Below are 141,964 nucleotides of genomic sequence, written 5' to 3'. Positions count from 1 at the left end.
CTAGTTGTGGCTGCTCATATGAAAACTCTTGTACCGTATCACCTTGGTGGAACTTAATATCCAAAAGTGACTTGTTTCTGTGGGCAATTCACTTGTGAAGTTTATTTACTCTGCCTATAGGGGGCAGTACTTCGAAGGTGTCTCATCTCCTCACGTTCATCTCACCATAAATTAGTGTTTGCACTTCAGTCGGCCAAGTTTGATTTATAAAACCATTATAAAGTCTCTCCACATTTCACGCACACACGTAATCGGTTTGTGTGTGAGTGTGTGTGTGTGTCCCGAGACATGTTGTGACAGGTGTAGCTGTCTGTTTTTTCTGCCCTCTCCCATGTGAGCTGTAGTGATTTTTCTCCAGCCTCTTGAGCTGAGCTCTTGTTCTGTGTGCGTGCGTGTGCCGTTTTGTGTATGTCTTTTTTTTAAAGTAACTGTTGTGACCTTCTATAGCTGAACTTTTGTTTTTCTCTTCTGTGTGTATGCAAGTTCGGTGCATTGCTGTTGTAAGCATCCTGAGGTGGTGACGTCACATTCAGGTTGTGTGTGTGTATTGCAGCTGCAGGCAGTGGCTCCAAAGAACCTCTTAAAAGAAAAGTGGCAGAGAGCAAAGAGTCCAACAACATTGAAATCCTTGCCTTTAGTCCTGAAAGAAGGCAAGTCTCACTCTAGGGAAAAAAGAACCCAAATCTGAACCCCAACACCATCTGTTAGTTTTTGTCTGCGTCTTCCTCCACAGGTCTCGCTCTTTGGACATGGCCGGTAGTGGAGACAGCGGAAAGAAGCGAAGGGGAGGGCGAGTGTTTGGCTCCCTGGAGAGGGGCCTGGACAAGGTGATCACCATGCTCACCCCCAGCAAGAGACGAGCGCTGCGAGACAACCCGCGCAAGATCAAGGTACGCTCGCGCCTCCCCACCAAACACGCTGTTCTGTCTGTGCCGTGTCTGACTGTGTGCTTCACCTCCCTCCAGGCTCAGTACAACGTGACCCTGACGGGGCAGACCAACCCGGACGACGTGCTCAACCAGATCCTCTCCATCCTACCTGAGAAAAATGTCCAATACAGCCAGAAAGGGTAAGAATTGTCTTCATCTGTGTCTATCTTCACCATGGATTTGAATGCTACATTAATAAATTTTATTTTTCTTTTGTCCAGCTACACCATAAAGTGCAGAACCTGGGATGACTTTGGCAAGGTGACCATGGCCTTTGAACTAGAGGTGTGCCTGCTGCACAGACCCGAAGTGGTCTGCGTGCATCGTCAGCGAATAAAAGGAGATGCTTGGGTCTACAAGCGCCTGGTGGAGGACATCCTCTCCACATCCAGCATCTGAGGCTCTACAAGTTGTTGCTTTTTAATACCGGCAAGCTTCAAAAGAAATATTACATTTATGTGCATCATGTACAGTCAATTCTTCTTTTTTTCTTCTTCCCCATTTTCTAATTCGGTTTTACTTGTCAGTTTCTGAGAGAAGAATGTATGAACTTTTAGTGTACAGATCTTTATTGGGATTAATGGATGTTCTTTTAGCCCTAAATCTGCTTGATTTAGGTCACTAACAAAAGCACCACTTACTAATTGGATGTTGTTTTTATGTGTTTACAATTCTTTTTTAGTTTTATGTGGATCAATGTTTGTCTGACATGTTTGTGACAATTTAAAGGGAGCAAAATAAATGGTTTCTGCATCTAAATGGAAGTTATTTAGTCAAATAATAAAAAAAATAGGAAATATTCTTGTTTATCACGGGGTACGTTTCAGACCGTGATGCATAACTCAAAGTCTCTCATATTAAAGCAAATTTTCAAAGTCAGTCATTTACCTTTTCCACATTCTAAACACGCAACACGAAGTATTCCTTAGGGGGGAAAAAGGGTCAGTTGCGTGTCACTGTTCCTCCATTCCGACAGGTGGCAGTCTAATTCCAACCCTGCAAGCTGTTTTACAACCTGCATTTGTATTTTGCAACCTAAGAAGATTAAACGTGAGGAATGCGATGGGCCGAGGGCCATAGAGGGACTTTGCGATCTGAAATCATTACAAATGTTCCCGTCCTGGTCTGAAAGTCAAGTTGGTTGAGGTGTGAGTGTTGGAAAATGAGGCTTCTGATTGCAGTCACTCTAATTGTGCTCTTCTCATGTAAGTTGACAGTAATTTTTTACTTTAATGTGGTATAATATTTGCCATTGCTGTTTTGAGACTTGTTATTTTTTTGTGGGTAACGACAGGGCTATACAGGGCCTGGATTTTCAACATCACCATGCATGTCACCCCTTGTGAGGTATGTCAGACAAAAAGTTTGGCGTCCTTGTGAAATATTCCAGATTGACCCCAAACATTTCACTATCAGAAGCACAGATTTACAATTACAACCTAAATTCTAATATTTCTTGTTAAATTATTTTAATTTATTCCCAGCAGTCTATTCTCATCATTTTGTTGCATTTTCTGGGTCAGATTCCTTCAAATGTGTTGTGTGGGTTAGATTTTTTTTTTGTCTGATTAGAATGTTTTTATGATTATGAGAAGCCAAAATCTAAATCCTAATTACATCCTGATTAATTGCCAAGCCCTCGAAGTGTGTGTGGTTTTCTTGCAGGGAGCATCAGTGAGTGACACGGTGGTCTCCCTCCTCTTGTCTCCACTGTCTCTGTACTCCAGCCTGATGTCCACTCTGGTTAAAGTGGTCCTTGCTATCCCATCTCTGGTCTTCAGCGCTGTTCGTCACTCCGTGTTGCTGCTAGTGGCGACGCCCGTATGCGTGCTCAGCCTCTTGATGTCGATGTTACGCACCTGTGTGTGCGTGGGCCTCTACCTGTTGCACTTGGCTTTGCTGGGGGGCGTGGCCATTTGGTTGCTCACGCAGCAAACGGTTGACGTTGGTCACGAGAAGTTCAAGCACCAGACAATGTTCGGTTGTGTGAAGCAATAAAAACATCTCACTCATATTGCCTTCGTTTGCTTAATCAGCATGCAACTTGATTTATTAGCTCCATAGACTCTCTGTTTAAATTGGCTCCACAACAGGCTGGGCCTAAATGAGGGTGAAAATATGAGCTTCTTGTGGCTAAAGCAGCCAGTTGTCCACTTATGGATCTCTTTCATTCTCCCTCTCCAGCTCTCTTTCAACGTGTACCCCCAATTATGTGCGGATTGTTTCCCTGCTTCCTCATCATTAGCCTTGTCCGTCACATGGAGATGAACAGACGTGCGAAAATAAGAACAAGGGGATTTTTTTTTTTTAAGCGTGTTGATTTGTTTTTGCGCACACAAAAACGCAGGCTGAAAAATTAATAAAGTGAGTTAACGGCCAGAGAAACTACTGTTGAGACGTTCCAGACTTTCCGCTTAATTCAAAGTGGCAAAAATCAATTTTCGACTCAGTATATTTACACAGCCGCCGCACAGCACCCACATAAAAAGTAATGAGTGAACTTTGTGTCCGAAAGAGACGGGACAGAGGGGGAAATGAGGCAGGATCATAGAGATTTATGACATGTCCGTGGCCTTCTAATTAGCATAAAGACTGGACCGGCCCACTCAAGCAGAGAATTAAAAAGCCTAATGGTGCTGTCAGCCTTCCCCTCTCGCTCTCTCTGTCGACTCGACTTCATTGCGCTCGCATCCGTCTCCTCTGTGTTCCCGCGTTCGTTTATGAAGGAGGCTTGCGCTGATGCAGATTAATTGTTGGCGATAAATGGATGCCGGCTTGTTTGTAATTGTCTCTCAGATGGCCCGGAGGAGAGGGAAGAGGAGAGTCAAGAGACACAATGACTGAGCAGTATTGGGCCTCATTAAACTGTGCTGGCGCACCTCATGTTGCGGCTAACAGATACTTTATATTTGACTTTAAACTAATCTCACCTGAATCATGATGTTTGTGGTGATTCATTTGTTATGCAGGGCAATGACGTGACAATAGAAAAGCCATTTCTGGTTTTCAATCCCCCTGAAAATGCACATTTCCCCTATTTTTGCATTCTATACTTTTTTTCATGGTGTTTTATCACTTTGTTTTAGGTCTTAAATCTGTGATATCCCACATATTTGATTTAAATAGATAACATTGAATTGGTTTATCTTATTTAACCTTGTGACAGGCCTTGTGTCACTCTAATATCAGTGGGGCAAAGTGTTTCTCGATAGTAGGATCATCTGAGGTTATAACATCGCTTCATCTTCTTCATCCATGACATCTTAAACACACACACACACACACATATGCACAATGGAATACAACACTACTCACTTAAACTTTCCACTTTTGCCCCACTCCTGCTACCTGCTTTTTAACCTCTCCGCCCTTCCTCTCCAATCCCACTTTACCCCCTTGTGCTCTTCCTCCTCCCATTTTTTTCTCCTTCCGCTCCTTCACTCTAATTGGTCTCCACTAGGTTAGTTTGGACAGGCCTATTCATCATAGCACAATCCTCAGAGACAAACCCTCAGGGATGGGCGTACAGGGATGGACAGACTCAGACGGGAGGGTGAGAGGGTCTGCCGCTTGTCAACCACTTCCTCATCTTCTATCTCTCCTTTAAAAAAAAAAAATCTCACCACTTTTCTGATCACGTCATTGATGACAATTTTCACAGAGGAGGGAGGGGCTATGGAGGACCAAAACTGCCTCAATCAAAAGTAAATAAGAGTGAAAATAAGAACAAATATAAAAAAATATATATATACAATTGAACACATTAGTAAGTGCACAATACTCCCAGCTGACATTTGCTCCATGTGCTGTTGTGTGAAATGGAATGACATGGACCTAAATGTGTGTGTGGGAGGTGGGAATGGGTGGGGGAGTGATATTAGCACTAATTTTTTATCACAAGCAATGTGCACTCTATCGTGCGTGCGCGCGCGCGTGCGTGCGTGTGTGTCTGTAAAGGGCAATGAGAAGCATGTAACGACTGATTCTGTGTGGTCCAAATGTCTGCAGTGATAAGGTCAAACTCGATGTTTTTCTGCTGCCTGTGTGTTGGGGGGGGGGGGGGGGGGGGGGGTGCGTCCGTGCGCAAGAGTGAGTTTGAGCGAGCAGTTTCTTTTGAGTATTAGCCTGATCAGAGTTTTTTCGAAATCATGTTTTTTTTAACAGTTCTCTCGAGAAACAAGTTTCTCAAAAAACTCAAAAAACATTTATTTTAAATTATCTTTTCTAATTGAAAGGTCTGGAAATGTTGTTGAAAAGTTATTGTACAGCAAAAACTTGTTCTAATCACGAGGGAAATCAGAACGCTTTAAATTAATGTGTAAACAATAATGACATCATTTAATTTAATTAAAAATAATTTCACCGTTTTTGTCACGCACAATCAATTGGGTAGCGCACGAATGCTATTTCTAGACCCATAGCCGCCTGACGTCACAGGGGAGCCTACTTTGGCACAACACCGGAAAAGGGTCAACTTTGACGCGCGTCTGCAGACACCCAATGCTGCTTGTTTTCTGCCGGTTTATCTTGTAAAAAAACAACAACATGCCAAGTCAACAGTGCTGCAAAAACAGCTGCAGACGTAACGATCGTCCACATATGAAGGATGCGTTATTTATTCGTTTCCCAAAGCCAATAACTCAGAAGGATTAATGCCAAAGATGGGTCAACTTGTGCAGACGTCCAAAAGAACTGTTTAACGCCAGCGAGGTCAAGAATTTCATCGTCATATGTTGCAAACATTCATCGGGGCTGGGCCCCTTGCCTGCCAGTGCTTGCCTGGGAAGAGGTAAGCTATTTTAATTATTTTCCTTTCTTATTTGCTTAATTGGGGTTTGGCCCTACTCACCTGACGACAATGAATGACGTGAAAAAAAATCTCTGCAGCAATTGTTTGGACCTGTCTTGTCAACTGCATGTTTGTTTATTTATTTATGTATGTATTTATTTATTGCTGTGAGATGTATGACAATCTATAAGTAGGGGGTTGTCAAGTTTTGGTCTATGGTTGCAGACTGAGAAAAGTACCAACACCCAGGTCATTTGCAAGCGAAAAGAATTATAGTGGTGGACTCAACAAATACTGATCTTGAGACAGCAAACATTGTTAATCTTGTATACCTGATTTTAGCATGACCCCCCCCCAACAGTCACCAAGTATGATTACGTATAACTTGCAATAATGCTGTTGAATGTCCTTTGCGCTGCTCTTACTGATGTGCTCACCTTGGCCTTTCGGGGTCTACCCATTGATTTTATTGCAGTGATGAATAGGGACCATATACATTATTTCATGCTGTGTTCTCGCCCACTCTTCTACTTGCGTTGTCAGTTTTGCCTGCTCTTAGCGTTCTCGTATCTCCTGATGATCGCTCCTTCTTCCTAATCAGCCAAGGCCCAATTATACTTCGTTGGCCCCCACACCTCCTCTCTTAACGGGGCTCTGGAGGGCCAAAAAGTACACATGCTGATTGACGTTAATTTGCATGACTCCTTGGCCTCCATGAGTACCACTGTTGTCTGTCTTCTCATTTGAAGAAGAAGCGCGGAGGAAAAGGAGAAAGGAGGCTTGGGGGCTTGGAATGTCATATTATGTAATCTGGAGTGATTAAAGTGGGGAGATTAAAAGTTGGAAAAAAACTTTAACTCCATGAGTATGAGTTGGTAAAACATTCATAAGTTGAGGTAACAAAAGCAAAGGTTGAGGTCAAGAAAGTTGACACCATCAGTATTTAGAGTCTACAACTTCTTTGCTGTTCCATGGACTTGTTATAAACCATGACATTATCTTTGTACCGGGGTGCATTGTAGATAAGATTTAAAAAAAAAAAAAAAAAGAGTGAAAATTATGTATGTAAAACAATTTATTTTTAAATGATAAAATATACACACAAATAGCACATTATTTGCTCATGATTCTCCTTTTCCACTATTTTTATTTTATGTCTTTCTGTTTCCTGCTTCACATAGCAATTGGCACCACTCACAAAAACTCTGAATAAATAAAAACCAAAGATTTAATTAGCTGACTTAGTCATGCTGGATGTGTTACAAGGCACCTGACTGGAGTGTGTATTTTAAATCAGACTACAACTACCATAAATCCTATAAAGGTTGCATTGAGTATATTATAAGTACTCACCAAAATGATCTAATAGATTAGGATCAGGCAACTGGGTCCAGATTCAGGTTCAAATCACCCTATAGGCCCGTGCTTTCCGATGTGAAGCTTAATTGATTGGCTTTAGCTGGCAAGGACCCAAAAGAAGATCACACACACAAATGCCCACCTCATTTTTCTGTTGTGGCATCTGGGCAAGCGCCCAAAGTGCGGCCAGCCCGGCCTTTGTCTCAAGCTGGCTATGTGCTGTTTTTGGTGTGTGTGCCGTGTTGTCGCCATGTCACAGCTAGTGTCCTATTATCACCGCCACACCCCCCTCACACAGTCACACAACCCCCACCCCCACCTTCTTGTTTCCTCCACATCCACAGGAGGACAGAGGTGTGTGGATTGAGCCAAGAGCCAAGAATAGAGCCACGGGACACCTCTCCTCTTCTTTTGGATGACAGAGGAAAAAGCACACACTGAGTGCAAAACACCCTCCCTCCATGTCTGTATGTCTAGACTAAGGCCGGGAATGTGTCAAGGAATGTGACATTTACACCAAAGGCTTGTTTTTGTTGTGTTTTCCTGTTGCACCAATGCACTCACACTTCCCCTAAAATTATCACTTTTTTTATTCTGAAGGACCAATAAAATTATGGCAACTATTTACAAATAATTACTTCTTCATTTCACATTACAGGTACATAAATGGAATAAATCACCAACAACAGTCACTCAGATGGACAGATGGACAAATACACAGACTGAAAGGATGCATCAAAGCAAACTGTCAGTGGGTAGTTCACAGTGTAAACTCAATGCCAAATAAAATTAAAATGACAATAATATTACCGTTATAAATTTACAAAAATAATATAACATATCTACTATTTATTTCTAGTTTTATGAACAACAATAGGGCAGTAAAAGCAAACGGCAAAGCAAAAGGCGAGAGGTCTCTGATATATGATATCTTTGGCAAATTGGCACTGCAGTCAAATACATTCAAATATTCAGACAACACACGACACACAAAAAGAGATAAAACACCAATTCTTGTTTTGCAACTACTAAAAAAGTGAATAGAAAACATACACATTTTCTTAAAGAAGCTCATCTTTTACGTCCTTTTTTTTTAATCCTCCCCCTTCTTTGATATTTGAAGGCTTTTACTCTCTTGGAAAGTCTTCTGAAACATTTTTATTTGATTTTATTTTTTTACAAGAGTTTCAAACAGGCATCACAGGCTTTGGCGAACGTTACAGATATGTTATCGTTTGAGAATGATGTAAAACTACTTTGCCTTGTTTTTGTTACTGATGTATCTTAGTGATGGGCATTTGAGTATGTTTCCATTATCGTCAGTTTCTTCGATACGATGACTGAACTGGCAATGAATTCCACTTGATTGACAGAATTTGAATCAACTATTATGCCTCTTCCCAATATAAACATCTCTCTAACACCCCAGATAGGAAGCCATGAAGTGAAATAAAGTCCATATTGTTATACGAAAGGCCACAGTAAGGTGAAAAATCATCCTCTATTTTTTAACACTCATTTTATGTGGGCTCTGTCTTGTTTATGAATAAAATTAAGACGTACACAACATGGCTACACTTCACGATGAGATCTGTCCAAAGCGCGGTTCATATCAGCAAGCAACAAACAGATTGTGCCACTAATTGCTGTCAAAATGTGATGCCGAAATCCCCTCAGGTTTTATATGAAGGCGGCGGCCATCTTCATGAATTCATGTTGAGGAAAAAGCCAATAAAGAAAAAGCTCATTTGCCTAGACTGTAATACAGGAAAAAAAACCATCACCTCTTAATAGTGAGAGGGGAGATCATGAGACGCAACTTTTGCCATTGAAATGACCTCGCTTTGGCGCAAAAAGCCTTACTTTTATTCCTTTTATGAATTTTTGACAGGGCAGCGAACATCACGAGTGAACTGACTATTCAGTCAGTGAGAGAAAAGTAGGAATAAGGATTAATAGGTGGTCCGGAGAAAAGAGGGAGAAGGTCACGAGTCTGAAATACAACAGAACAGTTTAATATTCCTAATCCTGGATGTGTGGTGGCGCTACAGGAGGGGTGAGGAGATATGATGAGATTAGAGTTGGGGCAAGAGAAGGCGGATGAGCTTCTGATGGCGCAGCAGCTTTGGTCTCCCCAGGGGGAACACTGGGGCAGGGGGGGGGGGTTCCATCCCACCCAGCAAAGGACAAAAGGAACGGGTGTGTTCTTAAATCTAAGTACCACTGGTACCACCCACAAAGACAGCCCAGCACCCCCTCATCCCTGCTCAATGTCATGGCTGCCATTGGTGTGGGCCAATGAGGGGCCGCTTTCAGCCAGTGTGAGCCAATTAGGTCATAGCAATGGCAAGGTGTGCAGTGTGGCTATGCTTTTGTTGACAAATAATCCTGTTAACGCGGACTCAGTTGGGGCCTCCTCAGTGCTGAGGCGTCTACGAGTGAGGACACGAGGCACCTCTGGCTTCACCTCCACAAGGAGAACGGCCTTCGATCGATATGGTTGAAGTGTGTCTGTGCGTGTGTTCGTGATGTTCAAAAGATGTTCGGCTTGGATTAAATGAGCAGATATGTGTTATTTACTTGGTCCTTGAATGTATTGCAAATCATGGTCACAGCAAGAACATCTCAGTCATCTCCTATATTTTTTTTTTTGTAAAAATGAATCGTTCAAAATTTGTAAAATGTGTAAATAATGTATTCATAAATAGTTTGATTATGGTTTATATTTAATGAGATGACATCCAGTGGCGGAGCTAGAGTGAATGTTGCGGTGTTACTGCCTCCCCCCGAAATATGCCCACCCCCCAGCTACCAGGCTAGATAACTGACTTGTATTTTCCAATTTTCTGGGAATTTTTTTCAACTTTTCCACGTGCCTGGTAGGGAACATATAAATGTTTATTGGCGTTTTCTGAAAATGTGTTTGTTAAAAAAGAAAAAAAAATCTTTATTTTGCGGACCCCCTGACATATACCCTTGACTTTTCCATGACCCCCCCAAGGAAAAATAAACTTTACTGCTAAGAACTGACTGAAATGTCCTCTTTGTGGCTGATGTAGGACTAGGAAACACGGTTAAACTCTTGTGTCCATCCTATTGTAGTTTCCAACTGTCTTGGCTAGTTTCGAATTTTTGTTCAGGATGCTTGTTTTTCATGACATGCAGTCATGTTGAAGGGGGTGTTAAAGGCACTGTCCTCCTTTTCAGCTGGTGTGGTTCAGGTTTAATAATGCCTCAGAAAGATCTAGAAAAAAAAGACAGAACTGAGAAAAGGCTTCTGCTTGTGGCGTGTGCGCTGGCAGCACAATAAGAGAGCTGACAGGAGATTTTTTTCTTTGGAGTTGTGCACACACAACTTTCAAGGTCTACAAATACAAAAGAATACGCTCAATTCTTATTTCAAATCTGAGGATTAACAAAGACTGAAAAGCTAACACTGTTTATACATTTTATTTGGTGCATCCAATTTATCACAGTAGCAGTGAATTGCTACAATGAAACAACCTAAGACCAAAAACCTCTTTGTAATTTAAACCCCTAGGAATTTATGATTCATCATGACTAAATTTAAAATGTGAATAATTGATATTTTGATGTGTCTCTTCTCTTTCAGCCATTGTGGTATATATTTTGTAGGATGTAAGACAGAAAGAACGTACACATTATTGAAAATTTTGCCCACGACCACAGACCAGCGTCTTTGCCCATTGACTTCAGATCCATGTTGACAGGCCAATAAATCTTTTCCCGTGTCTACCCTGGGTAGTGATAAGGCCTCAACCCTGGTGTCATAAATTGTCACAGCGCAGAACTAACACAGGAGACGAAATTTGCAAAATAACAATAATAATAAAAACAAAATATTTCTTGTGATCTTTTTACCCCCTCAAATGGAATATTTTTACAAAACAATTTTGGGATGTCAAACATCTGAAGGTGAAGCAATTAAAAGGCCAAGGATAACAAGCAAGAAGTCCTACATTTAATAAGAAAGTCCGAAAACAAAAATGGCGCCTTTAACAGAGTCTCTTTGTGCTTTTGTAGTTAGTCAGCCGATCCACTGGGGGGGCCATCTTTGGGGAATTTAAAAGACAAAGAGAGAGAGTGAGAGAGAGAGAGAAAGAGGGAGAGAGAGGGGAGAAATAGGGTTGTCACCACTTCCTGATTTTCTGACTCTTTATGAACTTCCTGATTTCCCGAGTCTGAGAATAAGCAGGAAGTGTTTAAAATGGCTATGGACTAACTTTTTTTTTTTTTATTTAAACAATAAAACCTCAGTCGGAACACATTTATAAACAAACAACCGTTCTCATTTTTTTTTTCTTTTTCAAGATTTTACTGCATCATCATCACTATTCTAGCACAACACATTATAAATGGTTACAGGCATTCACTCTCATTGCAGAGTGCGGCGCAGAAAAGCCTCTCAATATATTACTCTTTCTCCACCATTATAAATAGCTCTTGATGACTACTAAATCTTGGGTAGGTTGGATAGCACCTTCCTGGATGGTAACACTCCCTGTTTATGTTTGGTTGGGCCTCATTTCAACATTGTCTGTATTCATTTCACACTTGAGGTCTGTGCTTTGTCAGAAAGGCTCACCCTTGTCATTTATTTTGTTATTTTATTGTCATCTAGGGGTGGGGAACCCATCTCAGGCCAATTCGGTTTTCATCAGGGCATTCTGCTTAAAAATAGCAGAATGCATGAAATATGAATGAATGAAATAATTGAACATATTTGTGTTGTTTTTTTATGATCTATGGGAATGCGGTGAATGAAGGGACAGCTGCTTCACAGTTCTGAGGTTCGGTGTTTGAATCTCATCTTCCTGAGTGGAGTTTAATTTCCTCCCTGTGTTTGTGTGAGTTTTCGCCAAATTTGCATTTTAGGTTTGAAGACTCTAAATTGTTCTTAGGTGTGCATATGAGTGTGAATATTTGTCCATGTCCGACCTGATCTGTCAACCACATGATTTTTCTTGTCTACTTCATGTTTGTAGCTAAATTGATCTTTTGATTTGGGCAGAAAATCTGTGCTGAAATTAGTTTTCCTCAATTGTTATACTGTAGGCATGACCAACTTTATCATTATCATTTAAATCAAATCTCTTCTTGACATAAATTGAACAATAGCAATATTTGGTTTTCACAATTTTTCTGAGTTCTGATTTCAATCTGTTATCTAAAAAAAAGTATACAATGACCACGAAACGCAGGTAAAGTTACCAAGAAATATATCGAATTATACAAACTTGGCAATGTAGCCCGCAAGAAAAATAAATTTGACACCTTCCAGGTGCACCCCAACTCTCGCCCTAAGTCAGCAGGGATAGGTTGTGACTTTAATATGGATCTAGAAAATGGACGGGTGGATAAATTCTGAACAATTGCAGATAATTTGGGAGCATTTTATTTAGCTGGTGGTCCAAATCGAATGCTGTCGGTTCAGGCTGTAGGTTCCCCACCCGTGTTGTAATCCAAGAGGCTGGCATTAAAAGGGTTTGGTCATATAAAGTTCTGCAAGTTGGATTGTCTTTACTTCAGCGTAACATGGCATAGAACTTTGAATTGATTGACCGCTGGTTTTTAACAAAAAAAAGCGTGGTCTGATTTTGCTCTAGCCAGGCCACGCTGTATCATCAGAAAAACAAGAATCCTAACCATCACACAGTCACAAAGCAATTAGCCCACAAGATCACGTTCAACCACGGCTTGCGGCGGATATGTCTCTTGGATTCGGAAGTGGTTGAAAGCAAACACAGCCACGTTTTATGTTGTGGAAGGGTCCTCAGAGTTGCAAAAAAATGTACGTACTTGAAATGCACGGATGGAGCCTACCTGTCGCACTGCGTGTCCTCACAGTAACCTTTTTACAGGCTGGCAGTGCGTAGGTGGGTTTCAGTGGCAGTCCAAAAAAGATTCACAATTGTCAAAATGTGAGTGGTCCGTGCACGGGGGTGGGGGCAGGCTTGTTGAACTGAGCAGTGCTGGTGCTATCCTTTCGCCTCCCTCCTTCCCTTGCCGCCACCTCTTCTCAACGGCTGCAGTCAGTGGCGGTCGTACGCTGTGGCTGTGGCCGTGGCAGCGGGTCCCGCCCCACGTGATGTCGCACTGTAGTAGTACGGCGACCCTGAGGGGAAACGCACGTGGTCAAACACGCTTGCTTTGTCTCCAAGAAAAACTATATTGAAAACTCCTGAACTGTTATAAGCTTAACTCGCACACGAACCAATCACACAAGTGACAGTCAAAGCTGACAACTCTACTACTGCTTCTGATCCCTTGAGTCCATTCACTCCATAGGGAAGAGGTCAATTCGATAGTGGAACCTGGCAGATGCTCTTGAACTCTCTATCTGAGATGCCACACGTACACACAGACACACACACCTATGTCACATCCATCAATCTCGCTGGCTGTGTGCTGTCAGGTTATGTCCACAGTCCAGGTAATCTCAGGAGGCTCTTTGGGGAAGTGAAGCATTAAGCCGGTCTGACAAACTATTTAGTCTCACTCATGACTTCAGGCTCCCTCGCTCACCATTTATTTCTAACTCCACTTTCTTTCATTTGTCACCTTGACTCTCACCCTGTGCCTCATTATAGGAGCCTATTCCTTTTCCTTGTCATCCACGCTAAGCCCCTCAGTGTCTCTCAAAGTGTCTAAAGTGTCTTGTACTTTTTTTTTTTTCTTTAAAAAAAAAAAAAAGTAAGTTCTACACCTACCTTGCATCTGTCCCGCCTGGCTGGTAAAGAGACTGGAGGAACAACCGATTTCAGTACCCAAGATGGAGCCGTAATCTTGCTGAAACACTGGGGGGGGGGGGGGGGGGGGGGGGGGGGGGGGGAAGGGAGAGAGAGGGAGAGGGGGAGTTAATGAAGCAGTGAGTAAGCAGAGCTTGACCCCTGTCTTGATTGTTGCACATTTAAATGAAACCAACAAAATGGCTCTCTGCAATCAACTGGACAATGACTGTCTCAATCACTTGTGGTCTGTGGACTGTTGTTGGTGTTAAAAATTGTTTGAACTGGCAGAATCATGTTCTGAAAGGTAGAATTGCACTAAAAGTGTGTGTTTGTAAAGAAATGTTGGCAACAATCTGGATTCTTATCCTCAATGTTGTGACCATAAGAGCTCAAACACAATCTTTTCCAGGTGACACTCATGTTGTTAGATGACAAGAATGTAAAATATTTTTTTCCCCGTACATATAATTTTATGGCGAAACCTACCTAATAAACTGGGGTTAGGAAATCTCCAGGATTCATTGTATGTGGAATACTGTGGATGGGAATAGGGGCTTCCAGAGAAATCTCCTCCTGAATAGGGAAAGCAAAAGAGGAAGCAGCAATTAAACAAATTCTCCAATAGATTCAAATATGCATGCTTGCAATAATCAGTTGTAGTTAGTTTTATAAATGTTTTTTAACTGTAAAAATCCCTCATTTCTATTAATTTAAGTTATAAAAATGCTTTATCAATTCCAGTTTGTCTATTAACCGAGTCTGTTAAGTAAAGTCTGTTAAGGATTTCAAACTTTGACTTAAAAGTGTATGACGATGACAAAAAATGAAAGGGAATGGCGGAATTTAGCCGTGCAGGACTTAAGAGGCAACATGGAAGTTTTCCTTGCCGTTCGTTTTGCAGTGTAGCTGCGAGTGAGTGCAAGCCGTGCAGCGGATGATAGCGTAGCTTTTCTCCCTCATTTACTACCTACTGTCTGGGGTTTACTCATTCTCTTGTCTCCGCTTCTGTATTTTTCTCCCTCCTCCCCCACTCCCGACCTGCCTGCATGGCTACAGTTGGTCCGTCACCCTTCACATCAAAACAACATTCTTCCTCATTTCTTCTCCTCCTTTTCTCTCTTTCCTCACCCCGTTGCTGACTTGCTCATTCTTTTTCACTCTTCCTTTTCTCTCTCCTGAACCCTCAACTCCTCCCGGGGGATCCCTCTCCCATTGCTGACAGTCACAGACCCTGATGCACCCCCCCTTCCCCCCCCTCCAACACACACCCGACACCACCTCCATCCCTCCTCTCCCTCTCGCTCTGTCGGTTCTGCCTCAGTGCTCTCCAACACCCCCTCTGAGTGTCAGCCCCCTGCTGCACCGAGAGAGAGAGTTAGGGAGAGAAGAACAGAAGAGTTGCTTACTTAATGAAGGTATAATATTAAACAGGATGGACAAAAAGAGGAGGGTAATTTTGCCGCTATAAAAAAAAAAAAACAGAGGCAGAGGAGCAAAGTTTTCAGGATCTCCAATTCCGCTCGGAATGTTTGTGTAAGTCGACTTTGTCAGAAAGTTAGCCACTCGACGTTACCCACGAGTACAAGTGTTTGTGTGTGTGTGTTTGTCTGCAACTGTCAGGTGGGGTCGGGATGCGGTCTCCATGGCATCCTCCCCTTGTCATCACCGTGGTGACGGCAACATGTCAGGTTGTTTAGGAGACAAGTGTGTGGGAGTGAGGGGAGGGGAGGTAAGAAGGAGAGCTGAGGCTCGCGGGTCTCCCTGGTGTAGCGCGGTGTCAAGGTCGCACACGCACTCTGTCAAAAACAAACGCGCGCACACACAAACGGCGCACAAGTGAAGACGCTCCCAAATATGCTGTCAAACCTGAGGACAGGATGGGGTGAGCACGTGGGGACAGGGCGACAGGGTTAGCCATCTTGAGACGTGCTGTTCTAACACGTCCACTGAGACTCTGTGTGTGTGCGTGTGTGTCTCACAAACTAAACGATTGTGCCTACACCAAAACAAACACTTGTAAACAACATTATTTTAGCATTTTGGTTTCATGCACTTGTTCCTCCTTTTCTTCCTTTGTCAACCCCGTTTTACCCCCAGTGAAAATTTGTGAGGCTGCAGGAAGGAGCAGCGAAAGCAAGCATAGCGGCCCAGGATTGAAACACAAAAGCGGCCAAGAAGGCAGAGTGGAAGGGAATGAATGAATTAGTCGTGGGTCACTGGTGATTCTCATTAAAAACAAATTACTAATGTTGAGGAGGGACAGCTGTGCTACTGTGGCTGCTTTCTAATGATACACACACACATAGACACACACACACACACACACACGCATGCACGGGCCACCCCACTGGGAGCACTGTCAGCCGTAGCATTGGCAGACAAAACAAGAGGAAACGGCAACGCTAGATGAATAGCCCGAAACACCCACATCCGCACATATCCGCCGAGATCCATCCTCTGAGATGTTTGCCATGAGATGTAGTGTAAAGTCACGAGTTGCAAATACCTGGTACCATGCCAGTGAGCGAGGGGGTGGAGTAGCTGCCCTGTCCCGTGGGGGGAACGTGAGGAGGGTAGCCTGGCAGGGTGGTGCTGGCAAGGTCTCGACCTGCAGTGAAGAACACAGAGATGTCCATCAATACTCGACTGATACCATCAACAGTGTCGGTATAATAATAGTATCGGTACTTGGTATCGGTGTGTAATCAAATCTAAGTGACTCATAACTGTCTTTCAATGAATTATCCATCCATTTACAAATTGATTAGCAAACACATTCCTTTTCATAAGCGTTCCAGCGCCAACTAATGGTAAAGTAAAAAAATAATCAATTTGCCTCCCTATTTGAAATGCCGATTGTCTTTTAATTGTTCATTTTATTGACTCAGTCTTTCTGTGTCTGGCTACCACTAACTTAGTATCCTGAGGTATGTCTGTAGCTTCTTATTGCCCCCCCCCCACCCCTCCCACCATTTTCTGCCTGCATACAAACTCACCCCATTCTTTCCATTAAGAGTCAGAGCCCCCACCCCCTTCGACTGTCAGTAGCTGGATAGAAAATATAACCGCAATAGACTACATGACATTGTGTCAGCCCGAATCATTTCTCTCTGTTTGCATCATGGTACGAGTGTATGTATGTATGTGTATGTGAGAGCAAGCCCCCCATTCATCATCATCATCATCATACACAAACGTACCTACGCATGCATCAACAGCCTCCCGCACATGCATTTATCATCATCATAAACAGATCACATGCTAACTCCATCAATCCCATTCACTTCCCCTACACTTAACCACAACTAGTTGGGAAGAAGAGGAATGGGAGAGGTGTGACAAGAAGATGAGAAGGTGTTGGCAAAAGGGAAAACCAGTTACAGTGAGCAATATCAAATTAGAGGAGTGATAATATTTTTAAATAATAGAAATATTTGTTTCATATAAATCCATTACATCTCAACGTTAAGATACAAATGTCACAAGTTTAAGACAAGATAATAAAAAATGTAATCCATTTTTCATACCCATTAGTTTGTTGTTTATCCAAAGACTAATGGAAATCATTTTTAAATGAATACAGTTGTTTGTAATTTCGCACTTCATAATGCGTGACTGTTATTAACAAAGTCCAAGCGTAATCAGAAGATGGAAATCATCCTGGCAGTTTTAGAATTGGGTTTTAACAAAAAACAGAACAATTTGTGTTAAGATAAACCTTTGTAATTGAGTTGAGAAGTAATAAAATAAATGAAATCAGGACCAAATGTAAATTTTTTTTCATTTGCTTTCCTATGCGATCTATAAAAGACTGCAAATTTTTCCTCTCCCCTGATCCCCTTCCTACTCGTCTCCTCTGTCCTTCTCCACCTCATCTTTGCCGTCTTTGTGTAGTAAAGTTTTTCTCAGTGTTTGACGCGACAGCGAGGCATTAGCGCAGGCGGGCTGCTCATCCGCTCAGGGTCAGCGCACAGGGCAAGAGAAGGGGGGCCTAAGGAGAGAGGTTGAAAGAAAGCAGAGATGGACTCTCTACAGTCCGACTTAGAGGGGGCAGACAGGGCCACATCCTCGGAGGTGTGCGTCTGCATGTTTGTGTACGAGCGCATATGTGCCAGAGCTGCTTGATGTATCTGTTGTCCGCAGCTTTGCCGTAGAGGTCAGCACAACGTGAACAAGACTCCTCTGAGTTCATAAAACTGCATTCCCTACACTATCATATTGACAAAGATAATTTGTACTTGTTAGAGTAGTAAAAACAGAAGCAAAATGGCTGTATGAACGATGTTGTGGAACTTTGTGGTAAAAAAAGCAGAACGCCCCTAGCTTCATATTCAGTCTATGTTCCATCCATCCATCCATCCATCCATCCATCCATCCATCCATCCATCCATCCATCCATCCATCCATCCATCCATCCATCCATCCATCCATCCATCCATCCATCCATCCATCCATCCATCCATCCATCCATCCATCCATCCATCCATCCATCCATCCATCCATCCATCCATCCATCCATCCATCCATCCATCCATCCATCCATCCATCCATCCATCCATCCATTTTCTATAGCACTTATCCTGTTTAGGTCACAGTTTTGCTATAACCTATCTCAGCTAACTTCAGGCAAAATGCAGATAATAAACCCATGACCCATAATAAGACAAAATGCAGAGATATACCCATGGCCCATATAGAGACGGACAGTCATCAATGCCTGCACTGAAGTCACTACATCATAAACTCCACTTGAGATTTGAGAAGACATTCAAGAGAAACAAAACCAAATAAGCTATGCAGAATAGCAAGACCACTGCACCAAATGCGCAGGCATCACAGACCCTAGAGGGCGCTCTATTCTGAGGGAAAAGACAGTCAATGTAATGCATAATATTCCAAGCGTGTATGCGTGCGTGTGTGTGCGTGTGTGAATATGAATGTGTGCATGCATAAGCAGAAATGGAAATGTCTTTTTCCTATCGCTGTCTCTGCTCCACCAGGTAGTATTCCTCTGTGGTTTCGGACGGCCAAAAAGAGGCAATTCCCAGATATCCCAAATTCCCAGCTCTATGATTCCCCTCATTACCGATGGGAGCACTGAAGCCTTGTCCGAGTGCTCCCCGGCCTACTCTTAATTAACAACTGCCTTTCCCTGTGTCCCTAAATGGAGATACGCTTTTATACCGCTTTGCTATCCGTCCATCTTCCTTGCCATCCTTTCCTTCAGGCATGTCTCTCTGGAGATGGAAGGCACTGAGCTCTTTATAGACATTAAAACACTTTGAAAGTGTGGAGCCCACGGCGCAGCTCGAGTAGACTTTATAAGGATTAGGCTCCAGTATTTGGCACGTGAATGACTTTATTTCTTCATCTAATACGTGGATTAAACGTGTGCACTGGGGGTTTAAGCGTGATTGAAAAACATTGCGGGTAAAGGTTTTTGTGCATATATACAGATTTAATAGTGTTTGCACAACTAAATTGTCCTCCTGTCACACTAACATATTGAACACACACACACATGCGTAGTACATAGCGTATATGGGAGGGTACTATCTCTTAAATGGATTGAAGAGACAGGGGCCATACATTAGAATCACGTTAGAGCCACATTTACATGACATCAGTTGTGTTAGCTCGTCAATAGCAACAATCTGCATGGTCCCATCCCTTACCGTAAACCAATGAATAATTAAATACAAAAGTTGCATCCAGTTTTCCCCGACAATACTACATTCATGCAAATATCTTGCCAACGGTACTAAGAAAAATGCTGTATTTTAATGGAAATATTTTTTGGCCCAACGTGAAAATATAACGTACACTGCAATGCAGATACACATAAAATGTTTACATGTAGCATATAATTCTCAAATGTTCCGATGTTTCCCTTACCTGGAACTAGTGAATAGGACTGTGGGCCGGCCACGCTGCCTCCTAATTCCGCCCCGGTGCCGGGATTGGCCAAACTGTTCTTCATCTCGTCCAGTCCACTGGCTAGCGAGGCCATGGAGGAGTAATCCGATGTCTGGCGAGAAACAGAAAGTGGAAGAGGAAGATTAAAAACATCATGACGTTATCTGCTAACCAGACATGTAGAGCGCATTTTGATCCTGCTGCATGTCACCGCTTCTTCTAGACTCGGGTTTATGTTCAAGCACGCACACACACAGCAGAGAGTGTATTGATCTGTTTACAAAGACGAGGATTTAGTCTACAACCAAGTCCAACAGTTTATAACCACAAGATCAACTTGATGTTTTTCTTCATCCATCTCTACTGCGCACACACATTTCTCACATATAAACAATACATGAGTACACAAAGCTTTTTCTCTCCCAAGACAACAAAAATAAGAATTGTGATCGTTATAACACACATCCACTCATCTAATGCCCGATATATAAACACACACAACCTATAGAAAATAAACAGTTGACATTATTGTTGCATTTGCACACCCACTTTGACCATTTATATTTTACCATTGGGTGCTTAGCTTGCCAACAATTTGCCATATTTCAAAATAAAGGTACACCTACAGCTCAATTGTCAAAAACAGCGATTGATCGTCCAGTTTATACACGCCAATCGATGATCATAATCAACTGTTTATGAAGTCATAGCTGCCACTGACAGCCTGCTCCCTCATCTGCCAAAAATGCAGACACGTTGATAGATTATGGTTGTGTTCCCCTAAACCTGACCTACGTTTGACCCCACAGAATCAATTCATCCTCAGCTACTGATAATAGGTATGGACACCAATGTCAGCATGGTCAGTCATGCACCGCAAATGAGGAAAAATAGCCAATAAACACACTATGCAGTGTACATATAATGTATTAGCAAGTTTCTCAAAGTCAAACGTTTCATTTTGAAATTAGATGAGGATTTGATGTCAGAACTGGTTTAAAAGTTCCAGATAAAAATAGAATGCTTACTCTTGAAAAGTTGTTAGTGTATTGTTTATTAATAATTGGATTAATCATTTTTAAGTAGCATTAGCGTATGTAATTTATGAATGTGCATATGAATATGTCTGTGAGAGAGTATGAAGAAATTTTGTAAATAACCCGCTGGGGTCTTAGTGGAGAAGTAAATGCGTGTCTTTGTGTTTTCAGATTGTAGACACTAACGACAGTGATCAGAATTTCCTTTTCGGGGATGAGGTGAACGCTTTGCAGTGACCCTTTTAATACCTCTGAATTTGTTTGAGCGTGCGAAAAGAAGTGTAAGTGTGAGCGTGTGTTTGTGCTCACTGACCTCTTAAACACCTCTGTGCTCGTCAGCACACAACACAACCACTGGACTGTGACCTGCCAAATAAGAGCTTACCCCGCACACACACACAGACACACACACACTTGCCTGGCCATTCTTTCTCTCTTAAGACTTGACGCACATTTTAAGCTTCCTCTCTTAATGACTCCCACGTCCCCTCCCTGCTGCATTCATACATCACACCTGTATTATTTTTTTTTTTCCTCAATCCTGCAACTACCCCGGCCGTCCCCCTCCCCTGTTCATTTCTTGGCTGCCGTCAGTCTTATTATAATAATGTCTAATGAGTCCATGTATCCATGTAGATTGTGGGGTGGAGGCAGCAGTGGAGAAGAAGGGGACTGCTGTGGTAATTGGCCATGATGAAGTTTGGCCAGTGGGGTGACAGGCCCGCTAAGGAAGATGGATCATTCTCATTCGCCCCCGTAAATGTTGTCAATTCTGCCGCTCACACGGCACCATCAGCCCTCATCAAAGAGGAGGGACGCAGCTGTGGGGGCCACGCAGGGATTTGGGGGTTGATGGTACGAGGGGGGAGTTGTACGGGGCAGGATAGTGGGCTGAAAGAAATGGAGGCATGCTGTAGGCATGAGACGAAAGTTTGAGACAATTGACTGGCAATGCATTTCAGCACCATGGAGAGAGGTTGCCTTTGTCAGCAGTCATGGAATGTACTTGCTAACCAAATGCTGTATATCCTGGAAAGTATCAGAAATCATCATTCAGTTTTGTCTTTAAGATTCATGAATTCAGTGGGATCTAAAGGAAAATGTAAAAAACAAAAAAAGTCATGTGAAGAAAAGTAAATGAAGTCCTCCCTTAGCCCTAATCCCGATTACACGCTCATGTATAAATCATATACACTTGGTATGCGAACTAATATCACAATCATAAATATCTGACAATGTCAACCTAATCCAAGTATTTCCAAGCAGAATGTTTGATACAATTTTTGCTACGGATCTCATTAGATTAAATATGGTGTACCTAATGTTGAGTCGGGGAGAAAAGAACATTTTTATAAATGGTCCCCTGGTCAAAACAAAAATGTCAATAAGATATATAAATATTTCAAAAATGAATAAAAGATGGGTGACGGTCTAATGACTGAAAATTCATCACATCACTGTGACATGTTTGCTTATTTGCCATTTGCTCTCATCAGCTATTGCTTTCTGCAGCTAGTGAGGTAATGCTTTGGATCTCACATCAATAAGTGATGAGCCTTAACCGACCCGCCGCCACACACTCGCACGCAAGCACCTTGCCATGTTGCAGGAGGACATTTGCATAATGGCATTTCCCCTTTTCCCCATTCGCCAAATTGCACCCCATTTTTCCATCTCTGTCTTTGTCGCCCTCACTCTCCACATTCTTGTGTTCTCCTGATGGGAAAAGGCTTGATTGTAAACAAATACAATTCACACAGATGGCCCGAGAAAGGGAGCGGGAGGAAGGAAATCATCAAAACGAGAGCAATGGGGCTGCATGGGAACATGCATTTCACCTCCACTCAGCATTTTTTTTTAACACTTCCATGTTCGATATAAAAATATATAATTTTTTTCATCTTTACATTCTTGAAGACTGAATTGTGCTTTCCAAATTGAAAACAAGGCAGAATAGTTGGAAACCGGACAGGCATTGGGACCTGGTGCGGTATAGATGGGTGGGAGCTGCCATCATCTGAGCTGATTTATCACCTGACTAATGGGAAGTGATTGAAGGGAAATTCAAATGAACTCTGTCTGACAAGCACACGTGCAGACACACCCTCCACCATGCGCCTGCAAATTAATTGTGCCGGCTTAATAGACTATGGTGAGAGGGACAAAAAAAGATAAAGAAAAGGATGGATGAGTGTGTTTTGATGACAGAGGAAAAAATATCAGCTTCTGAGGGAGGTGAGCAAATGATTACTACTCAAATGAGATACTGTTAAAAAAAAAAGATACGCTAATTATTTAAAAGGAGAAAGTATAGGACAGTACATCCTGCATGACTGTTCTTAAAAATAAGTGTCTTGATAAAGGAAGTTCATTTAGAATTAATAATAAGTTACAATTAAAGGTAATTTAGGGTCGAAAGAATTAGATTTTAGATTTATTGAGGTTGGTGACCCCTGCTATAGTCTTTAGCGTTGCCTAGAAATTAGACTCGTAAACTGTATTTATTCACAAACTTCTCCTCACCTACATGCAAATTTCAAAATCACAGTAAAATCCCCAACTAACTTTAAAATGAAACACAACTAAACCCTATTTCAATGGCCTCTCTAACTATGCACACATTTAAATTGATTCCCACAAAGATAGAAAGGCAAGAACCTGCACACACACACACACACACACACACACACATACATACATACAAAGATCGCCGGCAAAAAAGAGGTTGAGCTGTGGCTGTCAGTGTTAAGCGTATGACTGTCAATCATTCCCTCTGGGAAATTCAGGCTGGGGAAAAAAATGAGGGGGGGGGGTTCGTTGACTTGACCAGATGATAGAGGGGAGCGGACGGAGAGGGACAGATCGGAATGTAGACTTCAATGTGTGTGTGTGCGTTCACTTGCACCTCTTTGTAATCACAATGCGGCTGCTAAAGCCAGTCTGACCCCAGGGCGACCCGGCGTTTAACAGACCTGTCTGCCATTGGACCTCAGCGGCTTGACTTGGCTCAGAGAGGACATTGACCTATGAATCACGGGTATTATACTCTTGACTCAAAGTCTATAGAGCTACTTCAGCCAATCCCTGTCGACCTCTCGCCCTGCGACACTCCACTCTCCATGTTGGTCAAAACAAAATGAATGGGTTAAAAAAGCCAACTCTGCCCTTAAGGTCTAAGGCTGTAGCCTATCTTGTGTTTCAACATGCCGTGGACTCGACCAGTGTGTTTGTTCTCTTGCCCTTGACACTGATCAAGTCAATAAAAGTGAAAGAGGCATGTATTTAAAGGTGGGACAAAAATAATTGTCATTTTGCGACTTTGGCAAATTTATTTCCTTAATATCAACCTGCGCAGTGCGCTTTAGAAGCATCTGACGGAATACAAATGCAAGGTTCTTGTTTGTTTTGTTATTACATCTGTCCATTCCACTCACATTTACATTACTGCACGGCTGGCAAAGGGCGTGAGGTCAATATAAATGCAACAACAGGATGCGGACACACCTTGACGCAGTGTCTTTTTGTTTGTGCTCCATGCTGAATATTCCCAAGATGCATTAAAACGAAGGAAGCTTGCTCATGATAAAAAGCAGCACTAAATAAAACTAATTAACTTCACTTTAGGCTTGATGAGAGTAGCTAGTTGGTAGCAATTATTTTGTTTGAAATTACATGGTGAGGTCTTTCAAGGTAGTCAATGTTGTACAAACATTTTGTCTGATGTTCACATTTGGGACTATATCCAATCGCGCTTGTGTGGCAATTCAGAGAAACAGAGGTATGGTCCGAAATGGTTACTTATTGGACCTCATCTGAACCAAAAGAGCCAATCAGATGGGAGATGTGAATATTTCAAGTGCTGATGTCGACCACATGCACACCGTTGAATTCACAATTTCTTTAAGAAATTTGATTTTTTCAGCACTCTCACGAATCTCTGATTGGTTAATCTGTGTATCACTCTGATTGGTTGAGATCAAAATGCATACCAAAGATTCATTTATAGGGGCGCATGATATTGGGCATGATTAAAAATTCATTTTCAAGGTGTACGTTACAAGAAAAACTGGACTTTATGAAGCCAACACTTGCTGGTTGGTTTGTTTCAAGCCGCAAATTGATTTTCTTTCTTTCAAAGTAGTACAATATGTATATCTTTGTTAAATGCTCCTGTCTCTTCTTCACCGCTAGTTATGGAGCATATCTACATTATTTTGCCACTCACCATCATCCATGTCTAGAGTTTTGTCAACAATGTAAATAGAAAAAATAAGAATAGTAAAGAATCAATTGTAAGGAATTATGTTGATTGTGCAGGATTAATTTCATTAGAACATTCAAAGAAATTCTCTTGAAACATGAACGAATCCATTATTGAGCGCTAACTCAGGTCAACTATGAGCCTAAAGCGCATCCCGAGTAGACAAAGAGAAGTCCTACAGTTTTACTGGCCTGTCCCCCAAACTCTGCACTGTGCCACGCCCTTACCTTGCCAGGGTCTGGGCTCGCATAGAGGTCAGAGCTGGATTGGATCGGACAGGATGGCTGTCTGTCAAACAGGCGGTCCAATACCTCGATCTGCTGCGGCGAGAACAGCTCCCCTCTCATCTGCTTCCTGAGGAAGTCCCGCCCGCTGTGGCTGTGCCCATTGGCCAGCGGCGACTCCTGCAGACCTGAAAGGGCACCGAGGAAATGTCCATGTTGAGAAGTGCGCCAGACAGAGGCAATTTACAGGAGGGATATGAGGAGGGTGTTAGTGGTTCTGTTGTGGGTATCAGATTGGGAAATTTGAAGGAGGCGGGCAGAGAGAGGCGGCTGATAAAATAAATCTCTGCAAAAGAATTTAATGAACCTCAGCGGGGTGATTTAAAAGCATCGATTGTGGAGAGCGCAAGAAAATGCTATACAAATGCAAGCCATTACCAGGCACACGCTGTCTCTCCTTTCTGATCTCTCAGAAGCACACCCCCTCTCTCTTCTCCATCATTCCGGTCAGCTCATCCATACACACCCCCGACACCAAATATATATTGCCGCGGTATCAGTATTAGACGGTGAGCTCTCGTATCCTGCAGTTATTGCAAGGCTGAAGGACCCAACGAGACAATTATAAGAACTCTGAAAAGTCGCAGCCCGCAAATGATTAGAAAAGGGAGAACCTGAGAAATAGAAAAAGAGAAAAAGGGGAAAGGTGGGCATGAGGGGATGAGGGTGAAAATCTCCCCCGTTATATAGAGACAATTCATTGCTCCAAACTGCTCCTGAAAGCCTATTTTAGTCCTGGGGTCACCGTGCGGGAGGGAGTGTGTTTGTTCAGTGGGGATATGACAGACAGGCAGCGAAGAGGGCTCAAGGAGCCTCAAATATTTCTTTCTTCGATTTAGACTGAAAATGAATTTGAGCAGTTGGATCTAGAAGAGTAACAATTGAGTGTTGTGGGAGGAAAAATGATGCATTTTTATGGCCATTGTTTCTATTGGTTATGATAACCACGTACTCATGACCGTGAATGCTAAAATATGTAGGATAGGATGGCGCTTACATTTCAGGATTTCTCAAAAGTCACCAAACATTTCATTTTTTTCGATATCGTTTGGACAGACGTTAGACCATCGTCATTGCCTTGCCTGTGGCTTGCCAATCGATGTTAGAGCAGCGTTGAAAAGAGTTTTTCTGTCCCACCAGTTTGAGAAGCATTTTTTCCATCAGACTAAGGTAAACAATACCTGTAAAGAATGACTCGATTATGAATGACGATTAATTCGATAATTGATTACATGGCTCTCCTCTTTTCTGTGTTTGGTCATATGAGTGTTTGCAAGCTGAGCCATGATTGGTTCTGAGCCCTGAGCAACTGTGATGATAATTTCAGTCGACAGCAAGTGGCAAAATTATATGGAAGTTCACATTATTTGTAGAGTTTCGCAATTACTGTTGGTATGGAGACCGGATGCTAACTTTGCAATGTCAAAGGTCAGTCTTACAGTCTAAGAAACACCAACATCACTCTTGGTGGCTCACCCTCGCAATATAGTGTTGCAGAAGAAAAAAAAGTCACCCTACCTTCAGTACACAAAACCTCTTTCATCTACTCTGACAAACACACTCCTTGATCATAATCTCTCGTTCTCCACTTCTCTTCATAACACACAACCACACACACGCACGGTTGGTGCAATGTGGGTGTAAGGTCCGCAGGTCTCTGGTGGTGACAGACCAATCAGGGTAGAGATAAAGCCAGTATGGTGCTTTAGCCTGGTAACCCACGGCGACCCATTTAATCCTGTCGGCCGGTCCCCATGATGGAATTCAATTGATCAATCATGTAGCTCTGATGGCACCATTTCAGCCAGCTTATTGCTTTCTGCTGTCTCTCCGTCACTCACTCTCACACACACATACAAATAGACACTCTCAATGTTGGACCCATGCTTGTGCAACCACAAAGCATCAGGAGATCCTGGAGAAACAGCACAAACTACAAGTAAGAACAAAGCTTTGTATTTATGATGATCAATATTGGCCATTCATCTGGATGAGTGTGTGTGTGCGTAAAAGTGCTTGTGTGGCAGGCTGGGCGGGTGCGTAGCTTGATATCCGGCTGGTTTCATTGTATCCATGGATGGCTAAAGAAACTCATTGCCGTGACGGGTTAAATCCTATTCACCGCTGGACACGCACACACTCACGCATGCACACAGACACACACACACACACACACACACACACAGCTGCCTCTATCTCTGTGAGTTTGTCTCAGAAGGGAAGTGTTTCTCTTCCTTCTTCTTTCGAGCAGAACAAAACAAACAATGAGCCATTATTGTTCTATCCTTTGCCTTTTTTTTCCTACCTTCCGCCTCCTTTCCCTCTCTTACTCCCTCTATCATTCTTTTCACCCACTGTTGAGATTTTTCAACAACCCACCAACATGGAATACGTACAATCAGGAAGATGGCTCACCTGTTGGAGTATATAAGTATTGCGTGTGTGTGTATGTGTGTTTGCAGGAGATATATTTACATCTAATAATATAATTTTCTTACCACACAGAGCATCGCGATACTTAAATAATGACAATCTTGTTTCAGCTTACTCGCATTTTCCTTGAATACAAAGTTGATATAGTTGTGCCGTGGCCAAGGAGGGTGATTATAAAAGTATAATCTTCTTTGCGCCACAACTTAGACTTGATTTCAGCTGGTCTAAAGTTGAGTCTACTTTTACCCGCCAAATTGTCAGGTGTGCCAGGGTCGTGTAAAAGTATATGGCCTCACTCCGCCCAGCATGGTCTCAAAAGGACCATCACAAAAGGAAAATTGCACCGGCACAAAATCGGGCCAGTTTTTATGAGTGCACGTACACTGTCTCTGAATGTAGAATAATGAATATTTAGACCAAATAAGTCAAACTGGGTAATTTTCCATGGCATACCTGATGATTTGTCATGGGACACAAATGTGCAGCACAGTGATAGGGAATCCCTGACACAGACAGCACAAAGGCTGTGAATGTGACCTCACAGTGGCAGCTTGCATGTGAGTGTGCATGGCCTTTGCAAACTCCAGTGATCAAAGGTTTTTTTGGCGGGGAGAGAGTGGGAGAGACTAGAGAAACTTGGGGTGAAGGGCAGAGACGACCCTCTCCCACCCCTTCTTCTGCATCCTCCCCTCTTGACTGAGCCACCTCATGCTCATTCCCAGCATCTTTTATCCGATAAGCTGTTGCATGTCACAGTGGATGCACAGGGGGTTCAAAGGTCAATTTGCCGTGCTGGTTTAATATTCCCACTAAAATTATTTAAAGTTTTGTTTTAAGCAACACCTGGACGTAATTGTCTCATCGGTGGTTAAAAAGTGTTTTGCAAGTGTCACTAGAAAAACAACAAGAACAACGCACACACACACACACACACATCCCAACACACACACACACCTTGTAAGATAATAGGTCAAGATACAATAGTCCCCTTTTGGCCCCACAAGTCAAGTTCTTCCATTCATTCGCATTCATCTACATTCTGCCCCCCCAGCCTAGCCCCAACCCCCTACTTCCCCTTGCTTTGGTTGGGGGGGCACAGGTCATCAGGGGCTTTACCCCCACACACTCTTCCTGCACACATACACACACACGCACACAAGTTTCTTGTGGCTGTTGTGTGCTAAAGTAGCAGGTGCAGACTAAATTTGAGCATAGGGAAAAAAAAAAGTGAATTTCCTGAGCATAAGTTTATTTCACTCTGAAACTGACAAGCAACAAGAAAAATGTGGCTCTATGGAATTTGTTTCAAAAAGTAGTGGTGTTAGTAGTGGGGGTGCTGAAATCAATTTTTTGAAAACTTTAATTACAAATGTTATGTTTTTGTTGAGTAGCAGGTCTTGGTTTTTGCCTCCATTCATTCAAATGTCTCCCTGGGCCAATAAATGGATCTAAGACTGAATAATTGTATCCTATTTGCGTATGTCTATGTCTATCCATGTCGCTGCATGCTGTTCCTCCTGTCGCCCCTCGCTGTGCATGTGTGTCATTATCCAGCGGGGGTTGCTCTAATGGAAGCTGTGATTAGCAATGCTGTTAATTAGACCACCGAGTCAACCGGGCAGACCTCTGCTGCAGCGAGGCTGGTGGCACAAGCACGAACAACACTTCCTGGATGCTTCAGTGAAATGTGCCATTTGAATTTGAAAGTTCAGTCAAACAATCAGCATGTCACACATAAAGAACAGTGTGGAACAATAACGCTACTAATTAGATTACAGCGCTCGTGTTTGAGTCTGTGGCACAGTCGCGAGTGCACGTACGCATAATAGTTCATCCATACAAGATGACAATTATTATTCGTGTCAAAGAAAGACAGTCTCCAACTAAAGGATCCCAATTATGGGTCATTTTCATAGCAGATATTTGGACTTGTCAGCTCAACAATAGCATAGATATTCACTGCTACCCTAATGAGGATGGCTCTGTTCCCTGTAAATGATGTCTCTTTGACAGACTCCAAAATCTATGTGAACATAGAATGATGATAGTTAATGGACTGAAAAATAGATGCTAGTTTTTGCCAACAATCGCAAATCAAGTTAACTTGTTAAAGTGTGCAGTAGTGGTGAAGCGATCAGTCGACTCGTTGAAGTTTAGACGCCACGGAGCTCGCCTTGCATTTCAAGCTGAAATCTGAAATCAGTCTTAATCTGTCAGCTATGAGGCAGAATCAGGTTTTGGGATTTTCTCATTTAAAGTCTTGTATTCTGCTGACGTGTAACAAGCCTGTAACCTAACCTGGCTTTTTGATCCTTGTCTGCTGAGATGTTTTACAACTGGACATCAAACGAGGTACATCTACGCAATCTAACGTGATCTGTCAAATCTAACAAGGTTTGCTTTTGATTGACACAAGTAGAGAGCTAAGCGGCCTATGCTTATTATTGTAATTGTATTTGGCAGTGATGACTGTGGGGTGTTTTGGTTATCCCATGAATGAAGCTACATAAGACGGACAAAATAAAAGTAAAAACTTCTAAGATGATTCTTGACGTAATCAAAATAGTTATTGTTCCAAAGACACAATTGTAAATATGACTCAAGTACTGAACCTCATTAGATTGTGCAGGTGTACCTAATGTTTTGCGCTGTGCGTGGAGGTGGGCGAGGGGGAGGGTTGGATGGCAGCCCCCAGTGGTGTTTGCCAACACTCGAACCCCCCTGTTCAGACATCTGGTCCTGTCTCATTTACCGTAGGAGTCTGTCTGCGTGATGGCTTTTTAATGCCATTGACAGAACCACATAGACAGTCTCACACACACACGTGCTCATTAACATACAGTAACATGTACTGTACGTCAGCGGCCACACACACGTTCCCACCACCACCGACAGGCGTACAACATTGATCAAGAGTAAAAACGATTGGGATCAATAGCGTATGAATAAACTTCCTCTAAATGGCTCTCCAGCAGGGTTTGTGAATGAAGATGTATGGTGTTGTGTTCAGGTGTTGCACGTGCACACACATCTGTCATTGATCGTCATGTGCGCCGCTATTCCCAACTGGGATTTCTATACTGGAAAGGAAATGAGGGAGATCCTGAGGCGATCTGTAATGTGTTTATGTTTGTTGCGCACTTGTCAAAATACATATGTGAGCAGAATAAGTAAGCATAAGTAAGTAAGCAAAGACATTCCAGTTAAACTCACCTTCATCCCGCTTCCTCTTGCCAATATCAGCAGCTGAGCTGATACCCAGAATGCCGCTGATGGAATACGAAGAGCCGGCAGAGTCGCTGGTCACCGCAGAGACCTGCGTAGCCGCCACTGATGTCGCTGTCGGCAAAGAAAATTTTATTTGTTAGCCGTTTGTCATTTTGAGATCTTATTTGGGCGCTTCGGGTTAGCGGCACTAACCTTAACCTTAACCTCTTAACCCTTAATTATGCAGTGAATTGTTTAAAGTCCCCGTAAAGTGAAAATAAATATTCACATACCACAAAGAAAACTCATAAATTAGATTCGGCATATCTCAAAGTACCACTTTAGTCTCATGTTTCCCAATTCCTTGTCAACATCATTGACTTGTGACATTATTTTAATCCCGACTCTCTTTCTAAACACTTTGCACAGTTAACATGTCCATGAAGCTGAACCAGAAGCACAAAAAAAACTCAGTGGAGGGGGGCACTGTCAAGAATTGTCGCTCCCTGTAGCCTTAAAGCGCCCTGAGGGGGGGCAAGTTCTTCGCCAGACGACATGGCAACAACATACTTGTCATTTCTTTAGTCACACACACACACATATGCAACATACAGTCACTCATGCCTGGTCTCCTTATCTCTGTGCCCTTATGAGCAAGCAAGGGGCTGAGTGACAGTATGGTATCCCATGAGAGACAGAAAGGTGAGGAGGAAGACATCCTAATCCTTCCTCCCAGTGGACCCCCCCCCCCCTTCCCGTCCCACAACAACACAGAAGAACAAGAACTAGAAGAGGAAGTTTTCAAACACACACACACACACAACAAACCCAAGGATCAAGCCCCCCACCACTCTGTCACACTTTTGTCAACAAGGAGATGATAATGAATGCATATCTTACCTTTTCCTATCAGTTGATTTAGCACTTCAATTATCTGATTTTCCTTTTCTTTTACTCTCCACTGTTTTTTTTTTTATCTGACTGTAATGCTTTTATTCTGCAAATCGAAATGTTCAATTTTCCACCTGGGAGCGGGAACCCATTTATCTGGATAATCTGCAAGCTTGTGAGTATGTGCGTAGTATCTGTGTTTGTGTGTAAAAGGAAGAGCCGGCAAGCCGTGCCTATGAAATTAATTTAGATTAATAGACGATGCGTGATTATGAAGATATGAGAGACAGTGAAACACAATCCGGTTTCGAGAATGAAGGAAAGGGGAAAGAAAGGCTTTCATATTTATTTTCAAGTGAGATAGTCAGTGATGCTCGTACAGTACAGGATGTATTGCTTCAGTCTTTGGCATGATTTGACACGATAGTTATTTAGATTCTCTTCATCACTCAACTTTTATGCAGTGTGACGATTAGTTTTGTGGGAAATGACACGTGTATCACAGGTAATGTTACTTGAATTAGTCAAAAATTGAAGAATGGTGAACTACAGGGGCCCAAAAAATACTTTAATACTTATTTTTGTGTGGTTCTTTAGCTGTGTTTTTGCAAAATTTTTTATTTGTTTATTTATTTTTACTTTGGAAAACAATGATTGTTTTCTGACATCCTCAAACCAAACCAGCTGTCAATTTGAATGAACATCCTGTTTTGGAACAAGAGGGTGGACATGAAAACATGTTTTGCTTATTATATGATTCATTGATTAATCAGTAAAATACTTAACTGATTAATACATTATTAAAATAATCATTATTTGCAACCTTATTTTTTAAACGGGTGCAAAAAATAGTTGGTCTATTTATTTAAATTTTCACACTGTTGTGAAAGACTTTTTATTGTGCAATATTTAATATTTTTTTCTGTTTAGAATATCCTATACCAAAATGGACTGTTATAATGTTGCACGTTCTATTAATGGCAACAATTATGTAAACAAAACACTCATTACAATAAGAAAGTATCAATTGATTTTTACTTTCACGCGAGACATCCGGATATTATTAGTGCTGCTGTAAAAAGTGCTTTGACAGACAAGCGCAGGTTTGCGACCTACCTAAATTGTGAGCCGCTACTGAGCCCGTTTGACCCGGTGGCTGCTGAACCTTGGTCCGAATGATCCTGCAAGGAGGAGAGAGCAGACGTGAATGTGTGTGAAGTGGTCATTTGTGTGTGTGAAAGAGAGAGGGAGGCATCAAGGACATGAGAACACGACCGTCGTGGGAGCCACGTTGTGTGTGAGCATGCGAGTGTGTTCGCCGAGAGGCTTGCGGCCGGCTGACATGGCAGAGGGGCCTCACACTTCCTGCTTGGCTGCTCATGCAAGCCCCTTTCTTCCTCTTTCCCTTTCCTCCTTAACTCCTCTCCATCCTGTCCCCGTCTTCCCTCCCTTTGCCTTTCTCTCCTTCGTCTTTTGTGTCCCCTTATTCCTCCCTTTTGTCTGCCTCTTTTGCTCACTGCTTCTCTCTCCTGTTTCACTGTCCCTCCCTTTTCTCGGGCTCCGTGCATGCTCAAGGGAGAGCCTTGTCATTGTATGGTGGTGTTGAACCACTGAGCTGCAGCTACTTCACACACACGGAGACCCAGGGCCTCTTAGCTAGGCTGTCCCAGATATAGATAAACACAACAAGCTGCTTGCTAAACACTTACTGTCACTGCAGTTGTGTTGATGTAAAGTTAGGACACACAAATAGTTGTCACACACACTTTAGTACCTGTTGATGGAGCTGACGCTGGGCACGCTGTCGTTGTCGCACACTCTCTCGGCCAGGAGCCTGTCTCGGATCTCCCAGGCAAACATGGTGGGGTTTTGGCGTTTGTAATCGGCAATCTTGTCGACCACTTTGGGCGTAGCAACCTTTGGTTTGGATCCCCCGATGACACCAGGCCGAATACTGCCCGTTTCATAGTACCTGGGAAAGCAGGGAGGAAGCTTGTGTTGGTCATGATGCGAGATTTTGAAGTCTGTTCAATAGCAGTGGGCAAATTTTATTCAGAGATGGCATCTCCTTGAAGATATTCGCATGCTCGATCTTTAGTGAGGACTCCAGAAAACAGTGCAAAAGACTGATTTTAAAGGGAATGAGAGAAGCCACTTTCATTGGCCGGGAAGCTAGTTGGCTGTGGTCACGCTCACAACGGCGCAAACACCCGGACCTATATGCACTACTTTTGTGGCTAGGCTAGTGCTATATTGCAATAATTTCCCAGATATGTTCCCAGATACTGTTTGTATCCATTCTGTGAAAAAAAAAACATAAGATGGGACAAAACACACACACTTCCTCACTGAGATGCTGTGGTTTGAATCCTGTTTTTTTGCGTGACCCAAAACCTCCATTTATTCAGTTAATGTTGTTTTGACTCCAGTTATATACGAAATTGTGTGACCTCAGGCGCGTTTGACGTGACTGCGTATCACACTGACAGTCAAATGCAAGATGAGGGGTGACACTGACAGACACGCTCGCACAGAGAGATCCAGGAGTTTTCTTTCCAGCTTGAATGTATTTGCATGCGCAAGGGGCAGGTGGGATGCGGGTGGGCTGGGGGACTGGCGGAGGACAGCTAATGCACTACCCTGCTTGCAGAATAGGGGGGGATGCTGTGTGTGGATGCAAGCTGTCACTCAGTCTTAAACCTGCTGCTCTTTCTCTCTCACCGCAACTGCTCGGTGGAGTAATCCCTTCCGTGATGTTTGTTTCCTTAAGTGTGTAGTTCCCTGTTGTGTGTGTGCATGTGTGTGTTTGTATATGCGCACGTGCTTCCCATTCTCACTCTCCACAGCTGGACTTTAAACATTGCTAAAGGAAAAGGAACAATCTCTTTTCTCGTGGAAAACAATTTAAATTATTCACAGGCAAATCATTGGTGAATAAATGAGCATGGTTATTGATATCTGCAGCGATGTGAGACAATCACACACACCTACACACACATTCACAAACAAGGAGGCAGAGTTGGTGTTTTTGTTCTGCCGGCAGTGGAGAGACAGAGAGAAGAGGATAGAACAAGCCTCTCTCCTTCCTTGCATCCCTCGATCTCCTCCCCCCCCACCCACCCACCTCTCACGGTAACGCTTCAGTGAGTTGAACGGCCAGGACAGGGGGGAGAGAGGGATTGGGAGAGACTGAGAGAAGGAGCGAAAGAAAGGGAGAGAAAAGAAGCAAGGGAGAACAATGAGCAACACATTTTTTGATATAGCTGAGGGTCGCTGTGGCTAATCCTTCCCTGCCGCCACCACAAATGGTCTCTCCGTTTCTAATTCCTTTTTTACTTCTCCTCACTTCTTCTTCAGCACGCCCCCCCCCCCCCCTTCTTGCCCCATCCTTGTCTCTATTCTCCTTTTGCTATATTTTGTGGTGCTGAAATATGGTGCCACTTTCATTTTGATGCTAATTCCAAAAAGTGATGAATCTTTCCCTCACATTGTGCCCCTTTCTTCTCTGACAGACGGAACGACCCGGGATTTACTTTTGAAATTGGCTTTTTAAAGGTGAAGGAAAGAGTCGTCATAGAAGAAGGTGAAAAGGAGAAATGTGAGTCAGTATAAAAGGAAATGAACAAGACCCAAAGCAAGTAGGAGATGATGGCAGTGGAAATTTGCAAGCTCAGGGAATTGGCAACTTGGCAGCAGAGACACTATAGCATCAGCGCCGACGATCCAAACTCTCAATAACTTGATTATCTTTATATAATAACTGCAGGGTTCAAAAGTCACATGTGTCGGCGCATACGTGTCTTCCATACCTTCCCAGTATTTTGCTGACACATCCGTGGCTGACCCGAAGTTGGCGGGAGATGTCGCAGGGACGCACACCTTGGTGGGCGAGTTCTACTATTCGCTGTCGCACAACATCTGGAAGAGGTCGGCCGTTTACAAATACACCGCCAAGCTGGTTCACGCCGCCATGTCCTATGAAAAAAAAAAAAAAGACAGTTGAAGTCACATGCTTCAAGCCACATGGATGAACAAGCCACTAAACATTTAAAAGGATTTATGACTAAAATGTTAACAGTCAAACTTGACTGCATCACAACATTTCAATGCCAATGATACACACAGACACACACACACACACGTATGTCCTAAATAAATCCTTTCTTACCAACATAATACTAGCTTTGTTCCTTTTATCCAGAACAGACTAAGCTAAGTTTCAAGTAAATGAAGGGATTTCAATTAATTATTGACCCACGGGGGTCTGAGTGACGCCAATAATATTCCCTTGAGGGAAGACGGTTTAAAGAAACAGAATAGAAACAAATTGGAATAAAACACCACAACTTCTCTCCTTTCTAATGACATCCAGGATGTAGAAGGCAGACCTCCGCCAAGTGACTGGGTTTACAAACTGTCAGTTGGAGTTTTGTTCATTGAACATAGTTGACCAAACTGTTAGAAATAGCTATCAGGATGTGCAGTTTGCTAAACTGACAATAAAATATTTTAAATAGCGCTTCTATTGATTCTCATTCAATTGCACCTCTAAATATATCATTTAATTGAGAGCCAACAATAACAACAGTCAGCTGACATGAATCCAACATGCATGAGTGCCACGACAAATGTACGAAAGACGACGTCTCCGCCTCTTCCCAACAATATGTTCATGTACAGTATATGTTGCACCAAAAGGCAATCCGGCATTTCTGTAATCCACTGCTTTTATATTACCATAGTGATTGTGTCTTCCGGGGAAACACACACACACACACATACTCGCGCACGCATGCACACTCTAATCCTAGCTGTGAGGGTAATAGATTTTAAATACATGACCCCTGCAGGGGGATACCCCCTGAAATACAAAGCCCTCCCCTGAACCTGACCACATCTTTCTTCTTTTCTGCATCCCCATAAAGTAAACACACAGCAGGCTCCAAAACAAACACATCTGCACATGAGGGATAAATGCAACGAGAAAGTCTGCAGCGTCTTGTGCTTGGAAATTAAACAAAGCTATTTCACTTCCCTCCTTGCTTTATTTCTTTCTAGATAGAAGAAAAGTCATTATGCAGATGCCCCGCTGCCACAGTTTAAAAGGCAATCACTTTTTCCAAAGATAGCAACGTCGCATCCGTCAAGGCCTTAACCAGGATTGCTCGTCACTACCAGGTTAAGGAATGCTTACATGTGGGTACTACAACTACAAAAAAAAAGGGTATTGCTAACCAAATTGGGATATCAAAACATTTAGATCTTCTCTAAGGTCTTTCCAAATTGGGGCAGTCGATCAAGAACACTTTTTTTTTTTTTTTATCTTCTGTTTGAAATCATCAGCAGTATTATGATGATCAGCCGGCTTCTTGTGAAACCCCGGGGATGTTTTTTTTTTTCCTCATCATAATAGTTTCTTATCCTCAGCCTTGGAGGGTAACAGTATCCTTCATTATTTAACCATTTTTCTTTATACAAAAATATCAAACCAACTGATCTATAGCAATGGAATTCTTGAAGGCATGTTCCAGCAATGCAAGAGTCTGTTGACGGCCATTTCCCAAACACAATGTAAGTACACTAGCGCTTCTAATGTACAAAGTCACAATGATGTTAAAGTATCTTAAATAGCATCAAAACATTTCATTTTTCTGTCAAAAAAAAACCATGTTGAGAGATACAAAATGGGAGAAAAGAAGAAGTGGCACGAGAAATTGAAAAGGCCACAACTTCCTGCTTAAGGTGCCAGTTAATTTACAGTATTTTACTTTTACTACTTTGTGTGACAATTAAGAATGTTGTAGCACCTCAACGTTGCTCACTGTTTTTATTGTTGTTACTTTTAATATCACCAGTAGCTCATTTCTTTTACAATTCTATTTCTTTGAAATTGTTTTGCAATCCGAACAAATCAAAGCTTGCAAAGTAATGCCTTGTGTTTGCCGAGGTTCCACTCGATTCTTAACTTGTAAAAAGCCATCCATGCCTCATCTCATCATGATTTGTTCTTCCACAGAAGCCCACTTTGCTGCAACCTGCTGTGTGCACACAAGTCTCCCGCTGCTTCTCTCTCTCGCCTCGTCTTTCAGATAAGAGCAAATGAAATGGGTTCTTTCACTCTTCCTATCTGGGCTGGACCATAAAAAAACCTTGCTTTGTATAGAAATGGGAAGAATGTCTGCCAAGCGACACGCACACAAACTCCAGATAACTATTTATTCACTTAGCTAGGTATTTACCGTTTGCATTAGACTATTCTTGGAGAGGAGATTTTGGGGTTATGTGTCCATATTTTATTTCTCTATCCTCTAAACACAGCTAGGAGGGGGAATTTTAAAAACACAATGAATTGGATGCGCACAACTGCAATTCAAACACAAGCCGTCCTGTGATTTGCAGCTTGACGTTCAAGTTTCAATTTTGTATCAATTTTCCAATATAAAATATTAAGAAAGTGAATGACTTTAGTCTGAAAGTGTCACCATCGTCAAAACTTTATGAACCGGACAAGCAATGTTTTGAGTATGATTTTGAGATAGTCAACTGCCTTAACAAAAAAAATGAGCATGTTTATTACTGTATAGCACAAAACTTCCATAAAGTGTCCTCATCATTTGATGATGCCCGTGTGCTCGTTACTTTGCCACGCTTTTACTTCCAAAATCAACATTTGCACATTCTGTTGTAAATTAGAGGTTGATATTTCGAACTGTGACAGATTGGCCAAGTAATTTCAAGCCACTGACCAAACAAATTAACTACTTGCTTTCAGGAATTCAATCACAGCTGGCAGCTGGGGAGGTTTTGTTGCAAATTAGATACAAAGATTTTTGCCAAATCTGGTCTATTGGCTAAAAGGTCTTCCTCTAAAAGCTTGAACCTCAAGAGAGGGAGGAACACTTGGCACGTGTAGCAGTTTCATTTTCTATCCTGCAAGAATCAGAGGGGACACAACCGGCCAGCCTGCCAGCCATGGGGACCAGGAGTCATTATGCATCCCTGTTGTATTTTCATTTATATATCCTTTATAGGAGCTGACTTGGGAGCAAAGCACCTCCTTAAATGTTTGATTGATTCACCGTTTCCGGAGGAGGAAAAAAAATAACAGAGATAAAGAAGAATACATTAAGCTCCCCCATCCAGAAAATAAGGTCCATTAGGCTCTCTGTCTCTCTTTTCCTGCCACATTCCTCTGTGTCACTGCCTGTCACAGCCTGAAGCCTGAAAAATTGCAACAAACTAACCTTTTTTTGTTCTGTTTTTGAGAAAAAAAAAAGAAACTGGGCTGCAGGGCTGTTTGCGATTTTGTCAGTGAGAATACTGATGAGGTGAATTTCGTTGCGCAAACACTGTGTAGATATGTGATGTGCAAGCCAAATTTCCTTTTTATTCTTCTTATTTAATTTTATTCTGCATGCTATGGACATTTTTTCGTAAAGAAAAAATGCTATTCAGCAAAACATAAAAATCTATTTTTTTTAAATATCTAAATGAAATCTATTGGCGCAGGCAGCAGATTCTGGCCTTGGTCTTATTACTGCTTGGAGAAGAAGTCTTTGCTCTTCTGTGGCTAATTATGGATAATTTATGGTCTAGAAAAGTGTTACACCATGTGTGCGATGTGTATATATATATACTTGTACTAATATATATATATATATATTATACACGATCTGAGGCCACCAAACACCCATGCATACTTAAGATGCAAGCATGTTTAACATTACAATATTCAGCTCATTATCATCACAATTACCAGCAGCAGTTCCTTTTAAATCGAACATATATATTCCAAGCTGTTGGATCGGTTCAAGAATGCTTTCATACATATGCCAGATGAAATTGCTGCTTATATAATGTTCATAGAAAAAAAAGGAGATAGTCCTGAGACTAATACATATTACCAATAGCGTTTAAGAAAATGTACACCCATGCACGCACACAGACACACGCTTCCAAAAAAGCATTTCCACGCGTCTAAGTTGATTCATTGCAACCTCTCTCACTCTGTCTTTTGACATTTTTAGATGTAATCGTTTTAAAGCGTCCCAGAACTTCTCTGTTGCCGTCAAGCGCCGCGGATCATTGACTTTGGGCCAACTACTGTGAGAAGAAACACGATTTGTTCTAGCCGTTTGATGTGCGCGTGCGCGCGCGTTTTTCTGTGCGTGTGTGTGCGTATGCGTGCGTGAGTGTGTGTGCGCGTGTGTGTGATTCACATAATACGCTTCTCCCCGGGATTCACCGGTGGTATAAATGAATGAATGCAATATCTATTAAATGCTTTAAATGAAAAGTCCAAACATTATGTGATTTTAAAATAGGTTTGGTGGATATTTATAACTCCAAAATAAAGTTAAAGGAGACAATATTGGTGGATTATATCACAGGGACAAAATCATTTTAAAATATTTTTTATATATAATTCAGTAACCCAAAGAAACGATGTAAATAAATGTGTAGTCAATGTTTTATAACAATTCCGTCTGATTTTAGGCTGTACCTTTAAGATTTCTGACATAACTGACTAATGTGATATATATTAACGTGCATCCATGCACCGGACAATTCATTACTGCAAAAAAAAAAAAAAAATAGATAAACTAAAGTATTACAAACCGCGACTCCCCTCCCCTATACTGCAAGCAACGATCTAATAAATATGTCTATTGTAAATTAATGATTCTCTCTGCAGTGCAAATAAAAAACAAACTACTTATCTATCAATTTATTTATGATTTGATTGATAAATGGCTATGGCGCTATAGATGCCTGCATGAGGCCGAGCAGGGGGGTTTCCACCACTGGGGAACCAACAACGTCCATTCTCGTTCTGATGCAAAGACCACATGCAGTTGCACCTGCAGCGTGTTCAGTTTGTCCATCTAAGTTATATGCAAAAGCACAATGGACTTCACACAACCGCTCTTCACTTCCCTCACTCCCTTTTCTCTCTCTCTTTCTCTCTCGCTCTCCCTTTTCTGACCGCCCACCCCCAACAACGACGTCTTTCCTTTGAAAGGAAAGTGCGGTCAACAATTGAAACATGCTTGATGTCTAAGTGTAAATCTAAGTCTTATTAATTAAGTACACACTCCCAAAAAATTAATTTAATAAAAGAAAAACAGCTACGTCATTATTAAATGTGCACTAAATGTTTTGAGCTTTTCCCTCTCATTCTGTTGCCAAATAATTTAAAACTATATCAACATTTGAATAAAAAATAATATATATAAACGTCATTAGGTTCTGAAGACTTTTAGGATAATAAGGAAAAAATATAGTTTTTGCAGCGCACCAAATAGGTTGCTTTACAATTGCGCCCGTGTAGCTTGGTATTTTTCTGCATGGAGGGAGCATGCAAAAATCAAGAAATAAGAAAATTAAATGATAAACTTACTGTGCATAGCCGCAAATGGGTCGTGCTTACAGTGGATCTCCATGTGGGCGGTGGGGCTCGAGGGCCCCGGTTTAAAAAGCAAATAAAGAAAGAAAGAAAAAGTGCAGACTTGAGCCCACCTCTATTTGATAGACCTCCGGTTGATGCAAAGTAGTTCCCTTAAAAAGAAAAAGACGGAGTCTATTTTTGTTTGTTTCGTTCGCTCGTTACTGTCCACAACTGAAGTGAAATGAATGAAGCATTGAAAAATTAAAAAGATATTTAAAATATTTGTATGGCAACGAAAAAAGTGGTGTCAAAATTCTGTCCTCAGTGGGACGAGCGGCGACAGTCGGTCAAAAAAAGAACGGTAATGACACTCATCCTTTAAAATGTTCGGCTAATATTCACGGCGTTCATGCCAAATCGGAAACCATGTCAAAAGTGTTTCAAAATGTTTAAAAAGACCTCCCTGGCCCCCGCGGGCTCAGGTCTCCGGTCGTGCAGGTCCACCTTTGGCGCAACTTTCTCCGCTTAGTCTCACCACGAAAACAAACAAAAAACTAAAAAACAAATCAAAAATCTGTTTCATTAACTGCAAATGTCACAAATCCACAAAGAGTTGTGTCTTCCATTCCTGTCTTGCGTGATGTCTCATCAATAAAGCTCGAAATGGCAAGTGAGCGATCCCCCGTCCGAGTGTCATATCCACCGAGCTCGTAAGAAAAAAAGACAAGCGAGGCACTTGCTCAGAATCGTCCCCGTTTTTAAAGCGATTCTCTGCCCAACTCCAGCTTCCCTGTCCCGCACGAGTTGGAAAGGAGTTTCTTCTCTTGGCTCAAACCCCAAAACATTGGAGGGGCAGGATGAGGTGCTTTAAATGTGTCGAAAATAGCGAAGCATCCACCGAGAGAGCGGCTGCTTGCTAGTGCACCCCCGCGTTTCAGGACCAGTTCTCTTGCGGACAGCGCCCGCGCTCGCAACCCCCTGGAAGCCTGGCGTCCAGCCGCCGGCCAGCTGCCTGTCACTCAGCCACCCCCCAGCCAATCAGAACGCGAGAGCCGCAACGGCGTCACTCCAACTTTGAGTAAAAAGGGCGGGGCTCTACGTGGCTCGGATTGGTTGACGATAATGCTGAGAGCCAATGAGGCTTTACGCTTATTTTAATCCCTAACCAATGGATGAGCTCGGCCTCACCCCTCCCTGGTGAGGGGGTCATATACCGTTTTACGTTTAATTTCAATTAACCACGTACAAACCTCACGCTTTTGTGGGCATTTGCGCTCAACTTATCCGTGTCAATATTAAATATCTAATTAAATAAGTATTACTAAAATGAAGCTTTGTTGCAGGGAGGTCTTATGATGTCTGAGTACAATTATTCAAAACAGATTAAACTCTTAATTACAACGATTTTATGACGAAAGATTGTAGTTTTCATAAAATGTGTCATTCATAAACCATGCATGTTACTGGGAGCACAGTAAAAGAAACTGGCCTGTCATTAATATTACAATTTATGAATCTTTAGCTTGAGGAGAATCTAAGGCATAAAACAAGCATCCCATTAGCTGATTGCGGATTCAAACGGGCATCGTTTTTAATGAAGTGCAATTATCCAGCATCGCAGCAAACTGAGAGGAGAGAAGGGAGATTCAATAAATGTTCGTCCCACCTGATTTTCTAAGGCATATCTTTGCCTGGGTCGTGTAATATTAAGCACACAAATAGCCTTAAGCGTGAGCCAAATTAGAAAATGGTTATTTCCATGTGCTTCCTGTTTCTAGACATCTAATCATTTCACTTTCTCTGTTATTCTCCATCAGCCTCATGAGCATATGCACAGCTAGAACAATCTTCCCCGAATCATTATTGACAACACCAAGATACTTGATAATAATTATTTTTTATTAAAAAGGCAACCCAACCTGGGATGTCTTGGAATACGGAATACTTCATGTTCAATCAATAAATGTCTTGGTTTATCCCGATAGTTATTGGTGTCTGCAAGCTTTCTGATCCTATAACTCAAACACGCAAGCAGTCAAATTAAAATAAATATGTTTTCCAATAAAAAAAAATTTTTTCTTCTCAGAAAACGGTTTTTTTGTGTGTGCTTTCTAGAAGAGTCACCAGGGGGCGTTCAACTATGAGTGACTTGTCCACATACTCAGGCAAGTACATTTGCACAATACGTATACGAAAGTAATAACATCACTTGATTCGATTATATGATTGCATTTTGTAATTACTCTGATCATCATCATCATCATAAAAAAATGCACATAACCAACAAGAAAACAACAATGTTTTAATGTTTCTGTGGTCATAACATTACATTTTACATTTGATCTTAATTTTCTTGACTGTGTGAATTATAAAATGTTTTGCGCACGTGTTAAACAATAGTTGTCTGTTTAGTCCGGAGAGAAAGGGGACTGATAAAAAAATACAGGCTAAATTGGGTCATTTAGGCGCTTACAAGTGTACGCAATTTGCGTACGGACGGCCCTTTTTATTTAGGCCACATATTGAATAGAAATAATCAAATTAATGTTGAATTTTTTTACTCAAAATCGCATTAGTTTTCAATTATGTTTTAAGGTTAAATAATTCTCATTTTAATGCTTGAAATAAAAAGACGACAGGCTGTATTTTATTAAAAGACTATACATCTACGTAAATATATACTATATATCTCTTTTTTTCCCCAACTTTGTGTCCTTTTGTGCAGTTTGTATTACAGATTTAGGAACCACAAAACATGCACTTTCTCATCACATGACTCTCATTTGCAAATTAAATACAAAGGCAATTAAAAACAGCCAAACAAGCAATCATGTATACAAATTGTTGTTGCTTTAGGCTTGGAAATTTGGAGAAAACTTCCATCAGGGTGGGACGTCTTTAATCCGGGGTCCTGCAGACATTACCATATTTCATTACCTCTCAGTGTTGGAAAGGGGAGCGCGGAGGAGGGAAGGGGGAGATTAGACTTTTTTAAACATTAGTAAGAAGAAATGTGGTCGTGATAATCATTGGGAGGCAAATTGGAGGCGATGCTGTAGTGTCTTTCTTCCTTCCCTCCATCCATCCAGCGTGAAAGACTGTTTTGCCTTTTTGCGCCCGAGCCTCGAAACGAAAAAGCAATGAAAAATTAATAGCGCATGTTAACTCCACCAAGCTCGTTTATTACACGCCCGCATGGCTGTCAACATAATGAGAAAGCCCCCTCGTATATATCTCAACTCTTAGATTTCATTTTGCGTGCAAAATATGTTTAAAATCAGAATATAAATATATTTTAAAAAATAAACAAATAAATTATATGCCACATGCGCACTCGCAAATCACACTCATCGGTCCATTTGTAATGACTTGGTTGGCTGATAATGCACCTAATGAGGAGTCAAGTGAGGCCTGACCACAAGCTCTCATGCACTTTGAGGGGCACTTGAGGTCATCTCTGTCCCCCCCCCACCCCCACCCCCACCCTGCACATGCACGCACACTTTTGACCAGCGCAAAATCACATTTCTATGTGACTACACTACTGTGCTACTTAAAAAAAATCCTGATTTCCCGTTTTATCAGTAAATGTTGGATTAAAAAAAAATGACATTGTAAAACTATTGCCAAACCTTGATGACATCTATTTAATGAATTCCTTTTAGACCTTAACGTCGTATTACATCAGTGAACATATCCATTTAATAAATCCTCGCTTATAGATGTGCGTAATCTAGAATGAATGTCACACTTTTACGCAAGGCCAGTTTGAGACTTCTCACTGAATTCTTTACACCCTGATCACGTATTTCATGGAGAGGCTGCTAGCAGAGGCCCTGGGCCCTTATGACTGCAGCAGTCAACAGGGAGGGCCTCCTAAAAAGTATGATTTCCTCAGCGGTTATTATCCAATCATATATATTCTCTTTCCTTAAATATTTTTTGGGTGGCTAAAGCCTATATACTTTAAAAGACTGAAAATTGAGGCATAATTTGAGCCTATAGGCTACTGATTTATCACTGTTCATTAAGTATAACGCCTGCTATAAGTGACATATTGTCTGTGTACTTGTCCATCAACCTATTATGATGAGAAACAATAATGAGGCTTACTCGTCCTCAGCCCAAAGGACGTTTTATCAATACAGAGCAGCAGGCATGGATATGAAATGATGTGCTATCATCTGGATGCCATACTGAGGTCGATTGTGTTGATCTGGAACCCCTGCTGCTTTATAACTAGACCCATATAGCAGAACTACTTGCATTGTGGAAAACACACAGCAGCCAATTACGATATTTCGGGATGTTTAAAACTGGAGTGAAAATAGCCTCTTTTAATAAGGAGCAAAGATATGTAACCATTCAAAAAACAACCAACCAATTTGAAACAAAGATTCTCAAACTAAAAATACCAAGTACTGCCTCAAAAAAGGAACATCAGGGCCAAACTTAAACTACAGTAGTATAGTAGGCACAAGTGTTCGTAGAACTATGACGTTTTTCTTCCCCTAAAAAGCGTATTTAATATTATAGTAAAGCACAATAATACTGCTCTGTTCGAATATTAACACTGTGCTTGAACATAGGGGGAAAACTGTACCTTAATAATGATTCCATAAAATTGTATTGCACATTAATCTTCAATCGCAATTGTACTTAAATAACGTTTTACAAGCAAACAGTTCGAAATGATTAAACACCAATGTATTGTACTCAAAAGTTAAACAGCTACAACTGAACTGTACCTCCATGAAGCTGGCCCCCACCCAAAATTGGGGGACATGACGTAACGTAACGTAATGTAACGTAACATACCAACATATGACAAGATCACGTGCCACACTTCCAAAACTTCCTTAAACTGTTGTAATAAGTTCAAGAGTTTTTGTTTTAACTTGAGTAATGTTTGTTTTCTTAATAATGATAAACAAACGTATACATAGTATCTCTTCTGTTATCTAAATTTGGTATCATTTCATTTATTCACAGATTGGCTGGCAAGAATCACGTGGTTCATCTGCTGTGGCGTCCATTTTAAAATGACATGCTGGACATCAACAGGTTTTTCCATTAATCAAGGCACTCAGTGATGGAACATTGAAAGCAATCCACTAATAAAATATTCTTTGAAGAACTTGTGGAGAAACACGTGGGCCATTTATGGCCCTCAGGAGGATCTTAGCATACCTTAGCAAATAAAATCTCTGAACTGTATAAAAAGCCCCAAAACATAAAACCCATAGATGACATGCTCATAACACCATAATCATCCATCATGAATTTAGTATGGCCCGCTGAAGACTTTATAATTTTGAACCTGCAGAAGAGCTTCCCATCACCTGCTTTGATCCAGCACACATGACCAATATTTGGCCTAATTTAACGAAACAAGCTGGTCAGCAAAATATCTTCCACTTGTAGTTGGCTATCTTGCTCTAAAAATAATCCCAAATTTGATTAGCACCTTTTGACTTGAGTTACAGTGCAGCCTTTTACAGTTTTAATGACTTCTCCAAACTTTACAATAGTTCACATAAGTTGCACAACTCAACAGCACTTTGGCAAACAACTTTTAAAGCATTATAGAAACACGTTGCTGTTAACACACACGAATTCACCTGCTCAAAAACCAATGAAGACAAGGTGTGAGATGGAAGTGCAAGCCTACCTGCTCTCCCCTGCCGCAGCGCACGTCTCCTGGGCCCTTGCGGGTCCATCATGATACACACTCAAAAGAGGAGAGGGAGGGGTGGAGCGAGGGAGGGAAAAAGGAAAAGAACAAAAAAGTTTTTGCTCACTTTTCACTCTCTCTCTTTTTCCTCTTTCTCTCTCCCCCTCTCTCTTTGACTTTGTAACACTGTTGCTCTCTCTCTCTTCTTTCTCTGTAGCAGCTGTGTACAGTTGGTGGTTGGGGGGGAAGGGGATGCAATGTTGGTTGAAATAATTCGACCCTTCCGCTCCTTATTGCGCTGCCTGCAAGTGTTCACTCAGCTGCAACTAAACGCTTTAGGTGGAAAAAAGGAGGGTCCTATTGAAGGGGGGGGGGGGGGGGGGATGAGCAAAAGAAGAGCCGTTCTTGCCATGTGCGCTCATGTCCTCTGTCTCTTTGCTGGCACTAAACTGCACACACCAATAGTCTCTGTGGGTCTCGTGCACGCGCGTCTGCGAACGCAAATGTGTGCACGTGAAACCTTCAACTTTGCGTGCAGAACTTGAGCACCAAAGTTTCACTTTTACTTTGTTTGCAAGCTGTCTGTTCAACTTGCTCCTTTTCCCCTCCCGTTTTAAATTCATAAAGTTTACAAAGAGTTGAAGCTTCCGTGATCAGAAATAAATACAATAAATACAAGGAGGGAATCATCTGACCTACTTATTTTAACTTGAAAGGGAAAAACTTTGAAGAGACAAGTTTTTTTATACCCTATTTGTACTTTCGCCTCGTTAATGATTTTTTTTAAAGTAAAACTAACTTTACTTCAGTAGGCTATTTCAAATAATATTTTTAATTTGATAATTCTAAAGCAAACAATATAATTGTAATCCTAAATCGTGTCTTACGTAATTAATTAGGATAAATAGAAAAACTAAAAACTAATTCTAACTGCTAGTTACAACAATACAGAAAAAAATCGAGATGCAAAAATGAAATGCAAAACTGGTGTCAGTCATAATAGTTTTGGCCAAAACGCAACGGTGGAATGGGTTTAACGCACATATTGTATATTTGACAGGTTGTTCTTTTCATTCGTTTATGGAGATTTGCTCATTTTTGTTCAGGTGGCCTTTTTAATACATATACAGTGTAGTTTAACATAACGGATCATGCAGACTGTTGGATTTGACCAGGTTTTTTTGTGTGTGCTTCTAATTCATATTGACAGCTTTATTTATAGTGTGTGAAGAATATCGAAGCTGTACTTGTGAAATGTTGAGTATTTCTAGATGCTTAAGAACAAAAAGTGCGGTCGAAATGAATCCGGACTGTTAAGTTATTTTTTTTCCTCGCTGCGATTATTGTCCGAACAGGTAACGGAAAGTGGTAGATATGCTCAAGGACTTGGATAAACATTTCAGTTTGAGACTACGGGCGTTGAAAGCAGATTTTGCTTTGTGCGGGAAGCATGTGATTCCCAAAACATAAAACGCGGCTCTGTGTACGATGTTACACATGTCGAACTTGTCTGGAGGTCTGCAGGTCGGGTGTCAGGGTTCACGCACGCACCAGAAACAATTGAGCGTGGAACAAAGCGCAGACACACGTCAGTCCACTTAGTTGCCAATAGAGACCCTGGCACATATTTTTCGAGCGCCCCCAACACATCAAAATACATTTGAGTTTATGAATTAAGAAAACACGGTAAGATTATGCTATTTATCATTGAATAGTTTATAAAAAATCTATAGTACAATTGTGTTGATTTACATCTGTATTTTTTTTACAGAAACATTTTTGGGTAACCTGCTGAAACTGTTATTGTGTTACATTTTACTGAAGAATGATTAGACGACATCGACATGATTGAAACTATTGGACCAAACCTCGTGAGAGCATGACTCCAACGTGATTTGCCATCTTTATTTCTTAACCCCCAAAATATCAAATTGTATGCATGAGCATGACAACGGTGCATTATTTAGTGCATTTTCTCACCTCACAGCAGATTGAGTATATTTATAGTCACACACGCTTATTGCAAAGTGCAGACGCTCCAACACACACGCACCCACACGCGCGCACACGCACGCACACAGCATAAGAAAAATTGAGAATTTAATTACTTGACAATCAAGCACCGTCTTGTACATTAATTCCACCAGTGTCATTATTATTATTATTATTATTATTATTATTATTATTATTATTATTATTATTATTATTATTATTGCAAGAGTAGAACTCAGTGTATTACTGTTAATACATCATTGTATTTTTATCTTCAAATTATTATGCTTTTGTCTCTTCAGAAAAGTTCTTCTACACTTTTTGGAGGTAGTAATTATTGCACCATATAGATACATTAAAATTACCACAGTTTGGTTTTAGCTGCTTGCATGCACTGGATCCCCTTAAAGAACAAACAAAAAAGAGTCGGGAATCGTTTTAAGTAATTAAAAACCACTTGTTTGTCTTTCATCCTTGTGCTAATTAATGTAATTAATTCGGGGGTACTGTTGAGGAGGCATGATAGTGCGCGTGTATGTGTGTGTGTGTGGGGGGGGGGGGGGGGGATGCTTTGTGATCGGTGACCCGAGCTGTGACCAAGCGGAACCGGAAAGAATCACATTAAAGGGTGAGTCAATAAGCAAACACGTAAACACAAAGGAAGGTGCACGGTGTCTCGGTGTGGGACGTTCACCAGCCTGATTAAAAGTGCGGCAAATTTACTTTTAATACAAAAGTGAAATGAGTGAGAGTTGGGAAAGTCACAAAGATCTTCCTTCACGTATTCAGTATTGTGTTTGTAATTTTGGTGTGATGTGATCGTGCTCTCTTTTGAGAGGTATTTCTTTATCAGTAGGTTTATTCATGTGGTAACATTTTGTTGTAAATGTAAAAATATAAATAGATTAGATAAGATTATTATTGACATTTTTGTTTGAAAAGGCAAAGTTTTTGATGTAGCTTTTTATCTTAAATGTTTTGTGTCTGTATGTGCGAACTAATAGAAAGTTCATTGCTTGGCCAACATGGTCTAATTTCATCTCCCTCTTTAGGATAAAGGTGCTTTTTTTTTGCTTTACATTTCATCCTACTTTTGTGAAAAAAAGGAAGTCCATTGTTCACTTTGAACCTTAGCCAGCAGACTTGTCTTTTGGAATTGTTTAGCGTGAACGTAACAAAACTATACTTCCGTTTTGTGTCAGATAATCCAATTTTTCCCCCTTATGTTTATGAAACTAACTTTATTTGAAGACCTCGGTGACATCTTATGTGTGCCGTGTGTCTGCTCTCCGCCCAGATGACCTCAACATCCCCAGGATGTAATTCAGAGTGGCACTTGTGTGTAACAACACAAGATTCCCTTTCTTGCAGCCCAGGCTTGCCGTTGCCGTGGCTATTCTGTCGAAGGCGGCTTAAGGGCAGCAGGGCGGATTGAGCAATTGGACACATTGTTTGTCCATGAAATATTAGGTGACACAACATGACACCGAGCCATTTATATGTAAAGGTATACATTTCAGCGTGACCGTTCAACAAGAGCCAACAAGGCTGCTCTGAAGGTTGTTTTATATTTGGTGTTGTGGCATCAAGAAGTACAAGTGTGTGTGACTGTGTGAGTGCAGATGGAGCTTTTGTCACAACTCGGCACCAGCCACAGGCCCTGCATGCGCAGGAAAGGTGGTGTCAAACTCCTTCTACATGAAGCATTTTCTTACTACTGTCTGATAGTTTGCACTTGACCTTGAAAAGAAGTAATTTAATTGATAAGCGTGGTTGTGTACTCGTTTAAAAAAAGTTAATCTTTTATTGCAATATATGTTTTTAAAGCAATTTTGTGCTCATACTTTTGGCAGCAAAAAAAAAAAAAACTACCGACCTAAACCGAGCCGGTTGAACTGAGCTGCAAAGCTGATGTGTTATTTATTGTAATTCTTCCACTTCAATCTTTTATGATGCATTGCAGCAACAGTTTCTCCAAATTTAGAAAGGTAAGCTTGTTTTTGTGTTATTTTGAGAACAGTAAAAGCCATCATCAACACTTCATCACAACGAATGACTCCATGCAATAGCATAGCCGAAGCTCCAGTTGGGTCCTTTCACACACTGATGTATTTCTTAAACAAATGACAAACAGCTTCCGAATATTGGCAATAAATCAGGAGGACACATTTCATGTCTTGGCCACAGCAACGGGTAGTGGGAGCCATACAGTGTAAGGTGCGCAAAAACACCAACAAATGAGAGCAATGACATGCTTCTTTTAACTCCTTTTCCCCAATAAAGATCATTCATCAGGCAGAACCATTCTCCTCAAATGTCTGATTGGAAATCAGGGGATTTTAAATCCCTGTCCCGGACACTCCATCCATCTTTAACACTCCACTGGTCCACACACTTAGAGATGAACTGCCGAACCAGATGCCTCCATTCAGCCGGTCCCCGACCTTTTCTAAAATAATAATAGTAAATACCAGCAAATGCATGGAAGTCTAAATCAGGCAGCCACATCACAATTTCACTGAGGCAGTCAGGCATCCCGAACCTGCATCCAATTTAGGGAGATATGAGGAGCAGAGGCGGCGCAGACTCCCTCCTCCCACAACATGCACCTCCCAAAAACAAAGCAGATGCAGGATTAGAAGTGTGTGTGCAGACATAGACAGTCTGAAAGAGTTGATAGTGAACATATATGTGCAGTCTAACCTTTGGAAGGAAATAATCCAACTCAGTGATGGCCTTTCCTGTGTTGACACGCATGGAGACACCTTAAGAATCAGATGGCATTCACTCCCTGAATCCTTATTATGCTACCATTCTTCACTACTATTATGAAAGTGATTCCCATAGTTGGAGACACAGACTTTGCAATTATTCTCTTGATATAAAAGAGAGGAGGTGGAGGATGCTAATGCAGCACTGTCATGAAAGTCAGGGTGGTGTAATTTTTCTGCATTCACCTTGTTATGAATATGACTGATGGCGATAGGTCGTCTGTTGAAGTACATTTACATATAGATTCCCATTCCAATCAACGTGCAATAACAGCGCCGGCTGGAGGATTCAGAGCTGTTGCTCAGACATGGCTGCACACAGCGAGGGTCTTGTGCACATTGTGACATTTCATATTTGGAGGAAGATGAAATTGGGCTGGGTTTTGACTGTTGCAAAAGCAGAACATGACAACATCAGTTTGAATGGGGATGTTTCTATAATCAAACGCTGCATAATAATATGAGAACAAATATATTCCGCTGGAAGTTGATATAACTTTTTATATTGCATTACTGTTATCAGCAGTGTTATTTAGCTGCAACGTACTTTGACATTTTTAATGGGGACAGAAAAGCACAGAAATTAAACTCGCAAACTTGGGTAAAATGTCAGTGTTTCATTTTCTCTGTAATTTGACGTACAAACGTAAAGTGAAAGAAAAACACCCAAAACAGGAGCGAGATTGAGTAACCCCCCCCCCCACACACACACACACACACACACAAGCAAACGTTCAAATATGCACAACTAACAATGATTATAACAATTCAAATTATATTAATTTATTACAGAGTAATGCCAGGTATAGATTGCAGTTTATTTGGCTTCCTTGCAAAACTGCCGGTACTCTCGAGTGTTGGCCCGGCAGTGAAACGTATTCTGGTTGGCCAACCTCTTTTCCGGCGAATCAACCCGGAAGTCCATGTGCGTGTCCCAGTTTCGCTGAAGTGGAGATTTTATTGTATATGTGAGCACAAACGCGTCAATTTGGGACAGTAAGGTAAGGTTGTGGAAGTGTAATGTGTAGATCAAACTACGTCATCATGATGTGGACACACCCGCAGCCATTGATACTTTTTCGTGACCGATATGCTTGTTGTTTACATCCTGCTACGCTGTTTCGAGCACGTGGGCACAACTTTAAGAACGCTTGATTCCCAGACCGGTCAATGTTTTTTTCAATTAAAGTCCAGTAAATTTAATTTGTTTATCAGCAAGATGGAAACCCGCTTTTGTGTGAGTTCCGTTTTACTTGAAATGGCTGTATTAGCGAGTCAACATACGCTACAATGCGTCTGACAGCTAGTTAGCATTTTGCTAACTGAGGCTGCTGCCATGCACGTTTTAAAGAGTGCGAATCTTTTAGTATTTGCTGATGGTGAGCATTTTCAAGGATGGATGTTTGTATACCATCTGCGAATAATCACATACATACGTTGTTGTACAATAAGTGATGCTGCAACACGTCAACATGTTAACTTCATATGCAGGCAAGTTTACCAGGGATTAAGTATTATTATTTTGCCATTCTCGTGATCGGATTTCAGTCCTAACATCATTTTAATTGCTTCTGCTTTATTGAATGCTTTTATTTTAATTTTACAGTTGTTGTACTAGTTTTGACCAGATTACAGTTTCTATGATCCGCTCAACTTTTGTACAGAGCAGACGGTTTTGCGGAGATTGGCTGAGATTCTTCTTTTCTGTCCTTTTAATCCCCGTGGGCGGCTTGTGACAACCTAGCGTGGCGTTTCTGCTGCCGGTGGTCATTTTGAGAGGCCAATCATCTCCAGCCATCATGGTGCAGACACGCTGGACTAGACAGGGCAATGGGCCAGTACCATTTCTCAGTCCACTGTCGTTTCGTGTGCACGCAAGAGAGATTGTGCAAATTAACTTCTAACATAATTATTATCCTAGGCCGGCAGATTTGTTCTTGTCCATCAATTGACAGGATGTGTTTCTTTGCTCGGGAGCTATGATTAGAAAACCTCCAAAACAAGTTAAAACAAGAGGGAAGAGTGGAACTGGACCGTGTTCTCCTCAGCTTGGTTAACAAGCCCACATGGATTTCAGAACCAAGACCAAAGTTTGTCCTGTAATTGATGTCAGCTTCTGAACTCTTGTTCCTAAGCGCTGAAGATAATAGTTTTAGACCAGGGCAACTAAAAATGTCCAGTTTTGACTGGGGAAAAGTGGATGGATGAACTTTTAGGAACTCTGTTGTAGGTTACATGTTGAACTGTTTCTTGTCATTTAGCTGTCCCATTAAGTTTTGCACAAATCTACTCCCAAAGGTTGAACATAATCATTTTGGATTTCAATATTTGTTCTCCATTGAAAATGAGAAATGGAAGTATAAAAAGAATAATCTAAACACTGCATTGTTTAAAACCGCAAAACATTTCATTTTAATATCGAAAGCAAAACACACATGTGCAGCATGTCACAAAGGACGTGACATAACTCTAACTCACATGCAAGTGTAGTAAATGCTTGTGAATCAAAAATGGTTTTAAAAAACAACTATGACACATTTCTAGCTGGTGCTCATTTTTTTTTCATAGTGTGAAATAATAACTATGACACCTTTCTTGCTTGTGCTTGTTTTTTTTCTTTATAGTACAAGTGGCCTGGGCAGCGTGCATGTGTGCATCTGAGCGCCTGTGTAGAGGTGTTGCCTTGTGGCGATGTACTGCAGCTACCAGGACCGGCAGGTGTTGGAGGATGATCTCTACAGGGGAGATGGGGCTGAATCTGAGGCGTCAGAGGCCATCAGTGAGCTGGAGTTCCACCTCTACAGTCAGCTCCACTACTCTTCCAACACCCTGGAGTTGGAAGATGGAGAGGACGAGCCTAGCCTAAAGATTGATGCGGCTGACAAGACTACAGAGACGGCCGTTAATGTAGAAGTTAAAACCGAAACCAGACCACCATCATCCAGTCCTGTCAAACTGCAGCAGCAATGCAACAAGTTTGAGAAGCAGGTCAAAAAGAAGAAGGGAAAAAATGTCCCTAAAGTTCAAAGACCATTGCCAAAATTTGAGGAGGTTATTGTCATTGACTCAAGTTCTGACGTTATAACCATATCTGAAAGTTACTCCACTGATGATGATGACGACGACAAAGGAGTTTGCGCATTGAAGGGAGGCCGTGTACGCCGAACGCTGACATCCACCTTGGTCAAAAAGGTACATTAACTCGCCGTCAAGTGGCTCATATAAGATTTAATAGCGCTGAATATACAAAAGGACGATTCAATCCTCTTTTTTTTATTTCTCTAGACACACCATAAAAAGGTGAATGATCCAGTGCCTTTGGATTCCAGCAGCCCAGAATCTGGTTCAGAATCTTCGCCTTCATCCAACACTGATTCCTATGTTGTGGAAAACTGGATGATCCTGGGGCAAGGCAACCAGCATGGAGACCATTCCATTGAACTCAACTTGGAAGGTTCTACTGGCAACAATACAGGTGTGTTTATGTTCATAGTTATTATGGCTGAGTTGTTTCTTAGACTCATTGTATTCTATTGTGGTCATAGGCGGTCCAGCTCATTCAGAAAATAGGACAACTCTAAAGCTCTAATGACAAAGAGTGGGCAAAATTTTAGTCTAATTACACATATGACACCATAACTGTCATCCTGCCTCTGGTATAGCTTTGACACTGCCTTTAAAGGTGGGAAATTGCCAGCTCAACTTGGTCGTCTCCAGTCTATGTCTGCTTTTATGCAGAACAGTGACACGAAAAAATGTTGCCTTTTGCAGGCAGTTAAAAAGGAGACTTGGATTTGTTTTTGTAGCATCTTTGACTGCAAATTTGTACACGCTTTGCATCCGCTGTGCTGTCCTGGTCAGCTGCTCTCCTCTTTGATGCATCTTAATATGTTGCTGTGCATCATGTATTGATATGTACGTGGCGGGCTCGTGCGAATTTATTTGTCTTTCTAAAATATTCTACCTCTCATCAGCATGCATGGGACACGCTCACACACACTCGCGCACACTCGTACCACTAATGCCAAAAACAAACAAACGGAGAGACAAGAGCATCAAAGGAGAAGGTAAGGGGGGGGGGGTCGGGAGAGGTGGGAGTAATCAAAAAATGAATAAAAATGTTTGGCGCAAATCTCTTCAGATCTTCACATTATCTTAACCTGCAGCCTCAGCAACCGCTCCAAGCCGACCCCGCCGAATCCCCCCCCCCCCCTCTTCCTACCTACGGCGCCCCCATCTCATTCTTTTATCCAATTTCCTTACTATTGTCCTCCCTCTCTGTCTCCCCCCATTCTCCCTCCCTCTGTCTCTTGCACCGCTTCTTCCTCATTTGAATTTCCCTGGGCTGATGTTTCTGCAAGAGTGCTCCCTGACTTCCGCACACAGGCGTTGTAAAGGGGGGCGCCTGTAGCTGAGACTTTGGGCCTGCTTTTTTTGGGGGGGGGGAAGGAGGATTTTAGAGGTCCGGTCTCCCCTCCTCTTGGCTGGCTTCCTCACTGTGTCGTCTGGGTCTTCTCTGTGATCTTTGGAGCTTGACCTCATGTCTGCACATGGGGGTTCATGTGTGCCCTGAAAGGGGTCTCAAAAGTGAGCGAAATAGGGTGTGGTGCTTTTTGCCATCCAAAATGGAATGAAAGTGAAGAAATTTCATGGACGAGCCTCATTTGTCTTGAGCTGATGCATTTGTCACAGAAGAATTGCTCCTTTTGCCATTATATGCTGTATTAATCATGAAATTAAATTGAGGATCCAGGAGGCTAATGTTCCCCCAATGTAATTTCTTTGGGTAGCTAAATATTTGCAAAACATTGAGCCCTTTTTATAATCAGCTTATTATTGTGTTAATCCTTGAGCTGAAGTCCCCCAAGGTAGCCTGTAAGTGTTGTGAGAGACACTTTTCTCTTTGCTTTTTGTTTTAATGAAGAAATGCTGAAGTTTTGATCAAATTGCTTCTTCTGCAGCCACCATTGTTACTTTTGCTGAGTCCCTATGTGTGGCCATCCAAAAATTGAATTCACGTGAAGCTTTGCAAGATTGATTTATGAGCTATTCTTACATATCCGCCAGGAAAATATGACTTGCTGGGCACGCCATTCAAGCTAGGTCCGCCGGTGAGCCTGCGTGATGGTTCGTGGAGTTCATCTATGCAAATGGCGCAGGCTGTGTATTAGATGCGAGGTAGTTTTAGTGATGCTACTGACTTTGGATTTATGTGTAGGTTTCTGAAAGCAATTATTGTGCTCGTATTTTGTCCTTTTGCGTGTAACAGGTATGCACAGTGTGCCGAATAGTATTTGTATGCCTTAACCTCTTCCCAGCATGGCTTTCAAATGACATTTGCTTAACTTAGCCTCTCCCTCCAACCTTGAGTAAAAGTGAGTAAAAATGGGAAGAGCATGGCCAATCTGCATCCAAAAGCAACCAGGGGGAACAAAACCGGACCTCCCCAAAATCCGGCTTGTACCCTAAGAGGTGTGCGTGCCCTGAATGAATCTTGGGCAAAGGAGGGGAGTGGGCTGAAGCTAAACTTTGAATAAGTGGTTAACTCTCCGTCAGTGGTCACACTCTCTTGTTTCCTTTTGCCCCTCCAGTTGTGGTAAGTGCTCACCAATTTTGTACGAGGCTTTTTGTGTGAGAGTGAGTGCGCGCTTGTGGTGAATTGAAAGGAAAGAGGCATATTTTTATGTTTTTAGGGTGTTTTCCATACTTATCTCTCCCGTGTGTCATCTTTGACACGAGCCAGGGCTTCAGGGATGCGTTTGAATTTGTTCTTTTGCCACAATCTGCTGTCTGATGCCTTAACATGGGCCTGTTGTAGCTTTGGAACTTTCTGGGTTCGAAACCGGCGTGCCAGGCAGCAGTGCAAATACAGACACAATGGGTTTTCTGGAGTTCTGAATGTTTGTGATTTTTTTTTTTTTTTTTGGGGACATTCGTATTCTAAAATGAGATTACAGTCACATGTAACTGGCAGTGTGAAGACGTGTGTGTGTGTGTGTGTGTGTGTGTGGTGGGTGTGTGGGTGGGCGGGCATGCACTGCAGAAGGGAGGCATGGATAGGATCAGTGCTTATCTTGGCTGCCCAGTGCCACACGAGGTGTAACGCCACACCCACACTACCACACAGTGTGTTTGAACAGACACGCATGCACACACGCGCATGCACGCACACACACTATGAAAATGCTGTGCCACCGTTTGATTTTTTTTTTTTTTTTTAAATTATTCAGTTTTTACAGAGCACATGCAAATGAGAATACTGTATCAACCATATATGAGCAAATGCATATATTTGAATGGCAACACTTATGTGCAAGTCATTTTTAAATAAAATAGATTTTTTTTTTTTCATTGTTGCGCTTGGCTACAGGAATGTAATTTTGAAAATCAAATTTTGTTTGTTAATATAATTAGAAATTGCTCTTATCTTCTATATTAAAAATTGTAATGATTCAAATTACAATTAAATGGCTTTCTTCCTTTCACAAATACTGAGCAGATGTTTCACTTGCGCTATTTTTCATTCTTATGCGTGCACTTACAAAAATTCTTGCCTTTTTCTTCCCATTGATTGTACAATAATTGAGGTTTTGAAATGTGTTTTAAATGTATTTTTCGGTCTGTATTCATTCTTTGTAGGGACCCAAGGTGCATTGTATGATATAAATGAGGGAAGTTTTTGCTTGCTGTGTGAAGGACAATTCAGACAATTTCTTATGCATAGGTACTTTTTAGTTGATGCATTGCGCAAATGGAGTTGGCTCTTGTTTCGAAGCTGGTTCATCCCCAGTCTGAGGCTGGTTTCGGTTCGTAGGGTTCCATGTGTGAAGCCCTGCTGCCAGGGCAAGCAAAATTACAAATATGGACTCGCCTGAAAATTTTCAATCAAAATTATTTTATTGTGGCGCACACCCGAGTCACATTAGATTTTTTTTTTTTTCCTTCACATTTCAATGATTTACTAATAATACTATAATTAAAGCTGTGAGCGAATTAAACAACTATATTTCATGCATTTGTGCAGAATGGTCTTTATATTTATTGTTTTTTTTCCCTTGTTTGTAGTCCTCATCTCTTCACATTTTTTAATCTGTATATGATTCTCAGTATTATTTGTTATTGAATTTATTGGTGCTATTAATTGATAGCTAGATGGCGTAGGAAGTCATCCCGTTTCAAAGCAATGTTTGTCAAATGTACGAAAATGTCCCTTTTTGTTTATTTGGAACGTCAAAATAACCGGAAACATCTGCGGCTGCGGTTGCAGGTGCTCATTTGTATCAATGCGGCTTTTTTGTTCTTCACTATAAAGAGCAGACTCTTCGTATAGATGAAAATATTCCAAAGTGCAGCACAGCTGTGTTGAAACTTCTTCAAATGTGTGTTGTCAGTTATATGGTGGTTTGTAGTTATTAAGAAATGGCTTATTCGGTACATGGATTTGTATATTTGAAAATGAACGCCGTTGTAAAAGTGATGTCAGTTGGTGTTCTCGAGGTGAGCCCAATAAGCGTGCCCTCGTCGATTCTCGCTAACTTTCACTGTCATTACTTCCTAATGCAGTCACAAAGGTGACATTATTATAGTGACAGTTACACATGTTAAAGTGATATGTGTTGTTTTTTTTTTTTAAATTATTTTTTCTTATCTTTTTTATTGGGGGGGGGCAGATGGTGTCTCTAGTTGCTATTACTGTAGCCCGGAGGAAGCCGTAATAAGTTGTGTATCCAAATTATAGTTTACTTTTTATGCATGCTTTGTGACCTTTTACTTTGCCAGAATATCCCACCGAGATCTATTTAAAGCAAATACTCTGTGGACATTATGCCCTGCAGCGAATGAGTAATACACTCACATGAACAAACACCCATTTAGAAACTTTAAATTCAATATAAGAGAAAAACCATAACGCCTTAATCACACATTGTAAGTACTAACCAAAATTGTTATAATAATTACTTTAAAACATTTTACTTTAGATTTAGATGTACAAAGTCGAAACATACATTTTGTAAATATTTCAAAATATAAATATTTTAAAAATCTTTTAATCGTATTAGTGCATTTTTGTTTACAATGTGTGGACCACTTGATGCAGAATATTTTTGGACCTTTTCGGCTCACCTTGATTAGAAGTGAAAATGTCAATTACAATTAACCAATAATAATCATCCTAATTAAGCAATCACTTGATAGGAAATATAATTATTGTGTGGAGTAGGGAGGGGCCGTTCAGTGGCACGTTCGCAGCGAGGGGCATCCCAAGAGACTGTATTAATTTCTCTACTTTCATTTTGGCCGGCGAACTTCCCCCTTCTTGCGCGTCTTGGATTGCCGGGCCGGCAGGGGTCGTCGTCAAGAGGGCTTTATTAACTAGTAGCCCTTGGTGGTGTTATATTTTAGGGGCGGGGTTGTGGCATTAAAGCCAAGGGGCTTTAGAGGTTTATGTATTAATATTAATGCTTGTTTCAAATGAGGAACAGGAAGTTGAGGGCTGGGCTGGGCGGGCGGTGAGCAAAAGCGGTCATGGATCCCTTAACGCGATTTTCTTCGTCTACCCAAATTTCTGTGACCACCAGCAAAGGGGGGGGGGGGGTGATTTTTGTGATCAGAAGTTCACACCTATGCATACACACATGCGCATATGATTACTCTATTTATTTATGTATTCATTTATTTATGTATTTATTTATTACAAGATCCCGCTGGTGTACCTGTGTTGCAATGTCCTCTCCAGAGGCTCCTAGCTTGATGCACGTTGGCCATTCCAAGACTTCTCCTGGTGTCTCTTAATTAAGAGCCTAGTCAGGCACAGACCAGCTGGGCCCGGTCTGGTTTAACCGTCACTCGCTTTAATTGCCGTGCAACATTTCCACATCCGTCTTGGCCGCACGTTTGAGAGTGCGCTACTTGTTTCTCAGCTGTTGTTTACTTTGGTATTGGCCACGTTGTTAATGCTTGTTGATGCCAGCTCGAGATGTCTTTAGTAAAACTCATGAAGAGGATGTTCTGCTTTTATTGTGCAGAATGGTTGGTAAACCTTGAAAATGACAAAAAGCAGTATCTGGAATAATAAATTCAAACAAACATGAAAATCTTTTTTTTTTTTTATTTTATGAATATGTGTGTTTTGGGTCTTTAATTATTTGAAGACATGCACTGCTCTGAGGACAAGCTTTCCCACACTGGGCACATTTCACTCCGTAATGCCTTGATAGTCTGACATATTTTGTATATTAGCATTGTAGCGTCTGTCAATTTTGAGTCTTTGCTCGTGCACTTTTTTCCCTACATGCACACGCCAGTGTATTAAAACACCAAGACTGCCCCTTTATCCCAGGGATTACGGTTAAATGAAATGCCGAGATTGTGGCGCCAAGCGACCGATAAAGCCGAAGTCAAAGCGAGGGGGAAAATTAATTATAGTGGATAAAATCAGAGCCGAGGAGATAGTTACCTGCTCGTTGGGGAGTTCAGTCATTGATATTTCTGAACTGGCTGTCAGACAAGCACACACATACACACTTGATCGGTGTTAAATGTGACACTGGTGTGTACATGTACATTATGCAGGGCTTTTCACACTTTTTGGTGTAGCATCTTGGATTAAATTTAAAAAAAAAACTAACTTTACCCCTGCCATTCTTGCCCACCGTCCGGCAATGATGTCCAGCACTGTTCTTGTGTGGTCACTGTTAACTCCCAGGCGTGAACAAATAACCGCATTTTTATCCCGAGATTTTGTGGCTGGACAATATTTGTCAGGTGACTGAATTTTTGTCCCTTTAGCGCAGACTGATCAATAGCAATCGTATTGGAACTTAGACTGACTCTAGTGAAGATGAACGGTTCAGAAAATGGATGGATAGATGCCTCAAGCCTGTTTTTTCTCGTTGTATTGTACTGTCCATTTGTGTTGATGTTTGATTGTTTTGCTTTGATTACAACAGCAACCTACGATTATTGATCATTTTGTCAGTTAATTGATGTATCGCTTTCAAAAAAACCATTTTGGTCGCTTTATTCACCGTAGCTTTTTAGCTGTCAATCATTTATTTATTTTGTTCTCAGTTGAACCATTTGACTGTGAGTGGAATTGTTACACATTTTAAGGATTCAGATAATATAATCACAGACGGAATAATGTTTCAAAGAAACGCTGTCCATCTTGCCCCTATAAACTTACCATTTACCTTTTGCACACTATCCCCTGCTCCCCTCCTTACCTAAACCGTTCACCCGAAGTTGCATGCGTAGAACGGTACACCGAGCGACATGGCCGGGCCGAATGCAAATGAAATGGACCATCTTCGTTTATTCTAAGTCTTAAGCCCCACTACTATTCGAGTGATGATACAGTGGCATTGATGTTTGCATGACACAACCCATAAAAAGCAAAAAGTTGCTTGTGGAAAAGAACAGCTGGATGCATTCATGTGCTGTATTTGAATAAAGCAATAAAGGGCTGTATTAGCAGCCCGCCTTTTAATCCTCTATTGTTTTGCTGTCCCCCGTCTCTTCGGAGGGGCCGTTCTAATTAAAGACTAATAATTGTATTGTTTTAGAAAGCCTTCAGAGACGCAGCTTTCTGCTCCTTCAATCATTCTCTCTCCATCAAAGGCTATCTCACCGGACTTCCTGGTGCATGCGTGTGCGCGTATGTGTGTTCCCTGTAAATGAAAACTTTAAAGCGCCATTATTTCATTATCCCAGAGGCTGTGGATTTGGGTTTGGCGTGTCCTTGTGTGTGCGTGTCTGCGTGTTGTTTGCTCATGCAAATAGACGGTGCTGTCCAGGATTATTTCACTTTTTCAATTTGCACCACCGCTGAATGTGTGTCTGCTTGTGTACAATCCGTATTTGTGTGCGACTGTTATTGGTTCTTCCGTAGACCCCTTCCTACTCCTCGACCCACAACACACACACAAACCCACACTCTCACACTTTACTGCCAGCAGATAAAAAGGCATTATGGTAAATTCCACTTAATGACATTTTTTTTAATTTGGGGAACAGGGCCCAGTGAATGGAGCTTAATTACCGGGGCCAAAGATCCTTGGAAAATAAACCCATGACATCCCCTACTGGCCCCCATAATGGAGCGCTTCACAAAATGCCTCTGATTAACCACCACAGTTTATCTCCCACCCCCGCACCCCTTCTCGCTCTGGATGATAACAAAAATAACAATCATGAAAATTCTCTCTGCCTTCTAGCCCCCCATTACTCCCACTTCCCACACTCGCTCGCGTTCTTTTCCACCCTCTCGCCCTCTGCCTGGCACACTCCCGCAGGAGGAAATTCATCAAAATGAAATTGAGGTTGCAACTCACTGGTTATATTAAAATCCATTTACCCCTTACAGACTTTGTGTGCCGTAGTATTTCTGTTCTCTGCTGCGAAAGAACAAGGAAGGCCTGGAATAATCTATTTTCTACTTGACACAAATACAGTGTATGTCTCGGTGGTAGATATGCACGCATGTACGGTAAATCTGACCTTATGGCCTCTTTGCTTTGAAAAGTCGGGCTTAAAGAAACACTTGGCTCCATTAACGTGACGGTACTAGCTTTTTAAACCTGTCGTCAGCGATATATAATTTAGTTTTCTACTAAGTGGTAAAAGCCTCAATTGAAATTGAAAGGTATCCTCACTTGCATTCACATATGCACTATTATAAAATGACCCACCCTTTTTCATTTGTTTGTGTTGGAAATGGTCTCATTGATCAGCATTTTAATTTCTTCTACTTTCTTAATGGAGCCGAGTCTTTATACACTTAGCATATATAAAATTGAAAAAAACTAATCCAAAGCTATTATTTTGTCTTATGCTTAACATGCTTATTAGAGTGCTCTGTCTTTTTTCTTTCTTTTTTTTTAAGTGCTCATTCTTGATTGGTGAAAAGCTGTCATGTGTGTGGTCAGTATCAGCCAATAGATGGAGATAAATATCGCGCTTTGAATGGAAAATTCATGTTGCAGGCAGCTAACGGATATTAAAAGGGCACAATGCCTACCTGGTTTTGGACACGCAAGCTGCTTTTCGATAACTTAGTCCTGCTGCACACACACACACACTTGTGCAGCACACACACACCAATATGCCAGCTCACTTTTCTTGGCCTCCTCTGGTCCCCATTGATGAGCTCCCTGATTGGGCCATGCGGTTGCCATGCGGTTGCCAGACCTCGCCCCTGCTGTGTGGTAATTGGTGTCTATGGTGCTGCCACGTGGCCACGGTGCTTTGACTGACAGCTTGGCCACCTGCCCTGCCATGGCTGCCAACGTGGTGTGTAAGTGGGCAAGGGTTGGGGGTGTGGGGGGTGGCATGGACCGGCAGGGGGTGAACAGTCAGCATGTCATGAGCAGGAGGAAAGGGCGGGCTGAGCTGGATAATCAGATGGGTTAGTACGAAACTCTACCAGCGTAATGGCATCTGCTTCTAGGGTAGGACTTCTAAGGTTGAACACAGTCTGTTGTGGAATCTAGCCAACCTCAAATTTTGAAATAGACAAATAAATCCCCATAGATAGATGGATGGATGGATGGACGGATACTTTATTGATCCCAGGGCGGAAATTCAGTTTTCCAACAGGAAAATAATTGAAATCTGTCCAAGAGTCCAACCGTTGCCTTCATAAACGTACTAATTGACCAATACAAAACTGGCACCTTTTTTTTGTGTATTGTTGTTCCCTTTTTCTCATTTAAAGTTTATTGTACGTCAAGATTTCCTGCATTGTTGGCCGTGACATTGATTGGAGGAGAATATCAGAGCTTGACGGTTGCACCATCATGACTGCACAGCACTGTTTTTGTCAAAGAGAATGTTGGTGCTATTTGGATTAACTGCGATGGTAACCCCCACCAGGCACTTCTTGTTTTTTATTTGAAATATTTTTTCTTCATTTGGTCAGTATTCCGTTGAACCGCTCATCTTCTGATCATTGCCATGCCCATGCATTTCCATCTTCATGTACTTTCTCACGGCTCACTTGTTGCTATTGTATTTTTACATCCTTGGCTAGACTTTTCAGACTCACAAGAAGAACTGATGAAAGCCGTGTACGTTGGCCAACCTCTCGTCTTGTTTAACCTCGCACTGGGCAGTGCGGCGGACGGAGCAAGGGTGATGTCACAAAGGAAGCACTTTTCACGCACACACAGACAGCCTCCACACTCCTCCCAGCCCTCGCCATTGTCATGTATAGTGTTGCTAATCCAGCCCTGTCGCTTCAGTATCAAACATAACCTCTGTTTGAGGGGGCCTCTCTTTCATTCCAGCGTCGTGTGTGTGTGTGTGTGTGTGTGTGTGTGTGTGTGTGTGTGTGTGTGTGTGTGTGTGTGTGTGTGTGTGCGTGCTTTGCTGGGTGTGTTAATGGGCCCAGTCGACAGTGTGGTACAATGAACAGGCTGGTTTGGGTTTCCTGTTTAAGTGTCGGGATGGGAAAAAAAATCCAAACTCTTCAAGGCAAGGCTTTCGTGTTTTTAGGTCAGAACTTCAGTTTGTTAGTGGTAATAGTTGCGATTGCTTATTAATTGAGACCATATTGAAGGATGGATATGGATCTTGACATCACTTGTCTCCTTCTTTGGTTATCAGCTTTAAACCACTGTGTCGGGGCCACTTCCCACGAGGATGGTCCCGATCGTGTGTTTGAGTGTGTGTGTGCGCACGTCACCCCAAGAGAGCCGGGAGTTCATGGTTCATTAGCCACACATAGACTTCCGTTCTGTTGTCAGCGACAGCACACGCACACAGACTCACACAGCCTCCTCCCTCCCCTCTCCATCTCTGAGTAATCAGAGTACCTAAGAGAGGGACAGGTAGCATCTGTCGCCTTCTTTTTCCTGATCTTCCCTCCCTCTGTTCTTGTGTGTCCCCCTCTTGCACGCCATTGTTTTGAACCTCCCTTGACAGCACGCTGATGGGATCATGGGAGAGTTGTCCTTACAAATTGTAATGGGGCACTTTAGATTTTCTTCACATGAGCGTTCTAGAATGATTTTCTACTAAAATCTTCAGCACATGCATGTTTTTTACTGCTCACCATCACATCGCATGCTTAAGTTAATGGGAGTCTCATCTCTCAAACCGGAAGTTAGATGATCAAAGGTTAGCTGAGGTAATACAAGGACTGACCTGTGAGAGGCAGCATCGCGCCCCAGGACATCAAGACTAGTTGGAGTAGTATAGTTAGTCTCGCAGTTTTAACTTTGTTGGGCCTGACAATTTCTTGCCAACATTTCTTCCCAAGCATTTCTATTGTGGCGAGAGACATTTTATTAGTTGGACCTCCTCAGGCTAGGCTTCAGCATGCTTACCACCATCCTTGATGGTGGACTCCCAAGTTAACACACCTCACACCCTGAAATAATCATTTGGAAATCGTTTGCACTTTATTAGAGATTACTTCTTAGCCCGGAAAATCCGTTCCGATGTCCAGTTTGGCTGAAAGGGTTTCTCAGATGCAGCCAACATGGCGGCGCAGTGAAACCAACGCCATCTGCCTCTTCAGCTCTTTCATGTGTTGAGTTAGCATGTAGGCAGCAGGTCAAATCATTCTGTTTTTTTGAACGGATCCTCAGGGTTTATTAGCATATTTTTCCCTCCGTGCAAAGACCACCCCCCACACACACCTTTCCCCCCAATCCTCTCTTCCCACTACCCCCCCTCTCCATGCATGTGTTTGATTCCTCGGCCGTGACAAAGAGCTTCACCCTTTATCCATGTGGGTGTGTGTTGCTGAGATGGGGGGCCCTTAGATTAAGGGAAAGCTTCCTGCTCTTTATTTGTGGAGTCCCCCTGGGAGACGCTTTTGGAAGGACTTTCGTTGAGTTACCAACACACACACATGCACACCCACATCAGAGCCACCTCTTCATACATGCACACACCTTTAACCTCTACCTTCATTCAGACTACTCATTGACTCAATAGCGATTGTTTAAAGCCAGCTCTGCATGCGCACATCCCACTGAGGCCCCACAACCTGTTCTCAGTAGGCGAGCGCTTCAGAGCTTCCTAGTACATTTCTCTGTGCTAAACTAACCAGAACTAAGTAGACTGGAATAACGTTCAGTGAGATGCACGTTACCACACACGCAGATGGTACGGACTCAATCGATAGGTGTAAAAACCCAAAGGAAACGCACCCACCTAAATGTGATTGGACCAACCGTTTCTGGACCCATTCAGTTATTAGACAAAGCTAGTTAAATTGCAGCTATAATAGATTAATTTAGTATTGTTAGTTTTCCTCCTTGCAATTACACCTTTGCAGTGTCTTAAAGGGAAGTGAATTAAAATATGTTCTGTGTTCCCGCGCTAGTCTTAACATAGCGTTCTGATTATTATTGCGATTGTGGAATATGAATTAAGCAACAAACTTGACCTGTTTTTTATTCCATCTCGGGGGGCGGCCATTTGGCCACTGGCTGTCGGCTGAAAATGACATCACTGTTGCTCAGGGCTCAGATAACAACCAATCATGGCTCACTTTTTTTCCACGAGTTTCATCTGCGACATTTGCAAGCTTAGCTGTGATTGATTGTTATTCTTCAACAAACACAATATTAACCATATTTAGACTAGTGCGGCCTCGTACACCATATTATTGTCAAGAAATTTTACAGTCAACTTCTTCTTTAAAAGGAGAAAAAAAAAGTCCTACATGTTCTTATTTATCGTCTGTTTAGAGCTTCTTTGTATGAATAATAAACCGAACAGCAATTTGGAGGATCTCATTTGTCAGCAATCAAACAAAAAAATTTCAGGGTGCACACCCAACAAAAATTCCACTAAAACCTATGACACACGTGATGGATGAAAAATTAATTACCTGTCGCAATACGTCACCAACATAAAAAGTTGACCAAATATACATAATCTGTATTAAATAAATTAATTTTAAGCAATTAAATCGGATCATTTCACATAGCACACCTGATTACATGTAATGCACACTATTTGGAAGTCACTGGAGTACAGCAAGGGCACTCAAATCTGGAAGATGTCCGGCGGGATACATTACCGTCATGTTTAGTTTAAGCACTACTTTTACTTGAGTCAGTGAGTTGGATTTTGTTTGTGATGGGAATGTCACGGTAGAAAGAGGTGCCATCCAAACAACAACCATTTTAATTTGTTTGACGGGGGGATGAGAGCTGATAACTCCCCCTATGCCGGCGCACATCGGGACTCAGGCAGAAAACGAGGCCAGGGAGTCAAAGCAAAGAAGCGGGGCTGAGCTGAATAGCGATAAGGGCTTGGATACAGCGAGTGAGAAAAACCAAGAGGGAGAGAAGAAGAGTGTAATATTTGATTTTGGCTCAAGGCTGCGTGTTTGTCCAAAGGCTAAAAACTGTCAAGCAGCTAATCGGCGAGATGAATGCACGGCTGTGTCTGCATGCGTGTGCAAAAGCATGCGAGCCCGTGGCGGGTCATTGCCACCAGCTCATAATTAATGCCAAGAACATGTGTCTGTGTGTGTTTCTGTAACAATTTCTTGATGTCAGTTAGCGTTTTGTGCCTCTTAAGAGAATACGCTGATCTCCCCGGAGGCGCTGTTAGTGTCTCTCGTACAGATGTGCCGCGCTGCCGGTGTCAGTTTTGGTGTGCACCCGTGTGTGCGGATCCTACTCTTTTGGGAAACTAAGCTCGCGCCTCGGGCTCTTAAGGTCTTCATGTTTTTCTATCACTTGTGAGTCCTCTGTTTATGAGTGCTGGGACAAAATGTTGACAGAATGCGATCAAATTGATACAGTGGATGTCAGACATCCATTTCAGCGGATATAAAAAAAAATTGTAAGACCAGGATAATCATTTCAAAATGTCTTTAAAATTGGCTTAAGACAATTTGTGCTGTCTTATGTTTATCTGTTATAAACTGCTGAGGTGTGGGATCGGGCAAGTTGGTAGCCATTAAATGTGATTATATTTTTGCTCAAATGCTCTGTTGAACAAGTTTTGTTTCTTCACTGCCCCTTTTTTCTGACTGCATGGTTCATTCTAAAATTCCCTGTTTCAAAAACAATATTTTCTGTTTTGCCAGATTTTGAAGAAAACAACGATGCCACCTGGAAGGTTTCGGACAAGGACAGGGAGGTACAAGGGGACAACGAATGGTTGTATGACAATAATCCCAGTACTTATTTATAATTGTAAGTTGACGATGTATTTACTGTTTTTGTTTCAGGCTCAAATCTTCAACAAAAGTAAAACAGCCTTTAGACGTGTTGCCAACAGATATTACACGCCAAAGAATGTCAAAAGCCAAAAGTTGCCTGTGTGCTTTCTTTGTGGCAATCCCTACCACATGTCCAGTGAGTGTCCCAACAAGCACTGCAACAACTGCGGCCTTCCAGGTCACGTGTCCAATTCCTGCAATGAGAAGTATTACTATCTCAAACAGTGCCATCGCTGCGGCATGACGGGCCACTTCCATGATGTGAGTACAGATCCAAAGAGATTTTCGACAATTAATTAGTAAGAAATAATAACTGGACTAAAATCGTTTGCCGTTAGCACTCCATCACCATCTGCAAGGGTTATTTTTATTTTTTAGCCTATGTTGGCCGTCTTTTATTGCGAACACAGGCGCATATGAACCATATATACAAGTGTATTAAAAACAAATACAATTAAAGTTTAAATTGTTTTTTTGCACTTGACTTTACATTGTAGCCTGAATCCAAATAAACAGCATAAACAGACATTCACTTTTCACTGTGTCTGTTGGCAAGTGTCCTCGCGCTTATTCCCAGAGTAATAATGACTCAAAGGGGGTCAGCACACGCTGCTGTTCACATTAATTGATACACTTGAGTAATTACAGCTTAGTTATGTCCCTGCCATGCTGCATATACGGGCTGTTTTGTGTGCGGGTGTTTGCTCACACTGAAGGGTGAATCTAATGAGCATCAATGACAATTATCCCACCGCAACATCCATTACCGTGCCCACCGGCACTATGGCGGCCAGAGAGCTGCTGGAAAACCCCGCGCGCATGTAACCAGCCCGCGCACGTCTCCGTGTGCCTCACTTTCTTTTTTGCACTCCGTCAGTCAGTCATGTACTGTGCCCCGCGTGATGGATGAGTAACCAGGTGAACACCAGAGGGAGACCAGCGCACGGGCTACACCCCGCACCCACCTCTTTCCCTCTCGTTCAGAACGGTTTTCTCACCCACTACACTAGATTTTCCATTTACTGTGTGTGAAAGTTTGGTGGGAATTGTAATTAGTTTTCTTGGGTGGGAAAACGCTATTTCTTGGACTCCATACGTGCGTGTGCGTCTGTGAGCGTGCACGCTTGTGTTATTGTTGAAGGTGTGTGCGTGGAGAAGCGAGAGTCAGGTCTCTGTCCCTTGGGCCTTTCTGTGTCTCTCATTAAAGACAGACGGTTGACGGAGCGCAAGTGTGTCGCTCGCCTCGCCTGTCGCCCTCGACAACAACACGCCACCCTGGCGGTCTGGAGGGAGGAAGAAACGATGTGTGTGTGTGTGTGTGTGTGTGTGTGTGTGTGTGTGTGTGTGTGTGTGTGTGTGTGTTTGTACGGGGAGGTATCGAGGGGTTAAAAGAACGCTTGACGAGATGGAGAACGCCACAGCTGTTGAAATTTATTTTATATTTGTGTTCATATCTAAGTAAAGAGGCCCCCCCCCCCCCCCTTTTTCCGGCTGCTTTAATACATGAGGCCACAATTTGACCAATTTTAATTAGCTCATTCTCACTTTGGTTTGTCCCTGGTATTGCGCAATTAATTCTTTATGGTTTTAGTTTGATTGTTGTATGACTGGACTCTATTATATTGGAAGTGGCATTTTTTTTTTTTTTTGTAAATCTTGTATAGCATCTCTTAATGTGCAAGTGGTTCTAATGTCATGGCTGGTAAATATATCTTTCCTCACAGTAGCTTCTACTCACCAGGAGTGTAAGTAGATAAACCTTATTGCCGGCGGCAACTGCGGCATTTTCAATTTCCCAGTGGGAAGTGGCGGCATTTGAGAGAGGATGTCGGAATGCAATGGGAACAGCGTGCCAAAGCCCCGGAGATAATGCTTTAACCACACCACGACAGAGCGACAAGACAAGGCCGACTAGAGAGATTCACTCACTATATTGGTGGCAGAGATGTTGCTGAGGAACACAAAAGTTTTTGTGTTCAGATTACATTAAAATCGAGTTTTAAAACTGCTTTTTTTTTTTTCTTTGTGCATTTAATCAACACATTGTAACTCTACCTTTCTTGTCCCCCTCCCCTGCAGGCATGTCCAGAGATCTGGAGACAGTACCACATCACGGTGAGTGTCATACATTTTAACAAAACACACAACTGTCCATACTGAGCTAGATAAGACGGTGCTATCACTTCCTTGTTGTAATTTTTTTTTTGTTGCAAAAACACAGTTGAAATCTTCCACATGTCATGGTCCAGTGAATCTGTGTTTGAACTTTTTGGTCATCATTTCAAAATATATGTTGGGTGAAAACACCACTGATTTTCAGCAAAAGAAGACCATAGCTAAAGTCAAGCATGGTGTTGACAGCACCATGCTGTGGAGCAGATTAATCAACTAATGAATTATCAAATGAATCAATACTTTTTGATCATCAATGAATCGTTTGAATATCATTTTACTTCAAAATTGATTGCTCAGAATTTAAGTTTCTCACCACTAAATGTCATCCAATTTCTGTAGTTCTCCATGAACACAGACTGATTGTCTTTGTGTTGAATCAAAATGAAGAATTTGCTCTTAGTTTGGAAAACAATGATCAACATTTTAGGCTATTTTATAACATGTTACATATTACATACAGTACCTAAATCATAATTAATTGAAGTCAATTGAATATAATTTTAAAAAAACAATGTCATTAAAAGCCTACTATTGGGGATGTATCAGATGCACTTAAAATGGTGACAGGAGTACACTGACTCCATTTAATATAAAATAGAACGTGGTTGGTGAATTCTGAACATAGTGCCCAGTTGTAATAGGGTGTGCACACTTATGCAACCACATTATCTCAGTCTTTTATTGTTACCTCTCTTCTCAAACTTTTTTGAATTTAATAGTACCTATTGCAGGTCACACTTATACTGGGAAAGGTTTTGATTTGGTCTCATTGTTTTATACCACCAAAACCTGTCATTTGAAAGGGGTGTGTAGACTTTCTATATCCACTGTATTTTATTTGATCAGTAATACTTTTTAAGTCTTTGTTTTTTTGTCCTGAAATGCAATGTTCCTTAGCTTCAGCTTTACAGATGCCTTATCTCCTCTTCAGTTAGTAGTCATAATAAAAGCCATTACAGCCACCTAGTGGCACCACGTATTATTATTTTTTATTGTTATTTGAGGTGTGGCATCTACATTTAATTCAATTGGAGGACAGACCTAGAGATTAATTGGACCGTGGCGAAGCTATTTGAGGAAACGGAATGTACTTAGAGAAATTTACCTTGAGATTTCACCTTTCTAGGTGCGTTTATGTACATTATATGTGTGTGTGCGCTCGCCATTTTGTCATATAAATGTGTGATAAAGTAGCAATGCCAACAGGAAGCCACATTTGCTTACGTGCAGGCGTGTTGTTCAGATAGGTGAAAAGAGAACTACTTTTCTCAGCTGAGTGTGTGTAGGCTGCGAGGGTGTGATATAGACCTCAGCCTAAGAGAAAAGAGCAGCTTGTTTGTCAATTAAAAGATGTGATAAAGCATGAAATGCGCTGCCAACGCCACACGGGACAAACGAGTGAGAACGAGGCAAGAAGAGTGTGTATTTGCATACATCTCGCTGTGCACTCCGCGCATGTGTGTGCGTGCTCGGGGAGGTCTGTCACTCTCCTCAGTGGAGATTAATTAGCAGGGGCTGTCTCGTGAAAAGGCAGCATCGTTAGTGCCAAGAAGGGAGCGGGACAGCAAAGTTCCCGGGGAGACGCCGGCTTGAAAAGACAGGAGTTTGAGTTGAATGTTCATATTAGCGTGTTAGCGTGGGACGTCTTTTGCTCAAATTAGAGGGAAGGAACCGTCACCTCACAAGATGATGCGACCCGTTCATGTTTGTGCGGTGGCATGTTTTAACGGGTGGTGGATTATGACCCAGGTCTAATTGAAGTATTTAAGCCATTTAAGCACAGGGAACAGAAGGTCGTTACACATCCAAAGTGGCATGGGGCTTCGCCGGGGTCTGCATAAACAAACCAAATCACTCGCACTTGGCCACCACGCTCACACTCTGCATGCATACACACGAGCACGGGGCCTCCTTCTGTTTAAGACAGCCTCATTTTATTCATGATGCCGCTTATGACCCTGAACTCCCCAATGTGAGAAGGTGTGTGTGTGCCCGCGCTTTGGGAGATGTGACTCTGTCACCTTCCGCTGGGCTCAGCCAGGTGTGAAAAGGCATTCTGTCAGACCTCCCTGCTACTACTCCTTCCTGTGTGTGTACGTGTGCGTGCACGTGGTGCGTGCATATGTGTGTGTGAGTGCACGTGCACACGCGTGAGGTCCGTTTATATCCCTGAGTATGTGTGTTGTCTGTGTGCACCTGGCCCTCAACTAACAAACTCCTCCAAACCACACTGGGTTGACCACAATGCCCTAGGGTGCTTACTGAGAACATTTTCTGAGATATTCACACACACTAAAATATTTTCAGAAGCAGTTGAAGTAAGAATGCACCCTAAACAGTTTTGTTGATGCTCATACGGGTTATGGAAGACTTTAGTTAAGAATGTAAAAATTGGTCTTTCCCATAGATCCTTTGTCTGGGTGCCAGTTGAGCTTATCTTCATATATGTTCACCGATCATAATATTTGGTACACTTGCATGAACACAAGAGCTGAAAAGAATACTGAAAGGATTCTGTTATGAATGTATTGAACATGAAAATTAAATAAAATTGTACCTAAATATTTAAGAAAAAATATTCTTAAAGATTAAGTGCAAATATATTGTGCATACTTAAAACTTTGATACAACTTAACTGTAATTCTAAAGTATTGTTACTTTAAATTAATGGCCTAAGCCTGTCATACTTTGCAAAGATATATATATATTTTTTGCTTCTAACATCTTTCTAAGATATTGGCCACTGCTGCCAAGATCGTTGAATTCTACTCCTGAAATGAAATGAATAAAAAAAGAATATCACCTATATTTGGTTCAATTTTAGGTGTTTTCTGAAAAGAAAATGAAACCGTGACTTGGGCTAGGTAGAAGACAAGATGAGTGGGAAAGATGGAAAAAGATCGAGTGCAGGTAGAAGGCTAGGGCAGCTTTAATACATGTAAAAATCATGCATAAATACACATGAGCCACAGTCACTTTACTTCCTATTCTTCTGCCAGTCGCCTATTTCCGTGATGATATGATTGGGGCGCCCCCATGTGGCTGCTGTCAGACCATAAAAGGCAATACAGTACCTGTGCGTATTTTTTTAAAATAAGTACAGCCGCCCCTTTTCCCATTTCTTTTGGAATGTCTTTTATAAATTACAGTTCAGTAGAATTTGACAATGTGTTTGTGTATTTTTTTTTCTGAAAAATAATTGTTTTTAACGCCTATTTAGACATTAATTTAAACTTTGGTGTAATACGTCTTAATTGTATCAGTGTATATAATAAGATGCGATGTTTATTTTCAAATTAAAAAAAATATTGCTGTTTTTGAATTATACATAATGTTGTAGTAGCCTACTGTGCAATTATATTACTTTTTATTTTATGACACTTAGGCCTACTAACCTCTCATATTCTGATTTTGGCATGATGGTAGTACTTCCCCCCCCCCCCCCCCCCCTTCCTATTGGTACTCTGTATAAAAATACTGTCTGAGTGGCATGACAGACGGTATGGGAGTTTTGCATGATTATCTTGTGCCTGCCTGGACCGTGGGCACTCTGGCTTCCTTCCATTTCCAAAAACATTTGACCGAATTTAAAGAAAAAGCGCTGATGGAAAATACAATATCATTTCATTTGTAGTCCTTTAGGTTTGCGTTTGAGGTTATAAACGCCACATGAAATTAACTCAATAAATAGTGGTATTGACTTTTTAACATTTGTTGTTTTTACAACAACCAAACAACTCAGACAATTGTAACGAAACGAAATGCATTATTTTCTGCCTCCCATGAGCGCTCTGAAGCTGCGCAGTGTTAGAGCGCTAACCAGTGGTCAAATTTAGAACTGCATTCCAATACGCAGGATGAACTTCTCTCACTTATTGATTGTTGCCGTAATCTCTGGATGCTTTCATTGAGTTTTAACCATCTCCCAAGTCAATATGTTTAATACATCTCCCGCAAGTGAGAAATTAGTTGAGGGTGTGGTTATGTCTATAACTAACACTCCCTTGTTTTGTTTTAACAAGTGTTTTTGCATGCACTGCTTCAATGTACATAGCAGTGCACGCGCACACGCGTGTGGAAAGGTGCCGTTATCAGAGGTCTAGCAGACTTTGCAGGTCTTTGTGTCTTTCCACTTAGCTGGAAGGTTTCGATTTTGTGCGCGTGGAGCTAAAGGTGTGAAGTTGATTGGCAGAGATGTAGAAAGAAGGTTTCACCTGCTGAACAGGCTAGAGGAGATTCAATCATTCATTTTCATCAACAAAAATATATATTTTTAATCAAACAGCTGTATTTGTTGTTATGAGCATTTATTTAGTGTTCATAACAGCTACTCACTCACTCACTCACTCACTCACTCACTCACTCACTCACGATGAGCTGTCTGTTTTGGTACGAACCCAGCAATCTCGTGTTCTGAAGCTGTTCGCTATGATAAAGCTTGCGGCTTTGGTCTCTTGTTGGACCAGTAACATATGCAAACCTCTCCCAAATGCTGCAATACCATATGCAAAACGGTCCTGCTGCCCCCAGCCAGCTTGTTCCCGCCCCCCTTACGCACACACAAGCTTGCGTGTGTGAGTGTGTGTGTGTTTTTTCCCTTCGATTGTCGTGTGTAACAGCCTAAGCTTTGTGTTGGCCGAAGGATTATCACGGCTTTGCCACCAGCAGCCAAGCAAGGACCTGAGGAGAGTGGGGCTTAAAAGGACAGAGTGTTGTAGTGTCCAGACAACTGTGGGAAAACAGTTTTGTGTGTGCGTGTGTGCCCGCGCCACAGAGAAAACGCTCTTGTGTGTGCGTGCACGAGAGGCCACGGTTGGCTGGCTGGGTATGTCGACACAGCCAAGCCTTTAGGAGCCTCTGGTTCTACCTTCTATCCACGCCCAGCCTAAACTGTGTTCTTTCTCTTCTTTTTACTGACGGGCTCAAGTATCGCTGCTCCAGAAAGTCCTCATGTCATCTCAGCAGGAAGTGGATCACATTGTTCTTGCTGCCATTGCACTTAGACTCAATCTGCGCATTCGTGCGGAGAGATATTGAGGAAAGTCGATCTGGTAGTTGACGCCACTTGTCATTTATGGGTTTCATAGAGGATGAACTAAAGAGTTCAAACAAGAGATGGGGTCTTTTTTTTTTTCCCAAAATTACCCCAATGCCATACCCCAACTTTGGTGTGGTGCTCTACACAAAGGTCTACACAATGTAACAAGCAGGTTCATTTTGACACTGTCTGTGCACATGTGGAATTTTACATACCAAAAGTCTTTGTCTCCTTTACGTTTGCAGAGGAAAACCATACTTAGCATTTTATTTGCAAAGAATTCCTAAATTTCTGAAATGCATTAACGGCAAACCAATCTCCAGGTCTGTGCTCTGTTGAGTGTTATATAGGTTTGGAAACTTCTGAGTAATTTATTTCATTAGCCCGTCACCAGTCAAAGCTGAAATTGGAAGAAAGAAAGAATCACAAAACCAATTGCCGTCAGCAAGTTAGATCTCCCTGATTGGGGGGTGTCTATGTGCTGGATCCTAGCAAGTTGAGATAACACAAGCTCAAGGTCAGAGTTGCAGCGATACAGGAAGACCTTCAGCCAATTTACATGAATTCTGAATAGGGCGAGGGGTAGGGCGGGTGGAAGTCGTGGGGCCGAGATGACGAGAACTGAGATTTCTGGTGTGTGTGTACGTATGTTCGATGTGTGTGCGTGGGTGAGTGTGCAATGGGTCTGTGATCTCCTGGCCTTTGTGATGGAGATGGGTCCGGCCGGTCTGACCCGATAATGACGCGACGCTCTAATAGCATTCATCCTTTCTAGCGCAAAACTACTCAAGCGTTAAAGGGAGGGAGAGGGAGGGAGGGAAGCTGGGAGGAAGCTGCTAATGCTAAGGCTAGCTAAGCAATGTTTAAGAATGGCGGGTTTCGAATTGTGATCTGGGGATGAGGGGGCATCTTTAGAAGTGTGTGTGTGTGCGTGCGTGCACGTGCGTGCGTGCATGCACATGTGTGTGTCTGCACATGTGTGTGCGTGTGCGTGCGAGTGTGTGTGTGTGACAGACATCAACAGTAAATACACTGTGCTGTGTCTCTGCTCTTGCTCTTTATCAGTGTATATTTGCTGTGCTTACTGGAGCATGCAAAGCTTTCAGAGCCCTTGCCCATCGGGGACGGGACCCCGTGACACACACACACACTTATCATGCAGGGGTCATTACAGTCGTCTACCTATAGCCGCTGTAATCAGCGGTTTATATCGGCGTCCATATTCACCACAGAGGCCGCTATCAATAGCATGGGAATGAATGATGGGAGAGAAGCAAAAGATTAAAGCACATTGTATCTAGAAGGCTTATATACAAACACAACTAGCCATTTTGAATGTTAAATCTTCTTGTCAAGAATTTCTTTCAATTGTGTCCTGTGCTTAGACCAAGACGGGCCCTCCAACGCAGCAAGAGCAGGACAATGGCCGAAAGCCCGCCTACTGCTACAACTGTTCCAAAATAGGACACTTTGGCCATGTGAGTAATATATAATAGTTTCATATGTATGCTTTTTTGACGGCTGACAGATATTTCAATTTGACCGCCCTCGCTATAAGCGTGCATCTGTAGCCAAGCATGTTATCTTACGTCTACCTGACTGACGGATTTTTTTTATAAAGAAACCTTTATGAAACTCACATGACAAGTGAGGCTCTTTTTTGTGTGTACCTCAGGGGTGCAACCAGCAGAGGATGTTCAGGTGGATATACGTTGCCACGCCTTTCATCAACTATTATGACACCATGACAGATATCAAACACAGACAAAAGAGGATGAAGTACAAGGCTGAAGGTTGGTTTGATTGGAAAGGAATACATTAGGCAATTGAAGTAGTCATGTAAAAATCACAAACTTAAAGGCAATTTCATCTGATTCTTGCTCTCAACTTGATCAATACAAGCATACATGCTTATAGCTGAGCTAATATGACCCAAAACTAGAATTATATTACATTAATATAATTGCATCCCACTTATTTAGCTTGATAAGCTCACAAAATATCATATGTCTTGTGTAACCACTAATAAATGTTTTGGTAAAACTGCTATCACCCCCAGAACTGAAGAAAAAAGGCCTTGTATCCGACAACTCCCACTCTTCGACTCCTGGACCAAAGAGGAAGAAACAAAAAATCAGCCATGCAAACAATGGCCACCTCTTTGACAATAAATTTGACAGGACTGTTTGGAAGCACAAATCCAGCCCCAGACATAATTTTTTTCACGACAGAAATGACTCTGAGGCTGAGGTATTTCCAAAAAGGGGGTTTAACAAGGAAAGACAACAAGGGAATGCAGCCAAACAGTGGAAACCCAAGAGACCGGTGCCCAAAGAACGCCCCGCACCACCCAAACTCATAATAGATGAAAGGTTGCCTTTCTCCAGAGGGGGAGCCAGGGGGGAAAAACCGAAGAAGAAGAAGAAGAAATACAACCAAGCTTCATCAGTTGAGTTCAGGGATGATGGTCGTTTTGAGACAACACCTGGCAAGTCAAGAAAAGACAAACGTAGAAAGAGAAATAATTCCCGGAAAAAAATGGACACAGAGATGTATCCAACAGATGAGAATCTGTTTAGCATACCTCAAAGGAAACCCAAGCGAAAGCAACGTGTATGAACCTGTGTGAGTATAAGTCTGTGTTTGAATGTTTGTCAGGGCTGCTAACAGGGTCCGAAACAGGGTCCGACATTAACCGGGCCCACGTGACTGTGTCAGGCCACCCAAAGTTCACTGATGCTGCCTCGACCGAGCCACCAGTATAAGATGTCATTAAAAATGAGACAGAATCAACAAGTTCTTGCTCTTATACCTTTCTAATATTCAACATTTTGGCTTTTGCCCATGTAAATTGACCAATCATCTGTGTTCTTTTTACCCCCAACTGTGTACATTAGATGATTAGTAATGAGGGCTTTCACTGACACATTGCGTTTATGGCCACAGGCTCAATGTGCATCACTATTTCATTCACAGGTTGGCCTATATACAGTATAAACATTTTAAATTTAGTTAAGTATAGTTTTAAATCAGGGCCAGTAATGGTCTGGCAGGCCCGAGCATGACCATCCACACACGCTTGCCGTCGGACCCTGGCTGCTAGTCTTTTTGTGTGGACAAAGTTATAATTTTATTCTTTTGTTCTCTTCATCCTGTTTCAATTAAATGTTTCTCCATTAAACATAAAATGTTGCTTATTGGCATTACATTTTTATTGTTTTTACTGTAGAAATGCAAACAATTGTAACTACCAGGTACTGGACAAACAAGTATATCAAGAGGATTCGGGTGATTATTATTTTTATTTTATTTTTTTTGCTTTGTCTCTTATATTACCTTTCCTATAAGAAAGTCTGTTTAACTTAACAAAAAATGCATTTACATGCCAATGGTTAGCATAAAAATTAAATTGCTGTTTGAGAAGCAATGCATATTTGAACACAAATGCTGCAATTATGCTGTTAGGATGACGATAGACAACTTAGAAACTCCCCTAACAAAACTCTTATCAACTATACTCGAATCAAATCTATTCTGCCGCTAATATTTTTCCCAATCACTATTATTTCGGAGAACTTGACATGAAACTGCGATCGTCTATATTACTATTTTTATTCAAGCAAATGAAGGCAACACACGAGAAACGTGACGTGTTCATTCATTAAACTCGGCAAAGATTGTTTCAATGATTACCCTGACTTTCGTAAACGCAACGTAAAAACTGTGAAAGTACAATAAAATTAATGTAACATTAAAGGCAGTGAATTGCCATGTATCAAATTAATTCTGGCATTTTAAAAAGGAGTCAAATCTCGTTCATATGGTGTTTCTCGCCGATCTAAAACCAGTAAACACCGGGTTTTCCCACGCAACGTGAATGCAGCAAGTACCACCCTACTAGCTTCGCCAGCGTAAGTGGGACGACACAGTGGGCTCTTTCGCGTCGGATCGCAATTGCACTTCGAAACATCCTCAATCATCGGCCACAGCAGCAACATGGACAACGGCTTTTCCAAAACCGGGGACACTCAACTGGACCAGGCTGTCACACAATGGCTGCAATATGACAAGGTAAAGATGACAGCTAAGATGTTAGCCTGCTAGCAATCAGTGAAAGTTGGGATTTTCTCCCACATTTCTTACACTGGTATAAAGTCAGCTGTATTTGACACATTATTGAGACGCTCTTTTTTTTTAACGAGATACCCCACGTTGGAAGAACGTGAATAGGTAACAAAATTGACTCTTTGAACCCCTACAAAGGTAAAGAGTGTACTCTGCCCCGGGCACTTTATCAGGTTCAGCCATTAATTATGATCATTACAATGACAGAACAATAAATGTCTGTATGAGGAAGTTTGCCTTCACAAAGACATGCGCAATTACTTTGTTTTAAAGAAATTTATTTTAGAAGTATAAGATGCATGTCATTGAACCACTTTTTTAAATTCATTATTAGATTATTTTAGTTTTAATATTTTAGTATCCTAGTAATTGATCAACGTTCAGGTTTTCTTACAAATCTTTCTTTCAGCGCCATTCATGAAAAAAATTGCCCTCTTGCAGAAGAGGAATTTTCATGGGATGGTTTATACACTGTGTGTAATACATGTAACGTGTCCAACAAATGCAGTCATTCATTTCCTTTAATTGACAAGGGATGCCACTAATCAGGTCACATTGGAAAATGGATACAGACTTCTCAGACTAAAGGTCGGTTGTCAGTCTGCAAGTCTGCAACTAACAGTTATTTTGATAATCGATTATTTTTTCAATTAATAGATTAGGGTAGAGGGACCAAAAGAAGGGAAATGGAAAAAAATAACATCCCTTAATTAAAGTACTGGACATTTCAAATTGAAAGTGCAGAAAAAGTGCACGAATGTTGCTGCATAAACATATCAGCTTTTAAAATAATAAATTGTGAAAGAGTAAAAGTGGAGCTCTACTTAAAATAGACTGAGGACCTATCAATAAAATCATACAAATATATGCCATACAAAATCTCCTATTTCATATACATATGAAATTGTAAATATGCTCAAGTATTGTTGTGAAATTAAATACATGTGCTAATAATGGTTGATTCTTATATGTGTTTTCACACCCCAGAATCCAAACACCAAATCAGCGGTGGAGAAACTTTTGAAAGACGGCGCCATAGAAGCCCTCAAGAAATGTTTCTCATCCAGGATGGAGTTTGGTACGGCAGGTTTGAGGGCTGCTATGGGACCCGGCATAGCCTGTATGAATGACCTCACTGTCATCCAGACCACACAGGTTGGTTAATAGATAAATACCTAATGCACACACAAACACGTGATGTTTGTTTTTTACTATCCATCTCAAGAACAAATTCCATGTGAATGCTCGTTAGAGGGTTTGTATATGAGGTCCGGTGTTTTGCAAGGAACTGATTAATTAGGCACAGCGAAAGAGATGATTTTGATTTCAAGATGCCTTACTGATAAATACTTTAAAGTCATACTACCCACTCGGATTCAGCTCGTTCCCTTTGTTCTTACTCGACAGGGTTTCTGTCGCTACCTAGAAGAACGTTTTGGCAACCTCAAGGAGCGAGGAGTGGTGATCGGCTACGATGCCCGAGCTCACCCTCCCAGCGGGGGCAGCAGCAAACAATTCGCCCGACTTGCTGCTGCTGTGTTCATCAGCCAAGGGGTTCCTGTGCACCTCTTCTCTGACATCACCCCTACTCCCTTTGTGGTAACACGCTGTTTGCTTTAACTTCTCTCTGCATCTGATCAGATGCTTAATCCAGTTTAAGAACCCCAGGTTGATCTTTCTTGGCGTCCTCGTTTTCAGCCTTTCACAGTTTTACACCTCGGTCTGTGTGCTGGCATCATGGTGACGGCCTCACACAACCCCAAACAAGACAACGGTTACAAGGTAACGCTATATTTTATTCTTATTTTATTTTGCAAATTTGCTTAATTTCCTATCTTCTGCTCTTATTTAGGTATACTGGGACAATGGTGCCCAGATTGTGTCCCCTCACGACAAAGGCATCTCCAAGGCAATAGCGGAGAATCTGGAGCCTTGGTCAGAGTCCTGGAATACAGAGGGAGCCTTGAAGAGCCCCCTGCTCAAAGACCCTTATAAGGACATCCACACTAGCTACTTCAAAGCCATTCAGAAACACTGCCACCACAGGTAACCACATAAATAACAAAGAAGAGGACTATATTTCTAAAAACTGAAAGCAAAAAGTTGTCTGCATTGGTTGCATTTCAAAATACTACTATGCTACGCTACATTAACAGTCAAATCTGCTGGTGCGGTTCTTTCTTCTTCCAGGGAATTAAACAAGAGTTCCGAGGTGAAAATCGTCCATACGTCCGTGCACGGTGTTGGCCACACGTTTGTGCAGTCGGCTTTCGAGGCCTTTGACCTTCACGCGCCATACGCTGTGGCGGAACAAAAAGACCCGGACCCTGAGTTCCCCACTGTCATAAACCCCAATCCTGAAGAGGGAGAGGGAGTTTTGGTGCGTTCAGAACATGCACGCATGCGGACAATCGTGTTTTGTAGGTGTGGTGAGTTAGTGGATGTGTTTTGCAGACCCTCTCCTTTGCTTTGGCTGAGACGGAAGGGGCCACCGTGGTGTTGGCCAATGACCCGGATGCTGATCGGCTGGCTGCCGCCGAGAGGCAGGAGAGGTACATTTATATTCTATGTTTAAATACAGTTTATATTGAGCGTATGAGTCAGCTGGGAGAAGCACCTGATCCCCCTGATGGTGTGGAAAATGGACTGATTACAACGTAACATAGCCCATGGTTCATCTTCACTTACGCAATATCATAATGATAATATTTCTTTCCTCATGGCCATACTGTCTTCTTCCTGGTTGCAAGTGGACGCTGGCGAGTGTTTAGCGGCAATGAGCTGGGAGCATTACTTGGCTGGTGGATGCTCCACTGCTGGAAAGCGCAAAGCCCCGATAGTGGCGCTGTGAAAAACGTCTACATGTTGGCCAGCACTGTTTCATCCAAGATTCTACGTGCCATTGCGCTCAAGGAAGGCTTCCACTTTGAGGTAACAGATCCGCCGCCGCTTTAAAGTGCCTTCCGGGTATGTCCTTAAACGCAAAAATACTGAGTAAATTGTGGCGACTTTCCGAATAGGAAACGCTGACAGGGTTCAAATGGATGGGAAACAGAGCACGAGAACTTTTGGATCGAGGCAAGACCGTTCTGTTTGCCTTTGAGGAGGCCATCGGTAAACACAAACACGCACACCATTAGCCTAATAGCATAATTGCCAAATGAGGAAAAACAAACTGAACAAACAGGAAGAGTGCACTTGCTTTGATTAAACCCTTCGGATTACCATGACTGAGAATCTACAGTATGCAGACACAAAGAAAAAGCACCGTTTTTAGCAATCACATAGGTACTTTATGTTGATATGGTGATAGCAGGCTAAAAATGACTTTGGCAGTTATCCTATTAGGGTAACGATATAATAGAGGACATATCCTGAGTCTGTCTTTGTGTTGTTCAATTACATTCATTCCAATTTATGTCACAAGCTGGTTTTATTTGTGGCCTCATAAGTTTCCATGTGATTTAGATTCACTACAAATGATTTAAAATTCGTAAGAATTCGAAGACCTCCTTTGAACGCCAATGGTTTTCCCTTCACACGTAATGAAGGGAAGATGAGCATAAAAAAGTTGTTTTTTTAACAGTCAATCATGTTAAACCCATCACAAAACGTGTTCAACCATTGACGAGTGTAAAAAAAAAAAAATTCTCTTTTACAACGATTAGGTTTAGTTTCCCAGCGACCCTGAATAGACAATGGATGGATCATCTGTTGATCAAACAATACGTCTGTGCCAGCACATTGTTCTATACACTGTGTATCGTGTTGGATGTCAAAGCAGCAAGAGTCATCAAATTGCATCGCGTGACACATTGTGTATGCCTGCGTGTTTGTTGCAGGGTATATGTGCAGTCCCTCAGTGTTGGACAAAGATGGAGTGAGTGCCGCTGCAATCGCAGGAGAGATGGTCTCCTACTTGGCTGCTGAACGGAAGAGTCTCTCTCAGCAACTCACAGCCATCTATGAAGAGTAAGATTACGCAGTTACACAATGAATATTACCTCCACTATGCACTGCTGCCAGAGTAGCTTAACAAGGAAACTAATCAATTTCCATTCATTGAAAAATGGAACCTAAACTGTGGAAGGCAGTTGGCAATTGATTTTTGCAACGTGCACTACCTCCGGAAGTGGATAAATTAACAGTTCAAATCGACAACATAAGTTTAAAAAAATGAAAGTTTCCTCTTTCTCTCTCTCTCTCTCTCTCTTTCTCAGGTATGGCTACCACTACAGCAAGGACTCCTACTTCATCTGCCATGACCAGAATGTGATCCGTAGCTTGTTTGAGCGCCTGCGCAACTATGACGGCGGCAAGGACTCCTACCCAAGCAAATGTGGTCGCTTCTCCATCACTTCCGTCCGCGACCTGACCACTGGCTACGACAACAGCCAGCCTGATAACAAGGCTGTACGTACCCAAATTTTTTTTTTTCTTTTCAAAAACACATGGATATTAAAGTATCAACATGATGTAAGCAGATAGACAAACTGTCAGACTGGCTACGGAATTGCACACACAAGTGTTTCCCAACTTTTAGAAAGCCAAGGCAAATGTTTACTTTGGAAAAATGGAATGGCACAACACCAAAAATTTAAAAAAGGTAAGGTTATGTCCATAAACAAAATTGGTCTCATCTCAATGGTCTTTACAAATTTACTTACTCATTGCCGAATCTAGGGCTGTTTTATTTTATACACGCATTTATTTTGTTCTCTATATGGCAACCACTTGATACACTGGTTAATTTTTGTGAGTGTTCAAATTGGATGAGAAGAGGTTACCACTGATCCTAATGTCAGTGTTATCAGTAGGTTGAAGGGTCGCAGAAAAGCAAATGTAAAATATAGACACCCCCACTCTACTATCTGCAGTTGACTAAATGCCTTCCTGTTTTTTCTACTTCACTGTCTATCCACTGCCACATTTTTCTGGTCCCCAGATTCTTCCCACCTCCCGTTCCAGTCAGATGATCACATTTACCTTCTCCAATGGGGGCGTGGCCACCATGAGAACCAGCGGCACCGAACCCAAAATCAAATATTACACTGAGTTGTATGCAGCCCCCGGTAACAGGTACAAAAGCATAATTGCGATAAATTAATATCAGAAAAATTTACTCATTCTGATATAACGGCACTTTCTGTTGACAGTGATTCGGAGCACCTGAAGAAGGAACTGGACCAGCTGGTTGATGCCATCATTGAAAACTTCTTTGAGCCACAGAAGAACAAACTGCAACCAAAGCCAAAATAGAAGTGATATTGTTAAACTACATAATGCTTTGTCTGTCTTAATTACAAATGTGCATCATACAGAGCAGGGGACCAGTAGCATGCAACAGCATTAAATCAGATCCAAAGCAATGTTTTCTTAAAACATAATTAAGGAAGTTATTTTTTAACACACTGCCATTTGAGTCTTTATTTTCTTATTGCAAATGGGTTGGAGAGTTTTTTGGTTCATTGTCAAACTGTCTTGATGGACAAAGTACATTTTGAGCTATTACGATGTATTGTGAAGTTGCTCGGGCTCCTTTCACATAAACAGATAATCATTCCTATTTTCTGCGAGGTATATGGTAATAAACATTTTAATTCCTGGTTTATTTGAGCTTTCTTTAACACAATTAACTTATCACATAATTAGTTCACATGCAGATAATTCACCTTAACTTTCTTTAGAGCAGTAAATATGTGCCTTGGCTCAAAAGTTGGGAAACACGAGTCTAGTGGGGGGATTCGTAATGTTTGGGAATTTTCAGCTTCAGGCTGTACAGTACAAAAGCTGAGCTGTTATCAAAGCTCCAAAAATTTTAACCTACAAAATGGTCATCATGTTATAATTTGTTGTTAATTATATTTGTTCATTGAAACTTTATCATAAAATTGCCAACCCTGAAGTATTTGTGGGTATACTGTTGGACTGTATACATATGGCTTGGGTATCCGTGGGCGTGTCCTGACTATTGTGCACGCAGGCTCCACGCACTTGTCATGTGTCTCGGCCTGGTAGTTCGTGAAGGCAGAGAGGAACCGCTCTTCTAATTTTAACTCCAACTAATCGCCACGACACTACACCGATCCCACTCTCTCCGCCTGGTTCGATTGTGTGATTGTGTTTGCGGGTGTCACGAATTCCGTGGGAGCGCTGGACTGGATCTGTCGTTCTTGTTTCCGCGTCAAAACTAAACAAGTAAGGAGATGAGAGAAAGAGATTATCACGGATTTCCTCATGATTTTCGTTTCGATATGGTTTAAAACCTATGGGCGATGATTCGATGCGTAAAGTCGTGCGTAAATGACCCGATGTAAAGTTATAATACCACAAAAGCGTAAAAAGCATCATTTTGTTGTTTTGCAAATTCACTGGCCATCACGAGATTCATGATGCTGTCCAATAAGATTAAATAATTGCACTGTGATTGTTTCTCCGTGTCAATTTATGACGGAATTGTAGATTCTTCAATGTTTTGTCAAATTCGTCAATGTTGAAGGGGAAATCGATGGTCATCTGTTTCCAAATATGATCCCGGTGGTATTCTTGTCATGTGTGCGTGTCCTTGTCATAGTTCAAGCGCAAACAACACCAGGTGGTCATTTCAGCACGCTCTCTGATTGACCACCCATCAGCATTTTCAACTACTGTCAGGGGTGCAAATGGGAAGATTTTTGGGGGGACACAAAAGCAGATTGGGGCCCCCTGCTTGTTGTTCGGTTGCAAAATTGCAGCCTTTGAAAATTTCTGTACTACATTGTGATGTCTAATTCAATTTCATTAAATGTGCACTCCTTCAAAGTGTAATTTTCCCCTATTGTGCTTTGCAGAAAGAACCATGGAGGGACTTTATTTTGAAGTGAAGCCCACAAGAGATATTCGTTTATCTTCTGATCATCGCTCCTCAATTTCATCTGAGATGACGAGTGGCGATATGACGGAAGAGGCAGTGGAGGAGGTGCAGTACAAGCTGACATTAATCGGCTCTCTCCCGGTTCACCGTATGACCACCATGGCGATGCTACCCTGGGTGGTGGCCGACATTAGCCGGTCACAGGAGCCCGGTCCGACAGTGTCGCTATGCGTGTCGCCGTCCTGGGTGCGCTGCGTTTGCGTGCAGGACGGTGGTCTACTCTGGGACCCCCTGACACACACGGTGCTGTTTGAGTGTCGACCCCACCAGGTGACCAAGCTCATTCACAACAGCCAGGAGCCCAACAGTTTTGGATGCCTGCTCAGAGATGCGCCAAGCTGTGCCTGTTACGTGTTCAAATGCCAGGATAGCACCAAGGTAAATGTATGTGTAGGTGCGTGAAATGTTCTCCAGTGCCAAATGCAAGGAGTCAAGTGCAAGTTTATGAGCAATACCGTATTACGTTAGACTATGACGCATAACAAAGAGGCAGCCAGCACAAACATGACCTGTGTGGTGCACTGTAAATACATGTCAGTGTGTATACATAAACAGTGTCTCAAGAATAGGAAAGGTTTTTCTTTCCTTGGAAAGCTTCAGCTTAACTTTACCATAGCTGACAACACCAATGCGATATATTTGAAATAAAAGAACCAATATGTGGCTAAATTATCTGACATTTACCACTCCCATTGAGTACCTCCATGTGGTGTTCCACAGGTGTCTGTTCTCAAGCAGCCTCTTTTTATGTTTAAAAATGATTTTGTCCTCCCTGCACTTGCATGGGATTTCTCTCAGTGACACGGTTTCCTCCTCACATTCCAAAAAAAGCAATACCATCTATCTACAGCACACTATTGGGTTTGCTTGCTGTACCATCTTAATACAAACTGCATATTGTTTTAATATTTACTTTTGCATGAATTTCACCATGCACTATTATTTATTATTGTGTTTAGTGCAAGCTCAGAACAGTTTGTACCGAGCAGGATGTACAACTATGTTACTATGGAGACTATTTCCTGTGGCCCTGCGGCTTTTGTGATGTTTGTTGTGGAGTTTGGTCGTGTGTGGGTGTGTGGAGGGAGAAGGGGGTGGGGTGTCTGACCACCTGTCGTTCAACTCTGTCACACTGACATTGGTTTTGGTCACATACACACACAGAGAGGTATATGCGGCCATTGGGCTCAGCTGTTAGGGTTTGAACTTTTACCTAAAATTTAAACAACAGCAACAATGTCATATAAAAGAATCTGCTCTCAGTCAGACCTGCAGCTGAGTTTATAGATTGGAGGTTTGCCGTATACAGTCATGCAATGATCAGTCATTTGAAGACAGGGAAAACGCTCTAATTAGGCTTTATTGGTATGTGTGTACCTAGCTTAAGTCACATTTGCTATTATTATGCCCATGACTGCCATACAAAAAAGAGAAAGAAGCACACACACAAAAAAGCAACAAGTTAACCATTTTGATGCATACTTCTTATGCAGTATGTCTTGTTTGTTTTCAGAATTTCACCATTAAAGTAGCCACTAGATGTCACTATTACATGTTTGTTTGCAGGGATTTGGTTAGTTGAACAGTTAACAGTAATGACAAACAAGTTGAAGTCATTTTCTGACATTATATATACGTATATATAGTATTCTTTTTTTTGGGGGCGGGGGGGTTCTAAATGGTTTAGGTTCTCTTATTATCTATTATCCCACCAGTTGGGATTAGTCAATGAATCTGTCAGTATGTTCTATGTGGGAGTCTGGGAGAAGGCTGAAGAAAGCTCTAGCATACTTGAAGCAGGAAGACTTGGTTGTGCACAGATTCGCACCATTCAAGGTTAAGATCATAAAACCGTTATTTATTTGTTGGGAAAAGGAGGGCTCCAAAAACAGACACTTTTGTGAAACCTATTAACTCAAAACTGATCAACCACCTAAATTCTAAAGTAATGCATGAAAAAAAAGTAATAAAAATGTATGACCTAGTTGGAAATAATATAACTACAAGTTGTTCTTGTAAGTACTATTTATCCCAGGTTTTTTTTTTTTTTCCTCTGCTTGGGTGTGTTCCACACAGGAAACATTTTAGATTCATTGCCTAGTGTAACGGCCGCAATTAGGTTTACTGGAGGAGATTTGAGTTGCGGGTCTTTCCTCTTATTGGCAGATTTAGGCCCATTGTTTTGCTTTACCCAGATTGAAGACGGAAAAGACTCATCTTAATGTACAAAACAAAAACAGAAGACGAGTCATGTGCCAAGGACCGTGTGTACAAATCAACTGGATGTTCTTACTTTGAAAGGTTAAAAACGGATGTTTCGTTGACACCTGTTGGCTAACTTGATGCTCCATTTTAGCCTCCTTGGAGTTTGGGAGCCAGATCAACTTTGCAATGAAATAATGTAGGAGTGGTGCATTTTGCCATTACAATTTAATAGTCGCTGCGTGTGGTAGATTTATGGCCGATGGGATGAAAGCGCGACTCCAGCGATTCAACTTGTTCAACTCCAAACAGGGAGCCAAAGATGTAAGTGGAGCGCTGGGAAGTTTTTGCTGAACTTTATGGGACGGGGCAAAGGGAATTGTTCGGGCTAACAGTAGCCGACGCCGCTTGTGCTCGTTGAGTGGCAAATTGTTGCAGTTTGACATTTATGCAGATTTCGTAGTCGTAAAAGTGAACTATACACATTGCCCAACTTTGTGGCGTAACTACAGGATGGTCGCAATCTGTCGTGAAATAATCGCCGCTGAAAGTTGTTTTTATTCTGAATATTAGCACAATAGCTAACTTAAATCAATCGACTTTTGCTGACATCACCGTGCAAAAGTTTTGGAACGGAACTTTTCATCCCTATGTTGAGGTTATCCAAATTGGCAGAAGTTCTCATATGCAGAAATGCTAATAAACATTGAATCGTATAGAATATATTATAAACAGGTACAAGAATTGATTCAACTCCTTAACTTAATCTTAAATGTACTAAAAAGTAAAGTAAAAATAAATACCAGTGTCTGTTTTGATAACTTGACACAAGGGGAAAAATACAAAATAATATCCCACTTGTATTTGCACAGTGCTCATGAATATAAATACAATAAATAATAAATAGAATAAATAGAAGAATATAATAATTATGTTGAAATCATGTTTAACCAAAAGTGCTAATGTTGTGAACTGAATAACCCAAAAATTCAACATTTATCCATGGTAACAACTGAAAAATACACTTCATTAGGCTGGCACAAAACACATATTAGCCAGATATCAGCCTTCGTAGCTGACAACATCAAACTATTATTCTAAATAAGCCTATGGATGTGGTATATCTTGCTTCTACTCATCGTTAATGCTCCCTGGTTCGATTTCCTTCTTGTCATTGCTGTCTTTATTTTTTTCTGTCTTATATGTCCACAAGAGCGATTTTGATGTAATCGGATTTGCCCTCCATTTCCTTTTTTTCCATGTCATGTCATCATCTGCAGAGGTTAATGATCACAAGGCTTCACTGCTCTACTTTATGGGCCATATGTACCGGCTCAGCTGAAGACCCAGTCAACCCGGAAGGTTTCAAACAAACTTTACTGTGGTTTGCTTGTGGTGGGAAAGCAGTCAGTCAGCGATCCAATGGTTTCTTGTGACGTGTTTTAATTTGCTTGGATTATATAGTGTGGGACAAGAAACCAAACCACAAAGGAATCCATGTTTGCAAACTTTACAATAAAGATGACATATGCTCATCCCCCCAAAAATGTCTGCACAATGTGGAGGCACCAAAACATATGATTAATATGTTACAATGTTCCTTCTTGTGACATATTCCAGGAACTGTATTAAAAGTGAGTACCTGTTTTTAAATCCACGCCTAATTATAAATTTACCATTAATGGTCATAGCACCGTGGTTATCACTGAGCCTTTGCAGTCTTATTTGTTCATTAAGAGGTGATTGGAGCTTATTTTAGACTTCCATGCCTTCTTTATTTGGGCCTCCTTAATTTTTTTCTTTCTATTTTGTATCCCCTAAACTGACTCCTCTTTTGAAATAGTGACGTCAGCACGTTTGGTTTGCACTTGCTAACCATTTTCCTGATCTCATGTTTCTCTTGCTCTCCTGCTATCTGCCTTGTGAACTTTGAGCTGGTCTGGCTTTGGCTGTGCTTCACAAAGGCACATGACTTTGAACACTTCACAATATATTTTTGTAAGCTCAGGAATCAGATTTGTAAACTTGGGTCTTGAGCTGAGAAAAGTTGAAAAGTTGTTATTGGATACCCTCGCCAACTCGACAAACACTGAACCTTTTGTTGTTTGTCGGCCCATATTGCAGCTTCTCTTTTGCTGTGGTGCTACTTGTGTAACTTCTCTATTTTTCAAGTCACAACTACAGTAGCTCTATTTAACGCTGCCTTCGTGAGAGACTGCATGCTTTTTAAGTGCCGCTGAGAGCCCATGACTGTGTGGATGGACACACTCAGGCTGTGTCCAGCTGACTTCCTGCCACAGATCGCCCTTCATGGGCATGTTTGTTGAGCCTCCAACCAAGGTGGCCGTTTGAGAGTGAACTTTTCTCTTCGCTTTCATTAGCTTATTCTCCCGTCAAGCTGAGTCTTTTGGAATTTTTGGATCTTTGTTGGGTAGTCTGTCCACGTTGATGGCCGTATTATTCTAAATATATGTAGGAAAATATCATTCTGGTGTCTTTGTGTGTTGGTATGACTTTGAGAAATGAGATTTGGTTTCCGTCAGATTAAAGTGTTCAAAGTGTAGTTTGAATCACTGTTTCCCAATAATGGTTTTTAAAGCTATCGATTGTTATAGTAGTGACCGAAGCAAACATTTAAGCCAGGCTTATATACCATAAAGTCATTTTATAGTCGGTGTAGAACAATCATGTAAAAAAAACAACAACCTTGATTTATTTTATTACCAGAATCCCCAACAATAAACACTAGTAGATAATAAACTCCATTTAAACCCTATTTGGGTTTCTTGAGAAAAGCCTGTATTTATAAAAGAATGTTGTGATTAACATTCCCTAATGTCAACCTCTAAGACAAGTTATTTTGGAAAAATATCAAAGTTTAGTTTGTTGGAGCAGAACTCATCATTTTTTGGAGTCTGTACAGGTGCAGTGATTCTCACATTGCTTGGGGAATAGTCCAGTTGTAAATCAAGATTTTCAAACATCGGTACTGCTGACAAAACAGATTACATTTGGGTTTACCTATGAGTTTTTCAGATTATATCTTAAAAGTGAATGTGTGGTTGGTCCAATGTTTAACACACAAGCTTTTTAATGATAAGAAGTAGCTGATAGCATCCTTTGTGTCATTATTAGTCGAGAGCTTCAGCACATTGTGTAATAGAATTTGTTTGTTTTTATTGGGAAGGTATCTAGACCTCATTACTTTTTTTTTTCCTCCGTATAGTCTCTCTGTATCTTTTAAGGCAGCGTTTCTGACAGAAATAGAGCACGGAATAGGTCAATAAAGCAATATGAGGTCAATGAAGGATATTAAGAAGAACTGAATTGAGGTTTCAAATATCTATATTCCTTTTTAGGTCCAAACTGTCTGCATTCGGCTTACTTGCTTAATGTGAAAACAACAGTGTGCTTTTCCAGTTATATCGGGATGGCTATTGTTCCCAATCCAGCTACATAAACTTCCTTGCCCAGACAAGACATAGCAGGACCTTGCAAGAGAGAAGTCAACAGTCATAGTTCCTGCTCGGGTACTTGACATAGTAGATGACATCACTCATGTGACTCAATCAAATCAACTTCCTCCACTGTCTCCCTTGCTCTGGTGGTGCAGTATTACAAGGTCGGCTTGCACAGACATGTGACGGCCAAAGGTTTCCGTGTGACTTGTGTTGATGTTATCATTAAGGCTGTTGTGACATATATAACACGTGTGTTAATTTACACTACAATACACTAGAATATGACCTTCAGGACACAGTGGGTTTCTGTTATTTGTGAATATGAGCATTTTTAATAATCACATTGGATGGCTGGTGCCTTTTATAATGAAAAACCCTACAAATCTTTTTCAGAATAATCCGAGAAAAATGTTTCAATAGAGCTGCCAAGTTCGACTTAGCAATTATGCACTTTGACCTCAACATCGGCTGATAGAAATTGTTAACAATAAAAGGACTCAATAATGAATTTCAGGATAACCTTTTGACTTCAGTACTATTCTGCAAGCAAGTCAATTATTTCCCACGTGCAGCTCAGAATGCTGGTGACCAAGAGAATGAAGTTAACTGACATGAGTTATACTAAATTAACTGATGTACTAAATTGAATCCTATTTTATCCTACATCTCAAATTTGGACACTTTAGCTCACCACTTACATGTGTGTGTTTCAGGTCCCTGAGATCATCAGTACACTCAGGCAAGCTGGCAAAAGCTCTGCACGCAACGATGACACCCTCACCATCCCGAACAAGACTTCGACAGACCCCAAAGACACTAAGCCATCGGAAACGCACATCACCTTTTCTTCGCTTCCCGCGGCAGGCTCTGCGGCGAACATCCCTGCCCTGTCCCCGACAACCTTTGCCAAAAAGTTTGAGGTGCTCTTTTGCGGCAGAGTGACTGTTGCTCACAAGAAGGCCCCCCCTGCACTGATTGACGAATGCATTGAGAAGTTCAGCCAGTTAGCGCAGGGCTCAGGGACCCCCAAAAGAGCGGTAAATACCGGAGGATTAGTCGGTGGACTGAAGAGGGCGTTAGCTTTCCAGTCTAACGGACTTGGCAGTCCTACTTTGGGTAACGGTGCTACTGGGAGCCCCACCAATGGAAAACGCCCACTGCTGTTCAAACGGGACCCCAGCTTCCCATCTCTGCAGGCCCTGGACGAGAACGGACTCTCACCAGAAATCTCTCATGCCAACACTACAGATTCACTCACGCTCTCGCCTGGGGTGCAGCCCACCAGCCTGCAGGAGAACAGGACCATGCTTTTTACGGTAGGGTAATATCTACACAAATCTCCACGATAAGCCTTCCAGAAGTCACACACACGTATATATGAAATGGGAGGGGTGGGGGAGTAGTGTGTGAAGCTGAGCATACATAAGTTAGACAGTAAACAAAAGTGGGAAAGAACAAAAGACAGATACTGTCATGACTCAGCTCCACTAAAGCTGAATGCTGCTGAACCCAAGCCAGGAATCACAGTCCTCATTGACCTTTATTTGACCTCTCTCATCCCCCCCCTCACCAGCACCAGTTTTCCTGTTTATCTATCATACAGGATATGGTCACCACTGACACAGGAAACGAGGCAAACTCATTGCCATCCATCTCAGCAGACACCAACAAAGCATTTTTTAGTCTCCTGCTTCATGGCGCAGACGGTGACCTCATTGTGGTGATATCATCACCTCACGTTTGTTCCCGAAGAATCGTTAAATCAAGCCTTCTGTTTGGATTGAGCTAGGGAAAGAGCAGTGAAGGGGAACCCCAGACAAGAATAACCTCTCATTCGAAGGACTCACCAGACATGAGATCACTAGCTCATTCCAAACCACCAAATGCCCTCTTGAGGCTCAGCGGCGATAGTGACTCGTCATGTCGCAATTATGTTTTGAATGGGGGGACATTCTCTGGAGCGGAACTATCTGAGCAGAGAAGAAATGAAACGGTCATTTACCATGTTAAAGAAATGTAAAAGATTACACCGTATTTGTCCTGCTCTCATTAATCAGTCCTAATGCAATGGCCCGGTTCTGCCTTTTCAGCAAGATTCCCTGTCTGTGCTATCAGTATATCCCGAACTCTTCTTACTATGTGATTTGCTACGTGAGAATATGACACGTGAGCAAAGGGTTTAATTCCCCTCCATTGAAATCTGGCTATGGGCGATGTGATTTATGACTGCATATTCAGTGTATTTTTTATTTTATTAATGCAGTATACATGACAGTAAAAAATATGGTCTTCCTGTTGTAGGTGGGCAGGTCACAGATCTTTTTGGTTAGTCCAGACACTAAGAAGGTTGCCATCGAAAAGAGTTTCCGTGAAATCTCTTTCTGCTCACAAGTACGTACCTTTGATTTTCTACACGATGTAATATTGAGACCTGTTTGGTGTCACTTACACTCCTAATGATGTCTTTCCAGGGTATTCATCACGTGGACCACTTTGGCTTTATTTGCAGGGAGACAGTGGAAAGAGGAAGCTGCCATTTCGTTTGCTATATCTTTCAGTGTACCAATGAATCTCTGGTGAGAAAATATTTTTCAAGGCACTCAAAAGTGCTATATGTGCGTTTTCTCTTGTGTCAACTGAATGGAATGTTGGGTAAATTAAAATCCCCGCGGCCATGTGATTGAGACCACGGTCGGCGGGTCGACACAACAATGGACCGAAAAACAACGCTGAGAATAGAGTTCTGGAAAATCTTTGCGCCAGTCAGAGACTGACTATTTTTCGGTGACTAAGAGGCTATTTCCATGCGAAGTACAAGTAGACCCCATTAAATTTAATTGATATTTGGAGATCGTTTGACTGACATTTTATTGTGTGTGATTAAATTTGCTAAAATGTGACTCATTTACAAGGTCTGAGGCTTTGGAGCAGGAGGTAAAAAAAAAAATAAAAAAAAATACTAGTTGTGAGTCCGCACCCAAACTAATGTTGAGGTGCCTTTGAGAGATATCAAATAAATGATAACTCTACATAATTACTTTGTACATCTTGAAAAGCAGCTTGTGTTTTGCTCTTGTAGGTAGACGAGATCATGCTGACCTTGAAGCAGGCGTTCTCCGTAGCAGCTGTGCAGCAGAATGCAAAAAGCCAGAGCCAACAGTGCGACAGCTGCCCCATGCTGCAGCTCCACAAACTGTGTGAGAGAATAGAAGGTGAGAAAAAAAATAAATTTACACTTCATTTTGGACAGTAAATCTCACGTTTTACATGATTCGGGTTCTGACTAAGCACGAATAACTGAAGGAGTCTTTATTCCGGATGTCTCCTTAGGTCTAAATGCATGTAAAACCAAACTAGAGCTCCAGAGACACCTGGCTACTCTTGACAACCAGGATCAAGCTGCAGTCTTTGAGAGTACCATGGTAATTTAGACTTGGCTGCAAAGTCAACTTCTTTCAAATGACGTGTGCCTGCAAATGTGCTTGTGTGTGAGAATTTCCACTTAAATACACTTAAATACTGGCTGGAATGAATTAATGCCATTTATATTGAATTGAAAGAGAAAAGTTCATTTGAGGTATGAGTCATTTTAGGTAGCAGCTTAGTTACAAAACGAATTTGCAGGTCAAGGCACTGCACTTCTTGTTGCAGTCACTTAGCAGAAATTTGTGTGGAAATAAACTTTGGCTGCCCCCTGCTGGTGCTTTTTCTCTACTGCAATAATGCTCTGCATATTTCTGGTGGCCTTGAAAAACATTTTCAGATTTTTTCAAAGCAGTACCACACATGTACCCACACATCTTAAACTATTCAAAATTGTTTTGAGCCATTAAAGAAAGTGATGGAAATGGAAAAAACTATTTAAGTCCTTCAAATTCACATAAATAAATATGGACAATGAAAAGGCTTAAACGCATACTGTATTATTAAAATGTATAACCTGTCTTGTAGAAGTCTCGTCCTAAGAGTGAACAGGAAGAAAATGAGTTTACAATGGCATTTTTGAGGAATTTGTATGAGGAGAGACAGAGGATTCATCATCACACACTGCCAAAGGACACCAAACAGGTCATTTGTGTATTTCATTTGTATGATTTCATTTTTAATAATCATTTGTTTGTGTTAAAGTCCTAGAGATGTACGGCTGTCATATTTGGTTGGACCTGTTCCTCTGATATTCACTGCTGTTTCTGGTTGTGTGTATATATGTAGAATGAGGAGGAGGAGGTGGCAGCTGCTCCAGTTGAGGTGCAGCAACAAAGTAGCAGTCGACAGCGACTTGAGCAATTTAAGAGCCGGGCGAAACGCTCTTTAACCGAGTCCTTAGAGGGTATATGGAAGGTAACAGGATTTAATTAGACTGGTTTGGAAGTAGTTTGTATTTTTATTCCATACATGCGGTCACGGTAGGTCACAACATTCAATCTTCGGCTACGCTTATTTGTTGTTGACAGGGAAGTAGCAAGGCCGTTGCTCAGAGGGGCAACAGCGAAAGAAGCTACAGTGTATCATCCATTTCTACCGGCAATAGCCAGGACCAGTCCGGCTCAGATGACCCCCTGTCCAAATTACACCCCAACAGCCCGCTCAGGTAAACCCATCTGAATAAAAGTGACGCTATTGTAATAAATCATAAAAACAGAGGGCCAGTGCACCTTATGTATGATGGATGCCCAAAGGGTCATGTGATACCAAAACCTTTGGATTATTATATTGTAAACCTCAAGCACTTGACATAAACATTACTGATATTTTTTTTCTCCCACTCCTCAGGTGTCACAACTCAACAGGAGACCTGAAGCAGCTTGACCCCTTTTCTTCCCCGTTTTCCTCCCCCTCCTCTTCTCTACAAGGAGACGGTCAGCAACAGGGCTTCCGTAGACGGGCCAGCACCTTCAGCCATCCACCGACTCCTTCCTCAGCAGAAGCTTCACCTGCACGCACTTCAAACCGTTCGCCACAGCAGGACGCCGCGTCCGCTTCCAAACATAAGCTGCTACGACACTACTCTGTCAGCACCGACACGCCACACCAGAGCAAGTAAGAAACACACCATCATTTTTGGCGGGTCTGGGATGTTGATTAGTGCATTTGCTGGATTCAAAATCCAGGGCTTTGTTGCGGCGTACGTAGCTGCTCTCAGTGTCCCTCAGGTGACAACGAGGACCTTTTCATATCCCCTTTCACATTGACACAAGGACATTGAAACTTGATCATGTGGGTTATTTTTCAGTATTTGAAATGCACACTCTTCTGTGATTTTGGCAGTATTTATCATCACAATGCAATTTCTCTCTGTTGTTCGAATTTTCTAGCGAGTAAAAAATCCCAAGCAGTTATTCCAAGTGCATTTCAACGACTCAATAAAGCAATAGGTGGCAACTCCTTAGTAATCACTTTCAAAGATTTCAAATTTCAATGTTTAAAAATGTGGAAACCGCATTACATTCTTTCCGTGGACTTTCTTCTGTCCCTTTAGTCAATGTTCTCATGTTGCTGTGCACTGTCTTTGACTACTTCGTTTTTTTTTCCTGGCCTCTCCGCATTTGCACGACTTCTCAGACGTGTTCCATCCGACACTGCCCTTCCTCCTGTTCCTAACTGCTCCTCATCCTCTTCTCCTCTGCTCCCTCCTTCTTCCCCTTCAACCGGAGCAAGGCTCAGTAAAAGACGGTGAGATTGTTGCACTGGTTTGCTCGCACTGTTGCATACAGTGTGAATTTCTGTGTTCAAATTGCTATGCAGCATTTGTCATGCTTTCTTCTTTGCTTGTTTTCCATTTATTCATGTGAGGCCCAGTTCACACAGAGAATTGCAGGAATAGATTGGCTGGCATTTAAAAATGTTATCCTCACAAAACAGCCAAAAGAGGGCAGCCTTGCGAGTACAATGTCCGTTTACGAAATTGACTGTGTGGTTAATAGATTTGCTCTAAATCCATTTTCAAGACTTTAGTTTAATTGATAGTTTGTACAAATGAACCGACCATTAGTGTTGATTTGTTTAAAAAAAAAAAAAAAAAAGATACGTATGGATTGGCTATATTCTATTTGGACATCAAGGTTTCCGCCCGACAGTGACTATAACATACAATGTTTCTGTGTGTGAACGGGACCTCTGTCTCTCTTTTCATTCGCTTCCATTCACCCCGTCGACATCAGTCCGTTGGGTGGACTGCGCGCTCGACTCCACTCCTCATCCTCCGTTCCTAATTTTCTGAAATTTCAATTCCTGGCCCCTGTCGAAGAATACGACTGCCCCGAAACAAAGAGCAGGTACACGTGTATTTCCAATAATCATGACCAATGTCTTTGTGAAGACTCATCATGCTTCATTGCCTCCTCTAAATGGTTTGACGCAGTACATGTAGTCTATGTGTATTTTCACAGCAGACCATTGTGTCTCGTTGTTTTTAGAGATGTTGCGGCCCTCTATTTATCAAGTGCTCAATGTGAAGTTGGGGAAAGCCCTCTGCGCAGTCACCGACACTCGTGGAGGCAGCAGATCTTCCTGCGAGTCGCAACTCCTCAGAAAAACACAGATGTCAATGGTGAGAGTCCTGATGAATGAAATGAAGTTTTGCCTTAAACTGTCTTTGATAATTGTTTTAAGAACTGGATAAAACCTACACAAAACAATGTAAGATTTGAGGGAGAAAAAAATCACTTCATCTGATGCAGTAATAGAGTTTTTCCATGTTGTGGCACTCTTTCATTTTAAATGATGTTGACACGCGGTAAAATGAGAAGAAGTCAGCAGGGTTCAAGTAGTTTAGTAGGAATAGGACTTTATATCACGCTTATCATCCTAGTTGAAGTGTCCTTGAGCAAGACACTGAACCCCTATTTACTCCCAGTGTGGACCTGGCAGCGTCTTGAATGGCAGCAGCCTCCCATGGTGCGTGAATGGGTGAAGGTGAAGCATAGTAAAGCCTTTTGAGCACCATGTGGTGTACATAAAATAAGTGCAGTCCATTTATCACAGTCAACCTAGGTCATCTGCATATTAACATTTTGAACACTATTATTTTATATTGTATTACAATAGTTTACTTAATAAAGACTAGAATAAGTTAATCAAGAATTAAACTTTACGGATGACTTCAGTTACTCTAAGCGCAGCAAACCGTCATTCTCGTTCATTTGTGGGAATCATGCTTGTGCCTGCACGTCTTCAGATCCTTCGTCGTGATAATAATGCTGCGTGTGCTATCTGCGTAGCTTTGTACGACATTGAATTGTTGACACCCGAGCTTGTTTGGTATGTCACACTGCGCCTTTAGTTTGAAAACTGGACTGTTAAAAATGAACCTTTGACATAAAATGTTCCACAGACACTAAATGAAAGGACAAAAAATGTTCCACAGACACCACACAAAAGTAAATTTAATCAGACATTTTAGATGCAAAAAGTAAAGAAATGAAAATGTAGATTTATCAATTTGATTGTCCTGAAAACTACACCTGTGCAATTTCAAAATAGACGTGACTTAATCTATGTTGGTATTGACTTGCATTAATTTGCAATGTGTCACGGAAAGTGGAAAAGCCTAAAGCCTTCATTGTGGTGAACTTTGTATCAACTGCTAGAATTGGGTGTGTATTTATGCATGTGCATACATACGATGCATGAGCTCATGGGTGTGTCACTGTATTTGTGTGTTAGCAAGGGCGGCGTTGTCTCAAGGTCGTGTTGACTGTCCACATAGACAGCGCCAACCTTGTTGACCCACTTTGTGTGTCAGCGATTGCGTTTACGTCTGGATGTAAAGACAAATAAAGTTGGTGTGTTTATTCAAGGATCTGCTATTACTTTTAGGTTCATCGGGCCACTCTTAATGTTGGACCCAGATTTTTTTTTTTCATGCCAATTTAGTATACTTGATGCTTATTTGTAAATTACAGTATTTGATTAGAATAAGTCTTGGGAATCAATGTTGTTTAAGTGTGCGTGTGTGTGTGTGTGTGTGTCTGACAAACGCATTGCTCTATGAGACAGTTAAGAGCGTTTCGTTTCTTTACTAACTGTGCTGAATGTTTCAAGCACATCTTTGAAAGCCTCCCCGACAGAAGGTCGACATCAAGGTCGCCCTTACTGTTATCAAGCGTGTTGTGTTGATGTACGGGTAGAGTGTATGTAGGTGAAGTGCCATTTGGCTAGTTGTCACTGGACGTCCTTCTTTCAGACAACACAGGGTATTTTGAGGTTTGGGATCCACCCTGTACTTTAGGGTGGAGTCTCACAACAATTTTTTTTATATTCTTAGTGTTGCGCCCATGTGTGTCAAAATATACACATCTATGTTTAGCTTTTTTTTTTTTTTTTTTTTGAGTGTCTGTCCAAAAGGGTTGAGAGAGGAAAAGGTCTGCCATCTGTGTGAGAATATGGAAGGAATACTTATTGGACTTTGGCTTCAAATAAAAATATATTTGATATTTGTATCATTACTTAATTTGTTGATCATTGTTTTCATGTTCAGTTTTTGTTGCTTGGAGTAGTCAAGATTGTTTATGTTAGGACAATAGAGCACATTTTGTTCAAAGGTGCCGGTTATCCTAATTTCAAAACAATTTTTCTTGGAAATGATGTAAAATGAATTACTATTACACATCACAATGATTAAAATTCCAACATTCCCATGGTCATTGCTGCAAGAAACACCTAATAGTATTTAAATGTTTCCAAATCTCCTCTTGTGCCTTTCAGAGCGTGGAGACAGTCTCGATGGGAGTCGGGCATGTGGGGGCCAAGTTGTGGGTGCAGGAAGTGTGGACTTGCCCATGAGGGCGCTGCCCCAAGAGCGACCCAGAAGGAGCAAAGAGGAGCTGAGGGAACTATGGAGGACAGCTATCTTGCAACAAATCCTCCTGCAAAGGATGGAACGGGAGAACCAGAAACTACAGGGTGAGTTCAACGGATGAGAAGTTGCAGGAAACCTTTGGACTGTGCACACAAGTTTATATGACAGTCTTTATTATGATGCCTTAATAATAATGTAACACAAGTCTAATCCTCATATTTGGCAGTCTGGATTTTGAGTTATGCTTACACATGCATGATTGGTGATCAAGTGCACAGCTTTTTTTTCCCCATAACCATTTAAATTCAGCACATTACAGACAGATAAATTCTGTTACTATATATTTGTTTGGCACTTGACATATCCAAGGGTGTGTCAAATATTCCACCCATTTCCTGACCTAGTTGGCTTGTACCTACACACTGATAAGTGTGTGCCACGCCCCTGACTGATTTATTGCCTACTCAGCAAGGTCTTGGTATTATATGTGGGTCAAGAGTGATGTAAGAAAATCAAAGCTGATCTTTGACCAAACTTTTGTTTAGCCCTTTCTTTATTGATGTCAGACACGCGTCAAAACACAATTTTTTTTTTTTCTTTCCGCTCTCTGTGAGCTTGGGACATGCCTCTATGGCACTTGTGTGTCTGCGTGGAACTTGGCTCCTCGTTGCTGTCTTGTAACCATTTTTCCACAACATATTAGTTGGTGGAATAAAAATTTCATTTCAAGGAAAGACGCAGTACATCAGAACCTCTAAAACACAGTCAAGAATCTAAAGTTGCAAACAAAAGGTTTCGGGAAACTAGTTGACCTCTGTTTTGTTTGTATTTCCCCAAAGAGATAATAATGGACATAGAATGATATAGAACAAAATGGTTTGTTGTTTCTTTGAATTTAATCAACTTGGATGGTTTGGGCTACAAAGAACTCTTGCATCTTGTATATTAATGAACATGACAAAAAGTAGAGCCGTACCATATCGAAGTGAATCGTAATCCCATTGGTCAACTGTGTGTGTGTGTTCTATACGTGTGTGTGTCTGTATGCATGCACCAGTGAGTGCACCCGTGCGTCCGTCTGTGCGTGCATGCGTCAGCCAAGTCTTTTGTGTCGTATCACCATTGCTTTTTCCGTGTTATCATGGGAGGAGTTTTCCAGAGAAAGGCAGCTCTGGTATACAAGACGATACGGTTGTGCTGGGTTTGACCGTGTCCTGGATCACAGCCGCTGAGTGTTTCCTTATAGACTTGACTCCAGTCTGCTGATAAGACCCAAAGTATCTATTCTTAACCTGTGTGTGACAGCTTTCTGCTCTGTCCAAAAACACATTTCAACGGATTATAGCTGGGGTGTTATCACAATGACATCACGTCACTTTTTGCCAATTCATTTGGTACAGGGGAGGTCTTGTCATTTCTTTGCATGCTTAATAATTGCTAATAATAATAGGGGAGTGGGTTAGGAAAGCATTCTGGATCATGCTGTGGTCTCTGACTCTTCTGTTGTGTCGTGATGATGTCATTTGTAGTACTTCTGCCAAGTTGCAGCTGGTCACATAGAGAAGACCACAGATTGGAGAAAAAGAGAGGGGAACGTAGTTGACAGACAAGACAAATGGGCTGAGCAGGAGAAGCGAGTTGAGTTTCGACACGATGACGACAAGAGAAGAATGGGGCTGTGAGTTAAGAGATTGGGGAGGCAGCGGGAGGAAGGGCGTTGTCAAAAACAAGAACAGATTAGGCCCTCTGGGCGTGCACTCACCTTCTTTGAAGGCTGTTAACGGAAATTTACAAGTTGTCCATTTATATGTGTGTTTTCGGGACTCTGTGTGATGAATGAACGACACTAAGCATTAAAGAGGAAATGAAGTCATTTTTTCCCCCTTACGATAATATATTCTATGCGCCCCCACTAGTCTTAACACTGCATTCTGATTAAGGTTGCGTTTGTGGAATTGGAATTAAGCAGAAAAATTCACCCGTTTTTAGCCATCTCTGGAGGCGGCCATTTTTCCCCACCGACTTGCTGTCGACTCATCACTGCTCATCTGTTTTGTGGCTCTGGTCATGTGCCATCCGTCATTGAAGACGAGTGGATAAGCATTCCACCGTCCATAATGATCTACTTGATCAACTCTATGTAGATGACAAATGGTGGTCTCACCACATGCGGCAGAGAAGTGCTCGCTAGCACAGATCTAGACACATTTATAAACATTAATTGAAAGTAATGGTTCTTTTATGAACATTGAATATAATCCACAGAGCAAAAACTAAAGTTTTATATATTTTTTTCATGTGTGTTTCTTGTTTGTGTATGTTTCAGCTTCTGAAAGTGATTTGCAGAACAAACGTCTCAAGCTGGACTATGAGGAAATCACCCCATGTCTAAAAGAGGTCACATTGGTCTGGGAGAAGATGATGGGAACACCAGGAAGGGCAAAGGTCAAGTTTGACCACGAAACCATACATTTATCAGTCGCGCAAGGTGTGTTTGCCTTTGTATATCAGTACTGGCTTTGCTGCTATCTGCAAATATTGACCAAAGCTTGATGTATAATGCTCCTGACTAGAACTGTGCACTGATACAACCTCTTTCCTTATCAGCTTTGGCCCTTTCCCCTAGAGCTGCAAAGGAATTTGATTTGATCCCGTTCGTGGTTCTCTTTGAACTACTTGTTTTTCCCCCCCTTTCATTTGTCTAGCGAGAATGTTTTATGTGAAGAAAGGGGAGTTTCGTCTGCTACTAGTATTAATACCTAACTGGATCATGGTTGTTCTGCACAATACAACATTGTCATTATGCATAGCAGAGAATAAATAGAAAGTCTGGATATCCCGAATATGTTTGAAATAGGAATAATTATCCGTTCCCGTGGGGAAAACCTAACATCCTTTCAGTTTGTAATATTTCTAAGAGCTCCCAACTCAGGTAAACAAACCAATATCAGACACTATTTTTTGGGTAGGTGGGGGGATTCAACGATGAATGTGGTTTGCACTCAAGCAGCTTTCAATCAAACTTCCTCTTCACCCTACGCAACTTTTGTTCTGTTGGTTACAGGGGTGCCGAGGCAGCATCGAGGAGAAATCTGGAAGTTCCTCTCTGAACAGTACCTGCTCAAGCAGACGGTTCCATCTCGACCACCGACCAATGACGCGCCATACAAAGAACTGCTCAAACAGCTCACATCGCAACAACACGCCATCCTCATTGATCTGGGTAACACACTACGCACTATGCAATGGAACCTCGCTTTTCACAATTAGACTGTTCCACACAGTCTGACTAAAACCGAATCATACGAAAACCAAAGCCATATTTCCCATTGGAAATAATTATCCAATAAATGAGTTTCATGCAACCAACAACAAAAATGTATTTCATAGTTAGTATAGTGTTACGCATGGAAAATACTGTCAAATAAATGACATTTAACACCACTTTTACCTCTGTTAATGACTCTTGGTGAATGGAAGATGACAAGAACAGAGGAAATAAGGGGCCACTTCTGACCTAATATCAGATGGTTGTTATGATGTTAAATAACAGTGGGGAACTTTGAAAACATTCAAAACACAGACTCAAAGGAAGCAAGGTGACATGAGAAAGATGTACAAATGATGACTGTCGAGTGCAACCCTGTCTCTCACCCATCAGATGAACAATATGTGCAGACGCACACTTTTCCTTCGGGCAGGGGAGTCAGTCGAGGCATAGACACAAGCAAAAACGAAATAGCGCCCACAGCACATTCCACACATACGCGCTCACACGGTTGCCATTGTCTTGGTTGAGGTTTTGTCGTCTCTCACTGTAAGTGGAGAAGTCCTCAGGCCACACCTGCCAATTATCAACACATCCACCTAGGGATGACTTGTAGCCATCCTCACTCCTCATTATGTTGTCATTTTTTTTCAGTAGACATGTCAGTCAGGTCAACTGTTTCACATAAAGCTTTTTTAAGAAGGGTGTACACAAAGCCACATTCGCGTGCGTGTTTTTCGGGACGTGTTTCTAAGCATGAGTTCTCGGAAGTGAAAATTATAGCGTCAGCAGAAATGATAAAGGCATTGGTGTCTGAGTTGGTGTTAGATATGAATAAAGTGATTGTATCAAGCCATTGATCTGGTGTAACACTGACCAATGATTTCTTGCTGCATAAGCGTAACATGACTTTTGTCTCGTCTCTTAGGTCGTACTTTTCCCACTCATCCCTATTTCCAAGCCCAGCTGGGGGCGGGACAACTCTCTCTGTATAATATCCTCAAGGCCTACTCGCTGCTGGACCCCGAGGTATTGAATGGCTTCTGCACACTCCCCCCCTTTGTATCTGCATAAATGTCACATTTATATCATCGTTCCTCTAGGTGGGCTACTGCCAGGGCTTGTCCTTCATTGCTGGAGTTTTGCTCTTACACATGGGGGAAGAAGATGCCTTCAACATGCTAAAATTTCTCATGTATGACGTCGGCCTCCGCAAACAGTACAGGCCTGATATGATTATCCTCCAGGTAAAATGCACTGCTAATCCCTACTTTCTTTTTTTTTTTCTTCCTAATAATTAAGGGATTATTGGATCACTTAAATATAATATAATAAGTCTACAATGATTTAGTCACACTCATCAAGCTGTCTTGGTGATGAAATCATTGTGAAGGTAGTGTTTTGATATTGTTGCTATAAGATTAAAATAGATTATCTTAGCCAATTATGAACAATTTTAATTAAGTAAAGCCACACAACAGCTTACTCGTGTTGCTTGGAAATGAAGAGGAAAATGTTTGGCTTTACTCTCACCGCCAGCAAGAATGAAGAACACTGTATTTCATGTGTGCTTCCTACAAGATTCAGATGTACCAGTTGTCACGTCTGCTCCATGACTATCACCGGGATCTCTACAGCCACTTGGAGGAACATGAGATCGGGCCCAGCCTGTACGCCACGCCGTGGTTCCTCACCGCCTTTGCGTCCCACTTCCCCCTCGGCTTTGTGGCCAGAGTCTTTGGTATGATTTATGCATATTTTCTAATGGACCTTGCGACCCTAATGAGGCCAATATACTACAAAAAAAGGATGTTTGGAAAATTTCAATTTTGATTTTTTTTTCTTAATAAGGGTACACCACAGTATTATGAAAAGACATTTCATTTAGATATGAGATCAATGCAAAACATTGAATTAAGTATTTCCCGTACTGTTATCAAACAATTCAATATTTCCGTTGTTGCGCATTTACACCTTCTTATGTGATGTTTGTTCATGCATGTAAACAACCTTGGTCACACCCACACTCTTGTGTCATGTCTGTACTTTCCCCTTGTTACTTCATCTCCATATTTTTCACGCCCGATTTCTCACGTGGTGCTCAGTTACTGAGCGAGGCTCAGTTACTGAGCGAGACTTAGTGTCTCCTTGGGCTCATCGCAGCGTGACTGTGTTTGTGTGCGTATGTGTATGGACAAGTGTTGGTTTTGTACATTGGGCTTGATGCCTCCACTCCCATTCTTTTTAAATGCTTGTATGTTCTCATGTAACCTTCACCACACCCTCATGTATTAAAAGCATGCATTCACACACCTACTTTAGATAATCATATCATGTTTTCATCTTTGCTCAAACAAGTTGTTAACACTCATGAATGCATTGATTAAATAGAAAGTCCCATCAGCACACGTTGTCCAATTATTCTATTCAACGGGTCACGTTTGTTCATTTTCTTTCCTTTCGTCAGACATGTTGTTCCTCCAGGGGCCAGAGGTCATCTTCAAGGTGGCCCTAAGTCTCCTGGGGAGCCACAAGCCTCTGATCTTGCAACATGACAGCCTGGAGTCCATTGTGGACTTCATCAAGACCACACTGCCCAACCTGGGCCTAGTGCAGATGGAAAAAACCATCAATCAGGTGAGAGCGATGAAAGCAACCTCCTAACTCTTTCATCATTTCTTTACTTGCGTCATTGAGCAATTATTTACCTGTTGATGAATTTGTTAACAATGGAGTTTCTGCAGCAGCAAGGTTCAAATATTTATGTCTCAGGAAACATTTGTCTCCTTGTGTGGGGGACGCTGCTGCAAGCTTGGCCTCTAATTCTCGGTTGCCGTAGTGACAGGTGCCTCTCTCCATGAAGTATGAATGTTTATGTGAAAAGCAACGGCCGCGTTGACAGCAGTGGCTCAACTTTCAAGTGTGAGCACTTGGTGTGGTCGCTCAGCTGTGAGAGCTGCGCTCCATCTCTTTCCAGGCCTGTTTGAACTTGTTGTGGCCTCAAAGCCGCTTCCACTCATCCATGGACAGGCTGCTTTTTGTTTAACTTGCAGTTGTCTGTTTTATAGGTCAAATTTAAAGGAGCCAAGGGTGGTCGCTCATAAATATGGAGAAAGCGCTTCTCTCTCTCGTCCATCTTTTTGCATAATTTCTTGGCGGAGGTGAATAAACACGCCTTACTTTACAGCTAGCCGGTCTGGGTGTGGCAACACTGCCTTTTAACGCCTGCAGCCAGGAAGTCACTCTAGGCAGGGCCAAATAGCTCAGCCAGATGTGTTGACACTGGTGACAAATTCATCTTCAGGGGAAAAAAAACATTCTACAATTGGTACGGCTACGGTTTTAACGGCTGTGCAAAATGGATCATTGTTTTAATCTTACTTGTTAATCAAAACACACCCTAATTCTTGTTTCAGTTTAATTGTCTTATCTTTCCATAGATTTTTTTTTCATTTGTCATAGAAATCCGAACATGGAGATAACCGATCAGACAATTAACTAAAATAAAAAACAATCAGATGTTCTGAACATTGGTCATAAATAATGTTATTGTGTTCAACACAACATCATCTTTGTCAATAACAATTTGGTCACAGACTTGTTGGAACTAAATGTTAATTTTCCCATTACTAACTAAAGCCTATATACTTTTGACCTCCTGAGTTCAAAACGGTCAGCTGAAGAAGTCACAGTGAGAAAAGGACAAAGGTATAAATTTGTCTTTTCATCTACTGGTGTGGAATTCATGAGATTGAGTTTCTATCAGGACATGTAAATGAGTGCGCATTTTTCTTTTGGCTTAAATTTACTGAAGAAATGCTTCCACTCCGTGTGGTTTACTTCACGGGTGTGATTTCATGTCTTGCCAGCAACAACATTAGATCATGACAAAACACAAAAAGCTGCCCTTTGTGTCTTGTGATGATGTGAGCTGCTGATGGGTGGAGCTCATTTAGTCTCCTGCAGTGGCATTCAAAACCATCAGCAGTACACTCCAAAAGAGTTGAATGATTCATCATGTCCCCCTTGAGCTATGATTTTTCCCTCCTTTTGTCAGAAATTTTGACGAATACTTAGCGTGGTGGTAATTTGTACCTTTGTATGAGTCAAACATGTTATCAGGTAGCTCCGGAAGTATGCATTGATTTTATACTTTGAATGAAGTCGCAAGTAGTAGCAAGTGAGTCATGTAGTAGCTTGCTAGTATGACATGTCATGTTGACTATAGGCAGCCTGGGGTGTGACTCGCGTTTTGCTCATTCACCCTACAGAAAGTGGAGTGATGTGGTATTTGAAGAAAAAAATTCCAAACAACACAGTCCAACAAGATACATTCTTGAATGCTGTCTGACTTCTGATTAGGTTCGCTTTCAAAAAGAAATTAAATTGAATTCACTGTTTTGGGGACAAACTATCATTAATACCTACTGTTGGTAAAAGGGATACAGTTGGCCCCATATTTGTCCCTGTAAGTAAAATCTACAGTTGTCAAAATGCACCCCATAAGTTTTATTATTGGACCTTTTCCAAGATATTATTGTTCCCGAGCTGTAAAAGATAAAGTAGCCAACATCTATTTCATCATTTTTATGCCTGATTGCAGGTTTGTGAGATGGATGTATCCAAGCAGCTCCAGGCGTATGAAGTGGAGTACCACGTCTTGCAGGATGAACTCCTGGACACTCCCCCGACCCTAAATCAACAGCAGCGTACTGCGCAGATGGAGAGAACCAATCAGAGCCTGAGACAACAGAACCTTGATCTTCTCGAGGAACTGCAGGTCCATACAGTACACTCATCAATAGAACTTTAATTCATCCATTCTCTTAACACAGTCATCCACTGTTCAGGTGTCGTACGCTCGGGTGTGCAGCCTAGAAAGTCGATTGGCGGCGCTGGTGCAGTCGGAGAGCAAGCTAAAGGAGCAGGTTTCCTCTCTGGAGCTGGAGAAGGAGCAGTTGGCGAGCACAGCCACGCGTCTCCAGAAGCTGCTCGCCGGCCTGGGCATACCAACGACTCCTGATGGCCACAGACTGCCCCAGGTCGATGAAGAATTACACGCACCTCGAGTCCCAGCGGGGGCCACGGTGGGTACACAAGCAGGCCACGGTAGGACTTTGGACCCGCTGTGTCAACCCTTGCGTGTAGTTGAGAAGGTGGTCAATGGACAAGGGGAAACTTGATTCTTGATGTATTCTATCCTTTGTTTGACATCCGGGCCTCTTTAAAAGAGGAACAGGACAAAACCAGGATCATCTTTTCAAAACCTCTTGTGTGATCAACAAGCATGTGATTTGACCAGCCTGTCCCAAAGATGGCGGCACTGTCCGCCCCCTCGGTCCTCACATTAGCACTTGTGCTTGTGTCTGTGACAAGCTCCAAAAGACCAGCCAGCACACTGTGCGGCCATTTGTTCCCAAAGAACGTAAAAGTGAGCACGTGTATGACTGAAAAAGTACATTTCACTCGGAAAACATTGAAAAGTCCAGAAATACACAACCTGAATGTTGGTGGCTCATGCATTTCATATTTCATTTGTGTTACAAAAAGAAAAAAAGTCTATAGTTGTGCCTTCTAGTCAGACTTTTTTCAACTTTAAAGAAACCTCTTGAGTATATGAACCTTGCGCCATTTGGCTTACACTGTATTCCTTCCACCAGCCCTGCAGCTTCAAGCCATGTACGCAAGTGTGTTTGTGCACTGATTGCAACAATCAGTCGGCGTTACACTGTAAGCATGTTTTATGCCATGCACCTTTTTTGTTTTAAGTGATTGTTCTAATATTGCCAATCTATACTTAAATATATTCCGTGTCATTTCAACACACCCCAAATCAAGTTTTCTTTGTATTTGTGTGTAAAAAGCTCTCGCAGATGTCGCACATGCTTGAAGATGGTGTTTTGCTCCCTCTTGTCTAAACACGCCGAGTTCCTAAACACTACTTCATATAATGATTGAATATATTAACAGTATGACACATAGCATTTAAAGAACATACACTTGATTCCAGGAACTCTTTGTGGTTAAAGGGAGGGCCACATTAAAAGCATGTCAGAACAAGTCGTACAACAACTGCCATTGTTAGAATTTGAAGGAAGTACTAAACTATATTCCTAGATAACATTTCAAAAACAGATATAGCTGTAACAAATTGCTCCTAAATCTGAAAACACAAGAAGTGGTTAATAATGATTTGATAAAAATAGCTGCCAACTATTCCGGATTGTCTGTATTTTGATACAGGAATAAAAAAAAAAAACCAATCAATCATGAGTCACATTGACAAAATGCCGCTCCGTTGATGAGTTGATGATCTCCGTTAGCAGATGAGTCCATAATTAGCTAAAAGCTAACAATTTTCCACTGGTATACCTGAAGTGCGCCAACAATTTGGTCTAAAGTACTAAATTAATGCCGAGCACATGAAAACTGGCCTTTAGTAAGTTTCACACAACGAATGTATTCACATATTTCAGCTTGGATGCACGATTAACGTTGGCCGCGAGGTGATGATCAAAAAAGTTAAATCTTGGCAAGGCCGTGTATGCGTGCGTCTGCGTGTGACCCAGGGCGTTTCATCAAGGCTGCGCAAGCCCATGTTTCCTCATACTTGCCAGAAGTTGCAATGTCTCACATGCCCCAACTGCTAGTTAACACGTCTTTGCCCAAGGTTTCATTGATGCACACGTGCCGTTTTACAGTTACGTGTTTAAACATAGTTCTTCTTGTTTCTGACTGACATGATTTGAGAACATGAACTTTACCATTTCCTGGTTTCCGTACATGTCAAAGCAGCAAAGATCATTTCAACTGCAAGCTGTTTAGAAGATTCAAATGGGTGCTTTGGAAATTGCATTTGTGACTGTGAGAAACTGGAGGGGTCACAGAAAGGTGGACGGACGTCATTAGAAATTTTCACGGCTCAAATGCAAATGTGCAGCTTCCTTGTTAGAAAGTAGAGCGGAGTGCAAAAAGTTCCAAAGCATTTGACAGTTGGACTTCTGCATTCAAAAGTTTAGAGAAATTCAAATTTAGTTCATTTCCAAATACGTAGTATATTGAAAGTAAAAAAAATCCACTGAAATGCATCGTATTCTTCTTTGCCCTTTGGATGACCTCTTCCACTATGACAATCGTATGAGTGAGCCCCTCAAAACACTTTCCCATTCCCAAGTCTTCCACCTTCCCTGTGAACTTCCATGGCAACGTTAAGTATGTGGCCAAGCGGTGGACACGCAGGCGCATTGTAGTGATCCTGCTGAGTCACACACACACAGACAAACGGCCGCAGGGAGGGATAGCGGTTGTACACACGTGTGTGCGTTCTGTGTTTGTGTGTCAGGGTGTTACTATTTGTCGGCAAAGGTCAGGCGCCACAGTTTGGGCGTGACCGCCTGTGTCCTGTCAGCACATCCAGCGTCCACAAAATGTCTCTCTCTTTCTTCTCCACCCTTCCTCGGAGCCAGGGTGTAACCAGGACTCCACTTGTCACTTATTCACATCTGTAACTAGCCAGGAAGGAGAAGGGGGGGGTTTCTTTGAGCGTGTGTGTGTGTGTGCGTTTTTTTCGCCATCGTGATAAGTCTACAAACCTGAGATTTGAGTCTTCACAGGTTCCAGGGTTTCCTGTATAGTAACTGAAATCTGAAACCTCTATGTGACTAAATAGTCCAAAAACCTTTTTACTGTACTCAACTCAAATAGTACTTCTTGTGTATTTATTTATCTACTTTTTATTTTCTACTACCTTTTTTGTAAAATAGACTGGTTACTTTTTTTCAACCCGGCAGATGATGACACAATGTGAAAAAGACAAAAATAGAGGATGCAGATGTCTTGATGGTGTTGTCACTGTGCCCCCCCCTCCCTCCACCCAGCCGTTTAACTCGACCCCAGCCAAGGTGTCATGGCACCAGCTCTTTGGTCTACTTGGCTCACGGCGCTACCGAGGGTTTACTTGGCCTGTCGATGTTGGGTTTCTGTGCCCGCACTTATGTCACGCCAGTGCAAACTAATCTCCAAAGTTGGTCAGGCCAAGAATTGGCGCTGCCTACTGTTTGGCAGCTTGACTATGGATGTGAGGACTTGTGACATTGTGACACAGGAAACGTGGACATGTAGTACAAAGCCATCAGTGCTTGCCTTTGTTTCTGCCTCGCTTTGTTTCTTGTGTTGGCGTGCTTGAATCACAAAGCGCATCACGCCCTTTCTTGATGAGCTTCGACAAATACAAAACAAATAAGTGTTCTGCCCTCGAGAGATTGTGACTGACAGCAGGCGGGTTTCTTACACAATAAAGCTGTCTGTTAGTTATTTCTGAAGACTGAGGAGGAAGCGTTACTCCCCACAGGGCGGGGAGGCGATTCAGTGAGACGCCACCCAGTACACACACACACAACACAACACACACACTCAAACAAATGTATCTATTTATATATATATATAGACAGACAGATATCTCACATATACATATCTTACAGCAAAATTAAAAAATTACAAATCATCACTAAAATTATGATGCATGAGCGATTTACTTATTATTCATATTTAGATGAGGAAAGTAGCTGAACACAATGGGAGTGTGATGTCGATGGAGTTAGAATTCAAGGTACGTAATGGTAGGTTGTGCTCGTTTGTCTGTCGGTGTGCATGTGCCGCTTTTTAGCAGAAGGCCAGACCACTTTGCAGAGTAACCATCATGTTTGAACAGCAAATTGAGCGAGCGGCAGGGAGTGGCGCCGGACAAAGGCCACCTGACGGGATTCCTGTCGCTGCACTCAAATAATTGTCAACTAACAGTCACATAAGCGTGAACGTGTTTCATGCAAGTCGTGACGTACAAATTCGCTAGGCTCACTGGCATCACCAGCAAGATCGTCTGCAGGCAGTTGGAGATGGTGAGATCGAGGGAATATGTTTATAATTCCCCCCCCAATGTTTTATTTTTTGGGGGGAATCAATGACGGGACCACTGCTAGCCAATTTCTCATTCCTGTATTACATAATTGAGCCTGCATTCATTTATTTATCATATTTATTGCTAGTTTTAATCAGACATTATGCAAGAATTGGAGCAAGCTTTTGTGGCTCTCGTAAAATAATGAGGAGGCCGGTTCTGGCACACGGGCCTTGAGTTTGACACCTGTAGTTTAAATCAAAGCCAGAGAAAGAAGTAGCAGTAGTGACATAAATCTGTTTTTTTAAGCACCATTTGGAAACTTGTATGATGTTCTCTGAAGTCCCTTTAAGCTTTTTGTGTACTTTGGACTGTGGTACATAGTGTTCCGTCTGAGTCACGTTTGACACAGAAACCCATTTCCAATGGCGGTACTTCATCCTGCACTGCAAGCCTTCCCTCTTTTAATTCTTCTCATGCAATGCTCCACTTATCATACTGACTGAGGCCACACCAATGTATGTTTAGAGTTGAAAAGCTCCTGCACTCGCATGTAAATCATGCGAGACGTAATCTCAGGTCTGCACAGTCATCACGTACAGAGCTGTGATGACAGATGCCAACGGCATAGTGTTTGAATAACTGATGTTGTCTAATATTTGGGGTAAACACTCAAGGTATGTCAATTTGATTAAGATTAAAGAGGTAAGAATTTCTCATGATGTGACACTTATGAGTGTCTCTCTACCTGTGAGCCAATCACAGAATACACCCGTCCTCTAAAACTAATGTGATGAGAATTGCAACCAGGGCAGAAAAGAAAACTACAATCAACCGGTGATAGCTCAAAATGAACCATTGATTTATCACATGATGAGCTGATAACATCTTAGCAGGTGCACTGTGGAACTAAAACAATTAGCTAAATGCATTAAAACTGTGGTTGTTTTAAGACTTCAAAATTATTTTTCAAGTGCAGACTACTTTTGCCTTCATAAGAATTTAGTAGAAACTATAGTCAGTAATATAAAAAGATAATGGCGGACATGCTGGACTTAAAACTCCTTGACTGTAATTTGACTTGCACAAAATGAACTTGATATAATTCAGAAACTTTTTTTTAAAAATGGAACGGTGGACATAACAGCTGGGCAGAAAGTGGTTTGCACATCTTCACACTTCTGAGGTCAGGGGTTCAAATGTGTTTGAATGTGCTCCCATATTTGATATTGCAATAAAAGTAGAAATAATTTCCCATAAATCATGTTGTGGCAGAAGTAAGGAACAAATCTTTATTCTATGACTGACTGCCAACAAGTGAGACAAAACAAAAGTCATCAAAGCTACAAAGACAATATGATGTAAAAGACACACAACTATACGCAACTACTGGTCCCAAGGTCCGCTACAATGTTAAAATAACAGAGAGCGCGCGCGCGCACGCACATCGCGTGGACCACCCCGCCTCGGTCCCGCCCAGCGGACCGACCCCACGGAGAAAACAGAGTGTGGATCATGTGACAGCAGCAGTTTCTACACGACACATCGAAGACACACACACACTGACAGACACACTAAGTGTAAGTCAGTGGATTTCGTTAAGTTAGGGAAGTTGTCGCCCTCAGCGCGTCGACACCACCGCGCGGAGTTGACGGACTTGTTCTCATGTCAGTGACGCCGCAGTAGAATCACTTTGCAGCGGACTAACGCGAAGAAAGTCGTTCCAAGTATCTCCAGCAAATAGACGGCTCCTGCTTCGTCTGAAAGGTGAGTTGATCATCATTCAATAACGAAAAAAACCAAAAGGGTTGACACTTGGTTTGCCTCGTTGACACACTATGAAGAAAGTTTAGTGTCATTAATTATAATTATAGCATTTATTTATTTGAGAGGCATGGAATTATAATTAAACGGCACTTTTGTCTGTTAAAGGTCTGTCTCACACATTGAAAAGTACGCTGTTTAATTTTATACTGGGGAAAAAATATATATTATTATGGTTCGATTCCCGGAGTGTAGCGTGTGCGCATTTGTCCTAAATGTGATAAGTGATTACAAGGGGGGGGGGGGGATCCATTCCTGGCATATGGTGTCTAAATTAAAATACTTTGTAGCTTCTTATGGGACGTTTTGTAATGGAATGCAAATGTAGCCAATTGGTTGCAAATGCGCACATGGGGTGAAGGACCGTAGGTTTGATTCCCAAGATGTACCAGTGGACCCTTTGAAGTCAAGTGTGTGATTACATTTATTCAGTCTGTATGATCCATTAATTCTCATCAATTATATTTGTGTGTAACAACAGCATGAGAAATATTCAAAGATGTCAATTACAGATACATCTGGGCAGTTGTGAGTGTGAGTCGGGTTGTTTGAAATGCAGTTCCCTCGCTTTCCTGCCCTGATTGTTCAGAGTGTGCTGGAAAGCATGAAGCTCTTTAATGATGCCATTTGAGGTGATTATGATGCCAAACTAGTAACGTAGACAGACTGGGGGTGACAGCTGAGTACACGATGTGAGGTGACAGGTGTGTGAGTCACACCTGATGCGCTGCGTTACCCCCCGCATCCTCTCATCGAGGCCCGTCCCTCCATCCCCCTGGCTGTGTGTCTCTCCACGTTTCCTGTGCTTTGTTTCAAGGCTGAGGCTTGCGTCACACATTCCTCTTGGCATATGAAGCCCTCATCCTGTTTAGAGGCCAACGAGCGAAAAGCGAGGGAGGAGAAAGGGATGTGGACATGGGGGGCGGATGAGTGGAACGGGGGCAACCTCAAGCTTCTTTGTCTGACTTCATAGTCCTTTGTGAGCACTGGTGGAAGCTTTAAGGAAAGTTATTTATGATTATTTGGACACTAGTTTGTCTCAAGGGCCAACCCCCCCACCTCCACCACCCCCAATACATCCACCCACCCCTGCGCCTCTTTCCCTGAATCAACATGCTGATGTTATCTGGTGGAACAAAATGCGTAAGAGTGCGCACACACACACACACACACACACTGCTCAAAGGGCACGTCTTGTGAAGCACAAGAGCTAAACATTAAACTGGTGGCTGCTGGATAGTTGGTCTTCCTCTGGGAAGAAGCCGAAGAGGTGAGCACACACAGACGGGCCGTAAAACGAAACGCGAACAGGCTGTTACACAAGCCCTGCGTCTCAACCACCGGATCTGTCTCTTCCCGCCTCCCACAAGCACACACAACAGACACACACTCACACTCTTCTACACGCACACACACCACCTCCCCTTGAGGTTCATTGAGGTTTTGTCATATTTGCTTCCTTGTTTCTTCCAGTTTGACATAGTTTAGGTTAGTGTGGCTGTTTTCTGTTTTTCTTCCATTCGCCTTCTCCTATTATTTAGGTAGGGAGATGAAGTGTTTTTTTTTCGGGGGGCAGTGAGACAGGAAACCACAGGCCCCCAGCAGCAGCCCCCCCGCCTCCCTCCCCTTGTTCCCTTCTCTTTCTCTGGCTTCCCTCTCTTCTTTAGCGCCCTCAACCCATCACGCCGTGTGGAAATAATAACAGTGCAAGGGCTTCCGCTGCTCTCTGGAAAGCTTCACCTTTCCGCAGAGTGCACGGTGTCTTCGTATGTCAGCTGTAGCATGTCTTTTAGTGTGCGTGCGTGTGTGTGTGTGTAATGATAGATTTTGGTTCATCTTTCCTGACTGATGGCCTCCTTGTGTCTGGTTCTCCAGAGACTCTCGTTGTGCAAGAGATGGGCTCTGTGCTGGTGTGAATGAGCACTGGAGTGATGATGAACAGGGTTAATAATGGAGATGATCATAATGATGGAGCGCAAGCTCATCGGTGCATGTTGATGTCATCTATCGGAATTTGAACGTAACAGTGGGAATCTGAAAACACGTCCATGGATTTTAAAGAAATACTAGTAAACATTTTTGTCAAAACTTACTGTTTCCATGTATGTGCTACTAACCGTTCTCTGTTAAATGTTTGGGCATGCAGAAGTATGTCACTGTCAAAACATTAACGGCTGAACACAGTAGAAGCCACTGGAGAAGTACATATTTCCTACAAGGGCACTACATCCAGCAGTAAGATGCCACCTACTGGCCTGGCAGTGTCACTTCAAATGATTGTCGATCATTTTGACTACACCGTTTTGGAAGATGAATGAATAGCAAAAAAAATCTTGACCAGGTTGTTGGCATATAAACATCAAAGTTCAACTTCATGGTGGTGTAAATGAAAACAACTCTGATATTAGCTCATCACCTTGATGAATCATGCAGTTAGCATTCTAATCAGTCGGCACTAATCAGTTCCGTCCCGTAAGGCTAAGAGGGGTGGATTGGAGGAGGGGGGGTAAAGTAGGAATGAGCTCAGAGTGGAAATGAGTCCGTAAAGACTGAGAAGTCGAAAAAGAATGTGGAGAAATGTGAGTTGTGGCGTGTTTCTTGGACAAAGCTGTCGTCTGGAGGTTTGCGCTCTCTCTGGTGATCTCATCATCTCCAGCAGTTTTGCCATTAGAGCGTGCACGCGCAAAGCCCCCTGTGCGTGTATGCACGCGTGTGTGTCTATGTCTGTGTGTGTGCACGCATGAGCATGTGTTCATGTCTGTTATAATTTAAGCTTTTAGTGATTTAATGTGTGTATTCTGTTGAGCAAGCAGAAACGTGGTGTGTGGTTGTGTGCATGCATGCGAGTGTGTGCGTATGTGCACGCGTGTGGTTAAGTCGGTAGCCAGGGACTCCAAGCCACAATATTTTCCCCCCTCAGTCATGTTGTTCTTTATCATTCATGGAGCGAGAGGAAAGAGGAGAGCGTGCGGTGCCGATAGATAGGAAGCGAGCGATGTAGAAGAAGACAAGTTTCGAGAAGAGATGAAGTTAAAGTGGGCGCTGTCTTGCGAGGTTGGGCACACAGTAGCGCCACTGACCTAAAAGGACAATATTTGCCAACCACACTCTCCATGCACAAACACACACATCAAGAGTGCACAGGTAGTCGACTTTTATTTACAAAGTAGGTGCAGCACACACTGGCACCTCAGCTTCGAGTGTGCTTTGTGTTGTATAATTTCCAGCAGGTCAACTTGAGCCGCATGCAAAAAGCCTGCTTTATACAATGCCCGACAATAAAAGTAGGTCAGCCGAGCAAATTAGTTACCCATGCACAGACTTATGATCTCTAGTAGAAGAGTTGAATCGCAAATAATGTTGTGTTTTTATTGACACCCTCAGAAAGGCATCCATTTAGTTAATTCTTGTGGTTTTAATTGTGGTTTAGATCTGTTTGGAGTATTTTGGCCCGCTCCTCTCACTTGTCAGTGTTAAGATTGCCTATTGTCTCTTTCGACTTGTATAACAGTGAAGAATGTTCAAATGTCACAGCCTGTAAGTGTTGGCACCTGGAACAGATCAATTCTATTTCCAATGCGAAAATTCACTTTAAATGTGGCAAGGCAAGGTAGCTTTATTTGTATAGCGCATTTCAACTCGACAAGTTGTAGGTCAACCAGTATTCCATTTTCAAAGCCCCATTAGATTGCGCAAGAGGGGCTAATATGTGGTGGCAAGTGTGAATGTTACCTCCTACTTCAGCATTTCTTGGCTGACCTTAATTGCTGAATCTCTTTAAATGTTTCTTACATGTGACTCTGAGACACAAATATTACCAAATGATTCTTTTGCTGCAAATCTTGGTACTCCCTTCGCTGGATGTGATTATTTTGTAGGCTTACCAGGCTGACTGTCACTTTCACTTGATGTTGCATCGTTCAAATCTTGCATGTATCAAATTGTCCACTTCCCTTTTTCAGACGGGTCTGCTTTTTGATACATCCTTAGAGAAGAGATTGTCCCTCATCAAGCAGTAACTTACCACATGTTCTCGAAGATGATCATAATCAATATTAATAATTTACATTCAAAATTACTTCAGTATCTTTGGACCTAAAGGCTCTCACCTTAGTAAATGAAAATAATATGCAGAAAAGTGAGCATCTGTGTGTGGCCTTGTATCTGCCAACATCAATTTGTTGTGTGCCTTGCTGCATGTTCTGACAAGAAGATTGAACTCTCTGAGCATAAATCAACCTCGGAGGACATGAAATGTGAGGGGAAATGTTTGACTGTGTCTTTTGAGGAGTTTCAGAAATTTAGAGCGCTCGGGAGAGATTTTGCCACTGTAATTTTGGGAACAGCTTGACACACTAAGTCACTTTAGAATTGATGTCACATTGAAAGATAGGTTGGACGATACCTTGAGGCCATCAAAAAACAATGTCAACCAAGGCCAATGTCAGTGACACAAAAACTGGCAAAAAAATCTTTCCAGAAAGAAGTGTACAATATTTTATAGGCCTTTTCCCCCCGGGGGGAAGCTTGAAATAATATTTATGTCGTTAGTTATATAAAAGGGTTCAGCCAAAGTGATTTTTTTCTGCAACATAGCGTTTCCATATCTGTGCTTGTATGAAAACAGCAGGCAAAAAATAAAAAGCAGCATATATATTGTTGGCATGAAACTATTTCCTCATTGCTAAAATCACAGTAGGCCTGAGCGTTGTCCAAACAGTCGGAAGGGGAGAAGTTACGCCGCAAAACGTCTGTTTGTGCTCCTAACGTCACCTGATTGGCAAGCACAAAAGCACAACTGCTTGACCTGCAGTTGAACTACAACACAATACAAACCCGCTTTAGAACGCAGAGCCACACACGCACGCACGCCGGCCACACCTGACTGCTCGTTCTTTTGTGTTTCTGTGGAACCGCGCCATGGGCGAGTCCTCTGTCGTCATGTTCACACCCTTCCTGACCCGGCGGGCAAAGCTTCCCGCTCTCCCATTGGTCTGTTGGCCATCTGGACTCCCGGTGTGTCTGTTTGCGTGTGTCTGTTTTGGAAGGGCGTGAGGGCCTGTGTTCTTGTGTCCCATTTGTTAATAATTAAAGGCTAACTTGTCTCCTGACTGTCGACTTTGATCGGGTCACGCACATGCACACACGCAAACACACACAACTGCTTTAAGGTAAATTCTCTCAGTACAGGTCATGTTAGCTAAAGGCTCTAGTGAATACACACACACACTTATTGAGGAACAGTCATTGTGGTTACACCTGGTGTTTGTGTGTGTGTCTCCATTACAATGGATGCAGGCAGTGGAGCAAACCAAGAAAGGAACTGGTGTTTGTGAGTTGTTAAAAACTTTGAGAGGAAGAGGATACAGCAAATAGGTTAATAAACAAGATCCATAAACAGCAGAATTGATAAGAAGCCATCAGAGTTTCTTTAGAATTAAAAGAAAGAGTAATAATATATAATGCTTTCATTTTACTTAGTAGAAAAATAACTGTAAAGTTTGATCTTCATCTCTTCTGAATGCATTTCATATTTATGTCTACAGCATGAAAATATAGTCATATTTCATATCCATATCTTCCATAGAAAGGAAGTCAGTTGAACTCAAAATTTCAAGTTAACAAACTGAGAAAAAAAAATAAGTTGGGGAATTTAACACAATATTTTAATTGCATCTAAGAAACTTATTTGGGGAAATTATGAGGATGATCAAGTGGACTCTCAGATTTCAACCCCCGACCTTAGAACCATTCTTCCGTCCACCGTTCTGTTCATATAATATTAAATGTCATATCATTTCCTTTATTGATGCTAAGCATGCTGTGTGTTATGCTTTATAGGATTTCGGCCATTGCAGCCATGTTGATGTATGATTACCCCCTGAAGACAGACATGGAGACGGTAAGCCACATGTGTGTGCGTGTGTGTGTGTGCGTGTCTCATGCCTGAGCATGTTTTGATGCCATGTAGTCAGCACATAGCGACCCGCACTCATGCTACGTGTCGAGACAGCCCAGTTCCCACATTCCGACTCTTCCTGGACAAACAGTACGTTACAGTACAGTGGCCATTTGCATACAATGGCCGCGCACGCCGTCATTCAGGAGGCTAATCAACACCGGTTCTGACAGACATTCCCAAGCAAAGCTGTGCTGACATTCTTGGCGGCCTGTAGTTGTTTGGAAGGTAGAAGCTTGTTTTCGCCGGCATGAGCGGAAATGTTCATCTTTGCTCTTTTGTCCCCTTTCCCTTCTCCTGCATCCTCTCCTCTTTTCTTTCACAGTCATTCTACTCATCGCTAGTGAAAACGCCGGAGCCGTACGGCGTCATCTTCTCCCATCCGGCCCACCTCTACCACCACAGCCACATGCAGGCTCTGGCTCAGTCTCACGCCGCCAGCAACCCATCGCACGCTCAGCTGGAGCCTGTTGATTTGTCCGTGAGCAAGCGCTCGTCCTCCTCCGCCACCTCCACCTCGTCGTCCCCTCACTGCTCGTCCGCCTCTTCACCGGCCTCCTCACGAAGCACCCCACCATCCCCTTTCAGCACTGCCAGCCGCGTCTCCCCGCGCTGCTCCCCCCAATTGACCCAGCGGCACCCCTCGCCGTCCCACAATCTCCCGCCGCACGCCACCTCGCTGTCGTACCCCAGCATGGTGGCTCCTATGATGGGCGCGGGCTCGGGCGTCATCCAGAGCTCAGGGGTCATGGTGTCTCCAGTCATGGTGCCTCTGTCTGTCCTGTACCCCTCCCCTCTCCACTTGCACCAGCCCATAATGGTGAGCCCACCTCTTACGACAGACGAGGACCATCATCACCATCATCGTCATCACCATCGGAGCAGAGAGCACAAAACAGGTGGGCCCTCAATTGTTGCTTTTGTTTCTTCAACAGACTCCAAAACAAAATGCACAGTCATTTTTTCATTTATTTTCTATTTTGCTTCCTGCAAAACAAAAACAACAAAAAAATCGTGTCACAAATCAAATCACAATAATCACATTTATCATTTCAGAACATGTTTATATCTTCATTTCTTAAATTGGACATGTGTTAACTGTAACCCTGGCGAGAGACTTGACTTTGACTTTGTGCACAGTTCAATCCACAAAGTCATTGGGTGGGCGGGGCGATGCCCACGACTTGCACAAGCTAATCAAAACCGAGCCTCGTCCTGAGCTCATCCATGAGCACCACAGCAGCCACGACATGAAGTCATCGGTCATCAGGATACCGCACGGATTTGAGTAAGTTTTACACTTGTATAACCATACTTAATCATTTTTTTGTGCTCAGGCGAAAGAAATAAAAGTATTAGAATGGTTACTTGTTAAATCTGCTATCATACAAACATACATGGGCACAAAAACATGAGGAAACTTTGTAAACACAAAAGTTTCATATTTGATTATATTGACGATGGATGGATACAAAGAAATTCAAAGTGCAGCATTGAGGAGGTATTTCAACAAAATCAAGCTCAACAATAAAAGGATCATTAAGATGTTGCAGGTCAATTAATGTTTAATTATGCAACCGTAATATTGTATACATGATGGCAAACGTTTTTGTAGTAGAAGTTTATTCTTCAAACGATTATGGATGTGAACAGGTGATACAATGGATATTCCAAATTCTTTCGCTGCACCATTTATTATTGAACTTCCAGGCACCGAGGTCGTTTGGTATGAGTCTCCATGCGCCGAGGCGGCTTTACAAGTTTACATCAGCCATCCGAATCCTGTCGCCGCCACTCTTCCACTTCCTGTTCTGTCTTTCGTAACAACCTCCCCCCTCCTTTTCGCTTCCTGTGTTTTTTTTAGCGCTCGTCGTCTGGCATCTGCAGGTCCCGCATCTATTCTTCTGCTTCTCCTATCGCTCATCTGTGCTTATTCCTCGGCCTTTCATCCGCCATTTAATGGGCAAGTGTCGTCAGGTAGTTATTGGCATAGTTTGGAAGTCATCGAGGATAAGCGGTTGGGACGATGAATGTCAATGTGCCAAGTGTGGCTGTGGGTGTGGCCAGTGCTGTCATCACCTCACAAAATATAGGTCACGTTGGCTCCCCACTGTGTGTGTGTGTGTGTGTGTTGTGCGCAACTAAGCATTCCTTTGCAGTGGACCGATGTGAAAGATTCATATTTCAGCACCTTGCGTCTGCTTTCAACCACCGCTTTATCACACCGCTGTATACACATGCACGTATGCACACACACGTACTCACACGTACTCATACACGCAAGTGTTAAAAAAAAAAAAAAGTTCAGTCAGTGTGTAACATCACGGAACTGTCATCAAATCTGATGAGACTTGAGGTGTGTGAGCAGTTTTGTGCCACTAAAATACAATGTTTCTGTATTTTTCATTGGAATGAGTGCTACACAGTATCTCAAGTAGGATTTTAAATAGGTGGAACGGTTTGGTAAATCTCCCCAAAACTTTCAGAAGTTACAAGTTTTTTTTTTAGATATTCAATTATGAACCCACATTTGAATGAACTTAACAATAATAATTCAAAAATTATTATTATTAAGAAACTTAATCCTTATGATTGCCCCTTTCTCGTTAATCAACGAATGTAGTTGACTTTTGCACAGTACTTGGCCTATTTTTAGACTATTCAGAGACAAAAAAGTGATGAAACAAAACCAAAAGGTGTGGTGAACTGGAAAAAGCTGGAGATGTTTTTCAACGTTATTATTGCGCGGGAGGGTTACTGCCGCTGCCAAAATAACAGTTCACTTGTGTGATTTCAACATTTCGCAAAGAAGATGACACAGACGCCTCCTGCTGGTTGAACCTCTAACATGATCCATTCTCTTCTCGCTGTGCTTTCAGGGGCAACAACCCGTCAGTTATTGTCCATTCAGCCGCTCAGCATCCTCTCCCTGCTGAATCTCCAGACTCACTGAAGAAGAGAAGAATCCACCGCTGCGATTTCTCCGGTTGCAACAAAGTCTACACAAAGAGTTCGCACCTCAAAGCGCACCGCAGGACGCACACAGGTCAGATACTTCACTTTGTGGGTTCCTGGGACTAGAAAAAGTATACATTGCACGGCAGTACCACTGAGAATCACAACCACAATCATAAAATGCAGCTAGTTGTCAATAACTGGACAGAACAAATAAGTTACACAGCCCATTAAAGTATAAAGATGGATGCAAATAGCAATGCTGCTGTTTTGGCTAGCGAAGGGGGTTAAAAGGGCTCAGAAAGTAGCTGTGAGATTTTTGCAATGTGAAGTGCGTACCTTGGCTCAGTGAAGCTTGACAAACTATGCATTTGATTGTGCTACAGAACTGCTCAAGCATTTTTTCGTTCTTTGAACCGTGAACGTGTTTGTGTGCTCATGCAGGTGAGAAACCGTACAAGTGCATGTGGGAAGGCTGCACGTGGAAGTTCGCCCGGTCGGACGAGCTGACCCGCCACTTTCGCAAGCACACGGGAGTCAAACCTTTCCAATGTCCCGACTGCGAGCGCAGCTTTTCCCGCTCCGACCACTTGGCCTTGCACAAAAAGCGCCACCTCCTGGTGTGAAACTCCAGCTCAGGACAACTTGATTAAAACCTGGTGTTGAAGTCAACGTTGGACTATACCACTTTGACTTTGGGGCGAGTGGGGTATAAATATTGGACTCCAATGTATGGATTAGGGCAAGCTTTGACGCTTTCACCTCTTTGACCTGAATATGAGCTGGGATCCTACTGCTACTCATACAGACCTTCGAATCATTCACCGCGTGTTGCCATTCCAATTTAGGGATCCAGACATTTTCACTTTTCAAATGGATTGCAACATCTCAGCTGGTTTGAGAGTGCTTACCCCTTGTGGCTTTATAAAACACACATATGGAAAGCCCTTTGGACCTTTATTCTGTAGGCCTTGAGGTCCATGTACAAGTAAACGGGTGATGGCAAAATGAAGCTTCAAATTTGCTTCATGAACCAGTTGTATTTTTTGATTGTTGAACTGAGAGTACCATCTCGAGGACTCAAAAAATACAGCAACTGTTTCATAAAGCAAATTTGAAGTTTCATTTCCTATCACTTCCTTTGGGCATAAATTCAACATGCTACGAGAGCACGTCATTGTCTTACTAGTGAGTACATGGACCTTAAACTGGATAACAAAGTTATGGACCAAATGCTCAGTACTTTCCACACACACATGAACAAATTTTAGTCAAATCTAACACTTTTTTTTAAATTGCCTTCAAGGGCCAATGAAATGTGAAATTTCCACATTGTATCACATCACACGTATTTGTCAGCAATGTGGCTAACTCAGCTAATGCTAATCCCCAAATTGAAACAGCACACACCTCATCTGCTTCTAAAAGCTTGAACAATGCCTTCTCTTATGTGCACACTTTAATGGAACACAATGCAAGAAAGATGCACTTAATCTGGGTTAGAAAGTATTTTGATGGATTTTATTCAGAAATGTGAACATTGCTGCACTTGGGGCATTACTGTTTCGGTGAGGACATAATATTGAGTGCAGCAAAATATCTCATTTCTTTATCAAGCTTATACAGTACAGTACAGTATATTTATATTATGGTCTGTTTGAAAGGGATGTGATGAAATGTAAATGTAAGTTTTTATCTTGAGACACTTTTATTTGGGAAAATGTCAACGTTTAAGGCAAGGAACCGAACAGAACTTGTTTGCTTTCAATATTTCTGCATTCCAAAATAATTCCAGTTTTCTCTCATTTGGCTAGGCCTTCTTTACAGCCGCCTGAGAACAAAGAGAAAAACAATTTCTGTGTGTTCATGTCTCCATGCAGTGTGCACTTTAAAATTCAAAACAGCATTCCCAAAGGCATACATTTATCCACTCATAAACTAAACATACTCGAATGTAGCGGCTCAACAAATCAGCGTTTTTCAGTTTTTTGCTTGTAAAGGTTTTTGTGTCTGCAAATATAAGTTGTAATATATATTATATTCATTTATATTTTATAATTGCTAGACTGAAAGGGCAAATACAGGTTTTTATTAAGCATGATTTTGATACTCATAATAATGAAAAATATTACACATTTCTGCAATGTTGTGTCTATCATGAACCTTATCTCTTTTTAATCTATTTTGGTAATTCAAAGGGAATGTGTTAAACTGTGAACATAACTGTACAGATCTGTCTGCAATTTCTTTTAAAACAGAATATACATACCATTTAATAAACTTATTGATACTATTTTCAGAATTGTGCGCATTCTGTTTGTTTGCTCTATGGTAATTCAAAAATATGAGTCCAGTTATTCATGGAATCAATATTTGAGGAGTAGGTTTGAAGAATCACTAAATATCTACAGTACTGTAAAAATATTAATAACCATGTGCTATTATTGTTGATTAATTGGATTAGATTTGAATTACTAGTACAGGCTATTTATCACTTTACATCGTTTCCGGGATCAATTAAAATGAAAAGATTGGGCTCGTCCGGGATTTGAACCCGGGACCTCTCGCACCCTAAGCGAGAATCATACCCCTAGACCAACGAGCCGCATGTCGGCGTGAAATTTAAACTTGGTGAAAGCAAACCTAAAGAAGGCATGCGTTAGCCCACTCCTGCTTGCTTTTTACTTTAGCACCACTTACAACATGCACAATTTCGTCACGCATGACCTTGTACTGCAATTACACGTCACTGATGTCATTGCCCGACCCGACCATAAATGACAATATTATATTATAGCATGTGTGTGATAACTCTTCAACGGTCAGTAACTTCCACTCCTTGAGATGGATGAAGAGCAGTATGATCCTCGCGTTGTTACTCAGAGAACGGTAGTTGCGGGCAGGCACAAGTTACAATTTTGACAGATTTCAATCTTGGGCAACAACTTTTTTTTATGCAAAAATGCATAGATCCCACTATGCATTCCGAGGAGGACCAAGAGAATATCTTGACTGGCGTTTACTCTTCGGTGATTTTGTGTCAACCTAGAGACGATCGTTCATGGACGGCGCGAGGACCTCTCTTAACAGCTGTTGTTACTCTTCGATGTGGCGACTCACCGGCCTGCCGACGTGGCGAGGCGGAAGAGGAGCCGCCGGCTGGTACCAAAGGGGTGAGTTGAGCTGTCACTTTCATGCACCAAAACAATACAAAGTTAGACGCTTCACCCGGTTTATAAACACGACAAAATGTTTCAGCAACGTATCTGCATTGTTGAAGGCGTTTTTGGACACGCCTACAATCAGATGAAGTAGAATTTTTGCGTTTGCAAGCGTGTGCGATGCAATGCAATTGACATTATTTGGAAGTTCTCATCGCTAGTGTTATGAGAGGTTAAATGAACTAATGACACGCTTTTACTTAACTGTCATAAATTTAAATGACTGTTTAGGTTTGTGATTAACAATGCATAAGAGTCATTGCAAATCATTGTGACCTTCCCGCGGTACTTTGTTTATTTTAGACACGCAGGTTGATGTTGAAGACCTTTAAACAACCAAAATCAAAGTTTCTGCACACAGTGTGTGTACATAAAACAGGATGACACAAACGCTGTGAATATATACAGTCAGCAACCAGCAGGTGGCAATGTGGTGCTGTTGTTTGGTTACTAGTTGAATAAATCTCACAATTTGTATGCGTATTTGTCATTAGAGGGAGGGAATTCATTTACATGCAGTGCTTATCGATTGTATACATTATTAGAGATGACTTGATACGAGGTCAGTGCTTCTGATAGTGTTTATGGCAGCTGGCTCACCACTACATAGATACCATCCAAAACGCTCTTATCATGTTCAGTATATTAAAGCAGATATAATCTCCACTTCCAGATCACCATGTCCCAGTCTGCCCCCTCTGATGCAGAGAGCCTCCCTGCACCGGAAGTGCCCCCACACTCTGACCCCAACTGTGGCCACGATGTCCCTGAAGCCCCCGCAGAGTCCGCTGAAGTTCATCAACCTCCACAGATCCCCGAGAGTATCCTGCAGGCCACCGAGGAGGCGAGCGAAGACACCAGAGACATCCTAACTTCCTCAGAGAGTCAGCTGGAGACTGAGGGTCAGCTGACGGAATGTGACCAATCAGTGAGCTTGGAGCCAGATGCTACGGAAGAGGAGAAGGATGGGAAGGTCGGTCATTCAGAGATAGATGCACTAGATTTATTTTGAGAGATGTTGAGGATGCTCATGTTGATCTAAAATAAAAATTGAGCCAATGCTTCATGTCAAAAAAACTGTTGTGTGCAGAGCTCACATGAGAAGAACGATCAAGTTTGGGGAGGTTGGGGTTCATGGGGCAAATCCCTCCTGAGCAGCGCCACTTCTACAGTGGGTTCGTCTCACACATGGCCTCATCCATCCATGTTCTGTCTTCTTTGGATTTTCATGTTGTCTGTGTGTGTAACAGGTCATAGTCTGACATCGGTCAAGGTGAAGGCAGGAGAAGCTCTGCGTCTGCATAAGACCTCCGTGGGGGAAGAGGCCAGCGAGGAAGTGGAAGACACAATGGCGGAGAAGCCAGAGGGAGGAGAGGAAAGCGTCCAGGTGACAGCCCATGATGAGTCGACCTCTCCCAACGCTGGCGCCTCCAACAGGGGCGTCTTCTCTGCCATCTCCAATGTTATGCAGAACACGGTGAGCAAACATCATCAAAATCTGCCTCTAAATGGTTCCCTTTTGTTACAGAGGCACATGCGTTCATTGTTTGTTTTAAATCCTCCTGTTCACATTTGACTCAGTTTTGTTTCTGCACAAATCAAGCTGTTGAATAAGTTATTCAAAATATTTTGAAATATCAGTTTGAATCACAATGACAAAAATGGATTTATTGGGAGGAATGTTGCAAACTCTTCTTTTATTTGTATATATTACCTGACCCCAAAAAATTCCTCTGTTTTATGTCGCGCTTGGACTCTCAGGGTAAATCTGTGATCAGTGGTGGGCTAGATGCTTTGGAGTTCATCGGAAAAAAGACCATGACCGTTCTGGCTGAGAGCGATCCAGGTTTCAAAAAGACCAAGACACTGATGCAGAAGACCGCCTCGCTCAGTCAGGTATGGTAAGAAAGCGTGATCACGCCCCTTCTTGGCACGGTTCTAACACATTTGTCTTCACTGTAGATGTTGAAGGAAGCGAAGGAGAAGGAGCGAGCACGTCTCAGCAACCAGCTCATCAGCGCACCGACAGCTCATTACGGGATTCTTTTTGATGACTACCAGGGTTTGTCCCATCTGGAGGCTCTCGAGATCCTGTCCAATGAAAGCGAGGCCAAGGTCCGCCTATACTTTTGTCAAGGAGAGTGCAAATTGAGAAATAAAGCTGAGTGTGGCCCACAGGTCCAAGCGTACCTCTCCTCCCTTGAGGAAGAAGAGCTGGAGGAAGTGAAGAAGGAGCTGATTTTTATCAAGGACATCTTCACCAAGAGAGAGGATGAAAAAGAGGAGACCAGTAATGAAGAGCAGGCCATGGGTAACCCACGTGGTGACATTTTAAATTTAAAATCATGCTGCTTGCTGAAGTCTCCTGAGATTAGGTCAAGTCACATGTGACATTATATAACGACATATGAACCTCAAATTTTTTGTTTTGGGTTGACTATGAAAGTATTATAGAAAATATCCTAGCTACACAGTTACGCTCAAAATTCTACAGTGAATTGATTTTAACTGTCTTGTCTGTGTGTTTGTTTGTTTTTTGCACAAGCCGATGAAGCAAATGAAGAGTTCATGAGTGTTCTGACCGAGTTGCTCTTTGAGCTTCATATCGCTGCTACACCGGACAAACTCAATAAGGTAAGTAGACAAAACAACCGTTTTTATTTTGGGCTACATAAGAAGTGGCACCTCATCTTTTCTACAGCAGGGGGCGCTCACTGTGCTCAAGGGACCAACCATTTTTTTAAACGGACAGAAGGGGCAAGTCATTTGTAAAATATATCTAAAAGATGTAAATTGTTTATTTTGATAATCAACTAATACTTACAGTAATCACTTTTTTTATCATACCGTCTGAATTATTCAATTAGTATTGCTTTGTCTCCTTGGTAGGAAATCCACTTTAATCCGTAGCTGCAATGTGTCATTGTCAATATGATGAATCCGCATCTTAGCATTTAATCGTGCAGATGAACATGATGATGAGGGTACATCAAAATGCAGCGCTGACAGCTCATTAATTGTGCATCTCCAGGCTCGCATGAGCGCACACGAGTGGGTGAGCAAGGTGGAGCGGCCTGTCACTACAGAAACAGTTGGCAAGGAGACGCAGGAGCAGCCCGGAGGAAAGAAAGAGGAGGAGAAAGAGGAGGGAGATGGAGCGGCTCATGAGGAGAAGAGGGAGGATGAGGAGGGCGAGATAAAGCAGGAGGACGGGCACCAATCTGTGGAGGTGCGTTGTCATCACTGTGGTGGGCCATTATTCGAACACTCAATACTTGTGATCTCATTTTAGTTCGCGTTTGATCCGCAGGCCATCTACATGTCGTCAGTGGGCAGTCTGGCAGAAGTGACAGCCCGAAGTATTGAGCAGCTCCACAAGGTGGCAGAACTCATCCTACATGGCCAGGAGCAAGAGCAGGAAAAACCAGCAAGGGATCAGGCACATGTCCTCACCAGGTTGACATGCGCCATGTGTAAGGAGGTGGAATGTTTGGCCAGAAAGTTCTCTGACACGCTGCTCCTTGTCGGGGTAAGCGTGCAAGATTTGACGCAAATGTGCTCAAAGGAGATCACAAATTGTGTTGGAATTCATACAAACTGTTCTTTCTCAGTGTCAGAGGAAAGCTGAGGAGCTCACTCCGCTTATTGACAGCGTGCTGCTGGAGGTGAGAGCTGCAACTTTTTAACTCCACTTGCAGTTAATGAATGTGATGCAAATATGCCCTTTTTGAACTTTGAAATTGTGTCTCTGTCTGCAGGGCTCCAACAGTACCACCTACATCCAAAATGCCTTTCAACTTCTGCTGCCCGTCCTGCAGATCGCCCACATCGAGAGCCAACCTTGCAAAACCTGCACAGGTTCAGACGCACATGCACATTAGCGCACACGTTGTACAGAAAGGGTAAAGTAATTCCACACTAAGTGCTTATGTCAATGTTGTCGGAAGCTGTTTATTTATGTGTATAATACAAATTTAACATAAGGGGGCTTTTGTGTGTGGCTGACCCTGTTGATGTTTGTTTTCGCAAGTGCTTCACACAAAGATAATCTCCAAAAATGCAAATATGGGTTGGTGTTTACAATATTATATATATATATTTATATATATAATACTTGCACTCCATTTGCCTTGACTGACACAAGAGGAATGTTTTCCTTTTAAAATGCCAGTATTCATGATTACTGTAATTTTGTGTGCGATATTAGATGACATCTAACACCTCCAAATTATATGGCCTTGAAGGAAATGTGTTTCCCCAACGTTCACCCTACTAGGATCCAAATAACATGTATAGCTATGAAATAAATGCTCTGAGCTTTCGCAATGTTCTCGTTGTTGGTATTTTTGCATATATTTTAGTGTCCTGCCTTTTAGCCACATAATAAGGGATTTTTTTTTTTTCCGGGTGGAAACGTTGCGTTGTAATGTTAATGAGCATTTGAAAATGAAGTCCCTTTACACCCTAAGTCATGGATGGATGATGATGTTGTGTTTCTTTTTCTTTGTGAGACTCGAGCTGGGTTCAGCAGCTCAGCTCCTCTGTGAGGGAAAAAGTCACTGTTGGGCGGTGATGAAGATTAGCTGTAAGAGAAATAACGTTACTGTGACACATCCATGAAAATTATCACCATTATTTCAAGATTGATACTTTCAGCATGGTTATTGATTTGTGGTTGCCATGAGATTGTAAAATGGGTGCCTTGGCTTAATTAAGTTTGGGAAACACTGCTATAGATTGCCCTGTTGTCTTGAAATGAAGGCTCATGTGGCAAAGAGCTATGGCAAAATGTTTTGAGCAAAGTGGAACATTTTCATTCCAATCGTCATACGAATATGTTGGTTTACCAGTCACATAAGAGTGCTCCACAGGTCCATCCAGTACAGTTTCTGCATCATCTGAGAATTTAAGACACAAAGATCGTGAACAGATGCACCAAATGTATTTTTATGACTAATGTTATTATGACCCGTGCTGAAGTGTGTTTGCATGTTGAAATTTCCTACCGGCTACTTGGACCTCTTGAATAGTAGATAATCCTGTCATGAAAAACATAAGTTCACTGAGAATACTTAATTTTTTTGTTTAATTTTATTATCTTACTGACCTGACCATGTGTAGCGAAGCTCACACGTATGAAGGTTTCTCTCTGAAAAATATTGATAAATAGTTAGTCATGTCTAAATGCTCGTACGCGAATTTAAAATGCGACAGAAGTTACCTTTTAAAATCTTGATCTTGTCATTGCTTCCATCTAGTCAAAAGGCAAATAAGATCTCATTATTTCATTTGATACAAAGTGTGTGATGGAAAATACTATAAGCTTAAAAAAAAACAACAACACTTGTTTAAAACCTAAGTTTGAATGCCTAATTCTAGTTTAAAGCCCCAATTTGAAACCAACCCCAATTAATGCTCCAGGTTTTACCAGTATGATTAAATGTATTTCAGTGTCCATTCGAATTAATTTCATCCCACTTCAACTCTATTTGAAAACCCTCATCTGAAACCATAAATTTACTTTGAAATTAGAAAATGAGATTCACCTTTCAGTTGCTGCCCAGTGAAGCTATAACCAAGAGGATGTACTTTCTCTGATGGACAGAAAACATGCAGGTAAATTCAAATTTGCCACTTGGGATGCTTTTTGTGCATTGAAGTGTGTGTGTCTTACTGCAGCAGTGTCCACTCCGTTTCAATTTTCTGAGGAAAGCTGAGCTCAAGGTCAGCAATACCACACACAAGAGAACCAGCCAGAGAATCCTCAACGCAGCACTCCACTCGTCTGGACCAGAGACAGCAACGCTTAATATCAAAGATTTACCAACAGTACGTGTTAGTCATAAATTCCCAATCAAACCTGCTTGTGTCTTGAGTAACTCTTTGTTTTCTGCGACAGGAGGAACTGTGTAATTCGACAGTTTTAGCAGACAAACGGTGTGATTGGATGTCTCAGACGTGGGCGGGACCAGCGCACAGCAATAAGATGCCACGCTGCAACCTCCGTCGTCCGTCTTCTCAGGTGGCTGAAGCTGCAGTGAGCTGGAATTTCTGTGGCCACTTAAGGTGAGCTTCAAAAAGGTACTATTTCCTAGTTGAAGCTTCACTGACACCTCAATGTGGACATTTGCCGCTAGAAATGGAGAAATGTATCAAATTAATTTTTGGAAGTGAGAAATATAGAAGTTAGACTCGCAGCTAGCAGGTCTTGAGATGACAGCATTCATAAATTGTTTGACTGTCACTCGTTTGTTTGGATCACTTTACTGGTGCAATGTCAGACATGTTTTCCAATAATGATACAAATTCCCATGTTTAATTGACAGTAAACTAAATCCTCACAGGTACCTGAAAATGAGTTGTTATGATATAATTCCGCCACACTGCCTTCACACATATACCAACTCGTGTGAGGCTCTTCGCTGCTTGCATCGTCTGACGTGGGGCCGCTGTCAGCTTCTCTCTCGTCACACCTCTCACGCCATTCCTCACCTCCTGGGATGGGAGGCGGGTCACATGACGTCTTTCTTTTCACCTCATCCTCCACATTCTGCCAGTTTTCCCTCTTCTTGGCTCGCTTGTCCCGTTCACACGGCAAACAGACCAGGTTGACTTTTGATACTGAAAGAAGATTGCACAATCCAAATATTAGAGCAGTAATTTGGACATGCGAGAAGTGGAGGAAAAAGACTTTCGGGTAAACAAATCAGAGCAGGGTAAAATTGGAAAATAAAACGTGTGACAAGACTAAGAAGTGAGGAAAGCACCGAGTGTGAGCACGTGTGAGCAAGAGGGGAAACCATTACACAAGACAGAAACTGTCTACTACGGGAGGTGAACTGGAGCTCAGGCTTAAAGTTGGCTCATCGCGTTGCTATATACACTTTATGTAAATCATACCAAAAATGTGTACTATGCTTCAAATTTGTAATCAAAGTATTTTTTTCAGGTTTTGTTGCCCCTTTGGCAATACAGCCGGTTTGTCCAATGTTCTAAATGTAACTTTGATTAGAATGCTCTAGTTTTTTTTCTAGAAGCTACCACAAGCCTAGCCAGTATTAGTAGTAGAAGGCCTTATAAACACAAACACACAAATGTAATTCCTCACCTGTGTATGAAGTGAAAAAATCCGGGAGGCAGATGACAACGATGAAAATCACAAGGACGATAAGCTTAGTCACAATCGACCATGTCATGTTCACACATACACATGCACAAACACACTCTCCAGAGTGACCTTAAGCCTGTGCTATCTATCTGCCTCCCTCTTCTGCCTCTCTTGGTTCATCTGATCCCAGCAGGCCGAGCGTCCAAGCTCACGGCTGAGAACAAAGCAGGCGATGAAGCAACAGGGCCGTCGACACTCAGCACGCTGCGGCTCAACGCTTCTCTTCCGCTCCTACTTCCTGTCGCGGTTCACACCAAGGCTGACAAATGGATCTTGATCTCCTGCGAGCACAATGTAAGTCGAAATCTCATGTATCTGAGTGAGAGTGTTGAGAGGAGCAATGGTGTGCGCTGTAATAGATGATGGACAGTGTGTTGCGATTAGAGTTTTGATTAAATGGTCGCGTTAATATGTGTTTAGTGTCGTGTTAGTGTTGATAGAACTGAAGCGAGTGAATCTATAGACATTACAAATCAGATGACATCAATCATCCTTAATCTTGCCATAATGACAGAAAATGAGCTTCCAGTGTTGATTTAGCATCATTGTTAATGTTAAAAAGTTTTCTTGCTGTGGATCAGACAAATGTTGTTTCATTGTTGGTTCTTCTTAAAGTCCTCCTAAAGTGACAATAAATATGTCCTCTAAATTTGACCCACCATAATGTTATTAACAACCCTGCCAAATTTAAAAGGTTAAAAAAAAAACGCGACAATATCTGCGTAAAATGAGGCTTCAAAGTCATAAAAAATCAAGCCTTTCTCTCCGCTTTCAAATGTTGGAGCTGTGTCTGCTTAATCCTCTCAGTTGTTAAATCAGTACTAATTTTTATGACTTGAGAAAATAGATGCAACAACTTCGAGCATCATCCTTCTGCCTACAACATTTGCATAAGGCCTGCGGACAAAATGGAAACTTGCTGTTTCTAATGAATTATCCACACTTCTTATCAAAAATTGTTTTTTACTTTGTCACAGTTAAAAAGATGCTCACTCTGTTGCATCTGCTGTTGGAAATGATTACCATTTATCAACATTCAAATCTAAAAAAAAAAAATTACACACACACACACACATATCCTGTTGTAGGCACAGCTGCCAGGTGAGGTCTTATCTCCACCACACAGTTGACAGCCTCGCTGCCTCATACTTTTTGGTTCTGCGGCTCACATGCTCACATGCCTTGCCAAATCAAAAAATGATGTGCTTACTGGTAACATTGGTAATGTCAAAGTGCACTGAGTCATACTGGGAGCAATAGAAAACAACAATATCTGCAATACCGTTCTAGAATTATATATTTTTTGCTAGACACAGACTATAAACTTGAAAACATTTCCCTGGGCTTTTTAATTAAATCGCTGTGATCTAAGTTATTATTTTGAAATGGAAGAGAGATGAAAGCAATAAAGTATCGGGAAATGAAAGCATCTATGAGAAAGGGAGGAGGAGGAAGGGGAGGAAAGAGCGCACAATGATTTAGTGCTGTGTAAGCAGTGAGGCGTCGCCTCAAAAGCTCTATGAAACGTTATGTCGCAATTATAGGCTTCTACATGGAGATGAGGTGAGCTTCAGAGGTGGAAAGGTTGCCCTCTTCCATCTCGGGTGCTGATCTTTGTGTGCAGAAAGATGTCTGTGCATTGTAGCTACGTGTATTTCGCTTCTCTTTTTCAAAATGTTGGAATGGTCCTCTTTTATTGTCACTCAAGGTCACTTTGCTGACTGGAGAGAGCTGCATCCCTTTTGCAACCCTTCCTGGCTGTCTCCTCCGATACCTGTAACCTTTTATGCCGAGTGTGAAAAGCCCGCGTCCATAAAATCTTTTGAACATAAGGAAAAATCAATGCGCACCAAGTGCAGCTCACCTAAACAGCTCTCAGTGCAATAGAAGAAGAAAAGTGCCTCCACTCCATAAATTGACTGTATGAAAATCTCTGTGCTCATCGGGGTACTTGAGAATATCTACTTGTGTTTTTATGACTTAACATAAACATTTACACTTAAAAAGGCTTTATTGGTCTCAACTTGCACCATCAAATTTTATAGGCCTCTTGGGAAAACACATTTTTGCATGTGGACGGTGCTTGCAATAAAACTGGATCATTAACACAATCAAAACACACACCGAAAAACTCACGACAAATTGCTTGATGACCAAACAATTGATTGCTCGATATAGATAAATCGATAGATAAAATTGTGGAAATAGCTTTTTCTCACAGTCTGATTTTTTTTACATTAACATGCATGGGTGTGTGTGTGTTCTATATTTAGAGCCTTTCAGAGGTACTGTGAAAGCATGATGAAAGATGAGCCCAGCATTTCTATGCCAAATAAATGCTATCATGCGTCTAGACTACTTTTATCACAATCTTATCAGTGACAATAAAATTGGTCTTCTCACTGATGTCGGAGGGGGAGCATGCAAACGTTTTTATTTCTGTATAATGTTATTCACTTCTTGCATGCCGTGTCTAGCTGGTGGCTTTATGAGAAACTGTATTCCGTCAACTCTCCTCAGTTGATTGAATTCATTCGTTCACTCTGCCAGTAAACAAGGTGAAAGCTAAAAGCTCCCTGAGTAGTGAGCTGATATCCTTGAAACGACCCCCTCCAGTAATTATCCCACATAGTGCCGATTAATGCTGAGTCACAATCTCTGTCTAAACGCTAACAATGTGCTCATTTGTATTCTCAACATGTTTCATCTGCGTTTTTCTTTTATCTTGCACTTAGTCACAAACTGCCTTTTGGTTATTGGAGGGCAAATTGCCCATCGCCTGAGTCTAATGATTATCTTTCTTTATACGCGCAATAAAGGAAACCGCCTGTGACTTTCTCACTCATTTGTGCATTCCAAAAGTCACTTTGACTTGAATTTACTGTGCTTTGTCATTGAATGTCAGCAATTGAAGTTGTACTTCTAATGTGCTAATGGTAGGAAGAACACATAAATAAATAAAACACAAATAACATTTTTTAAGGCGACGTATAATGGAAAACAGACTTTGGAATTGTGTATAAACATGTGAGTCTCTGGACTGGCTGCCCTGGTGTGGAATCACACCACCAATATATATATATATTTTTTGACTGGCTGTGCTAGAGATTGCATCATTCCGGAGAAAGACTGCATTTGCTAAAATAAATGCTCATGTTGGGGTGGGTCATTAAATGCCACAATGTGAAAATAATAATTTTCTTGGGTACCTGTCAGTCAAAGGCCTGCAGAGCAGGGGTGTCAAATTCATTGAGTCTTGAACAAATGACATCTATTGTTGGAAAAAAAAATTAACTAGCAATTGGGCTTGACTTTGTAGAAAAATATGAAAACTTTTCAGGAGCGCACCATGTTCATTTCCTCTTTAGTGTTATGATTCATTGTCTCTGGTTTTGACATTTGACTTGGAGGATTTTAGAGTTTTTTAACAAGTGTTTGACCTGAAATAATTTATCACAGTATGGCGGGGCTGTCAGCGGCGCCCGCTATCTCTTTCTCATTTCCATTGGAGCGATGGGCTCTCTGTGATTGGTTAGCTGCTTGCGGCAGATTAAATTATTAAGGCCTGCTCTTTATTTGGCTGTAAATGCTCCCTCTCATTTTCCATCTCTTGCTCGGTTGCTCAGTCGTGTTTTCCACTTCCTCTCCTCTCTCGGCCCATTTACGGAGAGACGGAACAAGAAAAGAGGGCACTGCAGCACTATAGTGGAAAAAAAGCAGGGAAATGACACAGATACCATCGTTGTTTTTTTCCAGTTGGGGAAATTGGAAGGAGAGATGCCAACCAGTGGAAAAAAGATAGAGGCTGATGAAATATATTGTAAGGTCTTTGCAGTTTGTTTGCGTGTGTGCCCATCCATCTGTATGTGTTTGATTGCCTAACCTTGCCACACGTAAATTGCTGCATGTATGCCGGCACCAGTCGAGTGCTGCACTCAGTCGTGGGAAAGCTGTTCAGGTGCCAGGTGGCTGCTGCCTAAGGACAAGAATACGAGACAATCACTGACACAAAAAAAAAGAGTTGTTTTCATTTCTATTAATAATTCAGAATGTGTGTTCTGTTCTATTGTATGCAGCCGCAAACTGATGCCTCAGCCATTCTAAGAGACCTGCTCACAAGTGTCTGTAAGCAAACACACACACACACACACACACATACACACACACACTAAAGGGGGGGATTATGAATTGTTTGTGCATTTTATGCAAATTAGTTTCTTGCACAGCAAACAGTACACTTGGCCTTGGCCTGAATATTTGTAAACTATCCGCATTTAATGATGTCTGCATAGTTATTAGAATAACTTTCCAGCTCACATTATGTATTTGATTTATGGATAGTGTACTTTTCATTAACAATGTGGTCAGAGACGCCGCAAACCCGCTGATTGCCAAAGAGACGACTGACATTGGCCTATACCAGTGCTTCTAAAATAGTGGGGCGCACCCCCCTAGGGGGCGCGTGTGACACCAGGGAACATGTTTTTCTGTACTAGATTAAAGAGTAATTAGACATCCACTGCAGTAGGTGGGAGTGGCGCTATCATTTTAAGAGTGTGCGCAAGGAGTAGTCGCTCTACAATGTGCCCAACCGCTCAGCCATCGGTGCTTCGTTCTAACTTTTGTGCCGGTACACCATATGAAGTAAATGACGTGATTTTTTTTTTTTTTACCTCATCTAATATGAGGTAAAAAAAAAAAAAAAAAAAAACATACCAACTGGTGTTTTAGAACAGCCTTGACAAGTAAATAACAAAAAACAAGAAAAATGAACTACTTTATTTTTTTCCCAGTTGAGAGAAGCGCGCAATGCAATGCGGATAGTGCTGCGGGGAGAAGTTTGACAAGCGTCAGTACGTTCATGATTAGCACATTTTGCTGGGGTGGGGAGTCGAACCCGAAATCTGAATTGTTCGAACGTAGCGACAGAGCCACTTGTCAAACGGAGCGAGCTCAGCAGCCGACCCGCTTTCACTTCGAGTCATTCATATACGTTCAGTATTTCGTTCTGCGCGCATTGGGTAAGTACAAAATAGTGTTCAAAAGAACGAATTTCTTTCAGTGAGCGTGAAGAATTCAGTTCATATGACTTTAACCAGTAGATGTCGGCAATGCCCATTGGAGTGGTGACATCTCGCCGTAAAACAAAACGAAGAAGAAAATGATGTAACTTCCTGTTCACGAACGAGTCGTGAATAGCATTGCCTGTTCATCAACTGGACGGATCTGTGAGTGAACGCATCAGTGAGTGAGAGTGATTTGCATTTCCAGTTCATCGCGAGATCGGATCGGTGAGGGAACGAGTCCTGACTTTCTCGTTCGCGAACGAGTCAATGGGTCAACTGCCTTCCTTCCCGTGCATCAACGGATCAGTCAGTGAACGTGTTGCGGCTCCCTCCTAGCGTGAACTATGTAAGCCAGAATGTCGATTTGCCAAGGAAAGAAAGAACCACTCACTGAAACAGCACTTCTTTTATGCGCGTTTTCTCCAAGCTAACGGCTAATTTTATTGCATGAAGGGATGCGCCGTTATGCAGCAACGTGGAGATTATGCTTCTCTTTGGGTAATCTTGATTTTATAACACTTATAGTAGTTTTTAAATAACGTGTATGATAGTAGTTTTTGAATAACGTCTAAATATTGTTATCCAACATATCTACTGCAATTTCACATGAGATTGCTGGTTTGAAATTTACTTTTGTTGTTGTTATTATTATTATTATTATTTTAGTAAACATTAAAAACCTGTTAAAACTTGTCTGGTGTTTTATTCCTTGTTTATATTGTTTTGGGCATGAAAACAAAAATCTAACATTTGGTTAACTGCTTTATATGACAATATGTATGTGTTTTACGTTGTGTAATATGTGTTGGTGTGCTCCAAAATAAAGAGCAAGTAGTCAAATACACATTCTTAACACGTACAAAAAATGCATAGTTATTAGGTACACCTGAAAATGGTGGTGTACCTGATAGAGCGTCCAAATGACGTCACAGATCAAACAGCCAATCAGAAAGTGGGGGTGAGGGCGAGTGTGGCACGTTTCACTTTCGCTTAAGCTTTTTCCCTAATGCAGTGGCCTGTGATTAGGTACACTTCATGGACACTTCAATAGGTACACTACACGAGGTACAAAAAAAAAAGAATAAATAAAGGGTTAATTGCACAATAAAAGCACACTTGTATATAATGATAAGTATATTCTCTCACCTGGGATCGAACTAAATTTTTACTGAGCAAGAGCCCGTGTCATTAACCAGTCGGGTAATGGACCTGGCGGCCCACCGTCGTCTGCACTGTTTTGTACTAGTTGATGTGCATTCCAGTTCTCGAGTGAATTGAATCTTTAGAATCGGTTCACTCAAAATTTTTGTTCAAATGATAATGAACTGGCCTCTTATTAGGTACACTTGAAAATAGCAGTGTACCTAATGGAGTGTCCAAGTGACGTCACAGATCAAACAGCCAATCAGAAAGTGGGGGTGAGGGCGGGTGTGGCACTTTTCACTTAAACCAGGGGTGTCGACCTCCAGTCCTCGAGGGGCCGCGTTCCAATATGTTTTCCAAGTGACCCTCGTTAAGCGCACCTGCGTGAAAAGTTTTAGCTCATTTCACGTTCTGCAGGAGCTAAATCTTTTCACGCAGGTGCACTTAACGAGGGAATCACACGGACACTCCATTAGGTACACCGCCATTTTCAAGTGTACCTAATAACAGGCCACTTTATTAGGGAAATATCATGGTCAAAGGTCACAGGTGTCAAGCTCTAGTCCTCGAGGCCGCGTTCCAATATGTTTTCCAAGTTACCCTCGTTAAACGCACCTGCGTGAAAAGTTTTAGCTCATTTCACGGTCTGCAGGAGCTAAAACTTTTCACGCAGGTGCACTTAACGAGGGACTCACACGGACACTCCATTAGGTACACCGCCATTTTCAGTGAGTAGTTGAGTGTGAGTGAGTGAGTGAGTGAGTGAGTGAGTGAGTGAGTAGTTGAGTGTGAGTGAGTGAGTGAGTGAGTGAGTGAATTAGTTCGAGTGAGTGAGTGAGTGAGTGAGTGAGTAGTTAAGTGAGTAGTTGAGTGAGT

General features: G+C 41.9%; 8 protein-coding genes, 2 long non-coding RNA genes, 1 other non-coding gene and 1 pseudogene across 18 annotated transcripts in view; 8 read left to right on the top strand and 4 right to left on the bottom strand.

The window, feature by feature from the left end:
- melk (maternal embryonic leucine zipper kinase) overlaps positions 1-1,688 on the top strand; it is a 6,078-nt gene extending 4,390 nt beyond the window's left edge. Inside the window, exons 15-18 of the mRNA XM_088374629.1 lie at positions 554-650; positions 734-890; positions 966-1,069; positions 1,151-1,688. Coding sequence (XP_088230755.1) covers positions 554-650; positions 734-890; positions 966-1,069; positions 1,151-1,328 — 536 coding nt within the window. The 3' untranslated portion in view covers positions 1,329-1,688. The remainder of the gene's footprint in view (positions 1-553; positions 651-733; positions 891-965; positions 1,070-1,150) is intronic.
- Positions 1,689-1,886: 198 nt separating this feature from the next.
- On the top strand, positions 1,887-2,943 carry LOC148399380 (uncharacterized). Its single transcript, XM_088373857.1, has 3 exons — positions 1,887-2,134; positions 2,224-2,276; positions 2,595-2,943. Exons 1-3 carry the CDS (start codon positions 2,092-2,094, stop codon positions 2,925-2,927), a joined length of 429 nt encoding a protein of 142 aa, XP_088229983.1. The 5' UTR covers positions 1,887-2,091; the 3' UTR covers positions 2,928-2,943.
- Positions 2,944-7,649: 4,706 nt separating this feature from the next.
- pax5 (paired box 5) lies at positions 7,650-47,248 on the bottom strand. Of its 3 annotated transcripts, none has more exons than XM_088373846.1 (11): positions 46,918-47,248; positions 35,668-35,833; positions 33,633-33,830; positions 32,975-33,039; positions 30,974-31,099; positions 25,271-25,455; positions 19,725-19,857; positions 16,336-16,437; positions 14,316-14,402; positions 13,809-13,895; positions 7,650-13,213 (listed from the first exon to the last, which is right to left on the bottom strand). In XM_088373846.1, the coding sequence occupies exons 1-11, from the start codon at positions 46,967-46,969 to the stop codon at positions 13,131-13,133; spliced, it is 1,284 nt and encodes a 427-aa protein (XP_088229972.1). In that variant the 5' UTR covers positions 46,970-47,248; the 3' UTR covers positions 7,650-13,130. The 3 variants fall into 3 exon arrangements, with proteins under 3 accessions (XP_088229972.1, XP_088229973.1, XP_088229974.1); XM_088373847.1 differs by lacking the exon at positions 46,918-47,248 and adding an exon at positions 41,259-42,252; XM_088373848.1 differs by lacking the exon at positions 46,918-47,248 and adding an exon at positions 41,259-42,252 and having other exon boundaries at positions 25,355-25,455.
- A 5,295-nt stretch (positions 47,249-52,543) lies between these two features.
- Positions 52,544-79,290, top strand: zcchc7 (zinc finger, CCHC domain containing 7). Its single transcript, XM_088373738.1, has 9 exons — positions 52,544-52,684; positions 54,308-54,875; positions 54,969-55,158; positions 68,740-68,792; positions 68,884-69,135; positions 70,954-70,989; positions 77,473-77,565; positions 77,763-77,880; positions 78,147-79,290. Exons 2-9 carry the CDS (start codon positions 54,375-54,377, stop codon positions 78,704-78,706), a joined length of 1,803 nt encoding a protein of 600 aa, XP_088229864.1. The 5' UTR covers positions 52,544-52,684; positions 54,308-54,374; the 3' UTR covers positions 78,707-79,290.
- Positions 79,291-79,966: 676 nt separating this feature from the next.
- Positions 79,967-85,819, top strand: pgm2 (phosphoglucomutase 2). Its single transcript, XM_088373737.1, has 13 exons — positions 79,967-80,158; positions 81,200-81,367; positions 81,620-81,811; positions 81,911-81,994; positions 82,065-82,258; positions 82,403-82,592; positions 82,667-82,764; positions 82,963-83,143; positions 83,233-83,326; positions 84,055-84,184; positions 84,433-84,625; positions 85,158-85,291; positions 85,369-85,819. Exons 1-13 carry the CDS (start codon positions 80,084-80,086, stop codon positions 85,469-85,471), a joined length of 1,836 nt encoding a protein of 611 aa, XP_088229863.1. The 5' UTR covers positions 79,967-80,083; the 3' UTR covers positions 85,472-85,819.
- A 373-nt stretch (positions 85,820-86,192) lies between these two features.
- On the top strand, positions 86,193-110,689 carry tbc1d1 (TBC1 (tre-2/USP6, BUB2, cdc16) domain family, member 1). 4 transcript variants are annotated; one of them, XM_088373825.1, is made up of 23 exons: positions 86,193-86,410; positions 87,043-87,503; positions 93,502-94,104; positions 95,090-95,179; positions 95,260-95,364; positions 95,868-96,000; positions 96,119-96,210; positions 96,740-96,856; positions 97,001-97,129; positions 97,243-97,379; positions 97,562-97,828; positions 98,351-98,461; positions 98,950-99,063; positions 99,205-99,338; positions 101,495-101,692; positions 103,915-104,076; positions 104,653-104,811; positions 105,785-105,885; positions 105,960-106,103; positions 106,438-106,597; positions 107,324-107,493; positions 109,460-109,636; positions 109,707-110,689. In XM_088373825.1, exons 2-23 carry the CDS (start codon positions 87,051-87,053, stop codon positions 110,037-110,039), a joined length of 4,089 nt encoding a protein of 1,362 aa, XP_088229951.1. In that variant the 5' UTR covers positions 86,193-86,410; positions 87,043-87,050; the 3' UTR covers positions 110,040-110,689. The 4 variants fall into 4 exon arrangements, with proteins under 4 accessions (XP_088229951.1, XP_088229952.1, XP_088229953.1 ...); XM_088373826.1 differs by lacking the exon at positions 98,351-98,461 and having other exon boundaries at positions 86,194-86,410; XM_088373828.1 differs by lacking the exons at positions 86,193-86,410; positions 87,043-87,503 and adding an exon at positions 89,461-89,651.
- Positions 110,690-115,249: 4,560 nt separating this feature from the next.
- Positions 115,250-126,792, top strand: klf3 (Kruppel like factor 3 (basic)). Its single transcript, XM_088373859.1, has 6 exons — positions 115,250-115,519; positions 121,418-121,478; positions 121,861-122,434; positions 122,676-122,823; positions 124,415-124,581; positions 124,935-126,792. Exons 2-6 carry the CDS (start codon positions 121,437-121,439, stop codon positions 125,114-125,116), a joined length of 1,113 nt encoding a protein of 370 aa, XP_088229985.1. The 5' UTR covers positions 115,250-115,519; positions 121,418-121,436; the 3' UTR covers positions 125,117-126,792.
- Positions 126,793-127,023: 231 nt separating this feature from the next.
- On the bottom strand, positions 127,024-127,095 carry trnap-agg (transfer RNA proline (anticodon AGG)). The gene has a single exon. It is a non-coding gene; the product is annotated as a tRNA-Pro (tRNA).
- Positions 127,096-127,319: 224 nt separating this feature from the next.
- On the top strand, positions 127,320-132,039 carry fam114a1 (family with sequence similarity 114 member A1). Of its 2 annotated transcripts, none has more exons than XM_088372814.1 (12): positions 127,320-127,663; positions 128,385-128,684; positions 128,802-128,886; positions 128,962-129,188; positions 129,473-129,607; positions 129,674-129,826; positions 129,890-130,031; positions 130,257-130,345; positions 130,743-130,940; positions 131,022-131,240; positions 131,323-131,376; positions 131,470-132,039. In XM_088372814.1, exons 1-12 carry the CDS (start codon positions 127,445-127,447, stop codon positions 131,590-131,592), a joined length of 1,944 nt encoding a protein of 647 aa, XP_088228940.1. In that variant the 5' UTR covers positions 127,320-127,444; the 3' UTR covers positions 131,593-132,039. The 2 variants fall into 2 exon arrangements, with proteins under 2 accessions (XP_088228940.1, XP_088228941.1); XM_088372815.1 differs by having other exon boundaries at positions 127,322-127,663; positions 129,890-130,022.
- Positions 131,647-135,160, bottom strand: LOC148399372 (uncharacterized; annotated as a pseudogene). The gene is made up of 9 exons (XR_015857891.1): positions 134,820-135,160; positions 134,060-134,332; positions 133,386-133,844; positions 133,258-133,305; positions 132,933-132,965; positions 132,819-132,860; positions 132,718-132,750; positions 132,559-132,609; positions 131,647-132,294 (listed from the first exon to the last, which is right to left on the bottom strand). The product of XR_015857891.1 is annotated as an uncharacterized LOC148399372 (transcript).
- Positions 134,575-140,634, top strand: LOC148399371 (uncharacterized). The gene is made up of 3 exons (XR_015857892.1): positions 134,575-135,173; positions 138,956-139,004; positions 140,151-140,634. It is a non-coding gene; the product is annotated as an uncharacterized LOC148399371 (long non-coding RNA).
- LOC148399370 (uncharacterized) lies at positions 136,956-141,201 on the bottom strand. Its single transcript, XR_015857893.1, has 4 exons — positions 141,092-141,201; positions 140,850-141,001; positions 138,763-138,855; positions 136,956-138,579 (listed from the first exon to the last, which is right to left on the bottom strand). It is a non-coding gene; the product is annotated as an uncharacterized LOC148399370 (long non-coding RNA).
- Positions 141,202-141,964: the final 763 nt, after the last annotated feature.

This window comes from Syngnathus floridae, chromosome 4 (assembly GCF_059516105.1).
Source record: "Syngnathus floridae isolate MCC-2025c chromosome 4, RoL_Sflo_1.0, whole genome shotgun sequence".
Classification (NCBI taxonomy): domain Eukaryota; kingdom Metazoa; phylum Chordata; class Actinopteri; order Syngnathiformes; family Syngnathidae; genus Syngnathus; species Syngnathus floridae.
This window is presented reverse-complemented; position numbering and strand designations above follow the sequence as displayed.

Coding starts and splice junctions, on each gene's coding strand:
- LOC148399380 (XM_088373857.1), top strand. CDS start 2,092: ATGAGGCTTCTGATTGCAGTCACTCTAATTGTGCTCTTCTCAT. Junction 2,135..2,223: donor TCTAATTGTGCTCTTCTCAT/GTAAGTTGACAG, acceptor GGGTAACGACAG/GGCTATACAGGGCCTGGATT. Junction 2,277..2,594: donor TGCATGTCACCCCTTGTGAG/GTATGTCAGACA, acceptor GTTTTCTTGCAG/GGAGCATCAGTGAGTGACAC.
- pax5 (XM_088373846.1), bottom strand. CDS start 46,969: ATGATGGACCCGCAAGGGCCCAGGAGACGTGCGCTGCGGCAGGGGAGA. Junction 33,831..35,667: donor GTCAGCAAAATACTGGGAAG/GTATGGAAGACA, acceptor CTGCTTTCCCAG/GTACTATGAAACGGGCAGTA. Junction 13,214..13,808: donor CCAGGCGGGACAGATGCAAG/GTAGGTGTAGAA, acceptor GTTTCCCCTCAG/GGTCGCCGTACTACTACAGT.
- zcchc7 (XM_088373738.1), top strand. CDS start 54,375: ATGTACTGCAGCTACCAGGACCGGCAGGTGTTGGAGGATGATCTCTAC. Junction 69,136..70,953: donor TGACGGGCCACTTCCATGAT/GTGAGTACAGAT, acceptor CCTCCCCTGCAG/GCATGTCCAGAGATCTGGAG. Junction 70,990..77,472: donor GGAGACAGTACCACATCACG/GTGAGTGTCATA, acceptor TCCTGTGCTTAG/ACCAAGACGGGCCCTCCAAC.
- pgm2 (XM_088373737.1), top strand. CDS start 80,084: ATGGACAACGGCTTTTCCAAAACCGGGGACACTCAACTGGACCAGGCT. Junction 81,812..81,910: donor TCACCCCTACTCCCTTTGTG/GTAACACGCTGT, acceptor CCTCGTTTTCAG/CCTTTCACAGTTTTACACCT. Junction 81,995..82,064: donor AACAAGACAACGGTTACAAG/GTAACGCTATAT, acceptor GCTCTTATTTAG/GTATACTGGGACAATGGTGC.
- tbc1d1 (XM_088373825.1), top strand. CDS start 87,051: ATGGAGGGACTTTATTTTGAAGTGAAGCCCACAAGAGATATTCGTTTA. Junction 96,211..96,739: donor CAGTCTTTGAGAGTACCATG/GTAATTTAGACT, acceptor CCTGTCTTGTAG/AAGTCTCGTCCTAAGAGTGA. Junction 96,857..97,000: donor TGCCAAAGGACACCAAACAG/GTCATTTGTGTA, acceptor GTATATATGTAG/AATGAGGAGGAGGAGGTGGC.
- klf3 (XM_088373859.1), top strand. CDS start 121,437: ATGTTGATGTATGATTACCCCCTGAAGACAGACATGGAGACG. Junction 121,479..121,860: donor TGAAGACAGACATGGAGACG/GTAAGCCACATG, acceptor TTTCTTTCACAG/TCATTCTACTCATCGCTAGT. Junction 122,435..122,675: donor GAGCAGAGAGCACAAAACAG/GTGGGCCCTCAA, acceptor CTTTGTGCACAG/TTCAATCCACAAAGTCATTG.
- fam114a1 (XM_088372814.1), top strand. CDS start 127,445: ATGCAAAAATGCATAGATCCCACTATGCATTCCGAGGAGGACCAAGAG. Junction 127,664..128,384: donor CGCCGGCTGGTACCAAAGGG/GTGAGTTGAGCT, acceptor CTCCACTTCCAG/ATCACCATGTCCCAGTCTGC. Junction 130,941..131,021: donor ACGGGCACCAATCTGTGGAG/GTGCGTTGTCAT, acceptor TTTGATCCGCAG/GCCATCTACATGTCGTCAGT.